This window comes from Eublepharis macularius, chromosome 7 (assembly GCF_028583425.1).
Source record: "Eublepharis macularius isolate TG4126 chromosome 7, MPM_Emac_v1.0, whole genome shotgun sequence".
NCBI classification, from domain to species: Eukaryota; Metazoa; Chordata; class Lepidosauria; order Squamata; family Eublepharidae; genus Eublepharis; species Eublepharis macularius.
The window spans coordinates 4,934,333-5,078,511 of record NC_072796.1 but is presented as its reverse complement, the minus strand read 5'-3'; the positions used below and the strand labels follow the sequence as shown (position 1 = coordinate 5,078,511).

Below are 144,179 nucleotides of genomic sequence, written 5' to 3'. Positions count from 1 at the left end.
AAACCATTTCACCGCACAGAGAGGCCCCTCAACATCCACAAACAGCAGCAGCCGATGGCAGCTGTCCATTGAATCCTGGAGGCGCAGGCTTTGCACGACATGGAGTTCTTTCCTGTTTCCTTAAGCAGCTCTGGGTGCTTATCCAGGTCCTTTCTCATGCCTGTACAACTGGCCTCGTGCTTTCCCAGCGCAAAGTCCCTTCCAATCAAGGGGGGGAGACTGAGTAGAACTTGAACACCCCCATGAATACATATCCAGAGGAGTTAGCTGTGTTAGTCTGTAGCAGCAAAATAGTAACGAGTCCAGTAGCACCTTTAAGACTAACCAACTTTATTGTAGCATAAGCTTTCGAGAGCCACAGCTCTCTTTGTCAGATGCAACCGTTAGGTTGCATCTGACAGAGAGAGCTGTGGTTCTCGAAAGCTTATGCTACAATAAAGTTGCATCTGACAAAGAGAGCTGTGGCTCTCGAAAGCTTATGCTACAATAAAGTTGCATCTGATGAAGAGAGCTGTGGCTCTCGAAAGCTAATGCTACAATAACGTTGCATCTGACGAAGAGAGCTGTGGCTCTCGAAAGCTTATGCTACAATAAAGCTGGTTAGTCTTAAAGGTGCTACTGGACTCTTTACTATCATGAATACATATGAATCCAGCCCTTGGCCCCTCAAGGTCCGTGTTGCTTTCTCAGACCAGTGGTGGCTCTCCAGGGCCTTGAGCAAAGGTCTTTCGTTTAACTGGAGACGCTGGAGATTGAACCTGCGGCCTTCCGGATTCAAACAGAACCCTACCATGATGCCCCTTCCTAGGTCAAGTCTTTTGAGTCGTGGGCCTAAAGAGTCTGCAACCTGACCCTTAAGGCACAATATGGACAATATAAACATTTTACTTCAACGTTTAAAGTACAACTGAAGTTCTTCCAGGACATTGTCTTGAGGCCTCCACGGGGCTTGTGCAGCTTACTCTGCCCTCTGAAAGGGGGCTGTCTGTTTCCCGGTGGGTGCCAACATTTAAATCAAAATGGAGATCTCTGAGATGTTAAAGCCAGAGCACCACTGACTTAAGGCCACCACCATCTTTATATCGACCACATAGGATGTTCTTCAGGAGCAAATTTTGATATTGCTTCCAAAAATGGTTCAAAATCAAAAAGAGTCCAGTAGCACCTTTAAGACTAACCAATTTTATTGTAGCATAAGCTTTCGAGAATCAAGTTCTCTTCGTCAGATGCCTGATACAGAGACTGGTCAAATACAGAAGAGGAGGAGAGAGAAGAGGCAATTAGGGGGAGGAAGGGGGAGGGTGCAATCAAAACAATCCTCTGCAAAAATGGTTCAGCATCTTATGTGCTCAAAAGGAAACCTGAGCAGTGAAATCCCACTGGATTTACACAATCACCCATCCCAGAAGTGCCCTCTGCGCTGAGATGCCAACTTTTTAAAATTCGGAGACAGCTCCTTCATGGTCTTGTAGGAATTTGCTGCCGTTCAGTTTTCTCTTGTGTGATTCTAAGTTCCATTCTGACCATCTCTCATCTCTTCTGCTATAGGAGCTGGCACTTCACTATTGATTGCATTGCATTCTCCACTACTTTTGGAAACCTTGGGGCTGGGGGGCAGGGTCAGCTTCTGCTCAGTCTGAGGCCTAAAAAAGGGGGGTTGGTCCTTGGAGGACATTCATCCCCTGAACCAATTCTCCCTTTTCTAACCATGAGTAGAATGCCCGTCACAGGGGGAAAGGAATTAGCCCTGGGAAACGTGCACCCAGTGTGCCCCCTCGCCACAGTGCCTTGCCTTCAAACTAAACCAAGCCTCCACAACCGTTTTGGAAGCCTGAGGGAACTCGCTCCCCTCGGCTTCAGTACCATGCCTGGAGCTCATGGGTGAATACAGTCCGTCCTCCTGCGTTACGTCTCGTAATGACTTGGGAGCACAAAGAGGGAAGAATGTGCCCTACAGACCCTCAATTTATTGTTGAGACACCAGAGCCACAGCTGCTGCCTTGCTGGCCCACGTTCAGCAGTGGCCACCAGGAGTGCAACTTGATTGGAAAATTCCAGAAGATTTGGAGGTGGAGCCTGGGAAGGGCAGAGTTTGGAGAGAAGGTCAGCAGGGATTATAATGCTGTAGAGTCAACCATCTGAAGATGTCCTTTTCTCCTGAGATCTGGAGAGCAGTTATAATTCCAGGAGGCCTTGAGGCTGTGCCACAGAGCTGTGCCTCTCAAAAGCTTATGCTTGGAGCTGACAAACCTACTTGCCATGCTAGCCATTCTGGACTAAGTCTGGTTGACCAGACCAAAAGACACAAAACTGAACAACTGGGGCCTCAAGGGGCCTCCGCCCCCTGTCCTGCTCTGTGAGATATATGGAGGATGCCAGGGGACGGGAACAGTGCCCACAAACCTCTCCATGGTTGAGTCTGGCCTATCTAGGAGACCACCTCTCTTCCTACGTTCCACCATGGCAGTTTATCTGAACAGGGCCTTCTGTGGGTGCCTCCCGGGCTGCACATGGGCAAAATGAACTGTACACGTGCACTCTCTGTTGTGGCCCCCTCCTTATGGAACTGCCAACCTGAAGAGATCAGGAAAGCTTCCCACTCACCTGGCTTTCCGCAAATGATGCAAAGCTGAATTATTCAAGATAGTTTCAGGTGGGTAGCCATGTTGGTGTGTAATAGAAGAGCAGGAGTCGGTCCCATCAGCCCCTTAAAGACCAAACAGATTTCCAGGGTATGAGCTTTTGAGAGTCACAGCTCCCTTCCCACTGCTTGTATCTGATGAAGACCTGACTCTTGAATGATTCGGAATGAAACACATTCGAGATACCCGAAGAAGTGAGCTGTGGCTCATGAAAACTCATATCCTACCCCTAATTTCCTTAGTCTTAGACGTGCTACTGGACCCAGAGAAGAGAATCACAGAATGGCAGGGTTGGAAGGGACCTCCAGGGTCATCTACTCCAACCTCGGCCCTTTCACTCACTGCCCCGCCAGAGCTCATTCACACGTCACCCGCTTCCCCTGTTCGCATCACGCGCTGACAGTTTGCACGTGTGAACCACCACCCGCATGCACACGCTCCGCCGCCGCCGCCGCAGCCGGCTCCTCCGCCCCTCCCACGCACCCCCCCCCCCGCTGAGCTGAGGACGTGCTCGACGCGGCTCGCGCAGCTGGGGGCGGGGGCGCAGCCGAGCGTGCCCAAAACTCGCGCGGGCGGGCTGCGCGCACGGCTCCCGTTCACACGTACAGATCCGGGAGGCGCCACTCGGCTCGCGCGAGGTGAGGGCAAGGGAGGCGCCCCCTCCCCGCGCATGCGCTCAGCCGCCTGGAGGGCGCGCAGCGACGCACCGCGGCGCCCCCTCCCCGCCGGTGGGGTGGCCCCGCCCCTGTGCGTGACGTCAGGGCCGTGCCTGCGCGCGCGCGGGGGGGGGGGAGGCGGCGCGCGCAGCCCCGGCCGTCATTCGCGGGCTGAACGAGCGCGGAGGAGCTGCGCCAGGCGGGCAGGAGAGCAGACAGGCAGGTGCGCCGCGCGCGAAGCGCCCTTGGCCGGCCGCGGCCTCCCTCCCTCAGCGGGCGGGGTGGCGGGGACCCTTGGAGGCTGCCCGGGGGTCGCCTGGAGCGGGCCCTGAGGGAGGGGGGCGGGGGCGCGCTTCGGGGCGCCGCTTCTCGGTGGCCGAGGGGCGAAGCGGACGGCCCGTCGGTGCGACGGCCGCGGGGCTCCTGGCTGCGGCTGGCCCGGGCTGGGCTGGGCTGGGCTGGGCAGGAGGCGGCAGGGTTTGCGCCCCCCGGGGCTCCTCTCCGACCCGCGCGGCGGCTCTCGGGTCGGAGCTCCCTCCTGCGGACGCCTCTTCGGGCAGGGCCGTGCGAGCCCCTGGCCGGGCCGCGAGGCTTTCGGGTGCTTCGGGGCCCCTCCGGCGCTTCAATCCTCCGGCAGCCGGCAGCCTGGCCCTGGTCCCGCAGGTCCTCCGTAGAGCGTATTTATGCGAGTATCTCTGTGGGTAAATATACGGGTATATGTGCAAAGCGCCCTTAACCCTCGGGGCCCCGGGCGCAGGGAACAAGCGGCGCCTCAGCAGCAGAGAAACAGCCGGCGGGCCCCCTAGTCCCTGCGGGGCCCCCGAGGCTGCAGCCTAGTCAGCCTTGCGAATAATCTGGCCCCGTCTTTAGGCGCCCAGCAACGCACGCAGGTGCTTCCAGGCGCCGGAAGCAGGGAGCCCTGAGCCCCCCGGAGCTGCCGCCCTGGAAGTCGTGTGGGTCTCGGAGGTGCCCCCGGGGGGGGGGGCAAACCCCGCCCCTCTGCTGAGGGCCAGCGCGGCTGCCCACTCGAGAGGGCCCGTGGGGCGCTTTTAGCGGCGGGGGGCGGGGGCTGAGGCTTCTAAGGGATGTCTTTAAGGTCTCGGGACTGGCTGTGGTGAGACTGATTGGGTTGGCTTCGTGCAGGCGGTAGCCGTACTTGGTGTGGAAGCTGTTCTGTAGCGGGAAAAGGATGGACGGGCATTTCCTGACTTGTTCCTACTGTGCCTTTCTTCTCATTTGGGGACCCAAAGCCACTTAGGCTGTTTTCTCCTCTATTTTATCCTCAGAACAACCCTGTGAGGTAGGTTAGGCTGAGCATGTGTGACTGACCCAAAGGTCGCCCAGTAAGCTCCTGGGACGGGGCATGGTTTTGAACCTGGGTCTCCCAGATCCTAGTCTGACACTCTGATCTCTACACCACACGTTAAGCTGCTGCCTCTGGCTGGAGAGGGTAAGGCCATTCGATGCAGGGCGGGTAGCCCCTTTGGAAAAGCAGAAATGCAAGTAGATCCAGAGCAGTTAGCCGTGTTAGTCTGTAAATAGCAAAGTAGTAAAGAGTCCAGTAGCACCTTTAAGACTAACCGATAAGCTTTCGAGAACCACAGCTCTTTTTGTCAGATGCGAGTGTTAATCTGCTCTCTTGCTGGGCTTTTCCTTTTTTTGATGGGGGATATGGAGTCATTAAATCCACTCCTCCTGAGAGGGAGGAGAGGGATTCATAAGCTGCTCTAAGTGCCTCAGAAGAAAGACAGGGTGCAAAAAAAAAAGAAAATACTTATTTAACTTGCAATGTGATTGCTGCATAGCAGTGTTTCTCTAGCACAAGAGCTGGGTGAGTATTTTAATGATAAACTCCTCTAACTGAGAAGCTGGTAAAACCCCCTGAGCGACATGTGTTCTGTGTTGGGTCTATGTGCTCTTTACAAGATTTATCTCCTGGGAAGTGGGAGAATGACCTCCGTATGTTTGGAGAGTTCTGCAGCTCTCCTCCCGGATTTGCAGCAGGTAGCATTCCTGGCTGCAATATAGCTCTTTCGTGCTCCACACCCTCTTGAAATTAGGTGCAATTTCACCATCTTTTCCTTTGAACCGAAAGTCAGGTACACTTTCTGATAAGCAGGGAGTGGCGTCTTGAGCTTTTTTTCTTGGCCAAGCCCCTTTCCCCCTTTTCTGAGAGTTGAATTTCCATTCCTTTTTGCGGCATTGCAGGAGGAAACAGCACCTCTGTATGCAGTGTTCTGGGCACCTGTTGGGTCATTGACCCATTGTTGGGTCATTAACACTCGTGTTAAATATAGTAGCTAAGGTGCTTCCCTGAATTGCAGGGGTGGGATGAATAACGCCTGCTGAGGCCTGTCCTGCCTCCCCTTAACCCAGTTAAAGACTTATTTATAGGGAGCTACTCTGGAACTGGACCACAACATCTGTAAGTAATGATGTCATGTGGCATTATGGTACCTCATGGTAATGACGCTATACTACGTCTGTCTTTTCTAAAGAGGAAGTGCAGAGCAGGAGGATGAGTTGCTTCATCTCTCGGTTGCATTCTTTAGAAACTTTAGTAATAGTCAGTATATTAACCACGGTTGAAATGGGAGACCCGCCACTCATACCACAGGGAATGACAAATCCTGGGCATCAGGTTGCCACAGAGCCCTAGTATCTTCAGCAGGGGCAATTCTCAGTGGTTGGATCCAGCCAGATTTTTCACATGGAGAAGAGAGGAAGGGAATCCCCTTTGAGCACCAAAAAGGCTGTCTGTAGGATCGTGGGCCCTGTGTGAATAAAAACCATGGGGGGGGGGGCGCTGTAATAAGGGGTATTAGTTAAGATGGGGCAATAAAGCTGGCTGGATCCAGTCTAAAACGTAATAATTTTGCATCAGAATGTTTTGTTGTATGACATAAAAATAAATGTGCGTGAAGTTCTTACCATTGCTGGTTTATGTGCATGCTTAACTTTGCATCATTCAGTGGTGAGGGATGATTATATTATTAGCTCGTTGGTCTCTATACTGGATCCAGGCTTCAGTTAGATGGAATTTCTTGAAACAGTAATGAAATTATGAGAAATGGAAGTCGTTTAGGCCATAGTTAGAGGGTTAGCTTTTTGTTGTGGCGATGACAGCCGAGGTTATCCTTGTATTTATTTACCAGGCTTTTGCCATATCTTTTATAAAATCATGAGACGCATGAAGAGGTTAGGAGGTTTAGGTTTTGTGGCAGCAACAATTGGAACTTTTGGTCATTAGAATACGAAACCCTGAAGGTTGAAAAATGAGCCACCCGGCTCCTAAATTTTTAGGATGCCTCCTTAAAGCCGAAGAAAGTTTGTCAAAGCCTGTTACTAAATTTTCATTCCAGGTACAGGAAGACATCTGACATCTAAGAGCTCTCTTAAAATGCTTAAGTCTCCTGATGTGTCTGAAGCTGGAGATAGAGGTCCAGGTTGGCAGTTGCCCGTTGCAAGTGAATTCAGTAGCAGTACAAGAGCCTATTGAGAATTAAGACAGAAAAGCTGAAGAATGTTCAGTATAATTTTCTTATTGGGCACAAGATACACAGTTAGGCATGTCTTCTAGCCTAGGTGTGGTGTTTAAAGCATACTGTTGCTCATGTCCATTCAAACAGACCTTGCCCGAAGTAAAAGTAAATGGAAATATCTTCTGTGTAGTGCTGCAATGTAGTACGCGTATCTGTAGGGACCCTTTCCAAATCAGCACTGTACTGTACTGCCCTAATGATACCTGAGAAGTGATAAGCAAGGTGGCTTAAGAGTATGAGCCACCCAACCTCTGATTCACATCTCACCTGGGCAGGCTACTGCCACTCCTGTGTAATATAGGGTGAGGAGAAGAATAGTCGTTCGGATCTACTTTTTATAGGGGTAATTGGAACAACATGATGTTTGGCAGTTGAACATATACAGATAAAGTGTCTATATCTTTCTTTCACTTTTAAGCATGACTAAAATGGAACCCAAGGAAGGGATGGGTTTATTCAGAGAGAAGTAGGCGTAATGGCCCCTCTTGAGTTCTGTGGTCCAAACTGAACTGATTGAAGCTAGAAAACTCATTATGTTTGGGATGGGAGGAAAAATGGTTTCACCAAAGGTGGGGAGAAATCGTTTTTTTCCCAGAGGACTGAATGGCTGACATTCACTTGTGTGGGTGAAGGCCTATTTCCACTGCCATGGAAAGCTTTCACTGGAAGCATTTCTATGCTGTGTATTCATGTTTGGAGTTAAATCCCTCTCTTATGTAGCTTAAATGATAGCACAAAAATGTTTACTTTACAATATTTACTTTATTCCATCTTTCTCAAATTTGGTCCACAGTCGCTCACAGTAAATGCCTTCAAAGCCCAACATTTTAAAGGCTGATATTAAAAATAAAATCATAGCAGTAATCAAACAGCAAAAGGCAGCTTCATGGATTCAGCCAAATGCTTGGGGAGAGAGAACCTCTTTGTGAACTTTCCTAACTTGCTGGCAGATCATACCACAAGATCAGGATAATAATTGTAAAAGGCCACGTTGTGCCAAAGAGAAGCGAACATATTTAACGAATTAGACAGTAAGCAAGAACTGATTGGAGGAATGGTAATTTGGGCACTGGGACCTAAAGGTCTGTAAAACTGCAAAACACTATCTTGTCTCCAGATGAACTTGAGCTGGAGGTCATACAAAAGTATCTTGAAAACAACAGCAGAGGAGCCGAGTTCTAAGATGGTGTTGCTGGAACATTTGCCTGGGCCAAAAGAAAGTTGAGACAGAGCTGTTTTAAGAGATGGTGTCAGTTATCTGAAACATCACATTCAAAGCTCTCTTTTTCTCTTTAAGAAACCTTGCTGTTCTCTGGTACCTCCCATGCTTGCTGTCTTGAAATTAAGGTAAAGGTAAATGTGCAAGCACTGAGTCATTACTGACCCATGGGGGGATGTTGCATCACAATGTGTTCTCGGCAGACTTTTGTTATGGGGTGGTTTGCATTGCCTTCCCCAGTCATCTACACTTTACCACCAGGAAGCTGGGTACTCATTTTATCGACCTCAGAAGGATAGGAGGCTGAGTCAACCTTGAGCCAGCTATGTGAACCCGGCTTCCGCCAGGATCGAACTCAGGTCGTGAGCAGAGCTTGGGCTGCAGTGCTGCAGCTTACCACTCTGCGCCACAGGGCTCTTGTCTTGAAATTAACTCCTGGAGTAATGCTGTTATTGTCCTGTTAATGAATGTTTTGTTCATCTGCAAAATCAAAAAGAGTCCAGTAGCACCTTTAAGACTAACCAATTTTATTTTAGCATAAGCTTTCGAGAATCAAGTTCTCTTCGTCAGATGCCTGATACAGAGACTGGACAAACACAGAAGAGCAGAGGGAAGAGGCAATTAGGGGGGGAGGGGGAGGGAGCAATCAAAACATTCCTTTGCTAGTATATGTAAACATCTCCTTTTGGTGTGTGTATCAGTTGGCTTCAAAGGAGTTTGCCCTGTTAGTTTGTAGAAGCCAAACAGCTAGACCATCCAATTCCAATGCAGTATGGGCCTTCGATAACCACAGCTCTCCCTGCCAGATGCATCTGACAAAGAGATCTGTGGTTCCCGAAAGCCCACGCCAGGTACCACTGAGCTCCCCCAGACCCCACCTCTGTAAAGGAAATCTGTTACCTGTGGTAATGTGATAACCATTCATAGTCCCTATTCAGTCCCAGCTTGACAGAGTCAAATTTGCATTTTGTTTTTGAAAGGTTTCTGTTGAACTACAGTGACCTTTAAGTCTTTGATGGAATGTCCTGGTAGGTTGAAGTGTTCTCCCACTGGTTTCTGGACGTTTCCATTTCTAATGTCAGGCCTCATTCAGATCTAGGCATGCTCTTGAGAAGCCTTGTTTTTAGTCAATATCAGCAATTGTTCTCCCATGATAGTAGGTCTGGGACATGCATTACCTTGATGTTGTCCCATGATGCCTTGCAATTTTCAACATTCAGAATAAGGGACTTCTTGCTGTGACCATGTGCCCAGCATCAGTAATGTCGGGTGCATTTGAATGGAATTTTATGTTGCCAATTTTGGATTTAAAAAAAAAACCCTCAGTTTGTGTGTATGAACATTCAGATAAGCTGTTGTGCCTAAGCTTGCTTGTTCATAGGCTTGAACTGGCAAATCTGTTACCAGTATCACCACAGATAACAAATGTCTACCAGCCCGCGCACCTCACCTTAAAGCCAAAACATAAATACTAGCAAATGTTGCCTACCTGCAATGCTGCTTTCCCACCATACTTGCATATTGTATAAAACATAGATTGTCGGGAGTAAATCTGGACTGAATCAGTATCTTTCATTGCAGTCTCAGTAAACGAGATATGCAAGCACTACATACATAAGCACACAATCATACTAAAAGGAGAACAGAGAAGAATCACAGGCAAAGAGGTAGGACAGCATGAAGATTTGTGTGCATGATCACAGGCACATTCAAGTATCTGTTAAACACATCTGTCACAACTGGTTATGCCCTTGGTCTTCCATGGTTTCTTCTCAGGGTTATATGTGAGCTATCCAAAGCACTGTTCTATAAGGTTATGTTCATAATCGGGGCTTTTTTTCTGGGAAAAGAGGTGGTGGAACTCAGTGGGTTGCCAGCACAGGGGGCAACTCCTGGCAGGAGGTGGTGCCCCAGGTAGCACATGCGCACACACAAAGTGCGCACACACTTCCAGGACCGCGCAATGATGTCACTTTGGGTCAGCTGGAACAAGGGGGGAGTTTTTTAAAGTTTAAATCGCCCTCAGTGAAAATGGTCACATGGCCGGTGGCCCCGCCCCCTGATCTCCAGACAGAGGGGAGCTTTAATTACCCTCTGTGCCGCGGCACGGAGGGCGATCTAAACTCCCTCTGTCTGGAGATAAGGGGCGGAGCCACCGGCTATGTGACCATTTTAAAGAGGTGCTGGAACTTCGTTCCACCACGTTCCAGCTGAAAAAAAGGCCCTATAGTGGTCGTATTGGAGATCTCATTTCAGTGCAGGGCTTTTTTTCAGCTGGAACGTGGTGGAATGGAGTTCCGGCACCTCTTGAAAATGGTCGCATGGCTGGTGGCCCCGCCCCCTGATCTCCAGATAGAGGGGAGCTTAGATTGCCTTCCATGCTATGGCGCGCTGTGGCAATCTAAACTCCCCTCTGTCTGGAGATCAAAGGGTGGGGCCACCAGCCATGTGACCATTTTCGCAGAGGGCGATTTAAACTTTAAAAAACTCCCCCATTGTTCCAGCTGGTCCAAAGTAATGTCATTGTGCGGTCCTGAGTTCCACCACCTCTTTTCCCAGGAAAAAACCCCCTGTTTCAGTGTATTGGTATGGACTGGTGACCCAGTTCTAAAACAGCCTCCTTTATTGAGCCCCAGTTATTTCAGTATAATTTGCTTCCATGTGAGCTTGCTTTGGGTGACCAGTACTTCCTGTGTCCAGATGTTCTGCTGCTCTGTGGAAGCTGAGACAGCTCTGTGTAACTGTAGGTATTCTGGTTCGATGTTGACACGGGAGGTATTGCTGATCATCTCAATAACTTGGTGAATGTATTACCTATTTGAATTCAGCAGGTTGCCTCTTCAGCTTTACTCTAAATATAAAATAGGCAGAGGCGCGTTGTTAAAGCGATTCAGCCAGAGAAGGATCTGTCCCCAGATAATGTTCTGTGCTGTGCGTTCTGGGGAGTTCCCGGCATGCGTCAGTCATCAGGGAATACTTGGTGCTGTACAGATTTGAACAAATAATAATAATAATGTTCCATTAAGTGGCAGCTGACTTAATGACAACCTCTCCTAGGGTTTTCAAGGCAAGAGATGAGCAGAGGTGGTTTACCAGAGCATGATTAAAAGTCTCTCCATCATGAAAAGGGGCAGCCGGTTAATGGGGAGAGGAAGCTGAGGTCTTGAAAAGACGGTGTCGCCGGGCAGGAGGGGCTCTTGTCCTGCTGCCTCCGCTCTTTGGAGAGCTCCGCAGAAAGGGACTCGCAGCTACTCATCCCCCCCAATGATATTAGTCAGGGGCAATAGAAGCTTTTTCTTTTGTTCGTTTTCTCAGGTAAAGACACTTTTCCAAATTGCAGCATTTTTGCTGAAAACAAACACGTTTTATTTAAATTGTTTTTAGGCTTTCCTTTCCCTCTAGATGGGTAACACAACAAAAAATGAAAACTAAATACATGCACAGTGCCAGCTATACATCTGATATATGCCCTAGGTCAGTATCTTAGCCACAAACACTGCTTTAACCCCAAGAACTAACTCAGCCTGCCCCTAAAGCTCTCTTGAAAGATTTATCTTCGTAAAGAAGTTCCTCAGGGTGGACTGTTTCCTCGCATCTTTCAGGAAGCTCTTCCAAAAGAAGTGGGGTAGCAAATAACAACAACAACAACATTCGGTTTATATACCGCCCTTCAGGACAACTTAACACCCACTCAGAGCAGTTTACAAAGTATGTTGTTATTATGCCCACAACAATCACCCTGCGAGGTGGGTAGGGCTGAGAGAGCTCTGAGAGAGAGCTGTGACTAACCCAAGATCACCCAGCTGGCTTCAAGTGGAGGAGTGGGGAATCAAACCCGGTTCTCCAGATTAGAGTCCTGCGCTCTTAACCACGACACCAAACAGAGAGTACTTGGGCCCAGGCAGTGGGCCAAACTGTCTGCCGGGATGAACTAGAAGAGGGGAGATTCCCCTAATAACTCCCGTCCCAATTTTGTGCCACAGTATCCTCTTCCAAAGCATACTGCTAGTGGTAGCCTAGACTGTCCTGTCAGATCGTGGTAATGATGTCTATGACGAGTCCTGTGATGGGTCTGATTTCACTGGGGAAGAAGTATTCATGACTGAATACTCACCTTTCCTGCCAAAAGCCCTTCATGCTCTTCAGCTAGGTCAACGTCCTCTTTAGCCCGAGGACTTCCAAAAAGGCTCCCTTAAGGAAGCAAGTGTATCATTCCTTGCTTTGCAGCACAGTAGCTGGGCTCTTATCTGCATCTTTGGCCTCAGCCTCTTCACTGTGTGCCATATGAATTCAATTTGAGCTCTTGAGAATTGTGTCACTGCCTGGCTTCATTTCTTGCCCTGAGATTGGGTCTTGGTGCATCCTTTGCAATTAGTGGGATCTTGGAAAATGATGCCTATTAAAATATGATGGTTAGGTGAGGAATCCAACCTACAGAAAAAGGACTCCAATGAAGACCAGGGTTGCAGATGCAGGCAATGGCAAACCACCTCTGTTAGCCTCTTGCCATGAAAACCCCACCAGGGGGTCGCCGTAAGTCAGCTATGACTTGAGGGCACTCTCCACCACCACACAGAAAAGACAAAGGGCTTGTTTACTTTAAATTTGGGCCTGATGGGGCCTATTCAGATGTGCTTTAGGTGTGATCTGGTGATATTGTGAGACAGGCTGAAGCCTCTGATCAAGAGGCTAGAGTTAGAAAGTAGTTGTTTATCACTCGCTGTTGATCAGTGAATGGGCTTGAACTGAGAGAGTAGTGGTGGTGTTACTTCTGTTTGGGGGGCTTCTCAAACTGGAGTTTGAAAACTGAGTCTGACTGGTATGTGTTCTTGTTATCTCATTCTGCTGCATTTGAGAGGCACATTTTGCCAGTCAGTATTAACATTATTTATACCTAATGGGGCCCTGACCTGGATAGCCCAGGTAAGCCCAGTCTCAGAAGCTAAGCAGGATCAGCCTTGGTTAGTAATTGGATAGGAGATAGCTAACAAAGACCAGGGTTGCAGAGGCAGGCAATGGCAAACCACCTCTGGTTGTCTCTTGCCATGAAAACCCCACCAGGGGTAACCATAACTCAGCTGTGACTCAACAGCACTCTCCACCACCTCGTGTCATAGAAGAGAGTCTCAAGTTCTGCTGATTGCTTCTCTAAAGAACACTAGTCTACCTGCTGTGGGTAAGTTAGAGTAGAAACTAAGGAAGCAGTGAATGACCTGAAGCTTGTGGAAATGCTCAAAAATACTGGAACTTTACCCATGAGAAGTGAGGCTACATGTGGTCCTCCCCCCCCCCCCCCCGCCGCATTATCAAACCCAAGCAGCTGTGACATGGCTGGATAAAGTAGCATAAGCCCCAGGACACAGTGCAGGAGTCTCTAAGTTTATTTAAAACATCTTGAGCACAGGGAAGGTTTGATGGCATTGGGTTCCCAGTATCTAGCCTCATACGTTTCTCAGTTTTAATGTGTGTTGCTTATATAGGTACATGGCAGAGAGAGCCATGGCCAGACCAAAGTGCCTTGCCACTTGCATCTGTGTTGCGTGCTTATTTTGGAGCATAGTTTTAGTATTTTGGTGCAGACAGCATATGCTCATAATAAAGAGGCCATGTATACACTTTTGTACTGTATCTCCCTAGTTCTAGGTTTATTCAATTAAGATTTCAGCAAAGTCTACTGTCCCCAGCCCAACTGACAATCCCTTGCATCAGAGCCAAGCTACAAGTGATGCCTGACACAGGTTGGACACTTGTCAGCTTCCCTCAAGTTTGGATGGGAAATGTAGGCGATCCTGGTCTTGCAGCTGTAATGGAGAGCCAAGCTGTAAAACCAGGACGCCTACATTTCCCATCAAAACTTGAGGGAAGCTGACAAGTGTCCAACCTGTGTAAGGCGTCACTTGTAGCTTGGCTCTCAGTACAGGTTTCTGGCATGCTGTGGCTGATATTTGGCACTTAGGAATGCTGAAGAATGTTCAGAGTTGGAGAGTAGCTAATTGGTTTGCAGATGGTAATGATCAGTAGCTAATTCTTACCTGCAAACCGTGGTGGTCATACAGAGTTGTGTTATTTGGATGTTTATGGAAGAAGATTACAAGAGAGAAATTCTCTCCCAGTTCTCTCAAACATAGACATTGTATCCAGAGCTGCTGATTATACTTCTAGTATTTTCAGAATCACACAACTGGAAGGGGCCATACAGACCTTCTAGTCCAACCCGCTGTCCAATGCAGGATGAGCCTAAAGCATCCCTGACAAATATTCATCCAGCCTCTTCTTGAAAACTGCCAGTGAAGGGGAGCTCACCACCTCCCTAGGCAGCTGACTCCACCTTTGAATTACTTTCAAATCAAGGCAAGCTAATTGAGGACTTTTCCTTTTGTATTTGATTGAAGTGAAACATCTTAATATTTATACTTTTTTTGAAAAAAAATGAATGAATGTTCGCATGATGTGATTTTGGGTGGTCAGATTTTGTTGGTCTTCCATTTAATACTCAGGCCACCGTTCTAGTATTTTAGCTACAATAAAAATACGGTACTGGTGAGCCTGTTGGGTGCATGTTTTCTTGTATAACTTTCCACAACTTACATTGCCCTGCTAGAAATCTATTTTCAAAACAAAAACTCTTGTTTTTTAGGTTTTCCTCTTTCTCACTTCCAATCTAACACGCATAAAAAAGAAAGGCTTGGGTGGGCAGGAAGTAGCTAGGTAACAGGTAAGGCAGCTTCTCTGGTTCTCAGTACCACTTTGGCTTCCAGGGGCTCTGCATGAAAAAAAGAAAGTAAATAAAGACTACTTTGAACATGGTAAATGATCGATGAAAGCTTGCTCTAGGAGCAAAGTCCTAATACATTGTATATGGTCTTGATAAAATTTGCACGGGGCAAAGATCTCTGGGAGCCAGGATAGTGGTTAGAGTGTTGCCTAGGATCTGGGAGACCCGGGTTCAAATCTCCATTCTGCCCTGAAAACTTCCTGAGCGACCTTGGGCCAACGTAACCCATAACAACAGAGTGGTTGTTACGAGATAAAATGGAGGAGGGGAGAACAGTGTTGTAAGCCACTTTGGGTCCCTGCTGTGGAGTAAATTGGGCTGTAAATAAATCTTCTGCAACAGAACTTCCTGCCTGCTTTGAGGCAAGGCTCAAAGGCAAGTCTGAAAGCACCTCAATCAGTACAGGCTTGTGTCAAGCCAACTAGCTTGGCAATCTGTGACATCTAAGGATCTGCACCACCCGGAACCTTTTGTAAGCCGGAGGAGAGGTAACTACCTGCATGCTGCAAAGGAGGAATGAAAATAGTTTGTAGGCAGGCTAGATGATACTTTTTGGTTTTGTAACATTGCAGCTTGTTGAATGGCAATAACATGGCTAGTGAATCCATCGGTTTTGTTTCTTGCAAGGATCCTGCAAAGTGATATTCTCTCTTTAGAGATGATCTAGGTTTAAGTAGCTGGTTTGTGTAAGGTTCCACCCCCCCCCCCAATGGATTTTATACCATCTATTGGGCCAGGATCGACGGCAGGTCCACGTGGGAACCCTCTCTGTGCTTGTTTGAGCGGGGGGTTGGCCCACAGTTACCTTCACAAGTTTGGGATTATGTGATTTAGTAGCATGCCTCTGGGCTTGTGCCAAGTGCCTTTTGCTTGCCCCTGAATAGCTATAGGCACCCCCCCATACATGTGGGATTTGGTGGGGAAGGGCTCAGATTAAGAAGCTGTAGCTTTTAAAGGATTTCAGCCCCCAAATCTCCTTATAAATGAGCAGCCATAGTTTGAAGGTTATGCTCAGCTGAATCAGCGTGTTGGCCGGAGAAGGAAGGATTTTTTTCCCTTCTCTCAACCAACAGAGTCTCAGGACTCTGTTCACTAGAACGCTACTTTATTAAATATTCTAAAACAACATTAAATCTTAAGTACTTGATTGACTTTAAATACTTTTCAGTCTTCATCACTAGAACGCAGTTTCAGGTGGGCAGTTGTGTTGGGTCTGAAGTTGAAGCGTAAGATTTGAGTCCATGAGCATCTTAGAGACCAACAAGATTTCTAGGGTGGAAAATCATAGGGCTGGATGGGCCCCAAGGGTCATTTAGTCCAACCACCTGGACACTGTAGGATATTCACAGTTACCCACCCACCCTCCCCCACTCCTACTCTCCCAGTGACTCCGGCTTAATACCCAGAAGACGGTTAAAAAATCTTCAGGATCCCTGGCCAGACTGCCCTGGGTGCATAAGAAGGGACCACCAGAGCCGAGTATTGGGTGTCAACTTTCAAGAGTCAAAGTTCCCATCGTCAGATACATGCCTGACATCAAATGAGACTGCATCTGATTGAGTTTTAACTATTGAAAGCATATGCCCTGGAAATCTTGTTGTTCTTTAAGATGCTACTGGACTTGAATCACTAGAAGTTGTAGCCCATAATGCCACTTAGAGCTGGCGGAGGGCAGGACAGTTCTTGGCTGCCATAGCTGTATATTTGTAACTTAGTCCATAGACACCTGATGCGGTCAGGTAGGCTCCCAGCCACCTGGCTTTCTGTAAAATAAGTAAAACTGAATTATTCAGGAGGGCTTTTTTGCACAGGTAATTAGGACTGTATTGTGATGAAATGATTTAGAAAGATGCTTTGGCAAGTCAGTGACTGGACTGTATTGTTTGTTGCACGAAGTACGATGCTGCCGTGTAATTTTTTTCATCATTCAGGGTGTCATGTTAATGCTTTAAGCTTTGTTTTAGCTCTGTTTTCAGATTTCTGTTAATCCAAACCTTGTGTTGTTTGTTGGATGTTCTATCCTGTTGATTGTTTTTGACACACACTGTGTAATCCACCTTGAGTCTCAGGTAGGAAGGTAGTCCATAAATGAAAAATATACTTGCCAGGCCTTTGGTAACCAATTAAATCAAACAAGTTATACATGGTTACAGTCCAGTATGTAAAACAGCAGGGTGAGACCCAAAGGCTCTGCAGTCTCCTAAATTCATGTTTATTCATAAGTCCTACTGAATTCACTGAGACTAATTCACATATAAATGACTGCATCTTTGACTGCCCCCCCACCCACCCCCCCGGCTTGTGTGTCTAATCTCCTCGCCCATTAATTTTGTTTCACCCGTTCCGTATTTATTTTTCGTCTTCTCACCTTTCCCCTCCTAAAGTCTGATCTTGTGCATTGTTACCTGGATGTAAATTCTGTTCACTGGGACTTGCATTCAGGTCACAGTGTTTAGGATCTCAGCTTTAATTTTGTGGTTTTACTTATGCCTTCCTGCTCCATCTTTCTTTAGGCTGCCTCTCAGTTTCTGCTTCTAGTGCAAGCCCACGCTCACCTGGCATGCTCTTTTTTACTGTATCAGGTAGGTATCCATGTCGGTTTGCAGCAGAACAGTAAGATTCAAGTCCAGTGGCATCTTAATGGCCACTAAGATTTCCAGGGTGTGAGCTTTTGAGTGTCAAGGCACCCTTTGTCGTATGAAGCTTTGGCTCTCAAAAGCTTATACTGTGAAGTACCCTGGAAATCTTGTTAGCCTTGAAGCTGCTACTGAACTTGGATCTTGTTCTTTGTGCTGTGGTTATCTCACACCAAGGAAAATCACTCTTTGGTTAAATAATCACCCCAGTTCCTGCTGTAGCTCTGGCTGGACCTCTCCTTTTCTTGACCAGAAGTTATGATCTCTGGCTGCCTTTTCCAGCTGTCTGGTTGCTCTTGTCTGTGGCTGAAGGGAATTAAACAGGAACCTTTGACTTCATGCCTTGAAAACCAGAGAGGAATATTGACCCCCAAAGCTCTAGTTTTTAAATTTGGTGTGTGTGTGTGTGTGTGTGCTGACTTTAGGCAATAAGTGGTCAAAGACATTCCTATGATAACTGGAGTGTTCTGAGTGAAGGCAGCCCCAGGGCATGAATGACGGGGAAGGGTAGGGATGGGAGACACGGCAGGGCAATGGCTGCCAAAAATGGCACAGCTGCCAGTCAAGCCCCTAGCCCCAGCTTGTGGCTGCTTGCTGACTTGAGGCAATACCTGCAAAAGGTATTGGGGAGCGTACTGATGCGGCTAAAACAGGATGACACAATTGAAACTGAAACTAAGTTTTGTAATTGGGGCAAGTATACTTCTTGGAACCTAGTGACTGCTTGGCCAGATGACAGCTTATTGCCTCAGCTGTACGAGATCAGTGATTAAAAATTTCTAATGGGTGTTTAAAGAAGTTACATTTTACATTTTTGAGGCTTAGCATCGCCTGCTATTAAAATGCTTGATTATGGGATTAAAGCTGCAATTAAATACTCACTTGTGTGGCTAGATAAACTATGTGCTTGCTGTATCTGTATGTATTTATTTTTAAGCCTGTTCAATATTTTTAATATTCGCTGCCTTGGGGACCTTAAGTTGGGTGGATAGGTGACTTAGACATGTTTTAAATAAGCAAATTCTTGCCCTTGAGCTACTTTACACATGTATTTATGGGAGATGGGCATTGAATTCAAGAACATCCCTTACTTTACTTTACTTGATTTGGTATTTAGCCCTCCCTCCCCACAAGTGGGCTCAGGACGGAGTACAGCATTCATAAAATACATAATTATATAAATACAATTAAAATCATATCATAAAATCATAACTCAGATGGCCTATTGCACATTCCTGCCCTCATATACAAAGAGGGAGACATCCTGTTGGCATGGCTACTAACCGCTTCCAGGGGAGCTGTCCTGAAGGGCTGGTGGTCCAAAGGTGTGGTTGGAAGGCAACCCTGATGCAGCAACTCTGCCAAACTTATACTGGACCAAATCTGAAGGGAAGACTATCCAGGAGCTCTTGGTTTGCTGAACTCTTAGGACTAGAACAGGCTGTTTTCTCTCCCCTTTGGAACATTCCTAATTTCATCAGGCTGTGTTTTAAGAGAGGCTTTTTTTCATTGCTTTGATTAATTTACAAAATACTTTATAAATATTTTCCTGCTTACACAGGGAATTCTCTCCCCAACCCCCACGCACACGCCTTCTCTGTGAGTGAATTGTGGCTATTGGCACAGGGAAAGGCCAATTTACTATAAATATACTGATATGTTTGTAAATGGTTGTAATTCTATTCTGTAGGAAATTGGCATTAATTGCTTCCTTTCTGTGGTATCTGTGAAGAACAGAATGTACAAAGCAGGTAAAAAGGCGTATTGCTCTGATTTCGACTGGTATAAGAGTGCTCAAGCATTTCTGTTTCACAGACCTCTATCAGCAGAGGGGAAAAGGAGATTGAATTTCAGATACACACAGAGAGAGAAGGCAAAGTGACTGAATTCGGATTGCTGATAATGGACTGCTTAGAAAGCTGAAAACTGTCTTAAGTGCTTGGCATGTGCAAAAAGCTTTCATGGCACATTTCGGTTAAATGCCAGCATTTCAAACTTTTGTGTAGGCACATGTATGCAACTTCTGGGATCCAAATTTCAAAAAAAATGATGAATGAAAACCCTAGCTTGCTTCTTTCTGTGACACCTACAGGCTTTGAGGTCTTCATGGGAGACCCTTCTTATGGTTCTGTCTGATCTAAGGTCTGAGTGGCAATGCCACTCCGTGGGGCTCCTTCCAAGGGAGGTTTGCTTGGCTGACTCTTTCTTGATTCTTGGGATGTTTTAAAATGTCCAGGAAAGGCTTTTGGCCCGATAAAGCAGTGGTTGCCTGCTGGTCTTAAAACTGACCAAATACTGGTTCTTGTTGGTTCTGTCTTCGTTTACGACTTCTGCCTTGATTATTATCTTTAATGTATATGAATCATTGTGAGAGCCACTTGAGCTCAACAGGAAGATGTTGCATACTTGAACTGATAAAGTACGGGCTTGGTTAGTATGCTAGGTTGCTTTCACCATGTATGCCTGTATGGCAATTTGTTCTGGGTGCTGTAATCTGTTCTGGTAGAGCAGAATGGTCTTCATGTCAATGTAACAACACTTACGTCCTTCAGAAACAAAATAATTTCTTGTCTGCTCTAAAGTGCACTTGTAGTAGCTTATGCACATTAAAAAGATTGTGGATAGATGGGTACACCCAGCTGACGTTGCGGAGCAGAAGTTTCATATTTCCCTTTCCTGAAAGCCACCATATTTTTGTTCCTGGGTATCAGCTGATCTCCTAGGTTTTGGAGGTTCACGGCTTCTGGATACAGGCCTGGAGCTCAGAAGTCTTGCTGTATTGAGGGGAGGCAAAATTTCCCCGTCGTTGGCCCCTCGGAACAGAAATTCATTATGGCCCTGCAACTTGTTATGGCTTGTACGTGTTGATAGATCCATCCTCCCATGTCTAATCTCATTTTAAAGCCACCTGTGTTGCTGGCTATCACTATATTTTGGACGGTGAATTCTAGGACAGATGCCTGATGTATAGAAATATTGGTTTTTCCTGTGTGAACTATACACTGATATTCAGTGAGTCACTGCCCAGTTCTAGAGATCTGGAGAAGGCAGGAAATGCTTTCTCTGCTTCCTTCACACCATGCTTAGTTTTATAAACGTTTATCATGCCCTGACCAGATGTCCCAGGCTAGCCCAATCATGTCAGATCTCAGACGTTAAGCAGGGTTTGCCCTGGATTGGATGAGAGACCCTTTCTTCTAACACCTTGATTGTACTTGATTGTCCTTTTTCTATGGCTTTCCCAGCTCTGTATTCCTTTTTGAGATAAGAACAGTGCACAGTATTCCAAACGACTAGATAGATTTTTATATAAAAGCTTTACCATTCCAGCTATTTTATTTTCAGTTTCTTTTCTTTCCTAATAAATCTATGCCCAAGACAATGATATGGAGTGCATGCAGGGTAAGAAAATGGCTGATACACTGAATACACGGCACATATGATATGCTTGTGATTTCTTTAACCATCAAGTCACAGGTGACTTATGGCGACCCTGTGAAGTTTTCTAGGCAAGAGAGGAACAAAGGTGGCTTGTCATCACCTGCCTCTGCTTAGCAACCCTAGACTTCCTTGGTGGTCTCCCATCCAAGCACAAACCAGGGCTGACCCTGCTTAGCTTCTAAGTTCTGTTGAGATAGGCTAGCCTGGATCAACCAGGTCAGGGCATTTGTGAAATACTCCTGGAAATACAAAGGGAAAACTGTGTTTCTGTGGGTCTTTTCTTTGTTAACGTCATCTTTTGTTAATACAAGCCACATCTCCTTTTTCAGTAATGTGGGGATGACGTTTCTTCTAATGCATAACTGCTTTACAGCATTATTGTAGCATGAGTGGAAATCTCTTCTCCTGGGAAGCACTTACAGAAATTGCTTATTGCTAGTAACGTTCCTAGGCATTGCAGTTGCCGCAGCTCACAGGGCTTTTGAACAAGTAGGATAAATCCTACAAAATGCAAGCTTCATAAGCAACAGGAAACAGATGGAGAAATCTCTTCTTGTTTTTTTTATAAAAGTAACACAAAAAACAGGAAAAGATGACCTGTAACTAAGCAGAGAAACTTAAAAGACGCCCAGGGGAATGGCACAGTTCTTCCTCTTGAGATGATTATATAAAGGAGTACATAAACAGAACTTCTTATTAACAGCAGAGGAGGGCAAGCTTGAGTGAAGAAAGGTAAGGTCTGGTAGTCGTAGGAAGTAAAAAGGCAAAAGAGCACGTGAAGCTTTCTAATTCTGTCTCTGGATGTCCTGGGTCCGCCTGCTTTCTGAATCACTGACGGGGGCTACTGATATGCTGGAGGCTGGTATTCCTTAAAGGCAATGGTCCCTTCAAGTTTCATTTCTATATCTCACTCTCCAAATCAGTGCAGGATGCACAAGAGATTGTGGGTTGCTTCCTGACAGCTGTGGCCAAATGGCTGAAAGCAAACAAATGGAAACTGAACCCAGACAAAATGGAAGTGATGCTGATTGGGAAGGCAGAGATCTCGAAGGACAGTATGCTCCCCACTTTCGGTGGAGTTTGTCAGACCCTTGCAGACACAGTTAAAGAGTCTAGAGGTTATACTGGACCCAGTGTTACCGTTAGAAACGCAAGTTAAGGCAGCTGCAAAAATTTCTTTGTGCGAACTCAGTCTAGCCCGGAGGATGGCCTCCTAACTCGACACGGCTGACCTGGCCACCTGCCATGGTAACATGGAGGCGCGACTACTGTAATGCACTGCGCATAGGTCTCCCCTCTAAATTATTATCGGGATCTAAGAGGAACATGCATGTCACTCCCGTTCTCCAGTCACTCCGTTGGCTACCTATCAATTACTGAGCTCAGTTCAGGGTTTGGGATATCAGGTATAAAGCTCTTTATGGCCTTGGTCTGACGTATCGACGGATCCACCTCTCTTCCTTTGTTCCACCTTGGCAGCCTTGCTTATTTGAACAGGCCCTTCTGCAGGTGCCACCTTGCATATCGGCAAAACGATCAGCTGCCTGTCCAGCTGCCTGTGGTGGCCCCCACCTTATGGAACGGCCTACCTGAAGAGGTAAGGAAAGGTCTCACTCTCCTGGCTTTCTGCAAACAGTGCAAAACTGAATTATTCAAGAGGGCTTTTTTACTCAGATAAGAGGGCTGTAGTATAAGGAAGTGGTCTCAGAGAGATGCCTCAGTAAAGGGAAAGGGACTATAGACTTTACTATCATGGGCTGTTGCTGTAAGCATGGTCTTGTTGGGTAGTTTCTATGTTTAGTATGTCAGTCTTAGAATGGCTTATGCTCTGTTTCAGCATTTCTTCAACTCTGTAATTGGATTTCTGCCGGTTTTAAATCTTTGCACGCTTGCATTTATATGTTTATTGAAATGTCTTTAAAATTGACTATACTGACTCACACTGTATAATCCGCCTTGATTCTCAGGAGAAAGGCGGACTTTAAATAACGTATATTTAAAATAATAAAAATTAGAGTTTAAATACTACAGTATGAGTCAATCTATTCACAGAACTTTTCCTAAAACTTTTTGAATAGATTCCACTAGTTCTTGGATAAGGCACCTAATCTTATGTGGTTCTAGAAGCTTCTATATAGATTATTTAGATTCATCTTTATGTCCATTTTGTGCTCAGTCTAGAAGATAACTGTCAGAGATTCTTAATTTTGGTGTTGGATTTGTCTCCAGAGTAAACATGCTTTTTAACAGCATTAAAAAAATAGTATAGAGAGATGAGGGGAAAAAAACCCAGACCTCAATCCTGTTGTTCCTTTGGAAATAAATGCACACAGAATCATCCCCTGTAAAAGAGCAAAGTTTCAAGGACTTCAATGAATAGAAGATTGGTGGTAGTGGAGTTAGTGGTGCCAGCTAGTGCCTTGCACCTCTGGAAACGTTGTGGGCCAGGCAAGGGGTAGATTTGATGTCAGTGTGTCAGCTGACACTCTGAAAACTCTGTGGTATTTGCATAAAGTTTCTAGAGCCTCAGCTGACACTGTGTTTGGGTTTTCACCCAAACAGGATGTTGACACATCGCACAGCATCACTTCTGCCCTCCACTGTTTCCCCACTGTCCTCAGAAGCAAGGGCAGGTGGGATGGCCGAGAGGTGGGTGAGAGCCCACCCCAAGTAAGCAAATGGCATGCCTAGGTGGAATAGATCTGGACAAGGAGGAGTCTGGACATAAATATGGAAAAGGCAGGATGGTCAGTAGAAACCAAAGAGAAGGTGTTGGGCAGCCTCTTCCAGAAATCCGGAGACCTTTCTGTGTGCAGCTGTCATTGATCTGAGATCTGCCATATCATTATGTCACTAGGAAGGGGAAGCAGAGTTGACAACTTCGGTTGTGTCTTGGTTTGATAAAGATCCCCACACAAAAACCATTCCTTTCCCCCACCAAATGGTGTTGCATTCCTGACTCCAGCTGCTTGTAGAATGATGACTGCGGGAGGGGGTGTGTGAGCAAAAGGCCGCAGATCTAAGGGTGTAACGGAAGCCAGGCCCCCATGGCGGGAGACCCTGGGAAATAACTTCCTGCCTTTCCCCAGACTTGCCCCTGCAGAGGCTCCAGCACAGAGCTCACTGCCAAGTGGCAGTCGTTGTTTCACAGCAGTTGGGGCAGGGGATAGGCAGTAAGGGGGCACCTGGAGACACATCAGCGAGTGCCATGGTGCCTATGAACAAGACACTGGGGAACAAATCCCCATGTGTACTTCGAAGGTTCTGCCTAGGAACAGTCTGCGAGCTAGTGCTGGTGGTCAGCGGTCACACTAGTGTTGGAAAGTATGTCTCTGTTTGGTATATGTCAGATACTCATAACTTTGAAAATTATGTTCTGGTTACAGGACATCATAAGAGCACAGATTCATTTGTATGAATGTTGATCCTGGTGGAACATTGGATGGAATTTCTCTATAGATTCTTGTGCCTGGCAGCTTTCCCTGGGGCTTGGGGTAGAATGTCCAAGCTCCTGAATATCATTCACGGTTTACATTTGCATATATTCGATATGCCTTCCCGAGAAACGTTTATCCAGCACCATCTTTGAACGCAAAGTCGAAACTCCCCCTTTCCTCAAGCCAGGCATTGAATGGTGGATTTGCTGTTCACCTTGTCCTGTTGCTGCTATTACCTGCTAGTTTTATTTATGATATCTCTAATTACTGCTGTTATCTCTTGTTTTCATGGTCTGTAGAATCTTATCTTAATCTGCATTTCTTTAATATTGTAAGCTCCCTTGAAGTACGTATGTTCAGTTGAACACGGTCACGTGAGTTGCTAAATTGGAAATGACACAATCTTCTCTACCCCACCCCCATTCTGGTGGGGATTACTTTCCACGTCCTCACTTTGAGCGACTGTCTTAGTTTATTCCTCAGCATACAAAGTATATTGTCATGTTGTGATTTCAGCGCTGTTGCTGGTTTTGCAAAATTGTGATGATTTCGCTGGCTGTTCTATAGAACAGCCGTTTTGCAGTTTATCATATCGACGCTCGTCTTCATTTCGGTGTTAGTTCAAAATGAGACTTAAAATGGTGGGCCTCTTATTGTTTTTGCTTGTTAATGATGTAATCGTTTCCTATGCAAGAACAAATGTATCAAAACAATAACTTGGCTGGGTAAACAAAAGTACTCTTCCTGAAACTGTTAATACTTTGAATAATGCTCAAAGGATTCTAGGAAGAAGAGGCATAGTTGGGGGTTTGTTTAGAAGTGCGGTCATCCATGGAACTAGAAATTAATGCTTGTTGATTACGCATGACTAAAGAAAACAGACCCAAGTGAAACATGATTGTTGTGCTTCTCCTTTTTCTTAGGAAACACTTCGCATTCTACATGAACTACGAAAATCCTCCACCTTATCCTGGCCCGGGCCCAACTGCCCCCTACCCACCATATACCCACCAGCCTGGTGGGCCCCCAGGTCCCGGCCCTTACCCTGGCTACCCCCCGGGACCCACTGGGCCATATCCTGCGGGGCCATATCCAGCAGGGGAGCCAGGCTACCAAGGATACCCACAGTATGGATGGCAGAATGCTCCTCCACCTCCTGGGCCAGTCTATGCAGATGGACCTAAAAACACAGGTAATGTGTGCAACGTGCCTCAGATTGTGCGGGCTTCGTGCTTTTATTTATTTGTTGCATAATCGGTATACTTATGACCCTCAGAAGAAGGGACTGTTAGCAATACCACATTGGGAGGGTACGACTTGGCGTCCCTGGGCTCATATCCATCTCGCCAGTTTTCTGCTCCAGGAGTAGGCAGGATTTCTATGATAAAATGGATTGCTCAGTCCACTATTGGCTGTAGTTGCAGGACTGGCTTTTCATGTTTGGCCTGTCCTTGCTGTTTTTTGTTTTGTTTTGCTATAAAACGTTGCCATTCCTGCCACTTATGACCAGATGTTCCACATGTTCCTAAATTCCAGATCCTTGTATAGAAGGGTAATCTCAGCACCTGTCTGAGCAAATTTTAACCTTTATTCTGGCAGATGCACACTTGGGGTAGATTGTGGCATAGCCTGAATTAAAACAGATTCGTACACAACAGACTGCTGATGCCAGAGTCCTGCCAGCCACCAGGGAGTGGGGCTGGTGGGAGGGAGGTGAGGCAGACTCACCTCTATGGAGAACTGCAGCATGTTGTTCACGGCCTGCATTGAGGGAATTCTGAGCTCTGGGAGGTGGGCAGCAAGTGCTGCTACCCAGATTTGAAAAGAACAGGAAGGAACAAAAATTTGCCCTGATAGAAAGAGCCTTTGAGGCAGCAGCTGCCACCCCTTTGCTTGCCCCCTCCTTCCGATCATTTCTCATCCCTGTCAGTCTAAGCTGGTAAGCCAGGGGCTCACAGTTATTCCCTTTCTGGTGGTACCGCCTGCATGAAAAAGCATTTGATAAACTGTGAGCCAGGAGCATTCAAAAATGAAAGGAAGAGGAGGTGAAAAGTTGGTGAGCCTTCAGTACAGGAGACGTGGTGTTGCCAGCCTCCAGGTGGTGAAGAAACCACACAATACCAGGACACCACTATAACGAATGTACATATATTCCTGTCCACATGTAAAAGTGCAAAGTGCAAAGTGCGATGTGTTCAAATATATACAATACAGAAATACACAGTATAATCATATACAGCACATATGTTGTTCAAACAAGTCTTTACAGTCCGTACAGTTCCTTGCTTTCATTTAAAGTGCAACATGCAAAAAATTTTTTAAAATGGAAGCCCATGGAGAGAATCGTGGAAGATGTAATCACATTCCCAGTCCCAAAATTCAAGATTTATCCAACAACGCCGACGGGGATGTGCAGGCAATTGTCATTAACCCGTTTCGTGAGAGAACTCACTTCATCTTGGGCATACAAAAATTCAGACTGGATACAAGAAAATTGCAAGAACCAAACTCATTCTCTGAGGGCTTGAGAAGAAGGTGGTGTTAACGGACTCAGTTTTTTGTATGCCTTTTCTCAACCTTTTCTCAAAAAGCGTTTACTCATTCCAGATGTCTGTATATCTGGAAGGGTGTGAAGGCTTTCTCAGCTTTTCCAGTGGTAAAACTGGCAAATTTGAGGAGCACTGAAAAAAAACTCTTATAACTATAGACATGTAGAACACTTCCAAGAATTTTTTTTGTTTAAGTGTAAATAATGTCAACGACAAATATGCCGTAGTATGTTCAGTGATAATACATTATTAAAGAGTTCAGTATTTTCATTGTTATAATACTTTAGTTTCCAGACCTGCTAGTAAGCTTGTTTACTGTGACTGAGTATGTTTGTGTCCAAATAATATACTTTTGTTTGCCACAGAATGTTTTCTACCTTCAACTTTCCACCCTGTCTCTCAGATGGCAAAAATTACACACACGTGAGCGTATGGTAGCGTAGGGTGCAGCAGTTGGCAGCTCTTAAGCACTGGGTATACTTCATTTTCTGTATGAAAAACTGCAAGATGATATTTATACTCTTAAAACCCATAAATGTGCCAAATAGTACAACTTTATATAAGTTATAAATAATGTATTTTATGTTGGTCAGTTAAGTAATGCAGATATTTTTTTCTCCACAGTTGCATTGGGGGTGTGTGTGTGTGTGTGTGTGCATGTGCGCGCGTGTTTTTTTCACACTATTGTTTGGAGCTGCGGGAGACCAGGTATAGGAGATGTTAGTGAAGAGAATTTAATTAAAGGTAGAAGCAGTACTGTGTTTTCCCTTTTTAGTGATGGAAAATATCGAACAAAGTGTAAAGTCAGGATTGCATATTCTGCGCTTGTAAAAAAATCTAATTACAGATGTTGCATTCCGTGGTCTACATAAATTGAGCAAACCTTATGCCATTATTCTACAGCATATTATGGATTTTATTCTGTTTCTGTTGATCATGGGAAAGAGCAAGGAGCTCCCCAGGGCATGCTCAGACCACTAGAAATGCTCCTCAGTGACTCTTCTTTCTTCTAAGATTTTGCCAGGGTTTGACACAACCACTCCTGGAAAGCCACTATTCAGGAATGTTTGAATAAATTAAAAAAAAAACTGAGGAGGAAGCTAAACAGAAGGCAATGTCCTGTAGGATTGTGACATTGCTCAGTCCTGCTTATGTTTGCCACAGTCCTTCCTGTTCAGGTTACTTCAGTGTTTATAAAGACTAACTTGGCCACCTGGTGCGTCTCCACCAGTTGGCCCAAGCTTCATTCATCTGTAGGACACCTGCAAACTTCATTGTATTCCCAAGCAGGTGAAAACCCCTTTTTATTTACACTCCTTGGAAGAAATAAGTTATGTGTAGTCAAACAGTGTTCATTTGCCATAGAAATTATTTAAGCTGTCTCTTTTGGGGCTTGGGAATCTCTTAAGGCATGATTTGAACCTGGGCTTCAACTTCAGCAAGTTTTGGCCTGTTTCTGTCCAATTATGCATTCAATAAGTAGATCCCCAATTGCTCAAATCCAGGAATTCCAAGGCGTTCCATATTTCTGTTACCTGAGAAACCAAAAGAATTGCAGAGTAGGTGAGAAAAAATTAGCTGCAAGTTTTTCAATAGGTAATTGTGCAACCCAGGGCTTTTTTTCTGGGAAAAGAGGTGGTGGAACTCAGTGGGTTGCCCTCATAGAAAATGGTCACATGGCTGGTGGCCCCGCCCCCTGATCTCCAGACAGAGGGGAGTTGAGATGGCCCTCGGAGGGCAATCTCAACTCCCCTCTGTCTGGAGATCAGGGGGCGGGGCCACCAGCCATGTGACCATTTTCAAGAGGTTCCGGAACTCCGTTCCCCCGCGTTCCCCCTGAAAAAAAGCCCTGGTGCAACCTAATTTGTGCAGCGAGGCTCATCTGTTTACGTGTGTCCCGCCTCAATTTGGGAAGGGGAAAGTAAGAGAAAGAAGGGGGTGGCTGTAGCAGAATGTGAGGTGGTTGGACTGCAGATAAGCATTCTTCTGGTTCAACTCCCACTACTGCCGTGAGTTCTGCAGGTGGGCGTGGTTCAGGTACTCTGCTCAGCCGCAGCTGAATTGTGAAGATAATAAGAACACTGACCTTGTTCACTGCTCTGCGTGGGGTACCTCCAGAGTCACTGATGGCTGTTCTCAGTTCCAGTGACTGGCAAGCTGTTAAGGCCTCTAGACTAGCCATGCCTAATCAAAATGCTGCAGCCTTGGCCCTTGTTTGCCCAGCAGAGCAGTAACTTACGTCCACCATTCAAGCTTCAGTTTATGGAGCTTCTATTGGCTGAAGTTCAAGTTTCTGAGCTACACAGTCTGTGGTCCCTCCAGGTCCAGGCTTGGGTGTTGCTGCCTGTGGCATTGGCCTTCTCCTAGTATGTTTGCTGTCAGAGTAATAACTGGATTGTGGAATTCTCACTCAGGGATTAAGCAGAGTTTCCCACCGTTTAACAGGTTCAGGAGCAAAGATCTGTGGGATTTGCTCATTGTCACTGGTGGTTGGTGTGAGAATCTGGAGTTTTTCATCATGAGTACAACGGCTAAGATGAGGCAGGCTGAAACTGAGCATCTTATAAAGAAGTTCATTTACTTGGATATGTTCCCCAATGAGGATCCAAAGCAGTTTACACCCTCTTCCAGGTTAGGCTGGAAGTGTGTGATGGGCCAACAGGTCATTGTGGCAATCACGCCCCCCCCCCCCCAAAGTCCCGCCTCTCCTCCAGGGCTCTGAACCAGTCTTTGTGATTTTGTCCTCATGCAAATCCAGGTGATTGTCCATCAGAACCCCTGTCACTTTAAAAGTGGGGAGAAACTTTGTTCCCCCAGACAGGGAATTTGAAGCCCTGGATAGGAGTGTCAGCTTAGCCAGAATTTTTATTTGGGTAGCCTTAGTGAAAGAAGTTTAGTTTTAGGAGATAAGTAAGCACCCTGGTAAAAGCCAGAAGTGCCATATCTGTCTGGGCAGTTTCTGTAAACCAGAGACTGAGAGGTGGAAAGGGTAAACCTACACCTTCGAGATAACCTGTCTGGAGAGAGAGAGAATCAGATCTCCCCCTCAGTGTGTTGAAACTGAACCTCAGTTAACATACACAAACGTGTTAACTCCCGTTAGCAAAATTTATAATCTCCGGGAAGTGAAGTTGAAAGCCAGTTAAACATTCTCTACTGAAGTATTCCTCACAAAACCTTTACCGTGTCACACACGTTATTTTCTGTAAATCTTTGTTCATCACCATCTACGTCTTGTCTGTCCGGTAAAAATAGCTATGAAAAGGGATTTATGCTTACTTCACACTTAATCGCATTATTTTGGTAGGATCCCAAATGAGAGCCCTTTGGGGAGCACAAAGTTTACACGCTACCACCCAGTTGAAGTTAATCAAAGCTTGCCCCTCTCTTTACAGATTGCGGGTGGCTAGACCAGAGAGTGTGGGAGTGAAAGAGCCTTGTGCGACCCTCTAACCACTACACCACACTGAACTGTGGGCAGTCTCTTTTGTTGTGGAAATTATGTCTGTCTTAGGTTAAGATAGTAGACATCTTATATGCGTATAACTCTTGCAGTACAGCTAAATAAAAAATAGAGACGGATTTTCTGAGGAGCATTTGGCGTTAATAGTTAACCAAGGAACTGGGTACAAGTAGAAAACAAATGCATATAACCAAGATAAAGGGCTCTGCAGAAAGACAAAGGTAACATATTTGCTTTAAAAATAAAGCTGTGCGTATTATTTGTACTGTGCAGACTGGTACTTGGTGTGTCTACGCCCACTGATGGCGAAGCAAGGTTCCCTTTGGCCCGTAGCTGATTAGATAAGGAACTTCCAAGGTTGGGCTTCAGGTGGGACTTTTTATGAAAGGTCCTAGATGGCTGGCTTCTCAAGGCCACGTGGCGTGCAAGTGTTCAGTTTTTTTAGATTCCTCTGTCCATGAAGACTAGACCAACTTTAGGTGTTTTTTTTTTCCAGATAGTTTGCTTTTTAGAGTGTTTAGCGTTTGGTTTCTAGGAACAGTTGAAGACCTAGATGGCTTATGAATTTCAGTTGTCAGGATTGTTTGGGAGGGGGCATATATGTTGCCGTAACTGATATTCTGTTCTTCCGAGAAGAATGCTTCCTGCCTCTCCTGGTATAGCTGCTCTTTCTGTTCCTTAAAGTGGAGTTGCAGTCGCTGCTTGTCAGACGAGCCTCCAGCAGCACCAGTCTAAAAGGCGGAAAAATCCTCTTCCACCTGTTGCTTCCGGTTCCATTGCAGGATCAGGTTCCGCACTGCTGCACATTTGGCCGGTTACAGGTATTGCCTGCCTTTCGCTTGTAGATTATTGGGCCTCGCTTTCTTTGAGCAGATCTCGGCCTTGCATGCTTTAAGGAAGGGGCTGACTTCAGAATTGCAGTGTATAAAGAGGATGGTGCCAAAACAAAACAGGAGTCCAATAGCATCTTTTCACAGCTATTTTTACCTAGGTAAAGTATACTTAGCTGAACTAGGCTTACTTTACTGCTTTTATTAGCGTGCGTTCCAACCCCTTTTGAATCCATCAACCATTTCCCCCTTTTTTCTATAATAAACTTTTTTTTTTATAAAGACATTTTTGGCTTCCTTAGTACAATTACATTTCTCTGGGATATTTCTCTGAATCTCTTCCCTACGTATAAGACCACCTGGGCAGTACAACATTTGTGTAAGCTGTTTTCCAGCATTTCCACCCTGTTGTTGTGCTAGGACTGACCTGGAAGGGGGGCCTTCTAAGTGAGTTAGTGTAGATGTTCTCCGGAGATCCCTGAGTGGTGGCAGCCAATGACCCGGGTGCTTTCCAGGGAACTCTTGGCCTTGAGTTCTCAGTGGGAAAAGGCACCCTTCCTTATAATTCAACGTATTAAAGCTAAGCTATTTTTCATTAGTTGCTGAAAAGGCCTCTGATAGTCTGGAAGAGAATTATCATATAAAATGTTTAGATGATTTTAGGTTTGGCTATCTATTCAATGAATGGATAAAAATAATTTATTCAATGCCTCCTGCAAAATCAATGATTAATAGAAAGATAACTGAGAAAATTGATCTATGTAGAGGTACCATGCAAGGCTGCCCATTTCTAACGTTACTGTTTGTTATTTTGTTAGCACCTATGGCCCACTATATCCGACCAAGCACTAAGATTCGGGGGGCTTGCTGTGCAGGACCTTTGGCTTCATAAGCAGAGAAATCCATAAACCTGAGAGAGAGCTGCCCTGAAGCCTCCTCATTATCCGTGTTGTAGGCTGCTTTTCTCAAGGCTGACAGGTCTGGACATTCTGCTGAGGTAGTTTGATTCTGGGGATTTTTCCATCTTCTCCAAAAAAAGAAATTGGGGCAACCCCCTTGAAAGGGAGGGTGGATCCCTTCCCCTGTGCTCCTGAGCCGGTGCCTTTCCTGGAATGGCTGCTCTAGGGAGAGAGCTGCTGCGTCTTTGTGAATGACGGAGCAAGTACGAGCTGGGAGGAGAGGAAAAGAAATGTGTAGCAGAAGCAGTAGGCGTTAGGTGGGGGAAGGGAGAGAAGACCATCTTTAATATGCAACAAAACAGAAACCTACCAAAATCACAGACTGATGCCCGTCAACTTGTGTAGTAAGTTGTCTCATTTAACAGTCTGCACCATTAAATCCACATTAAGATTCTGCAATATGAAAAGCTCCTTGAGTTTTGACCAATTCAACTGGGGGGGGGGGTGTCAGGGTCAGTTGACACAGTTCTGAAATGTAAAAAATAGCCAGGACGAGCGAGTTGCCTTGCAAGGACAACTTGTCCCCTCTGTCTTGACCTGCATAAGCTCTGGGTGGTTCTGGACCCCCTTTCTCAGTCATTTCCAGATCTATATCATAAATGCTTCGTCTGCTGATACATTCACTAGAGTAGCCGCAAACACAGTTTCTTGTATTTTAAAACAGGGCCCGACAAATACCAGGTGGCAGCAGGGCATCGTCATTTCTAGGGGCATCACGGCCCCTAGACATTTCATTGTGGCACCTCGTATGTATTGTAAGTGCCTCTTGATGATTCTCAGTAGAAGTATGAAGCTTATTTAGGTGACGGATAGAAGTTGGCTTTCTGTTGTGATGACAACCAGGGTTACTCCAGATTTGTTTATATATAACACTTTTAAAAATGGCACACTGTGAAGAGTTTAGAATTAGGTTTTGTGGTGGGAAAAATGAGGAAGTATTGCCATGAAAATAATAGACATGAAGACTGAAAAATGTCTGGCTCATAAATTTTGGGGGTTGCTCCTAAAGCTGAAGAAAATTTGTCACGGGCGTGTTTTAAAATGGCAAGTTGCTCAGATTAAAAGTAATGCAAAAACAGCTTCAGACCAAGGCAGTATTTTGGAAGACGATTGTCTTGTTTCTCAGAGAGAGAGAGAGAGAGAAGGAATTGTCAGTTCTCCACTCTCCTTTCACCCAGTACAAGATGTCAGCTGAGAATGTCTTGTGAAATCCACCCGGTTGGAACCATTGCCAGCACTCAACAAACAGTTTTACTGGAAGTGGTATTTATGAATCCTCCTGCTTCCGTTCCTTTGATTCCCTTAGAAGCTCACTGCTTCATAAATCTTGGAGCAGCGGGGAAATACTTTTTCCTTATTTTTTTTTTGGATACAAGGGCTAAAAGGACTGAGTCATGTTTTAGAATTGCAAAAGTAAAAGTAAATTTAGGATCCTTGTCACTAAGCAAAAGAGCCAGGGTTTCTGGAGAATAAGGGGGCAGTTGAATAATTAAAGGCTTAGTGTAGTAATCCTTTATACTTTTGAAGAACCTACATTTGAGTAGGGCATGAAAGGAGATGTATCCTTCTGCTTCCTTGCCCCAAATCGAAGAAGATGGGATCAGAGCCCCGATCCAAGTCATTCTCGTTGCCTGCCTCTTCACCTCTTTTAGACGCCTGTTTCTTTCTATTCCCCTTCCCCTTTAACTGTTAAGATTCCAAATCTTGCAAGCTGCCCACCATAATTTTTGTATAGTCCTTTTCCATATATATATATATTTTCTAAAGCAGGGCTGTATCTAATTATCGAGTTAACTGGAAGTTACTTTTGAGGCTATTTTTAACCTCCTCTCCCCCCACCCAGAAATAGATTGCAGATGTGTTCTGGAGTTTATGCTTATTCCGCTAACACGCTGCTGGGGGAATAAGCCTTTAAAAAGACACTGCCCCAAATACTGCTAAGGGATTGCAACCCTGGATCATCATGACTGGGACTGAGCAGCTGGTGAAACTTGCACGAAGGATCTTGCTCTTCTAATGAGGGTTGGCGGCAAGTGGAATATCTACTGACGTGTTGGGAGATGGATCTCACAGACCAGTCTGTTTCGCCATGGAGTTCACCTGACTGTCCCAGATTTCGAGTTCCTAGACCTTAATGAAGAGTTAATCCCTCCAACCTCACTTCACCTCCTTTACTAGAAGCAAGAACAGCTTGCTGCTTATCATCAGCAGGAGTAGGTAGAGATTTGTGTCATTGTCATAGTTCTTAGCTTCCTGCCAACCAAAAACCTTCAAGTACTTTCACTGAAAGATCAGAGGCATTTCCCTGGCCACGTACTCAAGCTTACCATCAATGTAAGGGCAAGTCTTGTTAGAGATTTCCCCACGTTGCATCTTGGTGAATGAGCGCACAACTTAGACATTGTAATATGAAGCACAATGACTGCAGTGAAACACCCAGGGCTTTTTTCTGGGAAAAGAGGTGATGGAACTCACTGGGCACCATACATGTGTGCGCACACTCCCAGGACTGCATGACGATGTCACTTCTGGGAAGTGATGTCATCATGCAGGTGTGGCCGCCCCGGGAGTGCTCCTGTGCTCCACAGGGGCCCCAATTCGGGCCAGGAATGTGTCGCTGCCATGCAAGAGAGCACTCCCCTGCCCGGCAGCAGCACGATGCTGGCTGTTTCAGGCCCAAATCAGGTCGAATTAGGCCCAAAACTGCTGGATAGGGCCTGAATCAGGTGGATACGGCCCGAATCGGCCTGGAACAGGTCGCTGCCATGCAGAGGAACCCTCCCCCACCTGGCAGCAGCCCGATTCTGAACATTTTGGGCCCAAAATGGGCCTAAAATGGCCAGGATGAGGTCCGAATTGGCCTGGAACGGGCCGCTGCTGGGTGGGAGACGGTCCCCTCGCCTAGCAGCGGCCTGATCCTGCCTGTTTCGGGCCTGAATATGACTGAAATGGGCCCCAAATGGCCAAAACAGGCCTTAAACAGCCGCACAGGAGAGCACTCCCCCGCCTGGCAATGACCCAGTCCTGGCCGTTTCAGGCTCAAAATGGGGTATTTTTAAAAATTCTTTAAAATACCCAGTCACGTGGGTATTTTTAAGAGGTGCCAGAACGCTGTTCCACGCATTTTGGCTGGGGAAAAAGCAGTGGAGACGCCAATTTCGCAAAGAAAAATGTATCTTAAAAATAGAGAATGGATTACAAAAGGGGGGGGGGATTTCTCTGCTTGCTGTAAATGTTACTTAGCTAAACTTTTTATTTTATTTTAAAGGCAGCTGTGGTATATTTAGTCCTCTTTCCCTAGATCTAAACTTCTCCCTATGACATTGAGAGAGGTGGGAACCTTAAAATTGCCAAATTTATTTCCAGCTTTCTAATGCTGGTTCTGTCCAGATGGCTCCTGCCTCTTCACCTGTTGGGCGAAGAGGCAAAAAATGCAATGCTTTCTCCCCTACCCAGAATCTCTGAACCTGCTCTCTTATAACGAAGGCATTTTTAACGCCTCGGACATTACCAAGAATTATCCTTCAGGCAGTGTCTGTAGTATGCCTCCATTGAGAATCAAAAAGAGTCCAGTAGCACCTTTAAGACTAACCAATTTTATTTTAGCATAAGCTTTCGAGAGCCAAAGTTCTCTTCGTCAGATGCATGGAGGGCAGAAAGAAACTGGTCAAATATAGAGGAGGAGAGGGGAGGGGAGGAGGAGAGGAGGGATGTAAACAACTCCTTTGATATGGAGATGCAGGCAGCTCCTTTTGATGTGGGGATCAGTTTGCTTGTGTAAAGGTTCAAAGGAGTTTGCCGTGTTAGTCTGTACTAGTAGCAAAATCAAAAAGAGTCCAGCAGCACCTCCAAGACCATACAATTCCACTGCAGCACAAGCCTTCGATAACCACAGCCCTGTGGTTATCTTTTTTTTTTTTGAAAAATTTTTATTGGGTTAGAATCCATTATTTCCACATTTACATTCAATTTTCCCCAATTTTTTCATCTCTAACCCCCTCCCTTTCCCCCCCCTTTTTGTTGACTTCCAACAGCTTTCCAACCCTTTGTCCCCTTTCCCTTACTTTTATTAGCTTCCTCTATCTAAAACAAATATATATTCTCCATTATTCTAAGCAGTACATCCTTAACTATTTTTAACATTATATGCCCAAACTGTAAGTCTTTGTTTCCATCTTAGATAAACAATTTATCCCAATTTTTCAATTTCAGATATTTCTATATATCATAAACCATATAGATCATACATTCGTTTATATCAAACAATCTGACTTATTCTCTATATATATTACTCATTCTATCTTTTTATAATAGTTCTATATATCTCTCCTCACGTAGTCAATCAATTTGACCCATCTATATCTTCAGACATTCAGTTTGGTACAAAACTTATCAGAAAAAAAGAAAATATTGTTAGTTAATCGCTCCTTATATTTAGTCCTTATAATTAATTATTTTCTCTATGTTCTGTTTGTTAACCTATATATATCTATATATATGTCAATCTATTAATCTGACTGCTTATTAATTCACATTTATCTCTTCTCCCCCCGGTAAAGTCTCCCCCCTCTACTTCAATACTTCAGTAGTTCTCAAACTGCCACAGTTTTCCTCCCACCTCCCATTTCTTCTCCAGGTATTGTTTCAGCTTCTCCCAGTCTGTGTTGAACTGCCCTGAGTCCAGATCTCTCAGTTTTCTTGTCATCTTGTCCATTTCAGCCATATACAGCAATTTGTAAGTCCAATCTTCCATAGTTGGCACTTCTTGTACTTTCCATTTTTGCGCATACAAAAGTCTAGCTGCTGCTGTCATATAAAATATCAACGTCCTGTGTTGGGCTGGAATTCCCTCCATTCCCAAGTTCAGTAGCAGGAGTTCTGGGTTCTTATTAATTTGAAATTGTAAAATTTCACTCATTTCTCTTATTATTTCCCCCCAGTACTGCCTGGCTACCTCACACGACCACCACATATGATAGAGGGAGCCCTCATGCTTCTTACATTTCCAGCATTTATTAGAAGTATTCAAATTCCCTAGCGCAATCTTCTTTGGTGTCATGTACCAACGATAGATCATTTTGTAAATGTTCTCTTTGATATTAATACATGTCGTTGTCTTCATTGTAGTTTTCCACAAGTATTCCCATGCCTCCATTGTTATTTCTTTATTAAAGTTTATAGCCCATTTCACCATTTGTGTTTTAACTATCTCATCCTCGGTATACCACTTCAACAGTACTTGGTATACCTTGGATATTCTTTTCTTATCTTCTTTAAGAAGGGTCTGCTCTAGTTCCGAATTCTCTATTCGTATACCTCCCTTTACAGAGTCCGAATTATATAAGTCTCTGATCTGTCTATACTGGAACCAATCGTAGTTAGGTGATAGTTCCTCTTGTGTCTTTATTCTAAGTTTGGATGCTTCAGTTTTAGTTATTTCTTTATACGTTAAACATTGTTGTTCATTATCAACAGCTCTCGGGTCTATCACCTCATATGGAACCACCCACAAAGGGGTTCCTTCTTGTAGATAAATTCTGTACTTCTTCCAGATTATGTATAGACTTCTCCGAACAAAGTGATGCAGGAACATCGAGTTGACCTTTACTTTGTCATGCCATAAATATGCGTGCCATCCAAATATTTTTTTATATCCCTCTAGGGCTAATAGTTTCTTGTTCTTTAATGTCATCCATTCTTTCAACCAAACTAGGCAGATTGCATCATGATAAAGTCTCAGATTGGGCAGTTGCATTCCGCCTCTTTCCTTTGCATCTTGTAAAACTTTCACTTTCACTCGAGGCTTCTTGCCTGCCCAAACAAAATCTGATATTTTCCTCTGCCATTTTTCAAATTGTTTGGAGTCTCTGATGATTGGTATTGTCTGTAGCAAAAACATTACTCTTGGTAACACATTCATCTTAACTGCTGCAATCCTGCCCAACCATGACAAATTCAATCTATTCCATTTAATCAAGTCTCTCTCTATCTGAGTCCATAGTTTTTCATAATTGTTTTTGAATAGATCTATGTTCTTTGCAGTTAATTCGACTCCCAAATATTTCACTTTACTTGTTACTTCACAATCCGTTGTTTCCATTAACAATTGTTGTTTCTGCTTAGTCATATTTTTGCATAATATCTTTGACTTCTTTTTGTTAATGAAGAAACCTGCCAAGTCTCCAAACTCCTTGATCTTATCTATCACTCTTGGCATGTTCTCCAATGGGTCCTCTACAATTAACATTATGTCATCCGCAAATGCTCTGACCTTGTATGAATAGTCCTTTATTTTTATTCCACGAATTTCATCATCTTGACGTATTTGTATCATCAGAATCTCCAATACTAAAATGAACAACAATGGAGATAACGGGCAACCTTGTCTTGTTCCTTTACTTATCGTCAATTTCTTGGTCAATTCATCATTCACCACGATTGCTGCAGTCTGGTCTCTATAAATTTCCTTAATTGCTCTGATGAATCTTTCTCCCAATTGTAGCTTTTCCATAGTGGCAAACATAAAGTCCCAGTTTAAATTGTCAAACGCTTTTTCAGCGTCTACAAAGAAGAAACCAACCTCTTTGTCACAACGCTTGTCATAATATTCAATAGCATTGATCACTATCCTTAAGTTGTCTCTTATTTGTCTGTCTGGCAAAAAGCCTGCTTGTTCCTCCTCTATGACTTCCGAGAGCCACCCCTTCAATCTCTCCGCCAATATCTTCGCAAAAATTTTATAGTCATTGTTGAGTAGCGATATAGGTCTATAATTTTTCACATTAGTCAGGTCTTGGCCCTCTTTTGGGATCAATGATATATTCGCTTCACTCCAAGTTTCTGGAATCCTTTGATCCCTTAAAACCCCATTCATCACCTCTTTTAGGAATGGTGCCAGTTCATTAGCCATTGTCTTATAGAATTTAGCCGTAAGTCCATCTGGCCCTGGCGCCTTTCCTAGATTTGCAGATTGTATTGCCTTACTTATTTCCTCGTCAGTTACTTCACTATTCAACTTATTTCTCCAAGCTTCCGAGATTTCTGGAAGTTTGGTTTTCTCCAAATATGACGCTATTGATTCTTTGTTTACTTCTTTTTTATTATACAGCTTAGCGTAAAATTTATAAAAGGCTCTACTAATGGTAGCCTGCTCCAAATACGTTTTGTTATCTTCGCAAATTTTATTTATTATCTTCTTTTCCCTTTTCTTCTTCAATTGCCATGCCAGGTACTTCCCAGGTTTATTAGCACCCTCAAACGCTTTTTGATTCAGTCTTTTGAGATTCCACTCCAATTCTTTATTGCTCATTGCTGTTAGCTGTTCTTGAAGTATTTTAATTTCCTGGTATACCTTCTTTTTCCCTGGTCTCTTTTTTAGCTGTATTTCTTTGGCTTTTATTTTCTCCTCAATCTCTTGTCTTTTCTCCTCTTTCTTCTTTCTTGCTCTACCATTTAAGTCCATTAGTATGCCCCTTACAACCGCCTTGTAAGCATCCCAAACTTTATTGGTTGGTACTTCTTTATTCACGTTGTATTGTATAAAAAACTTTGTCTCTCTTCTCAATATTTCCATATTCTCTCTTTCCTGTAACAAGTCCTCATTTATTCTCCATGCTTTCCTTTTTCTCTTTTTTCCAAATTTCCACATAATTGGGTTGTGATCTGAGCCTACCATAGGCATTATTTCTACCTCCTTAGTCCATAATGCTAAGTCTTTTGAGGCCCAGATCATATCAATTCTTGATAATGTAGAATGCCTTGCAGAATAAAAAGTAAACTGTCTGCTTTTAGGATATTCTCTCCTCCATACATCTTCAAGAGTCTCTTGTTGAATCAACTCAAAAAAAAGCTTTGGTAATAGTCCTCTTTTCTTTTGTGCCGTTGTAGTCTTTTTGTCTAGTTCCAAGTCTGTCACTCCATTGAAGTCTCCAGCAAGAATTATCTGGTCATATGCAAGATCGTCTAAATGCTTCCTTAAATCCTCAAAGAAGCTTTCTTTTGCACCGTTAGGTGCATAAAGTCCGACTACCAACACTCTCTTTAAATTCCAAATACATTCCACTGCTACAAATCTAGCTTCCACATCTCTCATAACAAATTTTGGCTGTAGCTCCTCTTTTATGTACAACACCACTCCTCTTTTTTTCTTGTTGGAGGCCGCTACAAATTCTTTGCCCAGTTTTCCAGATTTTAAATATTTTACATCCTGCTTTCTGATATGGGTCTCTTGCAAACAAACAATGTCACATTTTTGTTTTAGTAGCCAGTGAAAAGTATTTTTCCTCTTATTCGGTGAGTTTAGTCCATTTACATTCCAAGATAATACTTTACACTCCATACTCATGATCTTGTTGGTAAGTCTTTTTCATTGTCCTTAATAAATCGCTCCATCTCCCGCTCAGATCTGATGCGTTTTTTGGCCCCTCCAAACTCAAAGGACACTCCTTCCGGTAACTCCCATCTGTACCTGATTTTCATGTCCTTCAAAATCTGAATTAGCACTTTATATTTTTTCCGGTCCAGTAACACTGATCTGGGCAGTTCCTTCATTATAATAATCGTCTTGCCATCAATCTCCAATGGATCTTGAAACTGTTTTGTCACAATCCTCTCTTTCATATTTCGTGTTGTAAACTGCACAATCACATCTCTTGGTAGTTTCCTCTGGGTTGCTATTCTCGAATTCACACGGTATGCCACATCTAGGATAGCCACAACTTCCTCCTCCTCCTTCCCCAGGTACTCAGCCAACACCTCAGTCATCTGTTCTTGCGCTGACTTTCCTTCCACTTCTGGCAAGCCACGAAAACGTAGCTGCTTCTCCATATGTTTAGTTTCTGCAACTGACATTCTCCCCTTCACCAATCTCATCTCTGTTTGTTGCGTGTCTGCTAAATTCTCCATCGCGTCTTCTACTGTTTTAACTCTCTGCTGCGTTCCTTGTAATTCACTTCGTATTGTTTCCATACCTTTTTTCACTTCTGACAGCTCCGATTTTACTGTCTGTGTAACCTCTTTAACCTCTTTTATCAGCTCCAATTTCGTGTCCTTAAGTTCTTTAATCATATCTAAAAGTTTTTTGTCCAGGTTTTTATCCAGGTTTTCTATTGCCGATTGCCACTCTTTTTTTGACATCGTGGGGCTTGCTTTAGCTCGCTCCCACGAATCCGCTCTCTTCCTTAACTCCGTGGCGTAAAATTTAACGTTTTTCTATTTTAAATATCCCGGTCTTCTTATAGAAATTAAATTTTAAAGAGTCCAAAATGTCGGGCGTCTTTTCTCTATGGTTTCTCTATGATTTTGTAATCCAAGATGGCCTACTTCCTCTTCCGCTGAAGCCGCGACCCTTCCCCTTTCAAAAATGGCGATTCCCTACTTCCTGCCCTCCAGCAAGGGCCGCTTCTCTCCAGCCACTCTATTGTTATTACGCACTTCCTGTCTCCCGTCTTCCCACAGCCGATCTCGCGATGGTGTCTTTTTCTCACAGCTCCAAAGCCACAGGTATTCAAAACAATAGTCCCATTTCTTTAATAACTTCTTTAAACTTAGTCTCTTTTTAAATTCAATTCCTGCCGAGTCTTCCCCTCCTTTTCACTAGTCTGTTGCAGTTTAAAAATCTACTTTTTTTCCTCTCTGTTTTTATCAATCTGTCCCGTCTCAGAAGATAATGATCTTTACCTTCTCTTCACTTTTCTCGGGTTGTAATCGCTGTTTCGATTTTAAGTTCTCCTCTCAGCTTCTTCCCCCAATCGAAGCTTGGGTATGTAGGTCTTATGCCAGCCGAATTGGCCCCAAAACTGCCGCAGAGATTATAGCCGACCCGTCGCAAGGTGGGACCTCAAGGATCGGGAGGGGACCCGTTGTGTAGAGCCCCCCCTCGTCCGAGATCTAGCTCACCCTAGGGTCTTGAGCGTTCTTTGCCTGCTCCCCGCCTGAGAGCAGTCGGCCACGGGCTATTTTCACCCCGCCGGCCGGTTAAAACGGCAGTCCGGTCAGCTCCGCAAGTGGAGCTGCGTTAGACCTCCATGGATCCCAAACAGGAAGTCTGAGCCCTGTGGTTATCGAAGGCTTGTGCTGCAGTGGAATTGTATGGTCTTGGTGGTGCTGCTGGACTCTTTTTGATTTTGCTACTAGTACAGACTAACACGGCAAACTCCTCTGGATCTATGTCCATTGACAATGTGACTCAGAAAAAGTCTCTTCCGTATCAGTTTTTCTGCCCCTTTTTCCCCTCTGGGAAGGGTATGTTAAGCTAGTCTCCGAGTATTGGCTGAGTGCAAACTTAAACCTTTCTGTTCCAAAACACCATAGCTCTTATACAAGCCACTGGTGTAGTAAGGGGTTGTTTCACTACAGCATGAAGATGTTTCACTATATTAGGGGGTTTGTGGAAGGGTGGGAAGGGGGTTTCCTTCCTTGATGGCCTCAGGAAGCTTCTTGTAACTTGAGATATCTCCATGACCTTGTGCCTCCTCTACAATTGACACCAGTGCCCTCATTAAATCCAAGATGACAATCTCTGTTCTCACTTACTGCTCCCTGCCACAGGAATTCCCTTCCACCTGACAGTCCTAAATCATTCACACCTGCCCTCAATGGCTGTCATGTACACATTGGGCAGGACAGAATAGCACCCCATGGAGCCTGTGTGGTGATGTGTCATCCTCCAGAAACTCACTTCTAAGAATGAACGGACCCCTCAAAAGCAGCAGGAAGCCCCTGGAGTGCCCTCCAGATCATCAGCATCCCTTGGCCATGGGGGAGGAATGGGAGCTTCAGTGGGGAATTTGTGCTAAGTGCTGTCAAGTCGCCTCTGACCTATTGGCAACTCTATGAAGGAAAGACCTCCAAAACATCCTATCATTAACAGACTTGCTCAGATCCTGCAAACTGGAGGATGTGGCTTCCTTTAGTGAGTCGAGCCATCTCATTTTAGGTCTTCCTCTTTTCCTACTGCCTCCCACTTTTCCTAGCATTATTGACTTTTCCAGAGAGTCTTGTCTTCTCGTGATGTGGCCAAAGCACGATAGCCTCAGTTTTTGTCAGTTTAGCTTCTAGGGAGAATTCAGGCTTGATTTGCTCTAGTAACCAGTTTCTTTTTGGCTGCTTGTGGTATCTGCAAAACGAGTAGGAACTGCTATTTCCTGTTAGCGGACACTCACCCCCATAACATTTCCCCTAAAATTTTGGAGGCATGAAGTTGAGAAGGTCCTTTGAGCATGCAGGAAATCAGAACTTTTTTATTACAGTGAAGAAGTTACTAAAGACAGCAAATTCTCTGCTTTTCTGTTTTCAAGCAACAGAAGACCAAACATTTACACAGAGAATACCATCCTTTGAGGGTTGTTCTTGTTTTGCACAAAACATAAAACTGGTTTAATGCTGAGACTCAAGGCTTAACAGCAATGCAGAACAGTTCTTTGAAGCATTGAGGTGGAAAATCCCAGCTTGACTCAGCCCTCAAAGCTGCCAGTCTAAGTTTGCAGTTGTCCACTGCCGATCAGTGCGAAGGGGTCCTGTGTTGCTGATAGGAGCTGGCCCAGCGCCATTCTAGTTTTGAGCTATGACTGAGTCCTACCTTCTGTCCAGTACTAGAGAGCAGAAGTAAGTTGTGCAGTGAACAAGTGCCATGTTGGGCCTGGGCCTGGGCCTGTGACTGGAGCTTTTCCTGGTAGATGGTTGGGCTTAATTGTTTTGAGGCATCTGGGTAAGATGAACTTTTTCTCTTGAGCCAGGGAGACCTCTTGTGGCTGCCAGGCAAGATGGGCTGAGGATTTTGATTTAGACAGGAGATGGTGATCTTCTAATCTTTTCCTGCTTTGTGGGGGAGAGGGTCCACTCTCTGAACCTGTGCCCCATCTCAGAAGCATCCATTCTGTGGCCGGTTGACTCATTCCATAGAGGTTGCCAAATACTTGGATAGGACTGTCCCCCTCGAGTGAAAACTAAGTTAATCCTGACCCTCTTGGCAAAGTCCCATTGTCCACCTTTTCAGGAGACAGTCCCTGCTCTTCATGGGCACACGTTGCTCCCTTCTTTCAGTCCAGTGCTGTGGCTGCTCTTAAACAGTTGCTCGCCTTCCCAGTCTCTGGGGCACCATTTACGTGAAGGGCTCTTTCTCTGCAAATCTGCAGGGTTCGCTTTCTCAAGAGGTCGCGGCCATCCAGTTCACAGTGGTAGTATACAGAGCCAGTGTGGTGGAGTCCGAAGAGGGTCTGGGAGACGCAGGGTCGAAATCCCCCTCCGCCCTGGAAGCTGGCTGGGTGACCTTGGGCCAGTCGCACACACTCAGCCTAACCTTCCTCACAGGCTTGTTCTGGGGATTAAAGGGAGGAGAGGAGACTGGTGGAAGCTGCTTTGGGTCCCCAGTAGGGAGAAAGGAGGGGTATCAACGAAGGAAATAAATACATGATGGCGTTGATGTGCTACACGTAATGCAGGGAGGTAGAGACTGTCGGAACTGCGATTAGCCAATAAACTTAATAAAATTGGGTGGCAGTATTAGAATCTATAGCCTTTAGTGCAGAAAAAATACCAAGAACGGGTTCATCTGTCAGCCTTTTGCAAGGAGTTGCCCTACAGGAGTGAGTGTGAACTGGCCCTCCCACAGTCAGCCAGGAAAAGAGGGCTAGGGGGTGAAGCGGCACATCCTTCCAAGTCAAAATGAGTTGGGAGATGCGTTCTCTGTATCAGGAAAGCAGAGCACCGAGAAGACGAACGAATGGTGTCGCGTACTGAGACTGCTTTTTGCTTCCAAAGCCACGTGCTTTTAGCAGGGTCTAAAGCCTTCCCAAAAAACTGCAGTCGTGCAGGGTGATGGTCTTCACAGGCCGGCCTTTCTCTCCGTCATGCATCTGATGAAGAGAGCTGTGATTCTCGAAAGCTTATGCTACAGTAAAGTTGGTTTAGTCAGTCTTTAAGGTGCTTCTGGACTCCTTACTGTTCTTCTGTTGTACATTCCCCATTGCTGGACACAGGTTGAAGGCAGTGAGCAGTGAGCAGAAAAACAGGGTTGCACTTATCTGTAAGTGTTGTTCATGGAGTGTTCTTCTGTGCAGGCACACGTGGGAGCTGCACAGAAGACACGACAGTGAAAACGGTCGCACCTACCTGTAACGGTTGTTCATCGAGTGTTCTTCTGTGCGGGCACACATGCGAACTGTGCATGCGCAGTTCCCATGTGGGAATGCACAGAAGACACAACGATGAACACACGCATCCTCGCCCTGGCAGTTGCCCTACCCCTCACTCGCAGGGAGGCCTTGGCTGCCGTGATGCCAACCCACTGGCAGTGAAGGCCAAGCGGCAGTGGGTTTGCCAAGAATCACGTTCTGAGAGCAAAACAGTCTCTGTGCAGACAAAGACAAATGGTATTTGTTAGGCTCACCTTTCATTCAGGCTGACCACACAAAGGAAGGTCCAGGTGGATTTCAAGGCAAACATGTTTGGTTAGTTTAAGTCAGCCCAGGCAAGGGCTGAATTTGGTAAGATCAGGCAGGTGCAGAAATGAAAATGTTATGATGGAAAGGGAACGTTAAAGGACATGACGAGGAGGTCCACACAGGACTGCAAAACCCTGAATAACAATTACATTATAACTAGAGATGCCACACCAGGGCTTCTTTTAATTTTTCCAGTAGAAAATTTTGGATTTGGGGGGAACCCTGGGGGCAAAACTCCTAAGAAATATTTTCTTGTTGGAATGATTAAAATGTCTTACTGGTACTGTAATGTTTTTTAATCTAATGGTTCCTGTGCACACTTTAGGTGGGTGCAACATATAAAATGTTTCTAAGACTGTCTATATGCTGTAATGTGTATTATGATATGCTACTGCAGAGGTCAGTGAGATAAAATCCAACTCTGTATCCAGATATGCTCTTAGTCCAGTAGTGATTATGTGAGGCTGTTCAGTCCAAATAATATGTTTGCATGTTTCAGTATTGCCAGATTTTCCTCTTTTAAAACTGGGGGGAGGGGGGTAGTTTGCTGTGGCTTCAAACTTACCAGGAATTTTACATCTCTTTAACTAAGAAATGTATTCAAGTTTAATATTAAACACAAGGACCTCAGGGCCTTTGCTTTTGTTCCTCAGAACCCTGGAGGAGGGAAACAGTATACAAACGAGAAATGACTGTGCCCGCTTCCAGTTTTTTGTCATTTTAGTCTTTACCAGGGCCGTTTCCACATGGCTCCCTGCTGCTCGTAACAACCCGGAATGTCGCGAAAAAAACGTGGCAGATCACATTTTCTCGCGCGAGAAAAGACAGGGTTAACATACCTGTAACTTTTGTTCATCGAGTTCTTCTGTGCCGACACACATGGGTACTGCGCACGCGCAGGCCAGCCGCCGGAAGATTTTTTATCGCTTTCCCAGCTCCGAAGGGGCCGTTTGCCGCGCGCCTCAGCGACCGTTTCCCGCCCAAACGGTCACATGCTCCTCCAGCGGCCAACGGCCCCTTCCCTCAGTTCTCCCTTGCCGCCGCTCATCCAATACACAGAGCCATAACCCCGATAAAGACTAGAGCCATAGCCCAGCCATAGTACAGCAATCTGTGTTGGAGTTCACAGCGGGGTAGGAGGGAGGGTTGTGTGTCGGCACAGAAGAACTCGATGAACAAAAGTTACAGGTATGTTAACCCTGTCTTCATCTTCGTTCTTCTGTGCCTCCACACATGGGAGAGTACCAAGCTTCACATAATAAGGAAGGTGGGGTGAAATCCAACTCAATTTTATTACACAACAGGAAAACAAGACAACATATATACACATATACATATGTGGCAAAGAAAATATACCAACCCCACAACATCCAGCAAGTATAAATATATATATATATAATATACACTATATACAGCGCCTCCACCTCCCCCATTGGAGCATATTAATCAGCATACTCCTAGGGAAACAAGGAATGGAGGACGGCCCTAGCAACAGCTACATCTTCATTGGCATTTACATCCACAGCGTAATGCCGTACAAAGGTATCGGCGGACGACCAAGTTGCAGCCCTGCAAATATTAGCTAAAGGTATACCCTTGAGCAGTGCCGAAGATGCCGCCTGGGATCGTGTGGAGTGAGCCCTGACACCCAAAGGACAGTCCACCTTAGCCGTGGCGTAGGCCTTCACAATGGCTGTCACAATCCAACGGGACACCGTCTGTGCAGACGCCCTGCGGCCCTTGTCCTTCGCCCCGAAACACACAAAAAGGTAGGGACTGTTCCTGAACACCCTTGTCCTCTCCAAATAAAAAGCCAAAGCCCTCCGCAGATCCAAACTGTGGAGGGCCTTTTCTCCTTTAGTAGAAGCTTCAGGGAAAAATACAGGCAGAGAAATCTCTTGTGAAAGGTGGAAGGTTGACACCACCTTGGGCAGGAACGAAAGACACGGTCGCAAGACCACCTTATTCGCATGAAAGCGAAGGAACGGGGGGTCTGCCCTAAGAGCAGCCAGTTCGCTGACCCGTCTGGCAGAAGTGATCGCCACGAGGAATGCCACCTTGTAGGAGAGCAAGTCCAGAGGGCACGTAGCCAAAGGCTCGAAAGGGGGCAACATCAACCTAGCCAGGACCAGGGAGAGAGACCACTGGGGCACAGGGGGTGACACAGGCGGGTAAAGATTAAGCATCCCCTTCAAAAACTGGCGGGACTTCTGGTGAGAGAAAACCGTGCAGCCATCCACCCGATCATGGAACGCAGAGATGGCCGCAAGGTGCACCTTCAGAGATGCTACACTAAGGCCCTGGTCCTTCAGCTCGCAAAGATAATCCAAGACCATCCCCAAGGGGCTATCCAGAGGCGCCACCTTCCTAGAGGCGGCCCAAGCCTCAAACCTACTCCACTTCGCCTTGTAGGCACGCCGTGTGGAGGGCTTCCTAGCGTTCAGTAGGACCTTCTTGACTGGCTCAGAGAAGCCTAGGGACGGGGCCGAATCCGCCAAGCGGTCAGGTGTAGTTTCCTGGGCTCGTGGTGGAAGAGCTTCCCGTGTAGGAGGAGATCCCTCCGGGGCGGAAGGGCCACGTAAGCTCGGCCGGACATCTCCAGCAGCTTCGGGAACCAGAGCTGCCGTGGCCAGAACGGAGCCACTAAGATGCAGTCCGTGTTGTCCCTCTCTACCTTGCACAGCACTCTGGGTATGAGAGGGAAAGGCGGAAACATGTAATGTAGTCCCCGGGCCCAAGTAAATTGGAAGGCATCCCCAATAGAAAGGGGATCGCTTCCTGCCCGAGAACAAAAGATCTCGGCCTTGGTGTTCGCCGATGTCGCAAACACGTCTATGCTCGGGCGACCCCATTTCCGAAAGATCGGCCCAACGTACTTTGCGTTGAGCCCCCACTCGTGATTCAGCATGTGCACCCTGTTGAGAGTGTCCGCCTGCACATTGTCCGACCCAGCTACATGAATGGCGCGAAGCGTCACCCCATTCCTGATTGCCCATTCCCAAATGAGCGTGGCCTCCCTGCAGAGGATCATGGACACCGTGCCGCCCTGTTGGTTCAGGTAATACATAGCAGTAGTGTTGTCCGTCTGCACCAGCACCTGATGGTTCTGCAAGATTGCTGTGAACGACATAAGTGCAAAACGAACAGCCCTCAGTTCAAGCACATTAATATGGAGACCCTTTTCTCTCTCAGACCACACATCCTGAACACATAGCTCCCCACAGAAAGCCCCCCACCCTTGCAGAGAGGCGTCCGTGGTCACGGAGAACTCGGGATGATGGAAACCAAATGGGGTCCCTTTAAACAAATTAATATCCGACAACCACCAGTCAAGAGAGGATATAACGGCTCTGGGAACAGAGAATTTAGCAGTCGGAGGATGCTGTAAAGCATTGTATCTCCTCACAAACCAATTCTGGAGCGGGCGCATCCGCAGCCTCGCAAAAGGGACCACCGGGGTGGCAGCAGCCATATGCCCTAGCAAGCATTGAATCATGCGCACTGGCTGAAAACGATTTCGTTTAAACAAGGACAGTCTCTTCAAGGAACGTGCCCGCTCCGGAGGCAATAAAGCCTTGGCCTCCAATGAGTCGAACACTGCCCCAATATAAGGCACAACACGGCTAGGTGTCAGCTTAGATTTTTCAAAGTTAACCAGGAGGCCCAAGCGTTCGCAAGTGTCTAGCACCAATGCCACATCTTGCAGCAGCTTAACCTCCGAGCCCGCTGTTATAAGCCAATCATCGAGATAGGGGTAGATGGTACAGCCCCGCTCTCGAAGAAAGGAAACCACAGGAGCCACACACTTAGTAAACACACGTGGGGCTGTGGAAAGGCCGAAGGGGAGAACCTTGTAACGGAATACCCGCTGCTTGTAAACGAAGCACAGAAATTTCCTGTGCTCCTCCAAGATCCCCACGTGGAAATACGCGTCCTTTAAATCCAGGACAGCGAACCAATCCCCCCTCTTCAAAAGGGCAATTACAGCAGGCAGTGTGATCATCCTAAACTTGGTGACCCTTAGAAAGGCATTTAGGCCCCTAAGATCCAAAATGGGACGTAGACCCCCATCCTTCTTAGGGACCAGGAAGAACCGGGGAAAGAAACCCTTCTCAGACTCCACAAATGGCACCTCTTCCACAGCACCCTTAGCCAAGAGGGACCTAATTTCATCCTCCAGCTCAACCAAGGTATTATTCACCGCACTCAGCGGTGAAGTACACATCGGCAGTTCAGTGAATTCCAGCCCGTACCCCTTATCAACAATCGTTAAGACCCATGAGTCAGATGTTATTGACTCCCATTCAGACAAAAAAGGACTGAGTCTGTCCGAAAAGTTCAGGGCTGCCGCAGGGCCGGGTCTTCAGAACTGCCTTCCAGCCCCTTGCGGATCTTTTTGCTGGGGCGGAGGTTGAGACGAGCGGGGCTTGAACGGCCTACGCCTCCTGCCCTGGTGTTGCGCTGGGGTATACTGGCGCTGCGAGGTAGGGTACTGTTGATAGTACGGACGGGGTTGATATCTGCTGCGGTACTGGTAGGGATTATACCTCGACGAGTACCGAGGCTTGAACGTGGACCTGTCCGCTGGAGTGACCCCCAGGGAGCGTGCCGTCTGCCGGTCCTCCTTCTTCTTTTTAAGCGCCTCGTCGGTGGTGGTAGAGAAGAGGGAGTCACCCTCGAAGGGCAGACGTTCAATCTTGGCCTTCACCTCCTGCGGGAGGGCAGTCGACCGCAACCACGAGTGCCTCCTCAGAAGCACCGCTGACACCATACCCCGAGCAGCCGTGTCAGCCGCATGACTCCCGGCATTCATCTGTTGCTTCGATAATCGTACTGCCTCCGTCTGCAGCAACGACACCACCGCCTTCTTGTCAGCAGGGAGGTCAGTGACATAGTTCGCCAGCTTTTCCCATAGGTAGAGCTGATAGCCTGCCATAATCGTTTGATAGTTGGCTATCCGGAGGGCTAAAGCAGCAACTGAGTACTGACGTCTACCCAGTGCGTCCATCTTCTTTCCCTCCTTATCTGGTGGGACGGAGGAGGACCCCGACCTCTTGTGCTGAATCTCCTCGGCTATCAGGGATGACGGTGGAGGGTGCTTGATGAGAGACTGCCACGTCCCCTGTTTGATCTTATACATCTGTTCGATGCGTTTGGACGTGGCAGGCAGGTCAGATGGTGACTTCCAGACCTTGTCGATGATCTCCTCCAAGCCCTCCAACATAGGAAAACCTACTGTAGCCGGGTTCTCCCCATAGATTCTGCACAGCAACTTGTCCTTCGTCTTCGGGACCACAGAAGACACGTCAATCTCCAAGGCCTTGGACATGCGGGCCATTTGGTCTGCATAAATCCGCAGGTCCTCGAAGGGAGAGCTGGTGGAAGGGCCGACATTGTCGTCCGGAGATGGCTCGGAGAGCGACTCAGAGCGGTAGCCGGACCCCGCATCCTCGTCATCCTCATCAGACGCAAGTGCTGACACTTCCTCTCCTGGGAAGGGTGGAGGCAGCCACCCACGACGGCTAGACGACGACGGCCCCGGATCTGATGACCTGAAGCCAGGTGGAGCCCCTTTCCACTGGCACCGATAGGCCTCTGGTAGACCTGTAGCCTGTTGGTGACGCGCAGCCACGGACCGCTCGGATCCGACTCGCTCGGATCCGACACTCCCCTCCGACCAACACCGCTGGCTACGGGCAGACTGTGCAGGCGACGGATCCCTGGTCGTCTCTCGGATCCGACGACGCGGAGCCGGGCTCGATTCCGGTGTTGGCGAACGCCGTCCACTCGACAGGACCACATAGGCACCCGGATCCGGCATCTCTTCCTCAAGGAGGGGACGGTCAGGGGAGTCCAGGTGAGGTGATGGCGTAGGTGGAGATACCAGGACCACCTCTTCTGTAGACCGGCGCCGAGGGGACCGAGAGCGATGCTTGGTCTTCTTAGCCTTCTTCTTCGGAACCGATTCGGAGGAAGCTTTCGGAACCGATGTCCTCTTGGTCGACGCCTTCCGTGCAGCCTCCGGTCCCGGGACTGTCACAGGCCCTTCGATCGACGCCGGGGCTGACCGTATCGGATCCGACTCGCCCGGTTCCGGCCTCGGAGCCGACCTCCCCGGTTCCGACCTCACCGACACCGACTTGTGCGGGGACTTCGCAGACCTCGCCACCGAGCTTGCCCTCGACGCCGGCTTGTCTGCCGGGCGGGATGTAGCCACCGATTTGGAAGAGGTTACAGAGCCCGCTCGAGACCGGCTTCCGGCATGGGTGGGGGTTCGGCCAGCCTTCTCCGCGGCCCCGGGTTTCTCCGCCTCGGAGGGCCCAGGGGCGTCCAAGACCCGCTGCCACAGTGAAGCCTTGAGGCGGACGGACCGCTCCTGCCTGGCTTTATGCGTAAAGCCCTGGCAGATCTTGCAAGTGGGGACTACATGTTCCTCCCCCAGGCAAAGCAGGCAAAGGCTATGCCCATCCGTTTGAGCCATTTTAGCACGGCACTGGGCACAGTGCTTAAACAGGGCCGTAGAAGCCATTCCGAGGGGCAAAAAACAAATGCGAAGTCAAAACAGTCCGGGTCAAATACTCTACCAAGATCAGTCCGTCCAAATCAGTAAGCAGAAGAGAAGTCAAATCCAGATCCAAGTCAGTCACGAGAAAGCAATCCAAAGACACAAATAAGCACGGAGCTACAAGCGAACGTTCTCCTCAAGCGGCGGCAAGAAGAGAACTGAGGGAAGGGGCCGTTGGCCGCTGGAGGAGCATGTGACCGTTTGGGCGGGAAACGGTCGCTGAGGCGCGCGGCAAACGGCCCCTTCGGAGCTGGGAAAGCGATAAAAAATCTTCCGGCGGCTGGCCTGCGCGTGCGCAGTACCCATGTGTGGAGGCACAGAAGAACGAAGATGAACTTAATCTTCCGTGTTTTTTTCACAATATTCCAGGTTGCTACGAGCAGCGGGGAGCCGTGTGGAAACGGCCCAGAATGAGTTTCGCTATAATGAAAACTCTGGAGAAGGCACGGATGTGGCGTTGACGATTCTTCCCCGTGTAGAAAGAGATGAGCAGATCTTTTGTCCTCAGTCTTTTTCGTAGGGTTGCCACCACCTTGGACGCCTCCCAGCAAGCAGAAACTAAGCTTTGCTCTCTCTCTCCAGTTTAGCTGGGCTGTTCTTCCTTCTCCTTTGCCTTATATATGCACGCAGAGCTAGGGACACAGACACGAGGTGAGCACAGGAGGCGCAGGCCAGCCCAGCAGGTTCGCCCATCTCTCGCCCCCCCCCTCATCTTCTCTGGGCCCAGATGTTTCCCACCAGTTATCCCGTGTTCCTAGTTTGTACTTGCAGAGGGCAACTGTCACCCTCTTATAATCAGTCAGCTCCCTTGAGACGAGGGCCCTCCATAATACAAGCCTTTGCATAGAACGTCAGAGGCCTGTCTGGCAGGATGGTGGCTGTGCGAAGGGGAGATTGAGAGGGGGAGCTTTGGCAGGGAGAAGGGAAGGGGTTCTGTACTGCAAACACGAGTGGAGCATTGTACAGTGGGGGTGGGAGAAGGCTGCTGTGGGTAGGGGTGGGGTGTGTGCCTGTGCTTAAAATGGCTTTGCCACTGCTGGGTGACCTAACACGAGTGCTTCTGTTCTCATTGCACATACAATGGGCAGGAGTCATAGCTCCCTGGTAGAGCATCTGCTTAGCATGCAGAAGGTCCCAAGTTCAATCCCCAGCATCTCCAGTTAAGGGATCCGGTACCATGTGATGTGATGTGACGGGCCTCTGCCTAAGACCCTAGAGAGCTGCTGCCAGTCTGAGTAGACAAGACTGACTTTTGACAGACCCGTATAAGGCACATCATGTGTTCAGGTAAGGATAGTCAGGTGCAGGGTGTCCTCTCTAGCCACTCACAGGAATGCAAAGTCCTTTGAAAAACGGGCCAAAAAAAGTGCTGTGGGGGGACTCCTCAAAAGCAACCGTGAGTTGAAGACCACTAGCCTAAAACTCTTGTCCAAAATAATCTGGGGAGGAGGGGCAGGAAAACCAGTGTGCTTCCTTGTTTACTAAACAGTTTCATTGCTAAAACAAGCTGGGCAAAGGGGGGAGGAAAAGACTCCAAGCTTCTTTGTCCCTCCGAGTCAGAAGGCTCCTTTTAGTTTTTTCAGGCAGCTGCCTGCAAGGCTTGTTGAGAGCACCGGTACGATTCTGTCCTACCAGCCGCATCTCGTGCATCTTGTGTGTGTGATGCCGTGTGTTGATGTGTTAAGGGAACAAATCCAGCTGCCAGGCCCCAGCTCAGCCTTCTGTGCGGTAGTGGCTGCTTGCGGCCTGTGTGTGTGAATTCTGACCCTGGGGGTGGTTCATCCACTCAGTTGTGTTCCAGTAGTTAATCAGCAACAAATTTGGGTTTGGGGTGGGGTGGGGGGGCTGGTGAGTTCTGCAACTGAATCACCTTGTAGCCTTCAGCATTTGGTGGCTGCCGAGGAAAAGCCATTCCACTCCAGTGTCTCGCATACGAGCAACTTTCCAGAGTGGGTGCGGTTTCTCTAAGGATTGTGCCCTGTGTTTCTTCCCTGCAGTGTATGTTGTGGAAGAGCGACGGAGGGATGACAGCGGGGAAAGTGCCTGCCTGACAGCTTGTTGGACTGCGCTGTGCTGCTGCTGCCTTTGGGACATGCTGACCTGAGCGCCCTGAGAAGCCAAGCCTCTGGATACCTCTCACCGGGAGTGCTATGCATTCTTCCTCTGATCTTTCCTCCCAATTCGACAGCTTGTTAATACTGTAATAAATGATCTGCTTTGCACAGGCGACAGCAACACACGTCCACCATAGAGGTAGCACTGTGACGGTTGGTGGGTTATGCACTTTTCAGTTTAGCGGGTAAAGTCCTTTCACCTCTATACAGTGTGTGTATTTCTGTTGTTCTTTGAAGAATGTGCTAAACATCTTTTTTTTTGTTTTTTGCAAATGGCTTTTCTTACAAATTATGTATTTATAGTTAGAGATGGGAAAATATGCAATAATTTAAGCCAATCGTTTTTCTTAACTAGCCTCCACTTCTGTTTTAAATTAACTTAGTCCAATAAAGTTGTGGACCAAGTAACAATTGAATGTGAGTCAGTTTGTGGAGAGCACTCAAAAGAAGGCAAGATGCTTGCCCAGTCTGTCTCCTCCAGAGTTTTGGCAGAAGGTGAGTTACCAGAGTGGATGAGCTTGTTCTTCCTAAACAGCAGCTCTGTGCCCTGTTTAGTGTGGTTCCTTTTTAGTCCTTGAGAAGGTTTGCGGGGGAAAGCCAGAAAAAGGTGCCCAGAAGCTTTGTCTCCTGTCTGTGTATGTTTCTTGGTTCAGATTTCTACCTAGTCTCTGTTGCAGTCAGCAAGCCAGATTCACATACATTATTTTATTTGGTACAGAGGTTGAATGACTGGTGAAGTCTCTCTCTACTCAACACTAACTAAAGTTACATAAGGCTAAGACTATGCTTATTTTTTACCATTCCAGACAATATCTTACTAGGGACTTCAGGATGCTTGCTGAGATCTCTCAATACAGCTGCTTCTCCACGGGGGGCGCTAATTGCAGGAGCCCATTACAGTGGAAGTGGGTTTGAAACATATGGTTCTCCATTGCCTGAGCTGTAAAGCTGCAGTGGACAGCAGAGAACCCTGCTATGTTTATGGACCCTGTATTGCTGAGGGAGCAAGAAGAAGCTTTTGTGCTCTCCTGCGGAACAGAATAGAAAGCAAAACGAAACAGGGTTGGATTCAGTGATGGAGAGGGAGGCAATGGAGTATTGTGGCTCTTTCCTTTGTCTCCCCCTCCTGCCCAACATCCCTTTCTGACCCTGGGAAAATGGATTCCTGCAGATGAAAGTTTTGCAAGTACAGAACCCGCTCTGGTAGATGCTAAACAAGGTGACGGGTAGGAATGCAGGAGCTAGTGGCTACAAAAACACACAGACTGGAATGCTGCCTCAGGGTGTTTCCATCTTCTCCCAAACCATCCATCTTTACTCAAGCAACAAGGTGTTCTTCAAGGCTCCGTGTGCTTCCTTGGTACTGGAGAGCATCTGCCCTAGCAAAAATGCCACCTTTGGACCAAAAGCAGAGGTGCCCGATCGGCCCCATCCCTGAATTTTCAACACCTGTTTGGAACACTTGACAGTCCTTGTCACCAACAGAAAAGGAAAAGTGAGTAGGCAGCAGCGGTCTTTGAAATCGCCTAGTAAGAAGTAAGACCACGTCTATGCATCTTTACTTGCTTGGAGAAGTAAGAGAAACGTAAGAGTATGACTAGCGTAGGAGGTGGTGAGACCCTGTGTCATTTCTCTCCCCTGCACACGTTCGCCTCTGGTCCCCTGGGCTACTTCTGGAATGTTGTCCTGGACTGGTCCTTGATGCCGGCTGCTAAGACGGGCACTAATTTCTCCTTATTGAAGAACACAGTGGTAGGCATTTGGCATCAAGCTTCTAATCTAATTCCCAATTCTTAGATCTCGGTTTTGCCGAGTTGCACTCGGGGTCTTTCCATTTCCGGTGTATTCTTGGGCCAGCAAGAAAAGCCGAATACTGTGACCAAGGGCCAGGGCCAGCAGAACTTAGATAAGAGTGTTGGGGAGTTTACCCTTTCTGGGCTCAGTTTCTGCTTTTCGGTCATCAGAATTTCTCCATGGCAGACTAATTCTTAAAAATGCCTTTAGGGAGCTCAACGACTTTACACTGGATTTGAATTAGTCCAGTTATACTGCCGACAGAAATGGCAAACATTTTCCTTTCCTTTCCCTGTACTCCGTTCCATCTTCAGAGAAGGTGGTGGTGGTTTCCCTGGATTTCCCCCTCTGGTCTCCTATGCTATTGCCAATGAGCCACTGCTCAATGGGGGGGTGGGAAAGCAGGAAGACTCGCTCTGCAACGGCTGCCGTGCAAGCAAACTTGGTTGGATACAAGCCACTGAAACACTTAAACTGAAGTTATTAATTTTTCAGACCTGTTTCTTTGCCATCAGTCACTGCCATCAAATACTATGCACTTTTTTTAAAAAACCCTAGGAGACTTCAGCTAAGGTTCGTAGCATAGCCGACTAAGCATCTTGCTGCTGAATTAAAGTATAGGTTTCCACCAGCAGATGGCAGCATCAGCCATCTGGTATGGCATAATATTCCCATTGCCATTCAGCAATGTTGTATCAGCCCTTAACTGTAGAGACCCTAATTCCTGTAGAAAACTAACCCAAAGCCCGTCTGGCGCAAGAAGCCAGTCCTCCACTGGAAGGCTGGAAACAGAACAGATCGTGTAGAAACCCCCAGTGTGAAGGCAGTGCCCCTAGTTGTCAGCTAGCGGCTGGCCTCATTCCAGTCCTGACTGTCCTGGAGAGCAACCAGTTCAAGAAAGATTTTGAATGAACACTATTGGCATGAAAGCAGTGCAGGGACGAGCGCCCCCCCCCCCCCTGCAGGCAGGAAAAAAGAATACTCTTGAGGAACTCCAGCTACTGTCAAGGAGTTTGTAAAACAAGGAAATGTAAAAATAGAGGAGTAAAGCCCTGCAAAACTTGTGGCAACATATGTGCAAAACAATCATTACTAGACTAGCAATAAAGCCCGTTGTGGGGAAAAAATACAACAGGCTCTAGAAAGGGGGAGGCGGGCAGGAGGGCATTGCCGCCGCCGCCGCTCCTGGTACCAGCTGGGTGAAGGTGGGGGGAAGGGCATTGCCACCTGCTCCGCTCCTGATCCCAGCTGGGTGATTGGGGAGGCTGGCATTGCCACCTGCTCCGCTCTTGTTCCCGGCCATGTGAAGACAGGGAGCGGGCACTGCCACCTGCTCGATGCCTGATCCTGACTGTGTGAAGGTGGGAGGCGAGCATTGCCACCTATTCCATGCCTGATCCTGGCTGAATGAAGGTGAGGGGCGGGCACTGTCTCCTGTTCCACTCCTGATCCCGGCTAGGTGAAGGGAGGGGTGGGCATTGCCTCCTGCTCCGTGCCTGATCCTGGTCGTGTGAAGGCAGGGGGCGGGCAGTGCTGTTTGATCTCTGCTGGGTGAAGGTAGGGGGCAGGCATTGCCTCCTGCTCCGCGCCTGATCCTGGCTGAGTGAAAGTGGGGGGGGGGGCATTGCCACCTGCTCTGTGCCTGATCCCAGCCGAGCAAAGGCGGGGAGCTGGTATTGCCTTTTGCTCGGTGCCTGATCTTGGCCATGTGAAGGCGGGGGGGGGGGGAGCATTGCCACCTGCTCTGCTCCTGATCACGGGCGGTTGAAGGCGGGAGGCAGGCAGTGCCACCTGCTCCACGCCTGATCCCTGCTGTATGAAGGTAGGGGGCAGGCATTGCCTCCTGCTCCAAGCACCTGATCCTGACTCTGTGAAAGTGGGAAGCGGGCATTGCACCCTGCTCTGCGCCCGATTCCAGCCCAGTGGAAGTGGAAGGCCTCCTGCTCCATGCCTGATCCCTGCTGGGTGAAGGCATGGGGTGGGCACTGCCACTGCTCTCTGCCTGATTCTGGCCAGGTGAAGGCTGAGGGCGGGCATTGCCTCCTTTTCCGCACCTGACCCCAGCTGAGTGATACTGCACCCTGCTCTGTGCCTGATCCAGCCCTTTTAGAACCCCTTTCTCTCTCTTGGGTAGATTTGGTCTTTAAGCCTTTTATTCTTGCCCCCTCTTGGTAGATTGCTGCCACCAGGAATTAAATTCCAGAATAACTTAAATTTCTCCTTTTAGTAACATGCCCAAGGGTCAGGCTTTTTCGTGGTACTACGTGGCCCTGAGGAAAGGAATGGGATATAGGAATGACAGATAACTCTGGGATATAAAAAAACCAAACTTTTATTTTTATAAGAAGCTTATCGGTTTCATATTATTTCTAAAACGTGATGGTTTCAAAAGAGTAGTTCTCTGTTCTTATTACTTTAAGATCTTCTCTCAGGCTTCACACACAGCTTGCCTACTTTTGATATTAATTTCTCCCTCAATTACAAGTAAGACCTTTTCTCAGGCGCACACACAGTTTGCCTGCTTTTCCCTGACTGAGTGTCCTTTCACAAACATGCTCAGTTCAGGCTTCCACACAGGTTATATTTCTCTCAGACAACATACACAAGCTCAGGCTGCACACAGTTTGCCTCGACTAAACCTTTTTCTCCTCTCTGTCTAAAACTGCGTTCACTCTGCCCACATTCTCAGTCATCAACCAATCATCTCACACACTCATCCCTTTCTTTCACCCCCACTTTCCATCTATACCACACCAAGCATTTAAAGACACACACACACACATTTACTTGAAATCATTACAAGCCCGGTGAAGGTGGGGGGAGGGCATTGCCTCCTGCTCCACACCTGATCCCGACTGTGTGAAGTTGGGGGCAGCCTCCTGCTCCGTGCCTGATCCCGGCCATGTGAAGGTGGGGCGGGTATTGCCGCCTTCACCCAGCTGAGTGAAAGTGAGGGGGGTGGCATTGTCTCCTATTCTGTGCCTGATCCCAGCCAGGTGAAGACAGAGGTGGGCATTGCCACCTGCTCTGGTGCTGATCCCAGCCGGTTAAAGGCGGAGGGGCAGACATTGCAACCGACTCCGCTCCTCATCCTTGCCGAGTGAAGGCAGGGGTAGGCACTGCCCATGCTTTGCTCCTGATCCTGCCCTGGGTTTCCTGCCATGGCAGCGCCCCCTGGTGGCACACTAGGGTAGGAAATGAGTCATCTAGAACACTTAGTGCTCTACAATGCACACTAAAGTCCCCCACCCCCGATTCAGTACAGGGCATCAAAGGCAGCCGAACACAGAGGGGGGAACACCATCCACAGTGAACTGGACAGGGGAGGCAGTGGGAAAGGGACTTCCTCTTCCTTCTGAGTCTGGGCTGGCAAGCAATGAGGCGCATACAGCACTGACAGCGTATGATGTAAAAAGCGAGATTTAGTCAGTCTCAGATAAGTCCCCGCCAACAAAAAGGGACTGGCTGCATGGCCTTAAAGGTAAAGGTTGTCCCCTGCGCAAGCACCGAGTCATTGCTGACCCATGGGGCGGGGGGGGGGGGGCGTCGCATCATGATGTTTTCTTGGCAGACTTCTTTCGGGGTGGTTTGCCATTGCCTTTTAGAGCATCCTAATTTTAAAACTGCCCCAAGAGAGAGCTCCTTCATCCAAGGAAGAATAGTATCCTTACCTTGTGTCTCAATTGTATTCATTAATTCAGTAGGGTGGGGGGAGGCACTCGTGTATTTCTAGCAAGAGAATATTGAGCACTTACTTGTACCAGGGATCTTCCACAAGGTGGCGCCAACACAACAGTATCCTGTGAATGCAATTTCCCAGCAACAACCAGCTTTTTCATAAAACGCTTCCCCACTGAATAGGCACCCTCCCGTGCCATATGCATGAACCACTCCCACAATCCAAATCTCCTCCTGGCATGAAAGTTACCCCACTTCAATCTTTGCCACATGAAAGTCCAATATACTTTTTAAAAATCCTTTGCATATCCAACTTTCCCAATTATTTCCCTTTTCACACTTAATACATATTAACAGAACTTTAACCACTGCTTTTTAGAATCTCTCCAGTTGGAGGCACAGAATTGTGCACCCCCCAAGATATAAACCTGAATCACAAACCTTACAGCTCCAACCTAGCCTTCTGCTTGAATCTTCCTTACCCAATGCTGACCCCGCCCCCGCCCCCACCCATCTTTTTCTCAGTTTACATGCCCTTGATTTACCAGCGTTATCCATAGCAGGGTGAAAAAGGGAACATCAGCTTTAGGTGCCTTTACACAAAACTCCTTTGCTTATTGCTCCTGCTGCAAAGCCAAAAATCTGTACCTCCTCCTTACTTAAGCTCCAGCAAGGTTTTTCAGACAAGAGGAACACGGAGTCTGAAACCTCAAAGAGAGATCAAGAGAGAGCCAGATCCATCCGGGTAGAATTTATTGGTGCATCAAACAATAGGAGGGGGTGGGACAGAACTTCGCTGCACAACCTGAGTTCCTTGGGTCTTTCTTCTGCATTGAGACTTTTCTCTGCTCAGTCCAAAGACAAGAAGGGGGCAGCTGTGGGGCGGAAGCAGCTACTGTGCCCTTCTCGCCATCAACATCTCCCGTATGTTATCTTCAGCCTCTTTGACACTTCGCTCCAAGTACGATTTTCTCTGCTGAAAGACACCAAAGCAAGAGAGGGAGAGAGAGCTGGTATCAGTTACTCCCGAGAAAGCCGCACCTGTACCAGGAGGCCCGGCTGCCGCATCAATCACTGAAACTTTCAATCTGCCAGGGCAGGGGGAGCTCTAACCTTACTGCGAAATTTTAAGCAAATTCTCTTAAGCCATTGAGTGAACTCGAAACTCCAGCAAATCTTTTCCCCAACATACCTACCCTGTTATTTATCCTATTAACAAGAGCGAGAACTGTACTTTGGCGGGGGGTGGGGGTGGGGGTGGGGGTGGAGAATAATCTCCAAGGATATTTTTAAAACCGCAGATCTATAAATTCCAGAGAGAGACCTGGGTTTGTCATTTTTGCCACAACCGATTAAAAGCCCTGAGGCGTGTTAAACACCAATAACATGTATTACTCCTGTGGATCAGAACCCGCTTCATCATCAGATGCTTGAAATGCTCACTGAAACGGAAGTTTATACACAGTACAGAGAAAGCAGGAGCAAAGGGCCGGCTTTTCACAAAGCCAGGCCAAGGGTCGAGCAATGCAAGAGATAACAGTGGGCGTGCCACAGCAGTACATGCGGAGCAGAAAAGAATGCAGGATCCCATCAAAAGAACAGGAGAGCCAATAAGCAGGGGAGGAGCCCTGGACTGGCTCCTGATGAATAGGCCCGGCAGCATCGACGCCAAATGAAAGACAATTACCTTCCAGGAGTGAGCTGGCCACTCCCAGCATTTGTTGAGACTAAATTCCACAGAGGGATCAAATGCACCAGTGCCCGGCCAGCATCTCCAACTCTTCCTTTGAAATTTCATTATCTGGAGAATTGTGACTTTTAAGGTCTACTGCAGAACGTCCTGGAAACCCCTAATGCTCTCCTACCCATTTTCTGAGTGTTCGTCGTTTTTAATATTTGACTTACCCATTTGAGCTATTTAAATAGAGGGGGAGCATTTCTCTTTTGCATTGCCTTTTGGTCTTGCTAACAGGAGAATTTCAAGCTCCAAAGTCTCCCACCACATGGGTAGCTCTTAGACTTTCTGAAGCACAGCTAGCCAAGATCAATGCTAGGGAGTGGGGAACAGAATTTATTTTTAGTTTATAATATTTGTAAGCCAGTCTTTCCCACAGAAAACTGGGAGCCAAGGTGGGTTTGGAGGGAATCTCCTCTCGCTCCCATGGGGGAAAGGCAGAAGATATTTAGGTGTCATCCTGCTTGAGAGAACCGGGAAAGGGGCTTAGGGGGGCCCATCGTAAAGGGGAGAGGATGCTTCCACTGGACAACAGGAGGCACACAGAGCCTGACTCTCCCCTCCTCCACTGGGCGAGCCCACTTGCCCCTTTGGGCTTCTCTGCTTATACACAAGGTCATTGTCGTCATCTTTATGGATGCCATTTAAAGCCACCACTTCCTTCCTAACAAAGCTAAGGCAGCTTACCCAGGAGATTGTCCTGCTTAGCTTCAGCAATGTCACTGTGTCCTATGTCTTCCAACCCAGGGACCCAATCTGTGCTTGAAGTATGTGTGAATCATAGAATCATAAGAGTTGGAAGGGGCCATACAGACCATCTTGTCCAACCCCCTGCCCAGTGCAGGATCAGCCTAAAGCATCTCTGACAAGTATTCATCCAGGCTCTTCTTGAAAACTGCCAGTGAACGGGAGCTCACCACCTCCCTAGGCAGCTGATTCCATCTTTGAAAAAGTTTTTCCTAATATCCAGCCGGTACCTTTGTGCATGTAATTTAAGCCCACTGCTTCGAGTCCTACCCTCTGCTGCCAACTGGAACAGCTCCCTGCCCTCATCCAAATGACAGCCTTTCAAATATTTAAAGAGAGCAATCATGTCCCCCCTCAATCTCTTCTTCTCCAAACTAAACATTCCCAAGGCCCTCAGCCTTTCCTCGTAGGGCTCAGTCGCTAGACCCCTGATCATCCTCGTCGCTCTCCTCTGCACCCTCTCGATTTTGTCCACATCCTTTTTGAAGTGAGGCCTCCAGAACTGCACACAATACTCCAGGTGTGGCCTGACCAAGGCAGTATTGAGTGAGGCTATGACCTCCTACGATTTTGATGCTATGGCCCCTTTGATACAACCAAGATTGAATTAGCCTTTTTTGCCACCACATCACACTGACTGCTCATATTTAGTTTACAGTCCACTCTTACCCCAAGATCCTTTTCACATATACTACTGCCCAGAAGTGATTCCCCATCCAGTATTTGTGCTTCCCATTTTTGTGGCCCAGATGTAATACTGTGCTCTTTTCTTTGTTGAATTGCATCCTATTCACAGCTGCCCACTTCTCCAGAATATTCAGGTCTTGTTGAATTTTAATTCTATCTTCTTGGGTGTTCGCTACTCCTCCCAATTTGGTATCATCAGCAGATTTAATGAGCAGCCCTTCCACTCCTTCATCCAGATCATTGATAAAAATATTGAAAAGTACCGGGCCCAAAACCGAGCCCTGCGTCACCCCACTGGACACCTCCCTCCAATCTGATGAAACGCCGCTGACCACCACTCTTTGGGTGCAGTCCTCTAACCAGTTCCCTATCCACCAAACTGCCCTATAGTCCAGTCCACAGTCTTCCAGTTTGCCCATCAGAATGTCATGGGGGAGCTTATCAAAAGCTTTGCTGAAATCCAGATAAATCACGTGCATTGAAATAGAGGCACAGCAGCCTGTACTTGGCCAGGAGCAGGGAGTGGAAATGGCCTTTTAAATACTAACATGTCACTGGAAAAAGCTGGGTTTCCCCAAACAAGATGAGCTTGTTTCTACCCATTCTAAACAAAAAGACATAGGTACCATTTTCTGCAGGCTAAAAGAGTATCTCATCACCACCAGTCCCTGATGATATCCCCTTTCTCATCCCCCCGCCCAAGATGCTTTCCAAATGGATTACAAAAGCATGCAGCACAAGGAAATCCAAACATTTGTCGCAGTAAACACCACATCACCCTTCTGTCTCGATTGGGGTGCCAAACATAGCTGTTGTGCTGGGTTTGGTTTGGTGGCTCAATAGTTGTGTAGGTCTGCTCTATGGTGTGCTGCTGGTGTTCAGGAATAAAGTTCTATGAAGTATCACCTTTGTAAAAACAACATGGTTTCTCTCTGATTAATACAAAACAAACCAGTGGGATGGGAGTAAACAGCAGCAAAGTAAACTTGCATGTTCAAAGAGAGAAGTCTGTCTGGAGGTCGTCATGGGGAGCTTTTAAAATATCACCCCACAAAAGGTAGCGTATTTCAGTATCCAAGATTTAACTATAATGGTAGCTTCTTCCCACCACAATTACGGGAGCAGACCTATGGGCCACATTGTGCCCTCAGATGGAGAAGGCAGGACTGGAACTCGGGAGGTCCCTCCAATCTCTCCAATTTGGCCCTCAGATGGATTTGGCTGCTCCACCTGAACATACCCTGCCATAAACATGAACAGCTAGTTCATCTCATTCCAAGTCTCATCATGATAAGTGCCACCTTCCCTCCTTCCTTCCTTCCTTTGTTAACAACATTCTTACTGGAAGATACATCTTCGCACAAAAGATGGTATGGTAGGCCACATTAAACTTTCCTGCAGCTCAGGGGTCGTCTGTGCGCCTGCTCATGGAACAACATCTCCACCATCTGCAGGAACAGCCATAGTTATCTAGCAACCCGAGTGAATGTCTCCCCTTGACTTCCTCTTCGGCCTCTGCTCTCAGCAACCAGCCAGGAGGAGCCACACCTTCTCGGGATCCACAAGCGACGCTCCAAGAGGCCTTCTGCTTCCTCGACCTCCAGTTCCTGGAGGCACAGCAGAGGCAGAGGGGCAGAATGTGAGGGCCCCCCAGCCAGGCTGGCTCTGGCAACCCCAGCCATTTCACTCACCCACAGACAACCCCTCAGGGCCCCTCCATTCCAGTGCCAAACCACATGGCCGGTTTGGTACAGAGGAGCTTTTTAAAAAAAAACCTGTCCAAAAGAAGGCCTCTTGGTCCTGAAAGTAGCAAGGAAGCAGATACACCCAGAAAATGTGTGCAGAGGAACTACACAAGGCCCCAGAAAGTACACACACATTTATCCTTAGAAAGAAAAATAAGTTCAAAAGTGGGTGCCAAACAGGAGGAGAGGACTGACTCAGCAAATCAGATGGAGATGTGTGGCCCAAGCATATGGGCCTTGAAATAAGTTTTGAATATACAAGTTTTAATATAAAGTTAACTGAAGAAGGAAGCAGTAGTGCTTCCTACAGCGTGTGATTAATTAAAACCTGCATTTTTAATTGATCACACACACAGCTGAACTCTTACCACTCTGATTCAATTCAGACATTGCACTAAACCACGGTTTGCCCTAACCCTTCTTTAGATGGGCCAGCTGTGGTTTATAGCGGCTTGCCCACTCTGCACGCAGTGGCATCAAGTCACTCCCTTCTCTCTGATGCAAAACCATCTGGAGGCAGACTGAAGGCTGGAACTCTCATGGGGTTTGGAGGGGGGGGAAATGATTCTCAAATATATACTTGTCTCTCCAGAAACAAAAAAATCTAAATGAAATAAAATCTTCAATAAAAGTTTAAAACCCATCAGTAAACAACAGCTCCAGTCATAAACACGCTTCCACAATGCCATGCTAAAGATGACAATAATAAAACCAGTACTCTTGCCATTAATCTCCAGACATGTTCATGAATGCCTTTCTATGGTCTGTGGGAAACAGCTGAGGAGGGAACCCTGCAGTCTTCCTGGGAAAGGTCTCAGCTATACAACCTCTTGGTCTAGCCAAAGAGAACCTGGCCAATAGATGGAACCATTAAAAGCAACACTGTTATGTGCACCTAAAGGCAAAACTAGGGGCTACAGTGTCCACGGGTTCAACCTGTGGACGCTGACACCATTTTAGAGAAGAATTCAACCATCCAAAACGCTGCAAGGGCCTGATCCTGAGCAGGCTCACGGTGTGGCAAGACCTGGCAATCTTGTTTCTCCACTTGTATGCCTTTTTCAGCACTTGAAAGGGCACCGGGGCAAGGGGGAGGGAATCACCTGGTCCCCCCACACTACCAGCGTCACATTTTTAAACAGCCAAAGTCTTCTCTAAAACGGCATCTGTGACCATGAGTTCGACCTGTGAACACCATAATGTGTAGTTTGGCCCTGAACAGGCAGGCTTTATAGGAAAGATCCAAAACCATGACTTGAACTGGGGAACACACAAGCAGCCAGTGCTGCTGATTCTAGACCAGTATCACATTTACACCCCCCCCCCCGCAAAATGGGCAGTCCCACAGTGCACCAACGGAAGTTTCTAAGATATGATCAAGGGCACGTTGGGCATGTATGCGCCAGTAATCCAACCCGCAGAACAGTGGATCGGCATAGCTAAGCCCACAGATGGGGAGACCACTCACATCCGATGATGAGGAACAGAAGACGCTTGTAGCAACAACAGCAGAAGCAAACTTTTGCCTGATTAAGCTTCACTGCCCGGAGCTGGCAAGTCAGTCCCTTCAATCACATCCACCTTCCCCACTAGCATCAACTGCGTCGTGTCAGGATTCAGTGCAGGATTCTCTCCCTTCCTCCATGGCTCCTAAGTGCCAGGTTAGTACACAGACGGCAACATCTGGCAGGCGTACCAAACGGGGTGTCCTCAGCAGCAGGCTGCCGATGCAGACACCATGCCGAGCTCAAGCGAAGCTTCCTTCGCCGTGATCGGATGTGGTGCCTGGCTTGAGCCTCTGCCTGCATTCCTATGCTGAATGGCATTTCACTTCCACCCTTGGGAAATCTCGGTGAAATGATTCTTAGGTAAAACTCTAGATGAGCAAAAGAGGATGAGGCATGAGCAAAGTGTTTGTGCTCTGAGGGCTGAGTACAAGCTGATGATTTATACAGGACTTACACAGCTCAGCAGATTTTTCCTCTGCTTGCCAAGAAGTGCTTGCCTACGATTACGTGGGAGTTGATACATAAAGGGACAGATCTGATCCATTAGCAGGGGCACTTCCCTCTCTTAGAAGGCTCCTCCATTGGAGGAAAGCACTTCTGAAAGTGGAACAGATCCATGGGATCCAGCCTTCTGCATTAGGCGGCAGGCGGGAGGGGAAGAAAATGAAGATCCTTGCAGAGAGCTTTAAAAAAAAATTGCTACACATGTACAGGGAGTGTGCTAAAGGTATGCTTCGTAACAAAATCTTCTGCCACCCCTCCTTTGCTTTACATACTTCTCCAAGAGCACAGGCAGGCCGGGAAGATGCTACTGCTACCACATAGTATCTGTGTAGCTCTTTCAGTGTCCACAGGGCTTCATATACATCATCCCAACAGGCTGATGTGTTGTGGCAATCCAGAAACGTTATCCCCACACTGCAGACTGAGGTAGAGAACCTACTGAACTGTGATGAGTTCTGACCTAACAGCCTCCCAGATCACAGCTAATGCTCTCACCCGGCGTGCTCTCCAGTGCCTGGATATTGTGCTTGAAGCAGGAAGGCTCAGGAGTGCCCGTTGATGAGAGAGAGGGGGGGGGGTGCACCTGCAAATATCCCACTTCCCCTGGTGAAGCCCAAGGTCAATCCAGGACACTGTTCCTGTAATTTCCCAACAAGCAGAAGGCGCACTCCGTGGCTTTTTTCCCCTTTTAGTATTTCCTTTGCCAAACCGCTCCACCCAAGAGAGGCAAACTTGGATGTCCAGATCCACCCTATTAGGTGGGATCTTCATCTCCAGCCCAACACGAGATCCAAGCAGCATCAGGTGTCCCTCCAAAAGCTGCCGCAGAGCACGAGCTGTCAGCTCCGCGATGTCTGCCCCTGAGAATCTGCAGTGACGAAGACTCCTACGCTGCCAGCTCTGATCTACGAAGGACCGCCACATCACGGAACAGGAAACAGATTCCAGCCTTATACTGTCCTCTCCAACACATGGCAAGAAGACTGCTAGTCCAACCCATTTTGCCAAAGAGAGGGCTCAAGGGTCTACTGACACTTAGAAGCCATGTCCTGCCTCAATTCCTATCATTCAAGAGAACAGGGAAAAGTTTGTTTTTTGAGAGCAAAGATGCAACACCATGTCGTCTGCTCCGCAGAGACTGACTAGGCCTACCCCAACAAGACCAACTCATCTTGTAGCTGTGTAGTGTGTGCATTATGCTAGCTGAGGCCAACAAACCCCCAAATCCCGAATTAACAAATACTTCCTTGTCCTGAATAAACACACTGGGAACGCCTGGCTGCTCTTACCCCACTAAGCCTTGACAAGTTTCTCTTTAGGTAGTCCAAAAGGAAGCGACCAGATCACCAGTGGGATCGCCACTCATCCTCCCGACAGGAGGGACTCCTAGCATCCAGCAACCGATGGGGGCAAAAAATGCCGCTTGTCCAGTTAGATGTTTGGCGATTCTCCCCATTCTCTACCAAGATCCAAATGGCCTCGTCCTGACTCTGCCCCACATAATTTACATGCTGTCAAGCTGAGCAGTTCCCAGGCAAGAGTCCCCTGGCTGTTAGTTAAACGCTTATACATGGGCTGTACTCAGGTTGGTGGCCCTCCGTCACCAAGGAAGGTGATGTGCAGCTGCCACCATGTTTTCTGGCTCCCATCCGCAGTGCAGTCTCACACCTTTTACTCAGAAGACTGCAGCCTGCTCTTATTCAAGGAATCACCCGCTCACTCTGGGACCCACAGCATCGCGCAGGGCCATTCTCAGGTACAACTTTTTGCTTTGGGCAAAGAAATATCCCTGGAAACAGCAATGACTCGCTGCCACTCAGACACGCACAGGGAAGAACGATCCAAGCGACAGTCACCTTGCAAGTATTCCACGCCCGCATGAAAGACCCGTGAGTCAGAGCCCACAAGGACTGACCTCCCAAAGCTAAACATGCCCTTTCCTTGCAAGAGTCTGCTTGGCACATCCAGCATGCATCATACAGCCACTACACAGTCAGAACAAGCAAAAGGCCAGTCAGCTAACCCAGATTCTGGCCCTGGTTTGGGACCTGGTAGCGAGACTAGTTTTCCAAAGGCAACTGATCTGCAAACTGTTCTGCCAGCATAAGCCCAACCCTTCAGAACGAGGCTCCCTGTCCTGTCAGCACCTCTTTTTGAGGACTACAGACTAAGCCGCCGCTGTGAGGACCAGGTGGCCTTCCTTCTTCCACGGTTTCTTATTGCTTTATTTAGGCATCTGTACCCTGCTTTTTTCCCCAATAGGGGCCCAAAGACACATGCAACGTCGTTCTCCTCTGCACAGTCTGCCAGATGAACCAGCTAGCCCGTTTTGGTCACTGGGTTTCCAGCATCAGGAGAATGCTGCTATCTCTGGACCATGCAGGCCAGGTCAGCATCTCCCAAGCGATGGAGCTCAGTGACAAGGTCAGCTTCCCTGGCAGGGGATCCTCTTCCTGACCCCTGGCACCACACCGAGAAGCCTCCACTTCAGTTAGATGCTGGCCTCCCGTCGGATGCCTTCCTCCACGAACGCTTGGAATCCTTCAGCATGATACAATCGCCTTCAATAACAACCGGTGATGTCAAGCGTCTTGTGACAGTGCCTCCAAAAAATGTCTGGCCCTGGAGTTTCTGAACCTCTAAAGTGAATGCTTCTCATTTTTGGCATTCCTCCGACACTGTGTGTGAACACACTTCGGGAGAGTGATAATCATATCCTGAGACACAGACGGGCACACTCGTTTATCTGGCTCATCATCTCCCTCCCCCCACATGAGGCACACCCCAGCCCCAAGAGGGAAGAAAACACTTCGGGGTCCTACTCTGAAGTGTCAGGCAGCAGCGCTGTCAGGTCACGGGGACTCTTACCGGGCTGCTGCTCATGCAGCCACCACCATTCAAATGCTTAAAATTGCTCACATCGTTCTGGCTGGGTGGAAAGGACAATTTGACAAACACTTGGAGGGCAGCAAAGTCTAACATTTTTAACTATCCTGTGAATCCGTAAAATTAATTTTTATTTCTTTAAAAATAGTTTAGGATTGGATTGTTGCAGTCAAAAGATTGCTGGTGTGGGGAATGATAAAAAAAAAAGGAGAATGACAGAGAACCACAGCGAAAGCATGAGATTTGAATGGCTTAGGCTGATCGGACAGAACACAAGGGAAGCCAGCCACTCCTCTAATGGCACGGAATACATTTAAGACATACCCCTCACGGGTCTCCTCTTATAAAGCCCCAAAAGCACATATCCCTGCAACAGTGGCAACTTTTAACTTATGCCGATTTCTCTCCTTACGGAAGCTAGGACCTTCCAGTTGTTCTGAATGCCTCTGCAATGAGAAGACTCTGGGACAAGACATTTTACCAGCACTGGATGAAAATAAAATGAAAGGGAATCCAGCCTGATTTCCTTGTACTCCAGTCTCTGGCCACGTTATCTGTGTTGTGAAGCATATAAATAAGCAACTTAAGTTGGGTGGATATTATCAGGTTACTCAAACCAATACTCCGTTTGACAGTGGAAAAGGCAGGATATAAACATGATAATAAAAAAACACTCATTTGATTACGTTCACCAAAGCACCTCAAAAGGGTTATGTGGCAAAGTTAAGACAAGCTGGGGTGCCAACCTCTTACTGACACCCCTTTGGACAGTGAAACGAAGGGAAGGCCTTCAAGGTAGTCAGAACGTGTATTCAGAACCAAGGCTGCAACATCCTAAAAACCAAACCTGAGCACGATCAAGCAGATGATCTCTCAGAGCTCTTCCCTGATTTAACGTAACAGTTATTACAGAGCTCTGAAGATTTCTGGTTGGGAAATATGAACAAAAATGGTACCCAGAGAAAGACCCTCACGTTAGTTCATAAGCTGCTCTCCTTACCACCTTATTTATTGTGTAACATACACAGCACATGATTGTCCCAAGAGCAGCACTTTCCTCAACAGGAATAGACAGCAACTGCTCACACAGGAGAAGGAAAATGGGGGACACCACGGGGGGAGGGGAGGGAGAGACTAACCTCGCTCCTTGCCCCCAGCGGCCCAAGCCATTGAGAAATACGCACACTCCCACTAGGGGGTGGACTGCTGGGACAGATCGGTGTGCAGCAAGATCTTGGCAAAGTGTTTTTAAAACAGATGTCAAGTCCGAGGGCTTTTAAACACCATGCCTCACCACTTTACATCCAACTTTACCTATTGCAGCAATATTCCATGGAGCACCTCTTTGCAAAACTATTTTGCAATATAAGGCTCGAGCTTTGCCCTGTATTCCTGAAGCAAAGATCACCCAGCATCAGAAGTGTTTTCAGACTCAACATGTACTGTTTGTCCCAAGCATGTGAAATTGCTCATGGACCGCAGCCAAGGCCTCAAAGTCAAAGAGGGCTCAGTACGATTTTCTGTCACTCATGGCTTGAACTTCTGTGTGCCCAGGAGTTATGTGCCAATGAAAGGAAATGAGCTGCATAATTAGCGTATAGCTGCAAGCAGGGTGAAAGGTGTGTAAAAGGAGGGGGGTGGACCATGCCGGAAGTGGCAAGACCACATCCACATACCTGAAAGCAAAGGCAATCATGACTCAGGGCTGTTCCAAGAGAACGCCGGGAGGCTCTCCTCTCTCTGTTCAAGCATGCCCGACCCTGGCTTGGAAATGGAGATAGAAAGTCTACAAGATGATTCCAGTTCCAAGCAGTAAACTGAAGGGGGGGGGCACACCGGAGCAGGCAGGAGGGCCGCCTAGCTTATGGGAAGCACAAATTAGAGCATCCCTGTGACAGAGATGATGGATCTGAGGAGGCACGACAGCCGCTTCTACCAGGGTGTCTGATCTCTCCCTCTTGAATGCCAATACTGGCTTGTTCCAGCTGCTTTTACCTCTGATTGGAAAAATGGGTGGGTGGCATGTTTTCCCTAGTGGGAATAAAAACAGCTTGCAGATATTGATTTTAAGCAAAATTGGGAGCAGACTTCTCAGTTCGGGAGGGGGAGGTACTGTTGGTACCAAAGACCAACAGCCAAAAGAAAAAAAGTTTCAAAAATTAAGTTACGTAAAACAGCTCTTTATTATATAAATTAACAATAAATGTATTGCAGGTAATTAAAATATTATTTATATATTTATTTTGTTGGATTTATATCCCGCCCTCCCCGCAAGTGGGCTCAGGGCAGGTCACAGCATCATAAAATAATAAAAACCACAATTTAAAATACAATAAAGAGTTAATATAATAAAAAATAAAATCCACAGTTCTCATTAAAAAGGGGAGCGGAAGAAAGGAGGCAAGGGGCCAGCAGGATGGTTCACCAGCGCCTCAAGCAATCAGAACAAATGCAGTAGCTATCTATATGTTGCCAGGATTATTCAACACTGAACTGATTTCTTTCAATTGGTGCTCTCCTGATGAACTCATTAGCTATAATTTGAAAATCCAACTCCCTCTAGATCTGTTTCATCATCATCATCATCTTCATCATCACCCCACCTTTCTGCCTCAATAGGACAACCAAGACAGCTAACGAAACATACAAATTACAGTATCATCTTAAAAAACCCTTAAAACCAGTACACAAATACATCATTAAAACAATTTAGAAACCAGAGTTTTAAATGAATACAAAATATAAAAACAACTGTTAAAGCATTGGGGAGGGAGGAGGGATCGCTGAGGGAATGCCAAGCAAAACTAAAGTATTCACTGGCTGGGGGGAGACAGCAACAGAAGGGGACGGAAAGAGAAAGTTACAGAGTTTTGGTGCCTCAACTGAGAAAGCCCTCTCCTAGATGCCACCTTCTTGATCTCCGAAGACAAGATTATTTCCATGGAGAACTAGCCAAGTAACCCCAGTGGGCACAGCAGTCTAATCCAGGGCATCCAATAGTCCCCCATCTGAGTGTGGACTTTTTATCCAAGAATGGGAGTGGGCACTGCCACCACCCCATGTTCATGAGTCCTGACCAAATACGATTTCTTCACCTGCAACCTTCTATGACATCCAGTGGAATGGTTGCATCATTTCACCAACTCCCACTGTTAATAAGAACAACAACAACATTCGATTTATATACCACCCTTCAGGACAACTTAATACCCACTCAGAGCAGTTTACAAAGTATGTTATTATTATTATCACCCTGTGAGGTGGGTGGGGCTGAGAGAGCTCTGAGAGAGCTGTGTCTGACCCAAGGTCACCCAGCTGGCTTCAAGCGGAAGAGTGGGGAATCAAACCTGGCTCTCCAGATTATAATCCTGCCGTTCTTAACCATACAACCAAACTTCCCTCTCTGTTAGAGGGAAGAATTCTGATCCAGTTACACAAGAAGAAGGCTAGCAAAGGACTAACAGGACAAACATAAGAAGGCTAGCAAAGGACTAACAGAGCTTACTTTCCCAAATGCGTAAAACTGTACTCAAAGGGAAGGGAGGGGAAAATGTAACGGAGAGAGACTGGTGTAACAGACGATCCCACTGGTGCTAAAAATCACCACCACTATAAGATACAGCCAGACAAAAGGGGGCAACCGATTCTGGAGATTCACAATGAAGACCATTCAGTTTAACCATTCACCATCCAATAGTCAGCAGAGCAAAGGAGAGGTGCCTGGTACACGGTAAAGGAGATGGTTCAGTTGGGTTTGAGAGGATAAAAATGAAAGAATCAAAGAAAACAAAAGGGAAGCTTCTGATCACATAATTAAGGAAATGGTTCTATGCTTGAGTGGACGTGTGAATGGGAGAAGCAAAGGAAGGATGAATAACATTCCTCATACTTCCTATGATCTGGGTGTATTGAAAAATGGAAATAAGAGACCTGTAAATCAAGAACCGCACACCAGGCATTGTGGGACACGATATTTATGATCCAAGGTAGTGTAACCACCCTAAATGCTGAGATCCTCAAGTAACTATTAAGGGTCCTCAAGTCTAAAATTGGCCTTTTCCCTCCATCCTTTTTATCTACCAGGAAAAAGCAGGGGGGGGGGACCCAAAAGGGTTGTCCGCCTCTATGATTCTTGTCTTTGAAGAGCACTTTTGCCCAGCAAGGACTGAATTTCCTCCTGCCGCTGTGGGACAGCATTATTGAGAGCCTGTGAAGGCAAACGAGGAGGCAATGTGTGAAACTCTAACCTCTAACCACCTTTAACTATGGAAAGAACCCAATTATCTATAGAAATAGTCTGCCAAACAGCAACAACTTCTTAGCACTATATTCATATTGACAGTAGACAGGGGTCATTTCCTAGAAAAAGAACTGCAGGAACTCATTAGCATAACTCATTAGCATATCTCATTAACATATGCCACACCCCCTGACATCACCGGAAGTGTGTCAGAAGGCAACATCCACCCCTCAGGCCCCTTTCTGCAAAAATCTCCAGGTATTTCCTTAAAGCAGAATGAACTCAAAGCAGCTTACCCTCCTCTGGAGAGCCAGCCCTGCTTGCACCCATGCACTCACTCACTCTCACAAGTCACAAATGAAAGTAAAGCAGCATGAATTCCAAGCACCTTACGTTCCTTTGGAGCCCAGCCCCACTCGGCGGAAAAGGAATCACGTGGGCAGGGCCAAAACCCACATGACCTCTTTTCAGATCTACCGGAATGCCGTTCCGGTGTGTTTTGCCTCCAAATGAGCCCTGGCGGTAGATCTACTGCACTGTGCAGGAATAAAGTTCCTATGCTGCAACCTTCCTTAGCATCAAAAACCCAATCATACTCACAATCTGTAACACTGTAAACAGTGCCATATTTAGAGCAGCAGAGCATTTTTCATATAGAGAGGATGACCCCCCCCCCAACCAACATCCTCTCCCACTGAACTCAAAATTCCTCGTCTCTCCCACCCCAGAAAAGTGCATTTCACAGAGAACAGAGGGCTGCAGAGGGAAGGGAGGGAGAGGGAAGTTTGGTTCCACTCACAGAAAATGTAGCCCGGCTTCAGTCCCAAAGCTGCCACTGCTGCGTCTTTCGTCACCCAGAAGATACTGAAGGGAGGGAGGGGCTTTTACTTCTCTGCCCATCTTGAATAAGAAAAGCTGATGAGATGCTGTCCATTTTGCACACAGAGTACCTTCCACCTTAGTACACTACCTGGTGGATAGTATACTATCTGGTGGACAGCACCTTCTCTTCCCCCACCATCATCATTTGCTTTCCTCTCATCTGATCCTAGAGGTGAATAAGATGGGACTGACTCTGCCTTTCTAAGTAATAAAAGAGTAATATGGACTGCTCTGAACACTAGAGAGCAAGTGTGGTGGAGCAGTTAGAATTTCAGACTAGGATCGGGTAATATCAATCAGACTGCAGGGAACGCCTGTTAACATAACCATCATTCAAATTTATGCTCCAGCTACAGGTTATAAGGAGGAAGAAATTGAAAAATTTTACGCAGGTGTCCAGGAAGTAATTGATTGTACAACTAAACAAGATATGCTGATAATTATAGGTGAATAGAATGCAAAAGTAGGAGATAAAGCAGAATCAAACATAGTTGGAAAATTTGGACTAGGATCACGAAATGAAGCAGGAGAGCAGCTCATAGAATTCTGTGAAGCCAACAACCTGTTCATTGCTAATACATGCTTCAGGCAACCAAAAAGGCGATTGTAAACCTGGAAATCACTGGGTGACCAATACAAGAACCAAACAGATTACATAATTGGAAGCAGAAGGAGGAGGAGCTCAATTCTCTGCTAAAACAAGACCAGGAGCTGTTTGCAGTACAGATCATGAGTTGCTAATATCAAAATTTAGAATAAAGCTGAAGAGAAGCACTAAAAGAATCACGGTGTCAAAATACAATCTAAATAATATTCCTGAAGAATTTTTAAAGACCAAGTAAGGAACAGTTTTGAAATATTAAGTTTAATTGATCGTGAGCCAGGCTGAAACCAAAGGTTTCAGAATGTGCAAAGACTATTCCTGTAGCCAAAAGAAAGGAGAAGCCTAAATGGATGACTGAGGAAACTCTTCAAATTGCTAAAGACAGACGAGAAGCAAAAGCAAAAGGTGACAGAAATAGGTCAAAATTCTAAATGCAGCTTTTCAGCGACTTGTACACAGAAACAAAGAAATGTATTATAATAACCAGTGCAAAGAAACAGAAGACAACAACAAAAAAGGAAGAACAAGAGATCTGTTCCAAAAGATCTGAGAAATCAAAGGGAAATTCAAGCCATGGCTAGGGATGCTGAAAGATCAACACAGAAATACAATATTTGATCTGGAAAAAAAAAAGGAAAGATGGAAACAATACACCAAAGAACTACACAAAAGAGATGGAAGGATGACAGATACTTCCGACGAAGAATCTTTTGATGAAGAACCAGAAATCCTAGAAAGTGAAGTAAAAGTTGCACTCAAAGCAATTGGGAGAAACAAAGCACCTGGTGTAAATGGAATACCAATAAAGCTATTTCAAGCTACAGAAACGGAGTCCATCAGAATCTTAACAAGAATCTGTCAACAAATATGGAAAACAAAACAATGTGCCATAGACTGGATATACTCAGTTTACATTGCAATTCCAAAAAAAGGGGATGCCAAAGAGTGCAGCAACAATCGGACTATCATGTTAATTTACCATGCAAGCAAAGTGATGTTCAAAATTCTACAGCAAAAATTCTTACCATATATGGAATGAGAAATGCCAGATGTTCAAGCTGGATTCAGAAAAGGAAGAGGCACCAGAGATCACATTGCAAATTTACGATGGCTAATGGAACATACCAGGGAATTTCAGAAGAAAATCAGCCTGTGTTTTATAAATTACAGCAAAGCTTTTGACTGTGTGGATCATGAAAAGCTATGGAGAGAGTTAAAAGAAATGGGGGTGCCACAACATCTGATTGTTTTGATGCACAACCTGTACCCTTGACAAGAAGCTACTGTCAAGACAGAATATGGGGAAACAGAGTGGTTTCCAATTGGCAAAGGTGTTAGACAAGGATGCATATTATCTCCCTACCTGTTCAACCTCTATGCAGAGCATATCATAAGGAAAGCTGGATTTGATCTAGAAGAAGGTGGAGTGAAAATTGGTGGAAGGAACATTAACAATTTGAGATATGCAGATGACACCACATTACTAGCAAAAAATAATGAAGACTTGAAATGGCTTCTGATAAAGATTAAAGGAGAAAGTGCCAAAGCAGGATTACAACTGAACATCAAGAAGACAAAAGTAATGACTACTGAGGAATTACACAATTTTAAAGTTGACAATGAGGAAATTGAAATTATAGAAGATTTTCTATTCCTTGGCTCAATCATCAACCAAAAAGGAGACTGCAATGAAGAAATCAGAAGACTGAGATTTGGAAGAGCTGCTGTTAGGGAGCTAGAGAAGACCCTTAAAAATAAAGAACCAAGATCTGGGAACCAAGATCAAGATAATCCAAACTATGGCATTCCCCATTGCCATGCATGGATGTGAGAGTTGGACAGTAAAGAAAGCTGACAGGAAAAAAATGGATACATTTCAAATGTGGTGCTGGAGGAGAGTTTTGCAGCTACCATGGACAGCCAAAAAGACAAATAAGTGGGTACTAGATCAAATCAAGCCTGAATTCTCCCTAGAAGCTAAAATGACAAAACTGAGGCTATCATACTTTTGTCACATCATGAGAAGACAAGATTCTCTGGAAAAGTCAGTAACGCTAGGAAAAGAGGAAGACCTAACACAAGATGGATGGACTCAATAAAAGAAGCCACATCTTCCAGTTTGCAAGATCTGAGCAGGTCTGTTAATGATAGGTCATTTTGGAGATCTTTCATTCATAGGGTCGCCATAGGTCGGAGGCGACTTGATGGCACATAACAGACAGGCAGACTCTTATTACACAAAAACAATCGTTATGCTTTTTGCAAAACACGTAGATGAATGGATCTAATGCTACCATCATTAAAAGCCTTAGGGAATTCTTCTAAAAGTTTTAACTCTGTCCCTAAACGGATAATATTGACCTCTCACAAATTTGTATGAGGATAGTATTCCATAAATGAAGGGCCACCACTAAAAAGTCTCTTTTCCTGGTCACTCCTTGTCTAATTACTGACAAGCAAGAACTGGGCAAGTTCATATGGGGGACAGTGGCTCTCCAAACACCCTCATCTCAAGCAATTCAGGCTTCAAGGATACAAGTTAGGAGCTTGAACTGTTCGAGGAAAAAAACTGAAAGCCAGAGCAGACCTTTTCCCATTCGCAACATATGATCAGCCTGTCGTCTCCCAGTTCTTAGGCTGGTTTTTCAACATTCTGGATCAAGTGAGCTTTCTGAAGAATCTTCAATGGCCGCTGCACACAGCATGGATCTCTGCAGCTAGGGCTGCACCTCTGATGTACCCGTCTGAGTTGCTGAAAGGTGCCTTGTGCCTTAGACCCCTCCAAAGCATCAAAACAGCCAGACGTTACACTGCATCGGGCTGCAAAACTGTTCTCTTTAAGGGAGAATACAACCAGGAGCAGATGAGGCGGGGCTTGACGGTACAGCGGCAGAAGCAAAGGAGGTGGCCAGGAAGGAGACATGGGACATGTAGCAGTGCTCCCTTTTGGCTGATACGGTTCAGCAAAACAATATGCTTTTCTAAAACAAATTATGGAGTTCAGCGAGTAAACATAAATATAGTAACAGAACTGCCAAATAAACCTAAGAAAAAGAAGCCACTTTAGATTTTTAAAAAATCTATCAAGAGATCATCTACATAGGCCAGAACAGTATTGTGTCCATTTCTACCCCTAGCTGACAAGGCATATGGGAAGAGTCAAGCGCTGTTTTCCTGGGGCTTCAGAAGACAAGGATTCTGGTTGAAGACAGGTCGAAAGCCACTTCCCCCCTCCCATACATAATGAGAGAAGTTGAAACACAAAAGCTGTCGAAAGCAAACCCCATTTATCAACAATACCAGCAGGCTCTTTCCTTTCCTAGGGCAAAAACAAATTTAGCAAACAGCAGCAATGGAGAAAGCCGCCTTAACAGCCGCCTGCCCTTATTTGTTATTTTTAGCCTCTTCGTCTGACAACGCCTGACAACTAAGCAGGCTGAGAATAGTAAAGAGGAGAGGGATTATCAAGCAGAACCGGAGAACACACACAACCAGAACCTCTTCCTGAAGTTTTCCACGTCCTTTCAAACTTTGCAAAGTTTGAGCGCTCTGAAATACCACATTTAAAAACAGATTATAACTAGTGCCATCGTGGAAAGAGATAATGCTTTCTGGAAACACAGGGTTGCTATGCTACTTGTGCACTGGGTTTCCTTAAAAACAAGGGAAGAAAAACATTATTTTTTCCTCCCAGCATTGTGTGAACTAACACAGGAGCTGCGCTCGTCCTATTACAACGCCTCTGAAATTGTTCCATTCTCTTTCCTTCTCCCCTCTCCTTCCCTCCCTCACGCTCCTACATATGCCTCTGCCCCAAGTATACCAAGATGGCCACTGGGAAGGTTCACAATGACAGCAACCAGAGGTAATCACGAGGAACCTCTTTTCAGCAAGAAGGTGGCTACCTTGGACTGCAAGTGATCGTTGGCAAGAGGGCCCAGCTCAGTGGCAAGCAGAAGGCACCAGGTTCAAGCCCCGGCAGGACATCTGCGCTCCAGGGCCTAACTAGTATCAAGAAGGTGCACAGTTTTCGTTTTCCCAAACTCTGATCCTTTTCCATGAATCGCACTGAGCCCAATACCTCCTACCCTCCTTGAGGAGAGCTTTCACAGGAAAATAAATAGCAGTATTTCAAACCTTCCTAGTCTCTAGGAAACGCGAAGGGAATTGGCTCCATGATCAGGAAAAGTAAAACCAGGACAGCACTGTCCTTGGCTGTCTGCTAGGGACTCCAGGTGCCTGCCAGGGGCGGGCAATCTCCCAACAGTTTACCTGCTTGCCCACTGGTCACCAGGTTTTGGGCTGCCCAGAGATCGCCCACCATCAGCAGGCACTTCAGGAATACATGAGGCACGTCTTCATCATGCAAGCACAAGCAGTGTGCACGCAAAAACACACATGCAGAAGGCACGATGTTAGTGCCAGCTACCCCCTCCTGCTGGTAGGGTACAGGGACCTGGCAGCCCTACTGTCTGCACAGGCTCCTCTCAACACCACTGCTGCTACCACCCTGACCGGTGCAAGACATCTTGATTTGGGCTGCAGCTCTAAGCAGCAACAGAAGCTCTCCCCGCTCCTGCAGCCAAAGAAAGACTTAAACAGATAAAAGTCCAGCACAAGTGTAGGAAAGCTCAATCTTCCTCCTTGATGGCCAGTCAGACTTCCTTGCCAATTGCCAAAGCAGCAAAAAGTGTGTGCCTGGCAACCATCAGGCAGGGCATGCTGGGGGAGACCTCTGAGAGCCGAGCTACAAGTGACGCCTGACACAGGTTGGACACTTGTCAGCGTCCCTCAAGTTTTGATGGGAAATGTAGGTGGCCTGGTTTTACAGCTTGGCTCTCCATTACAGCTGCAAGACCAGGATGCCTACATTTCCCATCAAAACTTGAGGGAAGCTGACAAGTGTCCAACCTGTGTCAGGCGTCACTTGTAGCTTGGCTCTGAGCCACTTTGTTGCAGGGACCCAGCTTTGGCCTGCTCAGAGAATCCTGCCTGTGTAGCTTGAGACAAATATAAATCAGTGTGCAAGAACAAACACTGATCAGTGGAACTGGTGAGTGAAATAATCACACCGAAAGAGGATTGTGGAAGTTTAAGACAGCACTGCTATTAAGGGAACAATTGCCTCCCCAAAGCTAGGACAAATAGATTCTCTCCTTTATTATAACGTGTCCATTCCAAAACAATGTTCCCTGCAAGCTTAATGGCCCTTTCTCATCCTGGGGCACAAAGCCCCATCCGAACAAGGCATGTGTGGTACTAGGAGATTTATAGGCCCTCCAGAACCCAGGCTGAGAAAGGAAAATGTGGCCAGGCATACAAGGAAATGAAGGACAAGCCAGTTCCTGAACTATCTGCTAATTCACAGGAGGTTCTGCTGTATGACTGACAGAAGAGAAGCTCTCAAATTATCTTCAGTAGCAGGCGACATCAGCCCAGGGTTTTGGACGATAAATAAACTAATGCTTAATGCAAACACACACACACACACACATACACGGACAGGCATGCTTGGAGCAAATAGCAAGCAATGATCCCCTTCCCCCAGCAGGAGTATGACCCAGCCCCCAGCCCCACCCCACCCCGTTCAAATGTCACCTTAGCTACGCTTGCAAAACTGTCATAGACCTGTGACATGTCTGTCTCTCTGTCTGTCTGTCCATAATAAAGACTGACTAGTACAGCTGGAAGATATGCAATTAGACTAGTAGTAAAAGTGATGCCAAATGACATCCAGCTGACTCCAGCCCTGACCTGCTTTCTCCTAAAGCCCGTCCTGTTTCTAGCAACATTCACATGTTCCACAGGCCACCAGAGTGTACCTACCTCCTACCTCTGAGCTCCCAAAGCTCTCTGTAAATGAAATGGAGCGCCATCTACTCTGCTTATGCCAGCAGGTTCTCTAGAAGTTCTCTAGAAGTGCAGCAAGTCAAGTTCTGTTTCTTCCCACAAACAGAAGGTCAGCTGAAGTTATGACAAGTTCAAGGCTCAGATAATTAGAACAAGCTGCTGTTTTACAAATAACTTAAGATGCTGAAAATCATTTTTTTCCCCTTAGCTGGAGTTTCAGAGATTTTAGCTACTGGAAGACATTCTTGTTGCTGCAGACTGCCTTGAGGGCCTGCAGTGGACCAACAGACAAGCTAAATACAAAATAAAAGTAACCCAAAAGGACAAGCTTGTGACCATTTTTCACATCCAACAGCTAATTCTTGTACTTTGGACACTACTTAACATCTCTGAAGAACTGCCACTGCTCCAGCAAATTATAAAAATGACGGACACTTTGAAGTGCATTCCTCATGTCTGCAGCGTGAGTCTACAGTACCTCACATGCACTCCCTAGCATGCAATATCAATTCCACCTCCAATCCCACGCATGAAACCCCTTCATATACACATACACAAACACACACAGCCATGCCTACAGCTGAGCAGAATGGCTGAAGAAATCCCTTCACAGGAAACAGCAGGGTGAAGGGTGATATTTTTCAGATAACTGTAAGCAGGGCTTTTTTTCCGGGAAAAGAGGTGGTGGAACTCAGTGGGTTGCCCTCGGAGAAAACGCTCACATGGCTGGTGGCCCCGCCCCCTGATCTCCAGACAGAGGGGAGTTGAGATTGCCCTCCGCGCAGCAGCGTGGAGGGCAATCTCAACTCCCCTCTGTCTGGAGATCAGGGGGCGGGGCCACCAGCCATGTGACCACTTTCAAGAGGTTCCGGAACTCCGTTCCCCTGCGTTCCAGCTGAAAAAAAGCCCTGACTGTAAGACCTGCAGAAGAAAAGAACAGAAACCGTCCAGAGCATCACTTCAATGCCAACTGTCCTAGCAATGAAGGTACCATGACCATCATCACTCAGAACTGACAGCTGTTATTCGTAAATACATTTTTGAAAGAGGAACAAATATAGCCATAACATGTCTGCTGTTTTTCCTCAAAGACATCTGACCTGTGCTGGCCGCCAAGGCTGTCCTTAGCTGCCCAGTCAAACAGACTTTGTCTCCATCTGATCAGATCTGACATTCAGTCCAAAATGTAATTAAAATGTTAGCCTGCTTCATATCATTAGCACAGTTGTCCCTGGGCACATTTGTCCCTGGCCCCTTTTCCGTTTAAAATATATAGTTAAAAATACACGTTCAAAGATTAAGAAATAGAAAAATACCAGACACCTGGCTCCTCCCTTGCAATGATCGGAGGGGTCAGAAGAAGGGCAGGACGAGGGGAGCACACGGAAGCAGAACTGCCCAGACCCTCTCAAGTTTGTCCTTCCCTCGACATTCAGGCAAGAGGCCTAGAGAACATCCCCACTAGCCTTTCCACCATCACAGGGCATTGGGATGATCATTAAACACTGGTTCGGCTTCTCCTTTCAATCTCCTTGCATGAGTCTGTGTTCCAGCAAAAGACAAACAAAAACACTTCACATTTATACAATCATTTCCGTGAGCATTTGAACGGCTGCATACATGATTTTAGCAGTCCTCCCAACAGCACTGTAAGGTCTTAAGCCCGTGCTGCTATTATCTTGTCGGGGATGGAGCACCAAGGCCGATAGAATAACCGCTTACCTAAGCTATCTGATAAGGAAACATTTGAAGCGACCATAGACCGTAGAACTACCTGCCTCCCGTTCGTACGCTTAGTACACATTATAGCAGCTCCAGGAAAAGGCCAACCATTGCGGTGACACTGGGAGGCCCAGCCTCAAATCCAAATTCTCAGACCACAAGATATAGATGGGTCAAATTGATTGATTACGTGAGGAGAGATATATAGAACTATTATAAAAAGATAGAATGAGTAATATATATAGAGAATAAGTCAAATTGTTTGATATAAACGAATGTATGATCTATATGGTTTATGATATATAGAAATACCTGAAATTGAAAAATTGGGATAAATTGTTTATCTAAGATGGAAACAAAGGCTTACAGTTTGGGCATATAATGTTAAAAATAGTTAAGGATGTACTGCTTAGAATAATGGAGAATATATATTTGTTTTAGATAGAGGAAGCTAATAAAAGTAAGGGAAAGGGGACAAAGGGTTGGAAAGCTGTTGGAAGTCAACAAAAAGGGGGGGGAAAGGGAGGGGGTTAGAGATGAAAAAATTGGGGAAAATTGAATGTAAATGTGGAAATAATGGATTCTAACCCAATAAAAATTTTTTCAAAAAAAAAAACAAATTCTCAGACCACAACAATTTTGAGTTGGTAACTTTCTCCAAGTCTAACCTGTTTCATGAGCAGTTTCGAGGAGCAGAAATAGCACAAACATCACCTTGGCCTTGAAATAAGAATTGCCCAGTTTTGTGTTCTGATTCCAGGCTCAGAGCTAGAAGATGAGGAAACCACTTCATAGGGAATACCTAGAGTCAATTCAGACAGGTTTCTTTTTTTTCCTGCTAACACACTTTCGCTGTAAAGCCTCGGGCAAGGAACACACAATACATAGTTTCCTTCCCTCTCCCCAAGGATAATGTGGCATTTTCATTGCTTTTACAGAAAGGTTTGCATACCATGCACTTCAAAGGAAACCCTTTTTCTCCATAAAACATGTGCATTGGCTACAAGAACCCTGGAAACTTACTGGACGCACGTCACACCAAAAACACAAACCAGTTATCTCCTTATATGCTCTCTGGGCATATCATAGAACACTGTTCTGCTTTGCACTCTCAGTCCTGCTGTCATTACCCAGAGAATTCTAATGTAAATATACATTCACAAGACCACCAAGAGCACATCTATTAATCAGAGACCAACCATGTTCATTTGGGCTTGCAAGTTAGCCAAACTGGGGTCCTGCCAAGCTGAAATATGTCAAATGAAAACCGTTCACCAAATTACCAAATCCATTTCTCTTTACAGTGACTTTTGCATTACATATTATTATTGTGTGCTCTATTATTTCTGGGATTCTCAAGAAATAGTCTGCATGCTTAATTTATTGCTACTTGCAGCATCGAAGCCCTGACTTCTACCTAAAAGTTCAGTGATAAAATGGACTTTGATTTCAAAATTCTTCAGTTCTGATAAAAGGAATATAAAAACAACCCATGTGGAGTTTTCCCCCTTTATGAGACCTTTATAGTGCTGCCTCTCTGCCTTCGTTAGTGTTCCCAGAAGGTTTTCACTGCCATCAAAGTCTCTCTCTTTCAATCTCTCACTTTGACTTGCAGTATAAGGCGGCTGTGTTATATTTGATAGAGTGACAGAATGGTCAGCGCGTGGGGGTGGTTGTGAGGTAAAAGGGGATCCTTTATTCTAGATAAAACAGCCATTTTACTTAAACAGAAAGAGTTTATTTGTAAGTAAATATGCATAATGATTTCAGAGTAGTTCATAAGCACAATGGTTTCAAGATAAGTACATCTATTCAAACTTACTTCCAATTCCTTAATTTTCTCTTCTGCAATTTTTTGCTTTTCTAAGAGCTGGTTGTGAATTACTCCTTTGGACTGAAGGATAAACCTACAAAGTATAAGAGAGGCAGGTCAAAAAGAAAATATGCCCATTTATTAAGTAACCAAGCATTAATTTCTGTAAACAAGCAAACAAAATCTGAACAAAGAGCATGTTGGATTCTGCTCATGAGGCTACGGGCCTCACATATGGTCACCACAGGGTCACTGCAGCAGACATGTCCCTTCTCTTTGTACATTGTGGTCCTGATCCAAATCAACCCAGAAACTTAGTACAGTATTGGCCAAAGGGCTGGCCCAGTCACAGCAAGGTGATGGGGTAGCGATCTGTATTTCTGCTGAAGATCAGGAAGCCTAGCAATATACAGGCTAGAGCACACTTCATCAAGCACCTGAAGCAGATTCTCAGACAGCAGACATATGCACAGCAAGAGAAAGGGGAAATAAATGTAATCAACAGATTAAAAAGCAATGAAAAATAAAACATACAGCTAGTGGCATTCCTAAGCAAAATGCAAAAGTATGCAACACAAATTTGTGGTACACTGTCTTATCTGTTATGCAGTTTAACACTTCCAGTGGCCAAAAAAACATGACAGTTTCATTGAAGCCCTAATACATACAATTAAACCAACTGATAAATTCTAATCAGTTCATTCCTTATGGAGTGTCCCTTTAAACGTCCTTTGTTAAATAATGAAGGGGCTGTATCCAGACTAAATCTTCTGCCGATTCCAGCTTCAGACCCTGCTCTACCTCCCAGTCATTCCTCAGGGCCCTCCATTCCATGGAGATCGGTGGGAAAGAAGCAGGAAAGTTCCATTCCACTGATGCAAAATTTAGTCTGGATCCAACCCCTTCCTTCCATGTCAGTAATAGTACATTCTGTCAGACTGAAATGCTCTCCCACAAATTTCTGAGTATTGCCAATTTTTGTCAAATTTGTGTCTATTTATTCTTTAACGTAGAGGCTGACACACTTGTCCTGCAGTGACTACAGAAGGACATTGTAACTGATTGTGAACAAGCAGGTGAATAAGGACCTGATGATTCCAATAATCAGTTAACGAACGCTTTTTGATGATTTGCCAAGTGTGATCGACTTCTACAAGAGCACAGCAATACGCACTATGATGGCCCACCCTTCTTGAACAGCCTTTCAGAAGAAGTCCAGACCAATCCCTCCCTTTTTATCTTTTCAGTAAGTGTTCAAAACCATCTTGCTTGGCTAAAAAAAGCAGCCGTTGATTAAAAAACTGGATTGTTCTGAAGGACTCTAGATTGGAAAACGTGAGATAATTTTTTTAATGGCTATAAAGTTGAAACCGGTCTGCTCTTCTGTAGTGTTATTGCAGGTTTATCTTAAGCTACTTCCAAAAATGCAAAGTGAGATTCAGTTTTAAAATAAATAAATATTAAGTCCTATTCTGCATGAGCAAATACTGGGTCTAGTCCCCAGAGCTGATTCTTTGCTTTGGTAATTCATTTTCACTCGTAACTCTCAAATCCGAGGGCTGTCTGTAAGTAAGCAAAGGCCTACCACCTCAAACGAGTGAGAGAGAACGGCCCGTTTCCAGAATCAGCTGTAGACCATTAATATGTTTTGGGGTGTTTTTTGCTGAAGGTGAGAACAAGTAGGTTGGGGGCCTTCCTTGGTAACAGTCTAGCATCGTCAATCTCTTTCTTTACATCATTGAGTAGTTGTGGTAGATTTAAGAGCGCCTGATATAAATCCTTAGGCATGAGTTCCTGTTCAAAGAACTATAACACAGATGGCTCTATTGAAGAATCATGCGGTGTGCTTTGGATGGCAGTCAGAAGAAGGAAAATATCTTCAATATAAGGAAATAAAACAGGGTTGCACTTACCTGTTAACTGTTATTCATCAAGTGGTCTTCTGTGCAGGCACACACTGGGACTGCACACACGCAGGCCAGCCACAGAGAAGATTTCCAGAGCTTTCTAGAAGACAAGAGCACCCCTCCTCCCTTTGGCGCTTTCCCTTTGGCTGAGGGGAGCTCCTCCTCAGTTCTCTCCATGCGCCGCTAAAGACAACTCCGAAATGAAGTTCCAGAGAGTTCACAGCAGGGCAGGAGGGAGGGACGTGTGCCTGCACAGAAGCCCACTGGATGAACAACAGTTACAGGTAAGTGCAACCCTGTTGTATTTCCTTATAACGAAGACATTTTCATCCTTCTGACTGCCATCTACTTACACCAGTGAAGTCATTAATAACAACAACATTCAATTAATGTACCACTCTTCAGGACAACTCAACACCCACTCAGTGGTTTACAAAGTGTGTTATTATTATCCTCACGACAATCACCCTGTGAGGTGGGTGGGGCTGAGAGAGAGCTGTGACTGACCCAAGGTCACCCAGCTGGCTTCAAGAGGAGGAGTGGGGAATCAAACCTGGCTCTCCAGATTAGAGTCCTGCCGTTCTTAACCACTACACCAAACTGGCTCTGGTAGATGTCCTCTACCCAGTGGCTGACAGCAGGGACACCCAAAGCAGGGCCTCCTCAAAGACTGCAACCATCAGGCAGGTTCAAAGTGCCATCCTAAACAAAATTATACCCTTCTAAGGACTTCAACTGGCACAGAAGAGTGTAACTCTGCTTACAATGCCCTGTTTGCCACCTAAAGTTCTAACCTGTGTTACACTGACTACGCTGGTTTTTATCTGATAAAAATGTCATGATTACATGTCAAGTTGCTAAATTCTGTGCTTTAATTCTTAAATTACAGGAGTTGCATTTCAAAAGCTCTTAAACTGATTTTTAAACATCTTTTAATGGTATTTTCCCTTTGTATAACTTGCATGCTGGTCTTATGACCGTAATAAACAATGATGATGAACCTGGGTCGTGAAATAACTTCTGACCCTGCCACTGATGCCACAGAACAGAGACAAAGAGCACAAAATGGTGTCCCCTTTGCTGTGGCACACCTACTCCTAGGCTGGCAAACTTTTCACTTCCCCTGTGCCTTAGCAGGCAAATCTGTTTGTAGCACAGAGGTAAGAAGCGGTCAAAGGCAACAGCAGTAAAAAGGCAACACTTCACTGGCTCTTTGGATAGAACACATCAGCATTATACCTGGAATTACAGTCATTTTAGTTGCACTTGGGAGGGGGGGGTGCTGATCTACAGTTCTAACATACTGCATTACTTAAGTAAACAGAAATAGCCACACAGCTTCCAAATGGGGCTGTTTGCATTGCTAGACACTTAACTAGACGGCAGAGTTATACCACTGTTCATACTTTAAGACCTTAAAAAGGTGGAACTGCTCTAAAATAACATTTCAAGATAGCATGGCATTGGCAAAAGAAGAGGGCCGCTGGATTTTAAATGATTACGCCATCGTAATATTTGCAAGGCAAAGTTTTAAAAGATCCGAGACTAGCAGTTACAAAACTCTAATTTGTACTTCATATGCAATTATTTAAAACATTCAAGAATTTACGTAATTAAAAGATCTTATACAGCCATGCATGCCAGCATCTAAATTAAATTAGTTTAATAAATCTTCCCTGCCAAGCACTTTTAAAGGCATACATTTGTGGCAAAGATTCTTTCTGGTGTCCTGTTATACAACAAGCGCTCAAGGAAACACAGGGGCCAGGATCACATCTTGAATTTTTGCCCCAGAACAGGCAGAGGCTGAAAAGATGAACAGGGCTGGCCAGATCCTGCACCCTGAGCCCAATTCCTTCCTGTCCTCTCATGTGTGAATCCCACACACATTCTTATGCTAATTTTAACTGCAGCTGAGTGTTTATTAATTCTGACATGAACCATGACTAATGTTAAAACACATCCCACCTTAACCAATAAGCTGACTGACAAATCCTGGTAAAACAGAATTGACCTAGCATGAAACACTATTTGCGCCAACATAATCGTAGTTAACGGCAACCAGGGAAAGGGAAGAAACTCAGTGGAAGCGGGGAAGAACTCAAACCATATTCTCTTAACCCCACAAATTTTAAATAGCTGGAGCTCTGTCCAAAGTCTAGGAATGACGATATGACATTACTGACAGCAGTATTGCTTAAGTACCAAATTACCCAGTTCATAAGCAAGCTTTGCTGCCTCGCTTATTACAGGCGGCAACCACACACTCACACTCCTCCGAAGTCTTCCGTAGCTTGGAATCACAATCGCACTTCTGTGCCTCTTCTTCCAGCAGACCAGGCCTGGACGCGGCCAAGTGAGTTGCAGGAAAGTGCCGCTATCATGGCACAAGCCCTGAAAAAATCTATACAGGCTTCAGCTGGTTTCTGGGGCCAGTTCACAGTGCTGGTTCTGAGTTCCGAAACCCTAAACAGTCCGAGATCCGGGACTTCAAGGGTGCTCTTTCCACGCATGCCGACCTGCACGCCTGAAGTGTCAGCTGAGGCCCTGCCAGAGGTGCAGTAGGAAACCAGAAGTTCTCGGTGGCAGCACAAAGACCCCGGGATTAATTTCCCAGGGAGGCCTGCCTTGTTCATCTTAGGGGGCATTTGGGGAAAACTGACTCGAGTTCAAATTAACTGTGCTGGCTACTGCTGGTCTTCTGCTTTCTTCTCATTTGGGTTCACCCGACCTGCTGATCCACTTTAATCACCTGGCGCTTTGCAGTATCAATTGGGTTTTACTGTATGGATTTGTTGATGCTTTGATGTGTTATTGCGGATCTTGAGAGACCAAAAAGAGGGATAAAAATATTTTGAATACATGAATACTAAACTTAATTGTAAGCCTGTAAGCAGGGACTGTTTTATTTTTAACTTTGTACAACGCCTAGGGATTTTATAAATAAATAAAATACAACAGCATGAAAATGAGAGGAGATGGGGGACCAGAATGAGCCCGAGAGCGTTGAGGCACCCAAGAAGAAGAGGCAGGAAAGCTACTGCGTGTTTTCTCCTTTAGCCACTGCTTTTCTATGACAAAAAGGTCCTCAAATGGTCATGACATACACTTTTCCAAACACAGTCCACCTTATCCAGCAGTATTTACAGGAGAAGAAACTTTTAAAAAAAAATTGGAGGACTTTCTTTTTAAAAAGGGTTTGAGGCAGGATATGGGCTCCAGCCTGTGAAAATTAACTACAAATAGTGCAATCCCAAACACAATTACGTCCTTTTAAGTACGGTGAAGTCAATGGACTTAGAAGGGTATAACTGCTTACTGTAAAAGAAACTTGTTTGTGCTCATTTAAACCATTTCTACACCACCTTCCATCCAACGGCCCATGAGATCAGTAATAAATATAAAACCACTCAGTAGCAATTCACTGAAAACCAACGGCAATAATTAGAAATAAGTTACACAATAGAAATACTAAAAACAGTGATTAAAATGAGATTTAAAAGTCTCCTTAAAATTCTAATTAACCATAAAACACTGATTATTGCCAAATTCCTAGGAAAGGAAGAGAAGGGGAGGAAAGGTATAGTGGGAAAATATCTCATCGTGGTGGGAACTCATAGAGATTGCCACTTTACAGATCCCCTGTCAAAGCAGCATGCAAAACCCATAAGACTCTATAATCTCTGGGAGCCAGTGTGGTGTAACGGCTAGAGTGGCAACTAGTATCTGGGTGACTCTGGTGTGATTCCCTGCTCGGCCATGGAAGCTTGCTGGGTGACCTTGAGCCAGTCACATACTCTCAGCCTAACCTACCTCACAGGTTTGTTGTGAGAAGAAAAAAGGAGGGGAGAATGATATCAGCTGCTTTGGGTCCATATTGGAGAGAAAGGTGGAATATGAATGAAGTGAAATAAAATAAATAATACAAATAAATGTAACTATAAATAACAAATTTTTCCCACTATACTTTCTTCTTCTCTTCCTGGACTCTGCACTGATGTGGCCCTCTTCTTCCAAACGCCTAGGACAACAAAAACGTCTTGGTCTGACATGTGAAACTTAACACTACAAGTGGAAATTAAATATGCAAGGTGCCACTCCAAAAAAGGCCCTGTCTCTTGTGCTCATCACACTTTAGACAACAGAGCGAGATCTCTGGTAAAGATGTTCATGACAGCCACTGTGGTTAAAAGTGTCAAACTACGATCTGGAAGACCCAGGTTTGAATCCCCACTCTGCCATGGAAGCTGGTCTGGGCCAGTCCCACACCCTCAGCCTAACCTTTCACAAAGGGTTGTTGTAGTCATTCATTCATTTGTTCAACTTGTATACTGCCTCTCCACCGTGTCTGGTGCTCGAGGCGGTTTACAACTTACATATAAAATACAAACACTAAAACCAACAACACAATATTAAAATGAAATACAAACATTAAAAACCAATAGCATAGTAAAATACAACATTAAAACCTATAGTAGAGTACAAACATTAAAACTCGTACATCTAAAAGAACAGCACTATCCCTGCCCATGCTCACTGTCTATAAATAAATTCATCCACACAATGGAGGAGGAGAATACCAAATACAAATACAATGGAGCAGAGGAGAACGGTCCCTCAAGTATCTTAATTCCAGACCACGCAAGGCATTAAAGAGCACTTTGATTGAATTGGGCCCAAACTAGCAGACACCAAAGTTCTTGCAAACTGGCACAGTATGTTCCCAGGATGTTCTACCACTGCCGTCTTATTTATTTATGTTATTTATAATCCGCCTTTCTCACTGAGACTCAAGGTGGATTACACACTGTGAGTCAGTATAGTCTGTATCAAAGACATCTCATAAAACATGTAATGGGTATATACTTGCAAATGTTGCAGAGATTTTAAAAAACTCACGGAAATCCAATAGAGAGCTGAGGAAATGCCAAAACAGAGCACAAGCAATTCTATGACTGACGTTAAACAACACAAAAACTACCCAGTAGGATCATACTTACAGCAATAGTAGCGGAGTCTACGGTGCATCAATATTTACAGCTATAGCAGTAAAGTATGTGGTCCCTCCCTATCCCTTTACTGGTGGATCTCTACGAGACCACTTTCTGACATTACAGACCTCCTACCTGAGTAAAAAAAGCCCTCTTGAATAATTCAATTTTGCATCGTCTGCAAAAGTCCATGAGAGTAGGAGCTTTCCTAACCTCCTCAGGTAGACCATTCCATGAAGTGGGGGCCACCACAGAGAAGGCACATGTTGTATGGGCAGGTGTTGTGTTTGACCACGTGCAATGTGGCACTTGCAAAAGGTCCTGTTCAAGTGAGCAAAGCCGAGTGGTTTCCAAACAGCCTTTTTACTGCACAAAATACGCTCTCTTGCCCCTCCTGTATGGGTCATGTTGTTCCTTCCTTCCTTAAAAGCATATTAAGCTCTCTTCTCCCTGGCTTTCCCTTCCTGTTTTTACTTGTTGTATCATCTGAAACCATTTAGAAAAGAAAAATATCCATGTGCAATTTCCATCTGCAGTTGTGCTTCTCATGTTTAACAAATTTTGCCACTAAGTGACATTCTGGTTTTACTTATTTCCCCTCCTCTTTCCCTGTATGTCGGTACAGGATTTTAGATAACAAGCTTTCCGACAAGGACAGCTGTTTGTTCCAGTTTTTTCTTCCTCACTTAGTGTCAATTTAAAAACTTACTGTAAAGAATTCATGAATGGAAATGAGTCTGGGAGCTGAAAGGCACTCCTAAAGGACTGGGAGGAAGGGCTTAGGCGAGTGGCTGGAGCTGGGCTTACGAGAAGCTCCCTTTCAACTGGACCATGCCCATATTCTGAAAGGAAAGATGAGGAGTCGCACTGCTACCTTCCCTTGGCATTTTGTTTTAACTTCATATTGGTTCATTATTGTCTCCATTCATCATCTCCTAGGAACCCCAAAAGCTTGGTTTTCTATTAAGTCTCCATACACATGTGTTACCGTGTCATAAGCCATGTTTTGCACGTATGTGCAGCCTTAGTGCTCTGTGACTGTTTAATCACCTAACGGTCGCATATTCATTCCTGTGATCTGTATATAGCAGCCCGAATAGCCCAGCTTAGCTCAGGAGAGCTTGGGAAGCTAAGCAGGGTCAGCCATAGTTAGTATTTGAATGGGAGACCACCAAGCAAGACTGGAGTTCTGATGTGAAGGAGGGCAATGGCAAACCACCTCGGCTCAACGCTTGCCTCGAACACCCCATGGATGGGGTCCCCATGAGTTGGTTATGACAGTATGTTACTCTTCTTCTACCTGTATTTCCAGCCGTGTACAAAATCAGAGTAAAAAACAAAGACAGGTTAAATTTATCCAGGGCTTTTTTTCTGGGAAAAGAAGTGGTAGAACTCAGTGGGTTGCCCTTGGCAAAAATGATCACATGGCTGGTGGCCCCGCCCCCTGATCTCCAGACAGAGATCTCAACGCCCCTCTGTCTGGAGATCAGGGGGCGGGGCCACCAGCCATGAGATCATTTTTAAGAGGTTCTGGAACGCCGTTCCACCGCATTCCAGCTGAAAAAAAACCCTGAATTTATCACATACACTCTCTCTCTCTCTCTCTCTCTCTCTCTCTCTCTCTCTCTCTCTCTCTCACACACACACACACACACACACACACACACACAATTTGCTAGCCAAAATACGGGTCTAATCAATGTGGTAACAGAAAAACAAACACCTAAGTATCTCATTCTTCTGTCACACAATCTTTAAATAGATTGCAAATTTTATGAGCCATATGGACTGTGGCTTGCGAAAGCCACGATGGGCAGATACCTAAACCAGAGGTCCCCAGTGTGGTGCCTGCGGATGCCATGGGCCCTGCCTCGAGTTTTTAGAAAGCGGGTGGGGCCAGGTAGCGTTGTTGCCCAGCAAGGCTTCTGACTGGCCATTGGAAATAAGATTGGTTTGCTGATTTTTAAAAACATTTCTTTGGCAACAGCACTGCGTGTCTGAAGGTAAGCTGCGTGTAAACAAGAAAATGTTTTTAAACACTGTTAATTTTAAAAGAAGTCCTATCAAGCAGAGCTTTTGCCTGAAATGTTGACGAGTTAAGAGTTGTGCATAACTTCACTTGCTGACATTTTGTGGTTGTCTCTATCTCCCATGGCAGAGATTTCAGTGGTTGTGCCCACTAACTTGTAACAGAATTCCAAAAGATTGGGGACCTCTGCCTTAAACACTGACTGGCCCAAACTTTAAAGAACATTTACGAGTACTAATATTCTCAAGCAATCTAGCTTGACATGGTCTTAGCACATGGAACAAAAGGTGCGTATAAATTGGCCGCAGTCCTATACACACTGACATGGAAGTCAATCTCATGTGGCTGGAACAGAAATCCAATAGCGTATGAGTACCGCAGACCAGACAGATTTAGAAGCATAAAACATAAAAACTGGATGCACTAAAATCAAACGGTCCATTTCAAAATCTGCTTTCCAAAAACGGATTAAGCAATCAAAGAATAAAAAACTGTCCTTTCTAAATCATGCGCGAGGCCACACTTTCAGTACTGTGAACAGTTCAAGGCAGCCCATGAAAGCCACAGCAAAATGCAAGAGGAGGAAATAAACTGTGTTTACAGAAGAACAAGAAACAAGATAAGTAACCGAGGTCCTTTATAATCCAGGAAAACAGCCTGCCTGTATGGACTTTCATGTCCTATGAAGCTCAGGTTTCATTTGGGAGGGTGGAGGGGGAATGCTGCATAGCCTTTAGGCTGCACAATTAGGGTTGAAATTGTGTGACAATGCCTGATGAAATCTCAAGAGCCAGAAAACACCAAGTAATATCTTTGCCCCTCCACATAATTAGCACAGGCAGAATGAAGCAGAGCAAACAAACATATACAGATTTGCTTAGTTCACATAATTTATGCAAGCCACAAAATTCTGCTGGTCTTAACACAGATTTTGCTGTCTTAGTGCAATACATGCATAACCTTTTCGCAGAATCCAAGATCTAAAACACACCCGACAAAATTAACGTCCAACAAACTTTAAAAGGAATTGAAACCATTTTCATAGAGACCAGCGAGTGTTTCCATGAGTCAATGGTTTGTGGAAATTCTACTCCTGTTAGTGGGAAGAGGATCTGCTCAGATGCACCATTTGGTACAGTTTCTTCACATGCTCTGGGACTAACCCTCTGCGATCGAAGGAAGGCCAAGCCCAAGCGACAGCCAGGCACAAGAACGCCCTGTCCCTCCTCAAGAACTTCCAAACCATAAAGCCAGTTCTGACAGTCGGCTAGCACAGACCAATTTGTTCAAAGTCAGGACAACTTATTCATTGTTCAGGCATCCCTTTTTCTCCATTGTTCTCTGTAGAGGAGTATAGGAGAGGCATGTTAGCTTTCCTTGGAGGTAAGGGGTTGGATGGCAGACCAGTAGCCAGCATTTCTGTGATATGCGGCCTGTGTGAAAATTAACATGGAGTTGTAATGTATTTAAAATGTAGAGTTTTACATTACAAACGAAGGAACTCGAGTTACAAACTTGGATCAAATACTCCTGTCCATGGGAGCTGCAACAGGGGCTGTGGCTCAGTGTTAGAGCACCTGCTTGGCATGAAGAAGGTCCCAGGTTCAACTTCTGGCATTCTCCAGTTAAAAGGACCAGGTAATAGGAGGTGATGTGAAAGACCTCCACCTGAGACCCTTGAGAGCCCTTGTCAATCATAGCAGACAATATGACCTTGATGGACTAACGGTCTGATTCAGCTTGGGGCAAGAGAGAGACTCAAGTTTGTACACCATCTACTCAGATAGAAAGACCCACAGAATCTAATCTCAAACTGAGCAATTTTCAATTGGAGAAGTCTATATAAGGATGTCAGAAGAGCCATGCTTAATCAAAACAGTGGTCCTTGAATAAGATGCAATTTAACATGGATAAGCGCCAGGTTCTCCATCTGGGTAACAAAAATCCAAAGCATGCATAGTGGCTGAGGGATACATTTCTGGGTAGCAGTGTGTGTGAATAAGATCTTGGGATACGGATGGATGGGAAGCTAAATATGAGCAGTCAGTGTGATGCAGCAGCAAAAAAAGCAAATGCAATCTTGGGGTATATTAACAAAGGCGTAACATCGAAATCACACGATGTCGCTGTCCCACCATATACCGTGTTGGTTCAGGCCCCACTTAGAGTATTGTGTGCAGTTCTGGAGGCTTCACTCGAAAAAGGATGTGGACAAATTGGAATTGGTGCAAAGAAGAGGAACCACAGGATGATCAAGGGCCTGGAGACTGAGCCCTACAAGGAAAGACGGAGGGATCTGGGAATGTTCAGTTTGGGGAAGAGGAGGTTGAGGTGAGACAAGATTGCTCTCTTTAAGTTCTTAAAAGGCTGTCACTTAGGGGAGGGGAGGGAGCTGTTACTGTTCGCAACAGAGGATAGGATTCAAAACAATGGGTTTAAACTACAGGAGGGAAGATACTGGCTGGATGTCAGGAAAAACTTCTTCATGTTCTTTAGTCACAATGGCTAGTAGCCACTGATGGATCCATCCTCCTTGAATATGTTTAATCCCCTTTTAAAACTATCAATGCTCATGGCCATCACAGCATCCACTGGCAGCGAATTCCACAATTTAATCACTCATTGAGTAAAGAAGTATTAATGACAGGCTATGGATGACAGGATATGGTAGACAGGTCTCTGTACCATTGCAACAAGAAATCCAAGCTCTTGGTTAAATGGTGTTATTCAGAAATCCAATCATTTCCATATATATGTCCATAGAAGTACTCAGAGGCAAGAAAGCATCTAAGCAGTACACACTTCCTTGATAGGAATAGAAACTTGAGGAAAGTACAACTCTAAATACCCACTCATTTCCCCCCTCCCACCTAGACCACAGGTTTGCGCGGGAAATGACCTGGGAATGCATGAGAGTAAACTGTAACATTTCAGATAGTACAAGGTCACTTCTGTGAGCTTCAAAGAAAAGAGATAACACAGCTGTGTTCTCAGGCTGCTAGAGAAACAAAAGTGATGGTTAGAGCATTTGCAAAATGAAATCAAGGTACAGCATTAGCAATGGTTCAACACATAGAACAATGGCATGGATGTAGGGGTACAGATATAACAATTACTTTTGAGTAAAGAGGTATTACAATTTGTAGATATGTTTTAAATTTTTTAATGTCCCCCAATATGTTTTAATTGTAAAGGTCAATGGCCATGTACAACAAATTTGACTTGACTTGGCCTATGTTGTATTTCTGCTAAGTTTCATTTCTGCATTGGACTTGTTCTTTTCTCCAAATTCCTGCATAATCCGCCTTGAGCCTCAGTGAGAAAGGCAGGCTAAAATAAAAATTAATTAATTAATTAATTAGATATCTCCTTTTGTCCATTCTAAATCTACTGCCCATCAACTCACTGCCGGGAGAATCATACTCCAGTGAAACAGAACGTGAGTCAAGGAATTCTGAACCTGAGCAGTCTCTAGGCACTTGCAATGAAACTGAAGACGCCTTCAGCCAAAGTTAAATTCTACAGCTCAGTGAACAACATATGCACAGCTCTTTGGGTGTGCCAAAATTAGTATGCTAGCAGTTTTCAGGGCCTTAATTCGCTTTCGTAAAATGCAAACTATGTAATAAAAGTCTATACTATGAAGCTGCAGGCCTTCAACTATTTACAATGAAAACAATTTCCAATATAACAACATTGAATCCATATTAAGTACGTTTTGTTAGATTTTCCCCCTGATTATTTATTTCAGTTAAACTAGTTTGGGCTATTTTGACAAACAATACCATCCTAAGCAGTAACCCCTTTCTAAGCCCAACGACATCAAAGGGCTTGCCACCTGCTTACGATGGCGCTGTTATAGAGCATGTAAAATTAACATGATAATACCCTTTAAGTTTTCTTTACTAAATATTACACCAGATCCTAAACAAATCAGGGCTTTGAAAAAAGTTCAGTTTGATTGTTTTTTCCAGAAACCCACCTCAAGAATAGAGCCCAGCAGGGCTTTTTTTCAGCTGGAACGCAGTGGAAAGGAGTTCCGGAACCTCTTGAAAATGGTCACATGGCTGGTGGCCCCGCCCCCTGATCTCCAGACAGAGGGGAGTTGAGATTGCCCCCCGCGCCGGAGCGGCGCGGAGGGCAATCTCAACTCCCCTCTGTCTGGAGATCAGGGGGCGGGGCCACCAGCCATGTGACCATTTTCCCCGAGGGCAACCCACTGGGTTCCACCACCTCTTGTCTTTCAAAGAGGACAAAGAAAATGTTGATGCTGTATTTGAAGAGGGTAAAGAAAAACAAGCAAAATGTGGAGGCTGAAAAGGAGGAGCCCCTGAAGGTCTTCGTCAGCAAGTGCCACTCAATCTCCTCCATCACTGAGGCCACAAGGCAAAACTGGAGCCACGTTCAGTTTCTCTGGGGTGAGGCAGTGCCACCACGAAGAGTGTTTTCATTTCCCTTGGGCCTGCCGCAGGTGGCAAATCGCTCCAGAGGCAACACCCAAAGGGGCACTGCCTGGGATCAGAAGCGCCTCTCCCACCCTCACCAGCTCCTCCGGGGGTGTCTAGCAGGCTCGTGTCACCTTCTGACTCGCGGGGACACTGCTGGTTCTCCCTAGGATCAAGCCCCAATCAGGAGGGGCGGGGACAAGGCTGGGCAGGCGGCAGCGGTGGAGGTGCAGCTACTTGCCTCTCAGAGCCAGCCGGACAAGCTGCCCCCACCAGCACGCCAATATTAATGCCACACCTGACATTCCCCTGGCCCTTTGAAGCCCACAGCAGCTAGACAAGCCTCCAGTGGAGACACCACAGGCCTGATGTAGTTCCATCCCCTCCATTACGGCACTGGGAGAGCCCAAGGCTGGCCTGCCGCCTGCATCTTCTTTAAAAGGTAGCAGGGCAAGCTGAGGAGGATCAGCTAGACTTCTCTCCCGCAACTCGGAAAGAAGAGCTAGGCAGGCGAAGGAGGGCTTTGGGTACGATGTAAGCCCCCTTCTCTCCCGCGACTGAGACACACCCAAAGCCCACTCCAGAAAGGACGCGGGAGGGCACGGTCACCCTAGACTCCAACTCTCAGGGGTCAGAAGCTGTCAGGTATCAACCCTTTGGGGGGCAGTGTGCAGAGTAGAGAGCCAACAGTCACTATGGGGTGTGCTCACAGGGTGTCTTTTAGGTCATGTGTTGCTTCTAGTCTCTGCAGGGCTGGGGGATCAGGTTGACACTCCACCCAGGAGACGGAGGGATTGGGGTGGTTTCCTGACGGACTGGGGAACTTCCAGCTGAGACATCGACCGGTTTTGTCAACACTCGGCTCATATGAATGCCTGTTCTTTGACAAGGATGACAGCAAAGAAAAATTACTTCACCAGCAGCAGAGGGGCTTCCAGGTGGCAAGTCATTCCCTTCAACGGAGCTCCTGGGTAAGCTTTTAGTAGCTCACCATGATTTGCATGCAAAGCTTTGACCTGGACTCCAGATGGAAAGCAGCTCAAAAACAAGATATGAATCTATTTCAGTTTTTGCAGACAAAGTACTATGAGAATAAAGCATCTTTGCTTCCCCCCCCCCCCGCCCCCCGCTATAGTATTACTGGCTAGCACAACTGCATTCAAAGCAGCAAAAGTCTGCCCACGCCAGGAATTCCTTGAATTGCCACAGCTCAGGTAATGTGCCACCAAGTCGTGATGCGACGTCCCCCCATGGGTCAGTAATGACTCGGCGCTTGCACAGGGGACTACCTTTACCTTTACCTACCACCAAGTAAGGGCAGGGGAAGGTAAAGCAGGCCTTAACACCCAAATCGAGGCTTGCCTCTTTAAAATAATCTGAAGCTACCGCGTTGATAATGTGATACAACAGGAAGGATGGATTTTAAACCTGGTTCACTGGCATTCTGGATTGTACTCATTTTTGCAAACTTCCCTAAAGAGAAAGTTTGGTGAAAAGATGGGACAGAGATATTTTAAGGAGGACTGTTATGCTGTCCCTTTCTCAGGTTTCACAGGGGGACAGCCAAAGAGAGAGGGAGGGAAGTGGCGGGGGGGGGGTCTGTCCACCCTTGCTTTCTACTATCCTGATGCTATCCTTTGAAGTGCAGATTGTATTCTTGGGGACTTCCTCCTTCAGGCACCACTTCATTATCTCTTTCTTCACCTTCTTGCCACCATGGGTGCAGGACAAGCCACCCAGGCATCCACCGGCACCTTTAAACTAGACAGCTAGAAAGAGACCTATATTTCCCCTTTCCTATCCTAAATGGAGTTCCTCCAATAAATGGATTCCCATTTCTTTTCTAAAACTTAACCAAGGCTCTGAAGAGAAGTCCATTTCTCTCCATGCATGCACTCTGCCATGCAGGCCCTCACACACACATACTCCTGCACAGTATGCAACTCTGCTAACAGATGCATTAATTAAATAAAAAATCATTACTCTTGAATATAGTCTTCCTTCTCATGCACTGAGCTACCTGAGGCTCTCAGCCACGTTTGCCCTTCTGAGGCCTCAGGTCTCTGCTTCGGCATAAACATTATTCGTCCCAAAGCATTGTCTCTAGAACAACTGTACAACATTTATTTATGCATAAATGTACCTACATAAGATAATCATTCATAATACATACACTATACAAAATTTCCAGGCCACGCTTAACTCCTCAGTCCAAGGAAGCCTGAGGTGGCTGATACTGTTTCTCCCTCGATAGTTATTTTGGGCTTCATACAAGGAAAGCCAGCAACACACAGTAGGGATCGTGAACGGGTGTACACTGTAAGCAACCTGTATCTGTTGCTCAGAAGATAGTCCAGACTCCTGGCATCTTGCCAGGACATTTTCATTTGGTTAGTTCATATTCTTTTGAAAGGCCCGTTTACGTAGCCTGAGACACTTTAGCTCACGCGCGCGCACACACCCCAATGTCTAGTTTCGCTGCTTAAGCTATTTGTGAAATGACATCAACATATTACTTTCAGAACTATGATGAAAGTTTAAAATGCACAATTCCTTGTCTGAATAGCTGAGGACGTTTCCTTTTACACCGTTTGAGCATGTGGATCATTAATAGAACTCATCAGGGTTTAGGAAATAATCCACATGGTGTAAAGCTCAGGACAATTTTGGTCTTCAGAGGTCAAAACTGAAATGAAAACTTCCTGGTCTGAACTGTTTGGTTATCTAGGGAGCTGATCTACAGTCTGCCACACAGTAGGAATATAGATCACATGACCTGGTACTAAAATTCCAGCCGTGGCACAAGGAGATGAATTATGTGTTGCTCCGTCACTGGGGCCCAGCCTGACTGTCGTCCCCAGAAGCCAACAAACGGAAAAAAGGAAGTATGCCAAAGCGTAACTCAGTACAATATTATTGTCTGTACCACAATACAATTATCAATATATCTACATTGAGTTTACAATGATCTACAGCAGTTCAAAATACATGCATAGAGAGAGAATAAATTTCAATATAGTAAAGTTCTCTCAAAATTGACTTATAGCGCCCGAAGGTATACAGTTCCAAAGGAGCTGGTTGGAGACATCCAAGGTTGCAAAGTTTGCAAAAAACGGGTGGCAAAGCAGGTGGCAACGAGCTACACCGGTCTCATTCCTTCGGCTCGTTTCAGAAGTGGTCCTTCGTCAGGCCACAGTTTTCCTACAATTCATATTAGAAGATGTCAATATCAAACCATTCAGGAGTATCCCGGTGGTTTCATATCTCCAGCCATACTTACTATTTCATCAGGCGAAATTCATGTAGAGAGTCAACCATCAGACAATATCAAATGCTGAAATCAGGTGACCAGGGCACGCACTTCATCAAATAAATACAAAAGCTCAAGGCTAATTGACAATTAACATTACATTATTTCATTTAAAGGGACTTGACTACCAGATCTATTGCACTTTTCCCGAACCCATTTCAATATTCCATTAATCTCAGCAAGGCCAACATGAATTGCACATCAACCCACAATCAGGAACTGAACCAATAAATACATTGCACTTTTTCCAGAACCATTTCTATATTCAACTATCTCACACGCAACCAATATAGATTATGCAACAGGGTGGCTCTCAAAAAATCCGTGGGAGAGTAGCCTTTCGACCGATTACATCACCAAACTACACGAACTCACTGCATTTAAAGAGGTATATCTGATGAATATATTGCACTTTCCTCATTGCACATTCCCCATTGCGAGGTAGAAAACCAAAAATAATTTCAGCCGGAGGGAAACAATTAGGTGGGAGGACATAGTCTTTAATTTATCCAGTCGGCCACTCACGGTTTTGGAAGTGCAGGTTTTGAACAAAGGATTGGGCTTCGTTCCTCGTCCTAGATATAATGCTCTTAATACTAGGATTGATTTGTATAAACTTTTTCGACAGTTAAAATTAAAAAAGTTTTTTGGCAACACTCCCTTGGGCTCCTCATGTGTTGGGTTGAAGAGTAGATCCACCTTTACCCCACAAGTGACAGATACCCAACTAGAGACATTTGAGAGACTAGTACTTAAGGAGGTAGCAAAGGTGGAGAGCCAGCCTGAAAGAACGCGGCAGAACTTGACTAGACTTGAGTGGACAGCTTTACAATCTTTACAAAAAGACGAGGGAATTATCATAAAACCGGCAGACAAAGGGGGAGGGATTGTCCTGTTGGATAGAGAGGACTACCGACAGGAGGTCCTACGACAACTTTCAGACCGGGAGTATTATACCCCGATCGATCACGATCCTACGATTGAGATCCAAAGAATTATTAAAATATTACTGGATAATGCATTGGCTAATAATGTTATATCCCAATCGTTACATCAGGCTTTATTTAACCAAGACCCACGGGTGCCGGTCTTCTATTGCCTGCCCAAAATTCATAAACCCGGGCGTCCTCCCCCCGGACGCCCGATTATTTCTGCGTGCAACTCGGTTCTCGAACCGCTGGCGATCTATTTGGATAGCTTCCTACAACCCTTCGTGACAACAGTTAAGTCTTTTATAAAGGATACCACCGATTTCATTAAATTAATAGAGGATATGGAAGTTCCACCAGAGGCTTACCTGCTAACATTAGATGTGCAGTCACTTTACACTTCCATTCCCCATTGTGAGGCAAGGACAGTAATAGAAGGGACATTAAATATGCGGTCCACCCTCTTTCCCCCGACCAGTTTTCTTTTGGATTTTTTGGACCTCATAACTGAAAAGAACTACTTTAGATTTGAGAACCAATTTTTCTTTCAAATTAAAGGGGTCGCGATGGGGTGCCCCGCGGCCCCAAGTATTGCAATTTTATTTATGGCGTCTCTGGAAAACAAGTACCTATATGACCCGGAGATTAATCCATTTTTGGAACAGATCATTTGCATAAAGAGATACATAGATGACATTTTTTGCATAATGCGCACTCCTGCAGCAGTGGAGAGTTTTGTAGAATGGCTGAATAACTTGGATGAAAATATACGATTCACACATCAGGGCAGTGGGGATAGCATCCCTTTCCTGGATGTTGTGGTGTTTAAGAGGTCAGCCACGTCATTAGGAGTGAGGCCCTTTAAGAAACCCACAGACAGGGCAGCCTATCTACAGTATAACTCCTACCACCGAACAGTTCTCAAAAAGAACATCCCGGTGGGGCAATTCTTGCGTATCAAAAGAAATGCTTCTTTTCAATGTCATTATCAGGAAGAAGCTAGTAGAATGGCAAACGATTTTATGGCGCGGGGATACCCATCTTGGGTGATTTCCCGGGCCAAACAAAGAGCAGATCGATCGCTCCGCTCACAATTGCTTTCCTATAGGCAACGCGATACAGAGAGAACGGGTATCACCTGGGCAATTGACCACTCTCCCCTGGCCGAATCGATAGTGGGAATTATCAAAAAATACTGGCGGGTCCTTTTAGATATTCCAGGCTGTGCAACTCCGCCCAAAATAGGATACCGTCGGATTAAGAGTTTAAAGGACCTCTTAGTACATTCAGATCTTTTGAGTCCGATGAAACAAAATAATTTACCGCTTGGACACTTTCCATGCGGGCATTGTAGTGTGTGTGCCTTCTGCGTAGACCTCAGGAAGATGACACTCCCCAGCCTACGGCACCCTATAACTCCTAGAGACTTCTCCACATGTAGCACTAATAATGTAGTGTATCTCTTGCAATGCAGTTGCCCATTACTATATGTAGGCTGTACCAGCCGCCCAGTGCGTTTACGCATACAGGAACATATATCGAGGGTCAGAAACCAGAGTGAAGATACGCCCCTTTATCAACATCTGCGGAATAGACATGGAACTGATAGAACTTTTAGGTACTCTGTCTTGGAGGTGGTAAAGAGAACTGGTTTTAACAAACGCCTTCTCCTACAGGCTGAAATCAGGTGGATTTTTAAATTACACACCATGATACCAGAGGGTTTGAATAATGACATTGATTATTCGGTGTTTCTTTAAATTTGGGTTTTTTTCCCTCCCCCCCTCCCACCTAATTGTTTCCCTCCGGCTGAAATTATTTTTGGTTTTCTACCTCGCAATGGGGAATGTGCAATGAGGAAAGTGCAATATATTCATCAGATATACCTCTTTAAATGCAGTGAGTTCGTGTAGTTTGGTGATGTAATCGGTCGAAAGGCTACTCTCCCACGGATTTTTTGAGAGCCACCCTGTTGCATAATCTATATTGGTTGCGTGTGAGATAGTTGAATATAGAAATGGTTCTGGAAAAAGTGCAATGTATTTATTGGTTCAGTTCCTGATTGTGGGTTGATGTGCAATTCATGTTGGCCTTGCTGAGATTAATGGAATATTGAAATGGGTTCGGGAAAAGTGCAATAGATCTGGTAGTCAAGTCCCTTTAAATGAAATAATGTAATGTTAATTGTCAATTAGCCTTGAGCTTTTGTATTTATTTGATGAAGTGCGTGCCCTGGTCACCTGATTTCAGCATTTGATATTGTCTGATGGTTGACTCTCTACATGAATTTCGCCTGATGAAATAGTAAGTATGGCTGGAGATATGAAACCACCGGGATACTCCTGAATGGTTTGATATTGACATCTTCTAATATGAATTGTAGGAAAACTGTGGCCTGACGAAGGACCACTTCTGAAACGAGCCGAAGGAATGAGACCGGTGTAGCTCGTTGCCACCTGCTTTGCCACCCGTTTTTTGCAAACTTTGCAACCTTGGATGTCTCCAACCAGCTCCTTTGGAACTGTATACCTTCGGGCGCTATAAGTCAATTTTGAGAGAACTTTACTATATTGAAATTTATTCTCTCTCTATGCATGTATTTTGAACTGCTGTAGATCATTGTAAACTCAATGTAGATATATTGATAATTGTATTGTGGTACAGACAATAATATTGTACTGAGTTACGCTTTGGCATACTTCCTTTTTTCCGTTTGTTGGCTTCTAGTTACTTGAGGAAGTATACTCTCCCTCCTTATCGTTTCCCCACCTTGCGTTGCCGGGAGAACTTGATGGAATATAGAGACATTTTTGCCTTTTCTACTGATGAACGAGAGAGAATTTTGTCTATGCTTCCTTCTCTTTCAGAAGGACGAGGGGTCACACCTTCCCAAGATTGGGACTTGTACTTGGAACAACGCACTAAATTTACCAAACTGACCCTCCATGCTTCCTCCCTGATAGAATATAGTAAAGAAAATATCATCCCAAGAGGTTTACGATTACATAAACCACCAGGGATGTATACCAATGACGAGCCCTTTAAGAAAAAGTGGGCTCAAATTTTGAATAAGTGCTCGTTTGATCTCATGTTATTGTTAATTGAGCGTATCGCACAAGAGAAAGATGAAGTGGGATTGAATATCGAGCAGGTAGAGACTGAACTTAAAACTAAATTTTCTGAGGAGGAGTTCAAGGCTAGATCTAATGAAATAGGGAGACTTATAAAGGAATGTGAAACTAAGCTCAAGGATTTGAAGCTAAAGAAACTTAATAGGGACAGACATGACTATTCCAATGGGAACATTTATAATTGGAAGGAACGGACCCCTAAAAAACGTGTTACTTGGGCCCCTTCGGTCCCAGGAACGACTGATTTTGATACCACTGATCCCTCAGATACAGACCAATCGAGTGACGAGGGACGGACCCTTAGAAACCGAACGATACCTAATCAGTCCTCAAGACGCGCTTTTTTAGCGAGGGGCCGCCTCCCGCGCAGAGGCAGATTCAGAACATAGTCTTTAATTTATCCAGTCGGCCACTCACGGTTTTGGAAGTGCAGGTTTTGAACAAAGGATTGGGCTTCGTTCCTCGTCCTAGATATAATGCTCTTAATACTAGGATTGATTTGTATAAACTTTTTCGACAGTTAAAATTAAAAAAGTTTTTTGGCAACACTCCCTTGGGCTCCTCATGTGTTGGGTTGAAGAGTAGATCCACCTTTACCCCACAAGTGACAGATACCCAACTAGAGACATTTGAGAGACTAGTACTTAAGGAGGTAGCAAAGGTGGAGAGCCAGCCTGAAAGAACGCGGCAGAACTTGACTAGACTTGAGTGGACAGCTTTACAATCTTTACAAAAAGACGAGGGAATTATCATAAAACCGGCAGACAAAGGGGGAGGGATTGTCCTGTTGGATAGAGAGGACTACCGACAGGAGGTCCTACGACAACTTTCAGACCGGGAGTATTATACCCCGATCGATCACGATCCTACGATTGAGATCCAAAGAATTATTAAAATATTACTGGATAATGCATTGGCTAATAATGTTATATCCCAATCGTTACATCAGGCTTTATTTAACCAAGACCCACGGGTGCCGGTCTTCTATTGCCTGCCCAAAATTCATAAACCCGGGCGTCCTCCCCCCGGACGCCCGATTATTTCTGCGTGCAACTCGGTTCTCGAACCGCTGGCGATCTATTTGGATAGCTTCCTACAACCCTTCGTGACAACAGTTAAGTCTTTTATAAAGGATACCACCGATTTCATTAAATTAATAGAGGATATGGAAGTTCCACCAGAGGCTTACCTGCTAACATTAGATGTGCAGTCACTTTACACTTCCATTCCCCATTGTGAGGCAAGGACAGTAATAGAAGGGACATTAAATATGCGGTCCACCCTCTTTCCCCCGACCAGTTTTCTTTTGGATTTTTTGGACCTCATAACTGAAAAGAACTACTTTAGATTTGAGAACCAATTTTTCTTTCAAATTAAAGGGGTCGCGATGGGGTGCCCCGCGGCCCCAAGTATTGCAATTTTATTTATGGCGTCTCTGGAAAACAAGTACCTATATGACCCGGAGATTAATCCATTTTTGGAACAGATCATTTGCATAAAGAGATACATAGATGACATTTTTTGCATAATGCGCACTCCTGCAGCAGTGGAGAGTTTTGTAGAATGGCTGAATAACTTGGATGAAAATATACGATTCACACATCAGGGCAGTGGGGATAGCATCCCTTTCCTGGATGTTGTGGTGTTTAAGAGGTCAGCCACGTCATTAGGAGTGAGGCCCTTTAAGAAACCCACAGACAGGGCAGCCTATCTACAGTATAACTCCTACCACCGAACAGTTCTCAAAAAGAACATCCCGGTGGGGCAATTCTTGCGTATCAAAAGAAATGCTTCTTTTCAATGTCATTATCAGGAAGAAGCTAGTAGAATGGCAAACGATTTTATGGCGCGGGGATACCCATCTTGGGTGATTTCCCGGGCCAAACAAAGAGCAGATCGATCGCTCCGCTCACAATTGCTTTCCTATAGGCAACGCGATACAGAGAGAACGGGTATCACCTGGGCAATTGACCACTCTCCCCTGGCCGAATCGATAGTGGGAATTATCAAAAAATACTGGCGGGTCCTTTTAGATATTCCAGGCTGTGCAACTCCGCCCAAAATAGGATACCGTCGGATTAAGAGTTTAAAGGACCTCTTAGTACATTCAGATCTTTTGAGTCCGATGAAACAAAATAATTTACCGCTTGGACACTTTCCATGCGGGCATTGTAGTGTGTGTGCCTTCTGCGTAGACCTCAGGAAGATGACACTCCCCAGCCTACGGCACCCTATAACTCCTAGAGACTTCTCCACATGTAGCACTAATAATGTAGTGTATCTCTTGCAATGCAGTTGCCCATTACTATATGTAGGCTGTACCAGCCGCCCAGTGCGTTTACGCATACAGGAACATATATCGAGGGTCAGAAACCAGAGTGAAGATACGCCCCTTTATCAACATCTGCGGAATAGACATGGAACTGATAGAACTTTTAGGTACTCTGTCTTGGAGGTGGTAAAGAGAACTGGTTTTAACAAACGCCTTCTCCTACAGGCTGAAATCAGGTGGATTTTTAAATTACACACCATGATACCAGAGGGTTTGAATAATGACATTGATTATTCGGTGTTTCTTTAAATTTGGGTTTTTTTCCCTCCCCCCCTCCCACCTAATTGTTTCCCTCCGGCTGAAATTATTTTTGGTTTTCTACCTCGCAATGGGGAATGTGCAATGAGGAAAGTGCAATATATTCATCAGATATACCTCTTTAAATGCAGTGAGTTCGTGTAGTTTGGTGATGTAATCGGTCGAAAGGCTACTCTCCCACGGATTTTTTGAGAGCCACCCTGTTGCATAATCTATATTGGTTGCGTGTGAGATAGTTGAATATAGAAATGGTTCTGGAAAAAGTGCAATGTATTTATTGGTTCAGTTCCTGATTGTGGGTTGATGTGCAATTCATGTTGGCCTTGCTGAGATTAATGGAATATTGAAATGGGTTCGGGAAAAGTGCAATAGATCTGGTAGTCAAGTCCCTTTAAATGAAATAATGTAATGTTAATTGTCAATTAGCCTTGAGCTTTTGTATTTATTTGATGAAGTGCGTGCCCTGGTCACCTGATTTCAGCATTTGATATTGTCTGATGGTTGACTCTCTACATGAATTTCGCCTGATGAAATAGTAAGTATGGCTGGAGATATGAAACCACCGGGATACTCCTGAATGGTTTGATATTGACATCTTCTAATATGAATTGTAGGAAAACTGTGGCCTGACGAAGGACCACTTCTGAAACGAGCCGAAGGAATGAGACCGGTGTAGCTCGTTGCCACCTGCTTTGCCACCCGTTTTTTGCAAACTTTGCAACCTTGGATGTCTCCAACCAGCTCCTTTGGAACTGTATACCTTCGGGCGCTATAAGTCAATTTTGAGAGAACTTTACTATATTGAAATTTATTCTCTCTCTATGCATGTATTTTGAACTGCTGTAGATCATTGTAAACTCAATGTAGATATATTGATAATTGTATTGTGGTACAGACAATAATATTGTACTGAGTTACGCTTTGGCATACTTCCTTTTTTCCGTTTGTTGGCTTCTAGTTACTTGAGGAAGTATACTCTCCCTCCTTATCGTTTCCCCACCTTGCGTTGCCGGGAGAACTTGATGGAATATAGAGACATTTTTGCCTTTTCTACTGATGAACGAGAGAGAATTTTGTCTATGCTTCCTTCTCTTTCAGAAGGACGAGGGGTCACACCTTCCCAAGATTGGGACTTGTACTTGGAACAACGCACTAAATTTACCAAACTGACCCTCCATGCTTCCTCCCTGATAGAATATAGTAAAGAAAATATCATCCCAAGAGGTTTACGATTACATAAACCACCAGGGATGTATACCAATGACGAGCCCTTTAAGAAAAAGTGGGCTCAAATTTTGAATAAGTGCTCGTTTGATCTCATGTTATTGTTAATTGAGCGTATCGCACAAGAGAAAGATGAAGTGGGATTGAATATCGAGCAGGTAGAGACTGAACTTAAAACTAAATTTTCTGAGGAGGAGTTCAAGGCTAGATCTAATGAAATAGGGAGACTTATAAAGGAATGTGAAACTAAGCTCAAGGATTTGAAGCTAAAGAAACTTAATAGGGACAGACATGACTATTCCAATGGGAACATTTATAATTGGAAGGAACGGACCCCTAAAAAACGTGTTACTTGGGCCCCTTCGGTCCCAGGAACGACTGATTTTGATACCACTGATCCCTCAGATACAGACCAATCGAGTGACGAGGGACGGACCCTTAGAAACCGAACGATACCTAATCAGTCCTCAAGACGCGCTTTTTTAGCGAGGGGCCGCCTCCCGCGCAGAGGCAGATTCAGAACATAGTCTTTAATTTATCCAGTCGGCCACTCACGGTTTTGGAAGTGCAGGTTTTGAACAAAGGATTGGGCTTCGTTCCTCGTCCTAGATATAATGCTCTTAATACTAGGATTGATTTGTATAAACTTTTTCGACAGTTAAAATTAAAAAAGTTTTTTGGCAACACTCCCTTGGGCTCCTCATGTGTTGGGTTGAAGAGTAGATCCACCTTTACCCCACAAGTGACAGATACCCAACTAGAGACATTTGAGAGACTAGTACTTAAGGAGGTAGCAAAGGTGGAGAGCCAGCCTGAAAGAACGCGGCAGAACTTGACTAGACTTGAGTGGACAGCTTTACAATCTTTACAAAAAGACGAGGGAATTATCATAAAACCGGCAGACAAAGGGGGAGGGATTGTCCTGTTGGATAGAGAGGACTACCGACAGGAGGTCCTACGACAACTTTCAGACCGGGAGTATTATACCCCGATCGATCACGATCCTACGATTGAGATCCAAAGAATTATTAAAATATTACTGGATAATGCATTGGCTAATAATGTTATATCCCAATCGTTACATCAGGCTTTATTTAACCAAGACCCACGGGTGCCGGTCTTCTATTGCCTGCCCAAAATTCATAAACCCGGGCGTCCTCCCCCCGGACGCCCGATTATTTCTGCGTGCAACTCGGTTCTCGAACCGCTGGCGATCTATTTGGATAGCTTCCTACAACCCTTCGTGACAACAGTTAAGTCTTTTATAAAGGATACCACCGATTTCATTAAATTAATAGAGGATATGGAAGTTCCACCAGAGGCTTACCTGCTAACATTAGATGTGCAGTCACTTTACACTTCCATTCCCCATTGTGAGGCAAGGACAGTAATAGAAGGGACATTAAATATGCGGTCCACCCTCTTTCCCCCGACCAGTTTTCTTTTGGATTTTTTGGACCTCATAACTGAAAAGAACTACTTTAGATTTGAGAACCAATTTTTCTTTCAAATTAAAGGGGTCGCGATGGGGTGCCCCGCGGCCCCAAGTATTGCAATTTTATTTATGGCGTCTCTGGAAAACAAGTACCTATATGACCCGGAGATTAATCCATTTTTGGAACAGATCATTTGCATAAAGAGATACATAGATGACATTTTTTGCATAATGCGCACTCCTGCAGCAGTGGAGAGTTTTGTAGAATGGCTGAATAACTTGGATGAAAATATACGATTCACACATCAGGGCAGTGGGGATAGCATCCCTTTCCTGGATGTTGTGGTGTTTAAGAGGTCAGCCACGTCATTAGGAGTGAGGCCCTTTAAGAAACCCACAGACAGGGCAGCCTATCTACAGTATAACTCCTACCACCGAACAGTTCTCAAAAAGAACATCCCGGTGGGGCAATTCTTGCGTATCAAAAGAAATGCTTCTTTTCAATGTCATTATCAGGAAGAAGCTAGTAGAATGGCAAACGATTTTATGGCGCGGGGATACCCATCTTGGGTGATTTCCCGGGCCAAACAAAGAGCAGATCGATCGCTCCGCTCACAATTGCTTTCCTATAGGCAACGCGATACAGAGAGAACGGGTATCACCTGGGCAATTGACCACTCTCCCCTGGCCGAATCGATAGTGGGAATTATCAAAAAATACTGGCGGGTCCTTTTAGATATTCCAGGCTGTGCAACTCCGCCCAAAATAGGATACCGTCGGATTAAGAGTTTAAAGGACCTCTTAGTACATTCAGATCTTTTGAGTCCGATGAAACAAAATAATTTACCGCTTGGACACTTTCCATGCGGGCATTGTAGTGTGTGTGCCTTCTGCGTAGACCTCAGGAAGATGACACTCCCCAGCCTACGGCACCCTATAACTCCTAGAGACTTCTCCACATGTAGCACTAATAATGTAGTGTATCTCTTGCAATGCAGTTGCCCATTACTATATGTAGGCTGTACCAGCCGCCCAGTGCGTTTACGCATACAGGAACATATATCGAGGGTCAGAAACCAGAGTGAAGATACGCCCCTTTATCAACATCTGCGGAATAGACATGGAACTGATAGAACTTTTAGGTACTCTGTCTTGGAGGTGGTAAAGAGAACTGGTTTTAACAAACGCCTTCTCCTACAGGCTGAAATCAGGTGGATTTTTAAATTACACACCATGATACCAGAGGGTTTGAATAATGACATTGATTATTCGGTGTTTCTTTAAATTTGGGTTTTTTTCCCTCCCCCCCTCCCACCTAATTGTTTCCCTCCGGCTGAAATTATTTTTGGTTTTCTACCTCGCAATGGGGAATGTGCAATGAGGAAAGTGCAATATATTCATCAGATATACCTCTTTAAATGCAGTGAGTTCGTGTAGTTTGGTGATGTAATCGGTCGAAAGGCTACTCTCCCACGGATTTTTTGAGAGCCACCCTGTTGCATAATCTATATTGGTTGCGTGTGAGATAGTTGAATATAGAAATGGTTCTGGAAAAAGTGCAATGTATTTATTGGTTCAGTTCCTGATTGTGGGTTGATGTGCAATTCATGTTGGCCTTGCTGAGATTAATGGAATATTGAAATGGGTTCGGGAAAAGTGCAATAGATCTGGTAGTCAAGTCCCTTTAAATGAAATAATGTAATGTTAATTGTCAATTAGCCTTGAGCTTTTGTATTTATTTGATGAAGTGCGTGCCCTGGTCACCTGATTTCAGCATTTGATATTGTCTGATGGTTGACTCTCTACATGAATTTCGCCTGATGAAATAGTAAGTATGGCTGGAGATATGAAACCACCGGGATACTCCTGAATGGTTTGATATTGACATCTTCTAATATGAATTGTAGGAAAACTGTGGCCTGACGAAGGACCACTTCTGAAACGAGCCGAAGGAATGAGACCGGTGTAGCTCGTTGCCACCTGCTTTGCCACCCGTTTTTTGCAAACTTTGCAACCTTGGATGTCTCCAACCAGCTCCTTTGGAACTGTATACCTTCGGGCGCTATAAGTCAATTTTGAGAGAACTTTACTATATTGAAATTTATTCTCTCTCTATGCATGTATTTTGAACTGCTGTAGATCATTGTAAACTCAATGTAGATATATTGATAATTGTATTGTGGTACAGACAATAATATTGTACTGAGTTACGCTTTGGCATACTTCCTTTTTTCCGTTTGTTGGCTTCTAGTTACTTGAGGAAGTATACTCTCCCTCCTTATCGTTTCCCCACCTGACTGTCGTCCCCCCCTGCTGCAACCACTGGATTCCCACACCAACAGCTCTCTTTGCTATAAAGGGGTTTTGTGACTCCTGGGATACACCAACACGTGACTGTCAGAGGGTATTAGCAGAACGATTTTAAAAGAAAATCTGGAATCATCCATTATGACTAGGAACTGAATGATAATTAAAACAGCACACAGATCCAGAGGAGTTAGCCATGTTAGTCTGTAGTAGCAAAATAGTAAGGAGTCCAGTAGTACCTTTAAGACTACCTGCTCAAGGAAGTACAACCAAAAATATTCCGTATAGGACGATATGGTCCGTATTTATAAAGCCCTTCAATGGGCAAATTCCAATATAATTAATTTCACATACAGATACATAGTCCCCTACATACACATCATGTGGAACTAGTATTTCACATAAGTATATATAGATCAATGTGCCCAAACACTGGAGCAAATACAGTCAAGACCCAAATGGGTAAACAAACGCCGCTCGTTCCCCTGGGTGCGGGGAGAGCTCCGACTTGGATTCAGGGCAGCTGGCATTCCCGAAAGCTGGCTACGAGCTTTGCCGGCCTTTTGTTGCTCTGCTCATTTCGAAGCCATTCTTCTTCCGGCCAGTATTTAGTAATTAATGAATAGACGCATTCCAAACTCCGTCTCCGATATCATCCGTATCTATTGACCCCATTCTTCTCTGGAGGGCATTTGGTTGGAAGCTGAAGGCAACAGTGTTGTGAAGACGAAGCTTTTTTCTCTATATGGCTTTATTTTGGTATATTTTTAAACTGCATTGTAAGCTGCTTCAAGCTAATTTGGAGAAATGGGATAACACACAGAGCCCCAAACTATCACTCAGTGGCTCAGTTGAGACATAACACAAAATCATGGTTCATTTTAAGTATGGCCAATTTGTGAAACCTGGATGTGTCTCATAGACAAGCATTCAAATCCTTCTTTGCCTTAACAGATGATGACGGCTTTGTTGACTTTCCTCTTTCCCCCACCCATCACCGCTTGCAGAAAAGCATCTGGCATCCTCCTGGTCTACACTGCGGTGAAGAGGGTGCCAGGAAACAAGCCAGGATGTTTGGGTTCATGCGTCACATGAAGCCATAAGTAACTGTGGCTAATAAACCAATTTCAAATCATGACTTTGTGTTCTGGTTTGATGTGCTTGAACTAGTCATACTAGTCATAGTAGAGGAGATTATACCAACCAGAGTTATTTTAATTAAACCATGGTTTCATGTGACATGGTCTGAACCAAGCCACTTACTAGTGGTCAAGACCCTCTGAATGGGAATCGGTGAGACGTAACATACAGAACTTCAGACTTTATTGGCAATATTATTCACATTCAATGTTGTAAAAGGTTCATAAATAGAAATGTTCACTTACATTCTTCCTACACCTTCATACATTCGTGTCTCATCAGCCAAGGTCATAATCTCTGTGTCTGTAAGATGTGCGTGCTTCTTTGTCCTGTTTAGCTGATCTATTTGTATATCTGCAAGTTTCACTTTTTGCTGGGTATCAATGACTTTTGCTTGAAGTTCAGTAAATGCCTGATAAAAAGAGAATACAAATGTAGCTACAGCTAAATAAAATTATCGGCAACCAATTTATTCATGCAAATTTTCAACATAAATAATTTCCGTTCATTAGTTGCACGTATTTTCAGTCTATGTTGAAATATCTCCTTATATACCTTCCCAGCCCATTTATAGAGCTCAGCAGAGACTGGAGAGGCTTCAGAAAATCTCAAGTTCTGCTCTATTTAATTCTCCCAACAATTAGCCTGTACCCTTGAATAGGACAAGCAGATCCTCTCTTGGATGGCCACCAGCCGCTCTGAGCGGAAGGTGTTTCTTAGCCCTCACAGCGCGCCCTGTAACTTGGTCCTCATCATAACAAGCCAGGTTACTTTTCCAGTGGTGAAAGGAAGACGCTGGAAATGCTTCTTAGTTCTGAGAAACTAAATGTAATGCCATCTGTAATGTTTTGCATATAAATAGTTTGGATTTTATTTCTGCTTGCTAATGCGGGGTTTTTAGTATTTGTTTCTGTGGGTTTAAATGCAGGCCTCTGAGAAGAGGAGGGGGCCTGGAGGGTAGCTGTACCCAACAGGGCTGGATCTAGAGTTGCTGGCGCCCAGGGCAACCCAAGTCTGCCCCACCCCTGCGTTCCTGGTGCTGCGTGACTCCGTGATGTCATCACGCAGGCGGAGCGTGCCGTGGAGCTGGCGTGGCTGGGAGGCCGCCAATGCCATTCGCCTGCCCCACTGAGGGGGTGGCCAGCTTGCCGCGCGCCCCCTGTCCTGCGGGGCAGCCGAATGGCGCGGGTGGCCTCCCAGACACCCACGTTGCCACTGCCAGCTCTACAGCGCGAAGGGGCAGCTGGCTTGCCGCGCGAGCAGCGCGCTGACGGGGCGGCAGGCTTGCCGCGCACCCCCTGCCCTCAGGGCTGGTGATTGCCGTGGGCAGGCTTCCAGCCCACTGCTCAGCTGTCCGTGCACTCGCGGCGGCTGGCAGCTGCGCCCGGCGCCCCCTCTTTGACGGCGCCAGGGGGAGACTACCCCCCCTGCCCCCCTGTCAATCCGGCCCTGGTACCCAAGGGGGAGAGAGATCTGCAGTTTTCAGTCTGAGATCTGAGGGAAAGGGTTCGTTCTGGTCAAAACAGGCAAGCTGGGTGGTGCCTGAGAGAGCCTGTGTCTCCATGTTTCTGAGTTAACCAGCCAGGAGATTCTGGTAAAGCCTGTCTTTGTATGTCTCAGAAAGGATTCTGTTTAAGTCATACAAACTGTGTGTGCTTCTGGATCAGTCTGTGTATAGCTGAGAAAGAGATTATCTTATCTCGGTCAGGCAAGCTGTGAGGAAAGGCCCGAGGGAATCTATGTCTGTGTGGATGAGAAGAGAGGTTAGTCTGCTAGCGAAGATGTGTGGAAAATTAGACTGAGCCTGTGGATACACCTTTAAGAAGATATAATTACATCTGAAACTACCAAACCTAAGAACGATTCTGAAACCAGTATGCTTATCAAAACTCTACAACCACCATGTTTATGTACTTACAAATAAATTCTACTTTTGTTTAAGCAAGAAACAACTACTCTCATGCGCTGATTGTTCTGTCAAACTAACATATAACATGGCATCCTGTAGTACCAGTTAATAAGAGGAGATTTATGGTGAAAGCCTTTGGTGGCAACAAAAACCTCTTGGGAGACAGCAATATAGTTACACAAACACAATGGGGAAGGTGTTTTAACTTGTTTATTAATGATTTGGAATTGGGATTAAGCAGTGAAGTGGCTAAATTTGCAGATGACACGAAATTGTTCAGGGTGGTGAAAGCCAGAGAGGATTGTGAGGCACTCCAAAGGGATCTGTCGAGGCTAGAAGAGTGGGCATCCATGTGGCAAATGAGGTTCAATGTAGCCAAGTGCAAAGTAATGCACATTGGAACCAAAAATCCAAAATATAAATACAAGTTGATGGGGTCTGAACTGGCGGAGACTGACCAAGAGAGAGATCTTGGAGTCATGATAGATAACTCACTAAAAACGTCAGCACAGTGTGTGACTGCCATAAAAAAAGCTAATGCTATGCTAGGGGTTATTAGGAAAGGGATTGAAAACAAATCAGCCGGTATCATAATGCCTCTGTATAAATCGATGGTGAGGCCTCATTTGGAGTACTGTGTACAGTTCTGGTCGCCACACCTTAAAAAAGATATCATAGCACTGGAAAAAGTACAGAGAAGGGCAACTAAAATGATTAAAGGGTTGGAACACTTTCCCTATGAGGAAAGATTGAGGCACTTGGGGCTCTTTAGCCTGGAGAAAAGACGTCTGAGGGGAGACATGATAGAGGTTTACAAGATAATGCACGGGTTAGAGAAGGTAGAGAAAGATGTGTTTTTCTCCCTTTCTCACAATACAAGAACTCGTGGGCACTCTATGAAATTATTGAGCAGTCGGGTTAGAACAGATAGAAGAAAATACTACTTTACACAAAGGGTGATAAACACATGGAATTCGTTGCCACAGGAGGTGGTGGCAGCTACAAGCATTGCCAGCTTCAAGAGGGGACTGGACAAATATATGGAGCAGAGGTCCATCAGTGGCTATTAGCCACAGGAGATAGATGGTATTCTCTTTGTGGGGAGGTGGTGCTCTGTTGTCTTGGTGCTGGAAGGAAGGCAGTGGGAGGGCTTCTGGTGTCCTGGCCTCACTGACAGTCCTTTAGATGGCACTGGATTTCTAGCCACTGTGTGTGACAGAATGTTGGACTGGATGGGCCACTGGCCTGATCCAACATGGCTTTGCTTATGTTCTTATGTTCTTATGTGTTCTCGAGGTAAAAGCTTGGGTAAAGTAGAGAACACCTGTAGCTCTGTGAGAGTAGAAATAAAAGGAGCGTTGACGGGGATCAAGGCTTTCCTAAGGAAACAGTTTAGGGTAACATAACGAGGAGCTGAACTAAAGGTCCAAAGACAAAGGTAAAAGGTATAAAGCAAACAAGCAAATCATTACACCATCATTCTAAGAAATATTGCAGCTGCCATCTGTTTAAGACAAGTATTGGATGCTCAAGATTAGCACATACCATTGGGAGCACACAATCATTTGCAGTGAAGGGGAAGAGATACAGCAATCAACTTGCACACATTCTCTCCACTCACTGTGAATGTGGGTGCCAGCATGGTGTTGTGGTTAAAGTGTCAGACTAGGATCTGGGAGAACCAAGTTCAAATCCTGCAGGGTGACTGTGGGCCAGTCACACACTCTAAGCCTAAACCACCTCACAGGGTTGCTGTGAGGATAAAATGAAGAAGAAAATGATGTAAACCACTTTGGGTCCCTACTGGGGAGAAAGTTGGGGTATAAACGAAGTAAATAAATGTGTGTGCACACGAAGTTTCACATACATGTACACACATCCATGCAAATGAACACATGCCTTCACACTGTACACAACATTTTACAAGTGAATAATAGATATCTGGCTAGCCTGAGCCATCCAGTTCAGGGGAGTTTTTTGTACTGTGTCCAAATATTGCTGCCTGCATAGAGAGAAGATTGGTTTTTGGTCTAAGTAATTAAAACCCTCCTTTCCCACAGATGGTATCCATTTTTAACCCCTTTTCTTCTGTTTTCCCAAATGGTACAAAAACATATTCAGGTGCTTCAGGTTACAGATCCTGCTCCATCCCTAACACTCAATAATTATTGCTTAATATATTTATTAAAACATTTCTATCCTGCTCAACACACAGTGCGCTCATAGCAGCTCACAACAACCTAGAAAGTATACGTTACAAATTTATAAACTTTCCAGAATAAAATCACAAAGAACAGCCCAATAGATGTTAAAGAAGCACCATTAAAGAAACACAAATCAGCCTTATTAAGTAAAAAGCTTGATAAATGTTTTAATGGCCTTCTTGAAAGTCACAAGGGAGGAAGAGAAGCCACAAGTGGAAAACTCATACTAAATCTGACAGACTGTGCTGGGGAGCCCATTGGAAGACTTGTACACCTACAGTGACAGCAGAGAAGAAATGCTACGTTTCTGCTACCCTTGCATCAGCTATTTCACAACCATCCCTGCTGACTCTTAAATGAGCCTTTATTGTCTCAGGAACAGGCAATTAGTTGTGAAATTTTGCAAAGTTTTTTTGCTGACAAAATATTGAGAATACACTCTGATTTGGATGCTGGTTATAACAATGGTCAGTCAGAAGAAATGTTTAAGGTGCAATCCTCATTGACTTCAATGGGCTTAGACTGGAGTAGCTCGCCATAAGATTGCACTGTTAGTATATCATCTGTTTATGGATCATTTTGACCCAGTTAGTGTTATGGGTACTGACAGGATTCTGGTATTGGTGAAGACGTTTTCTTTTTTCCCCAAAGGGGCAAAAATGCGGGGGGGGGGGGGGGATGGTATTAAAAATATTTACATTTCTACTAGAGTTGCCAACCCTAAGTTGGGGAAATTCTTAGAGATTTGGGGGCAGAGCCTGGGAAGGTTGAAGTTTGGGGAGTGGAGAACATTCAGCAGGAATGTGATGCCACAGAGTCCACCCCCCAAAACAGCCATTTTCTCCAAGTGAATGGATATCTCTAATATGGAGATCAATTGCAATTTTGGGACATCTCCAGGCTCCACCTGGAGGTTGGCAAACCTAGTTTCTACAATGAAACAGCATTTCATTGAGTCCATGAAGCCATAGAGGTCCAACAGCACTCGCTGTTCACTGAAAGGGTGTTTTTAACATATGCAGTAATCAATTCAAAGATTGTAAGGAGAGAAAGAATAATCGTCTAAAAGCTGCTTAAGCAGCTAACTTAACGCGTCTTCTATATCCCCTCCCTAGTTTTTCTGCTCCTTGAAGCAGCTACCCTGACTCACTCAAATGATGTTTGCTCAGCTAGCTAAGCTTTCTCCAGGCCACTGCCCTTCATTCAATAAGCAGTGGAAGTTTGTTCTACACAGCAACAGTTGGTAGGAGGCAGCTTACCACCACCAACTGATGTACAAGTTAGCTATTACTACAGCATTTTTGATCTTTAACTTTTTGAGCAAACATTCAGGTTCTCAGGGAGTTCATTTCTGACACACATATTTTACTTAATGAATGTTTAAGAATGTTTGCAAGAAAAGGCAGATGTAGCAATAAGAATTCAATGAATGGATTGGCATCAGAGTTGTAGTTTTATACCTGAACATTTAAAATCAGTATAAAGAATCAGGAAAGATTGTGACACTAAATTTTCCAGCCTCTTTTTTTTCTTTCTGAAACGGACACAGTACAATAACAGTGCGATCAAGCCCATTCAATTACATCCCTAGGTGCAAAATAGGGCCTTTGGTAGTGGGAGAGAAACCACATAGCCTTAAAATCCTTTGCCAAGCATTTGGAGCTGAATTCTGTCAACAGCTACAAAATCTAGAACAAGTTTTTTTTTTTTTTAATGACAAGGCAGGTGAAGGGAACGTTCAAGTATAATTGCCACTTTAATCTCAACTATTTCAGAGCAAAAAAAACCCATTAGATGCTGAGCTCTATCACTAAGCTAGTAAAACTGAATTGCTGTGACAGAAAGAAATGCACCATTGAACTACTCCTGTACTCCATGGCTACTACTTAATATCTTAATTCTGTCCTACCACATAATACCATAAGAACATGAAGAAAATTCTTGCCCTGAACCTGCTCTATCAGATAATGGAAAATAAGCTGAAATTGAATCCGGACATGATAGAGGTGATACTAGCTGTTGAAGGCAACGTACTATTTGTTTATTTTGTTTACAGAAATTATACTCTTCCTTTCTGCTCTCATCAGGGCCACCAAAGTGGCTAACTGATTTAAAAGATACATAATAAAAACACATCTTAAAAAATTAAACCCAAACAGAAATTCATCATTCAAACAATATTGGAGAACAGAGCCCAGAAAAGCCACAGGTGGCACATCAAAGAGCCAAATGTGGCTCCCGAGCCATTAAGTATCACGGGATTATCATAAGCACAACGCAGCATATTAATTGTTGCCAGAATTATTCACATTGAAGCAATACACCTATCGAAATTGTCTTCATTTAAACCTATTGATTTAAGACAAGAGATTAAAAATTCCAAAAGAAAAAAGTTTCATATGGAAATTGGGGGGGGGGAGTCTTCAAGAAATAAAGGGTGGGGCTAATTTCTTCCAAGCCTTCATATCTCTACTCAAGAGGCTATAAACCTCTCAACACCAGCACCAGGAGAAGACACCAGGAAACGGCCTGGACCTCCAAGACCAGATTGCTGGACCCTCCACAGTCACTGGTTGACCACTCTGTGAAACAGGATGCCGGACGAGAGCCGCTGCCATTTTGGGGATTTTTTAAAAATATTAAAATATTTGAATATTTATATTATACTGTTTTTACAGTCTGGTCTTAAACTGTTTTAAAGTATATATTCCATTATAAATGTTTTTAATGGTTGTAATCCGCCCTGAGCCTGCCTTTGCAGGGAGGGCGGAATAAAAATCTAAAATAAATAATCACTGACCCCAGCCCAGGAATTGCAGCAAAACAAATCAACAGGCAAAGCTGTCACTAGAAATTACTTTAGACAGGGATAGAGTGTGGTGCAGCAATTTGTTTATTTAAAACATTTTTATGCCACCTTTTCACCCAAATAACATCCCCAAGGTGGTGACTATAAAAACTTATTTACATTAAAACGGCATTTAAAGAATATATAAAATAATTTAATAAAAACACATAAACACACAACAGCAAAACCAGGGAGGAGAGCCAGTAATGGTCACCGGCTATATGTCAAATGAAACAAAAAAGTCTTCACCTACTGACAGAAGACAACAAAAAAGGGAGACTGACTGACTCCCTGGATCTCCCCAGGGAGGGAGTTCCAAAGTTTGGGCGCCATTATCAAGAAGGCTCTTTCTTGGGCTATCACCTGCCTAGCCTTAGATGATGGGGGCACCTGAAGCAGAGTCTCCAAAGATTTTCTTTCTTTATTTATTTTATGTTATTTTATGAGACTCAAGGTGGATTACACAATATGAGATTAGTACAATCAGTATCAAGTACATTTCAATACAGTATCAAAGCCATTTCCATAAACAATGCCATAGAGTAAATAGATACAAGTTTAAGAGACACAGTATTAGCAAGAATCCAATATACAGTAGAAAAAATACTGAAACAGAACATAATCAATTCTAGGACTGACATTAGACAACATGGAGCACTGGTGGTACATAGGAGTACATATTTAAAGCAACAGATAATATGTAAGGCAATACAGTGATAAAGTCTACGGTCCCTAACACATTAGCGAAGCATCTGAGACCCCATCGCTACAATACAGCCCTTCCATTTGAGTATTTGAGATGACTAGAGTGGATGGATAGGTTCATATCAGAGAAGGCTAACTGTGTTCCAGACAACTCACTTTCTACCCTGGTGCACCACCAGAGAGCGCTGCGGTGGAGGGAAGCACAAAAGAGGCAGCCAATTCCTCCAAGACCACACCAAGCAAGAAGCCCAGACTGGGATCAGGTGGAATTGGCTGCTCCTCGCCTTCACCCAGCTGGGATCAGGAGAGAAGCAGGTGGCAATGCCCGCCCCCGCCTTCATCCAGCTGGGATCAGGAGCGGAGCAGGTGCCAGAACCGACCCCCCCCCCCTTCACCCAGCTGGGATCAGGAGCAGAGCAGGTGGCAATGCCCACCCCCCACCTTCACCCAGCTGGGAGCAGGGTGGGAGCAGGTGGCAATGCCCCCCCCCGCCTTCACCCAGCTGGGATCAGGTGCGGAGCAGGTGGGAATGCCTGTCGTCGTCCCCCCCGTCACTCAGCTGGGATCAGAAGCAGCTCACAACAATAGGGCTCTTACAGGTAGTAACGATTACCAAAAAGACTCACATCCCCGTTAAGTACAATAAACACTAATGTGATTTCAATACCGATTACTTAATTTATAAAGTGCCAAGTGCTCAAAAAATATGTAAGTGCCCATATAATAATCAGCAAAGTTATACAGTTTACAACTTACAATTTACAACATCAGCTACCAACCATCATAACTTCCTTTTCTGCCGGTACTCCTTGAGTAACACAATTTTAAACCTACTCAAACCTTAATGTATCCCCAAGCTTATTGACATATAATTCCCAATAAATATACAATAAATATATGAATAAATAGTGCAAAAATGCAATTTACAATCCTGTAAAAATCAGTCCATCAATCCACAATAAATGCAGGAAAATTAGGCTGCAGTTCACCCAGGCAAAGTGTGGATATAAATATTGATGTAGGTGGTTACAATATAGTTATGATGTTGCTAATTATCCTGAAACAGTCTTCCCTTATGAACGTGTGATGTATTCTTTCAGGTTCACCAATACAAGGAGTACTGTATCCTATTAGTTACTGCAAATCTCCATCCATTCGACCCAAACCCAGAGATACTGCAGGTGGTCCGTTCATCCCTTCGTCCCGACAGGATGCTAGCTACTTGCCTGTTTTGTAATAACTTTTTAAAGGAATGATATTCATAACCTACAGCATAAAGAACACACCACTAATATCATGCCTTAATGTAACCTGTTTTAAACAAACAGCAAAGAGGTTTTTTTTACTCACGAAAGGCAGTCTCCACTTCTTTTCACTACCTCCCTTTGTTTGGTCAATGAGCATGTGAATTCTAATGTAAATTGATATCTGTAAAAGGGGATCTGCATCCTTTGTCCAACTGCATTTGATTCTCTTAAAGCCACACACTCCATTCTCCCTTCTGTATTTGCAATCCTAACCAATCTCCTACAAATAACAAGAATAATCCTATTATATAAAAAGTTAACCATGTTCCAGACAACTCACTTCCTAACCTGGTGCACCACCAGAGGGTGTTGCCATGGAGGGAAGCACAGAAGAGGCAGTCTGTCCCTCAGGCAGTGTGCCAGCCGGGAAGCCCAGGCCAGGATCAGGCACAGAGGAGGTGGCAATGCCTGGCCCCCGCCTTCACCCAGCTGGGATAAGGAGCAGAGCAGGGGGCAATGCCTGACTCCTGCCTTCACCCAGCTGGGATCAGGAACGGAGGAGGGGGCAATGCCCACCCCTTGCCTTCAAAGCTGGGATCAGGCATGGAGCAGGTGGCAATGCCCGTTCCTCATCTTCACCCACCTTGGAGCACATGTGGAGCAGGTGGCAATGTCTGCCCTCCCCCCACCATCACCTGGCTGGGATCAGGTGTGGAGCAGGAGGCAATGCCTGCTCCCCCTTCATCCAGCTGGGATCTGGAGCAGAGCAGCTGGTAATGCCCACTCCCCCTTTAATCCGCCGGAATCAGGCGCAGTGCAAAAGGCAATGCCTACCTCCCCTTCACTCAGCCAGGATCAAGTGTAGCGCAGGTGGCAATGCCCGCCCCTTCCTTCACCTGGCTGGGATCAGGTATGGAGCAGGAGGCAATGTCCAACCCCTCTTCACCTGGCCAGGATCAGGAGTGGAGCAGACAGAAATGCCCGTCCTTCCCTTTACCCGTTGGAATCCGACCTGGAGCGGGCAGCATTGCCCACCTCCCTTCACCCGGATGGAATCAGTAGCGGAGCATGTGACAATGTCTGCCCCCCCAGTTCACCCAGCCAGGATCAGGAGCGGAGCAGGTGGCAATGTTTGCCCCCCACAATCCCCCAGCCAGGATCAGCCATGGAGGAAGCGGGAATGCCTGCCTGCTCGCCCTCCCCTTTCTAGAGCCCACTGTATTTTTTCCCACAATGGACTTTGTTACTAGTCAATCATAAGATTAAAACCTTGTGGTGTTATGGTATTTAATTCATACGTCCAAAAACATTCTCACCTGAGAAGTTTGTTACGTTGATCCCTGGCCCTATCTGTCTTGACAACCTGTAATACCGAATATCTGAGCTGTCTGGCATCAGTACGGCACTCCAAAAAATGCTGAGTGAGAGGTGCTTCCGCTGTTTTATTTTTTAACCCTTGAAATATGTTCTTGGACCCAGACCATCTCTGCTCTTTGAGTGCTGCCCACATACAGTAAGGCGATAATATACACTACCCCCATGGAATTACACGTGGAAAACTGGTTGACTTTAACTGTGCATCCTGTACTAGTGATTGTAAACTCTGGACATGTGGTGGCTAGATCATAGATATCACACCTACCGCAACGAAAATGCCCCTTTGGGGACATTGCTTCCTCAGTTGTAGAACGGAACTCATAGTGCGCTAGTATGTCTTTAAAACTGCGGGTACGTCGAAACCCACAATGCAGTGATGTTGACCATACATCCATGGTCAACATCACTGCATTTTTTGTCAAGGGGATGTCTTTCTATCAAACACGTTGACTTCCCTTGTATCCTGCACGTAAGTAGATGTTCTTTTGACGAGGGGCTGAAGGAACTGATCTACAAATAGTGCCAAAGGTTCAAGTATGGAATCTGAACCAGACACAATTGGCCTGCCTGGAGGTGGGTGGCCTTCTTTATGTGTCTTTGTGGGATTGATCAAAAATTTGTGTACCTTGGTTTGCAATGTATCCTGGTACTAATGCATCATCTACTGTAATTTTAATAATGCACTCTATGTGTTTTGAGGGGTCATGCATTATGGGCATGTAACTTTGCCCATCATTTAATTGCTGCGTGACTTCTCTGACGTAATTTTGTGTGTCCGTATCACTAAGCCTCCCCCCCCCTTATCCACTGGCTTAATGAAGATATTAGGATCGGCAGATAGTCCATTTAAAACTCTCCTCTCCTCTCTAGTGAGATTGTTCCAACTGTTAATCTTTGTTCTCTCAAGTCCACAGACATCCCTTAAGAACTCCTGTTCAAAAGTAGTAGGCGCGGAGCAGGCAGCAATGCCCACCCACCTTCACCCAGGTGGAATCAGGCACCGAGCAGGAGGTAATATCCACTTCCCCTTCACCCAGCCAGGATCAGGCGTAGAGCAGGTGGCAATGCCTGCCCCCTCCCCCTCCTTCACCTGGCTGGGATCAGGCATGGAGCAGGAGGCAATATCCAAGCCCTCCAGGATCAGGAGCAGAGCAGGTGGAAATGCCCACCCGCCCCTTTACCCCATCAGGACCAGACGCGGAGCAAGCAGCATTGCCCATCCCCCTTCACCCAGATGGAATTGGTAGCGGAGCATGTGGCAATGCCTGTCCCCCCTTCACCTGGCCAGGATCAGGAGTGAAGCAGGTGGCAATGTCTGCCCCCCCACCTTCACCCAGCCGGGATCAGTCATGGCAGAGGAGGGAATGCCCGCCTGCCCGCCCTCCCCTTTCTAGAGCCCATTGTATTTTTTCCCACAACAGGCTTTGTTACTAGTCCCTGATATTTTCAAAGAGCATACTACATTCAAGCAGGGCTTGAAAAGATGCTTCAGTCATACTAAGGCCACAAGGGCAAATTCTGTCAGAATAGGGCACATTCAAAAATTTCCCATGCGTAGAATATTCATTTTGGGTCTTGCAAATAAGAAAGCGTCTGCAGTATCACGGGATGGTAAGATAGTACAGATAAGGGGGTCTCAAAACCAAGCTGCTATGGTCAATTTCTAGGATTTATGCCTAGAGATTTCAACAGAATTGATGGGGAGAGAAAATGCTGATGAGCTAAGACATCTGATTCAAATTTGTCTGAAAAATCTTGATCATAAAAGCACCTCATAAGAACATAAGAGAAGCCATGTTGGATCAGGCCAGTGGCCCATCCAGTCCAACACTCTGTGTCACAGAGTGGCCAAAAAAACCCATGTGTCATCAAGAGGTCTGCCAGTGGGGAAGGGACACTAGAAGCCCTCCCACTGATTGCCCCCCCCCCCCAAACACCAAGAATACAGAGCATCGCTGCCCTAGACAGAGAGTTCCATCTATACCTTATGGCTAATAGCCACTGAGGGACCTCTGCTCCATATGTTTATCCAGTCCCCTCTTGAAGCTGTCTATGCTTGAAGCTGCCACCACCTCCTGTGGCAGTGAATTCCATGTGTTAATCACTCTTTGGGTGAAGAAGTACTTCCTTTTATCCATTCTAACCCGATTGCTCAGCAATTTCATTAAGTGCCCACAAGTTCTTGTATTGTGAGAAAGGGGAAAAATACTTGTTTCTCTACCTTCTCTATCCCATGCACAATCTTGTAAACCTCTATCATGTCACCTCTCAGTTGTTGTTTCTCCAAGCTAAAGAGCCCCAAGCACTTTAACCTTTCTTCATAGGGGAAGTGTTCACTCCCTTTAATCATTTTAGTTGCCCTTTTCTGCACTTTTTCCAGTGCTATAATATCTTTTTTGAGGTGTGGTGACCAGAATTGTACACAGTATTCCAAATGAGGCCATACCATTGATTTATACAGGGGCATTATGATACTAGCTGATTTGTTTTCAATTCATTACCTAATAATCCCCAGTATAGTGTTGGCCTTTTTTATTGCCGTCACACACTGTATTGACATTTTCAGGAAGTTATCTACCATGACTCCAAGATCTCTCTCTTGGTCAGTCTCCGCCAGTTTGGACCCCATCATTGTGTATTTATATTTGGGATTTTTGGCCCCAATGTGCATTACTTTGCACTTGGCCATGTTGAACCTCATTTGCCATGCTGACGCCCACTCGCCCAGCCTCGACAGATCCCTTTGGAGCACCTCACAGTCCTCCCTGGTTCTCTCCATCCTGAACAATTTAGCGTCATCCGTAAACTTAGCCACTTCAGCTTACTCCCAACTCCAAATCATTAATGAACAAGTTAAAAAGCAACGGACCCAATACTGAGCCCTGTGGTACCCCACTGCTTACCACCCTCCACTGTGAATATTGCCCATTTATACTCACTCTGTTTCCTAATCATTAGCCATTTTTTTTATCCATACCCAGATGGGGTCCTTTTACCCCATGACTATTGAGCTTACTTAGCAGCCTTTGATGAGAAGCTTTATCAAAAGCTTTTTGGAAGTCTGTGTAGACAACATCTATTAGTTCCCCCTTGTCCACATGTTTGTTCACTCCTTCAAAGAATTCTAACAGGTTAGTGAGACAAGATCTTCCCTTACAGAACCTATGCTGAGTCTTCCTCAATAGCTTTTGTTCATCAATGTGCCTACTAATTCTCTCTTTAATAACAGTTTCCAACTTACCAGGTACTGACATTAGATGGACTGGCCTCAGTAAGGTCAAGAACAGTTTGCTCAACCTTCACAGCTGGCATTCCCCTAACCAGTTTGTATCATAATGTATTTTTATGATTTAATATATCCTGAATATAACACCTTTATGTTGGCGTGTCTTAATGCTTTACCATCTGCAGTCTTGTCAGGCATTCCATACTCAGGGAGAACATGTAATTGCAACCTTAATAGTTTTGAATCCATTGACCACATACTTTTAAGATGTCCTGCATTTTTAAAACTTAGGCAGGAGCTGATTTTACCCCTAATTAGTAAGGATTAGTAAATTTCTCCAGCCTCCGAAACTTCCAGGCTACTGAGCAATGAAGATGTTTGGATTACATATAGGGTTGCTAGATTTTTGGCTGCTGTTATAGAAATATGGAAACATTACAAAGCAACTGCATAAACCTATCATTTTGTGGGGAGATTCTCATTAACTACCTAAACATAAATTTTTAGTGGCTGCTCAAAACCAGTGGGTTGAATGAACAGAAATAGAAAAGAAAGATTTCTAGGACACAGGTTTTGATCAGAGAAAATGCTGTGGATTTGCTCCTCTCAAAAACAGAAGAATTTGTCCAAGGAGTTATTGTCTCCTTGCCTGTGTGCAGTGTTTTCTTTAACAGTAGAAGAGAGCAAGAGTCCAGTAGCACTTCTAAGACTCACAAAATTTGTGGTAGGGTATGAGCTTTTGTGAGCCACAACTCACTTCTTCAGATACCAGACTCACAAAAGCTCCTACCCTACCACAAACTTTGTGAGTCTTAGAAGTGCTACTGGACTCTTGCTCTCTTCTACTGCTACAGACTAACACGGCTACCCATCTTGTTTTCTTTAAGAATTGCTAGTCGGCACCGCTTGTGAAACGTGGTAGAAGTAGCAGGTGCTGGGACGGGATGGAAAGGGGAAGTTTTCTCCAGTGTTTATATTTGGGATTTTTTTTTTTTTTACTCCCCACGATCGCCAGCCAGGCCAGTCACTTCCCCAGGGACATGTGGGCAGTGAAGGGCAAGGGGGTGCTAGCGAGCCAGTTCACGCCCATTCGGCCTGGAGCCGCCGCCGCCTCCCCTGAGGGCGGTGAGAAAGGAAAGAAACGCGGGACCTGCTGGGACGGATCTCAGTTAGGGCCACGGAAAGGGGGCGGCCATTCTTCCCCACAGAAATCGGGCAGGGCACGCCCTCCGACGCGACCGCCAAGGGGCGAGCAGGACGGGAGGAAGCGCCGGTGCGAGGAGCCCTTCGCGCGAGGGGAGACGCGAGCCGGCCCAGCCCACCCGGCGCGCAGCGGGGCCGGCCGGCCTGCCCAGACTCCTCCCGCCCTCCTTTCCGCTCCGCCCGGTACCTTCTTCAGCTCCAGGTCCACGGGCGCCGCCATTTTGCCTGCTCGGGGGAACGACTGCGCGTGCGCGCCTGGCAACGGACGCCACCGAGGCCTTCCGGCGTGGCTCCGCCCCTTTTCGCTGCCTCGCGGGTTCCGCCCGCGCATGCGTAAAGCTAAGAGGCGCGAAGGTGAATCCCCTGCGAGAACAGAAAATCCCCACCAGTAATTAACCGCTTGTGGCAACTAGTTTGTATTGCAATAGAATACACAATCCGCTCGTCCTTGGAGCAAGAGTCCAGTAGCACCTAGAAGACTAACAAAATTAGATACAGCTGTAACTCATGAAAGCTCATACTCTGCCACTAATTTTGTTAGTCTTATAGGTGCTTCTTGCTCTTTTCTGCTGCTACAGACAGACAAACTGAAGAAGTGAGCTGTGACTCATGAAAGTTCATGCCCTACCACTAATTTTGTTAGTCTTATAGGTGCTACTGGACTCTTGCTCTCTTCTGCTGCTACAGACAGACTAACACAGCTACCCATCTCGTAATTAGAGTAGGTTACCACATCAAAACAACAGCTTCCAGAATGAAGCACATTCCCTATCATTAACCTTTCAACATTCTATAAAGGGGCATGTGCAATAAGAAAGATTAATGATGCCTGAATATCAACAGTCGTAAATTTTTTAAAAAATACAATAGTCAATAATAACAACAATAATGTACATCCAAAGAATCCAGCAATCATGAATCAATCCTGTGCAGGTGAGTCCAAGATCAAAAGTCAATTCCATGCAAGTGAGTCCAAGTCCGTAAAGTGTTTTAAGTGCAGAAAATGTAAACTGATACTCTTAATATTTCTTTTTGCAGAAAAACCTTTAGACACCAGATGATGCTCCTGCAGTCCTCCCAACAAGGGGGCGGCTTATTTACAAGCTCATTTCAACGACCTTCCTCAGGAACGTGCCACATCAGTTCCTCTTCATATACTGCAAAGATCAACCAGAGTGGTGGAGGAGGCGTCCCACAGCAAAGGCCGGGGCCATAGCACAAGGTTTACATGGACCTGATTTGTCAGAATAAGCACTCAAACTTGCAAGGCTTCCTCACACACAACGTAGATATTTATCCATCATATTCCTATACATTTATGTTATTTATAATCCACCTTTCTTGCTGAGTCTCACAATGGATTACATAGAGTACGTCAAAGCACTTAACAGTAAGCAATGCAATAGAATTATGATGTGGCAATTAAAACCAAGGTTGTGTAATTAGCTTTTGCCCATGTCTGAAACTAAGCTTCCACTTAACCAAAAGAAAGATGTATCTTTTCTCTTGGAAAGCTTTCAGCAATTAGTTTTCAGACCTGTCAAACAGCTAAGTTCTTTGAACCACCTGTTTATTAGTACATTTATTTTATATAGGGTTCAATATTGCTTTGCAGCTCCTTATCGAACACAAAGACACCTGTCTAGAGTTTATTTCACTTTATTAAAAATACACCCTAGTTTTTTAATGAAGCAAGTAATTAAAATATAAATGGTTATTAATATAAATCCTATAAAAACAGAACACAGAAAGGCAAGAAGAAATAAGTTTGCTAACATTTCCTAATAAATTCTAAGTTTAACATAATCAAAGTTTCTATGAAATGCATAAGTAAAGCTAAATTCTCACCTAAATTCTCTCAAGAGATTTCTTCCATCAGAGCTCTGACATTCTATCTGAATTTGCAGTTTTATAAGTCATCATATGCAAATATCTAAGAGCTTTTCATGTCATAGCACGAACATATGATAATTGGTCATAGTTTCTATTGTATAACCTTCCAGTTAGTAAAAAATAACATTATACTCAAACTTGCAAAACAAAACTATAAATCTCTGAGAAATGTCAGAAAAAGTTGAGAGAATGTGGGCATGTAGCCGGACAGAGGTCACAGGTCCATAAGTTGGTCAGTGCCGATTTGAAAACTCAGTCAAGTTGACAACATGTTTGTTTATTTAAATCTTGATAACCAGCCTTTCTCTTGGTTCAAGGTGGATTATGGACATAGCTGTACTCGTGACATTAGCAGCTTACAAACTATATCAAATGGAACTGGAGGCAGCAAATTCTCCTGTTTTGATTTTACCACTCATAGCATAGACACCGATCTGACCTTTGCAGCATAGCTTTCATCCATTTTTCCTGGCTCAACATATTCTATTTGCAGTTGTTTTATTTTCTAAGTAATATGCAGTTGCAGAAACTCAGTCCCAATATCCTCCAAATAAATGTCAAACGAAGCAGGAAAGGAGCATGTTCCACTACTGTGTAGAATGTGCAGCTCCCTGTTTGTTTTGCTGTATTTGTTGGGTTTCTAAATTCTTCTTATTCTGCACACAAATGTGTGATTCTAAACATATTAAAAGTACCCCAGAACGGCAGCCAGTAGTGTGAGTTTTAAAGGGATGAGGTAGATGGATTCATAGAGGCCCATCAAGAGCTACTAGTCATGGTGACAAGAGGCAAATCTAGAGGCAGCAGGCCTAGGGTTGCCACCTCTGGGTTCGGAAATTCCTGGAGATTTGGGGAGGGTTTGATCCAGCAGGTTCTACTTACGTTACTATGTCCTTAAATAGCCTGTCCTCTCTTACCTGTGATGCATAAAATCACTTACTGATGACTGGGTATGGAAGCTTTTATCAGCTGGAAAGAGTTCGTTATTTTTTCTTTTAAGCCATTGATGTGCCACAAATGACTAACAGGGATGTGCGGGCAGGTGGATTAGTAAACATATTGACCAAGTTTCCTTTGTGTAAACACAGCCCCGGGCACACTTTCAAGGTATTTGGATGTTTATTCAAAATATATTGTGGTTATTGGCTGTTGATATCTGTTTATAGTTCCATGGAGCCCTCTAAAAGGGACCAATGGAGTAAAACCCTTTGGCCAACATCTTTTGGCAAATATTCCAGAAAGCACGAGGTGGTGCCAATGTAACATGCTCTACCCTGCAGCTTGGCAGTGGTTATGGCCGTCATTAGCTGTCCCACACAGCTGGTGCAGTGCAGGGCAGCCTCTGTGCTCTGGGCCAGGGCCTCCTTTCTGGAGGTGCCACCACACCTCTCACTTCCTGTCTGCCTTGTAGCAGCCATGCCCCAGGCTGACTAACCCGGAGTGAAGGACTGAACATGTCCAGCAGCACTTTAGTGTGAAATTTTAAATACAATGCTAAGAAAGACCAAATACTTCAATTTGTGCATAATAAACCGCAAAATTATCTTTTAATTAAAATAATGAATCTGTGAGGGGAAACCACAGGGAAATATTTAGTAAAAAAAAACTTAATTGCTTGCACACGCCTTGGAAGATTTTATTGCCATCTGGAATTCTTTTACATTTTAAAGCAAACACATTTAAAAACGGTTGCAGCCCTAAGTCTTGACATACTCACTTGGAAGCAGGCCTTGTTTACTTCATTGTGACTTGCTTCCAAGTCAGTGGGCAGAGGATAGCAGCCATGCAGCCCAGTTTTAGGCTGTGGCGGAATGGGCGCTGGCTCTCAGTCCGGGCAACTGAGCCGCCGTCAATGGCCTGCTAGCCCCGCTATCCGCCTCCCACCGTCCCAGGTGGGCGTGGCTCACTCTTCGTCGCTGCCACCACTCACTGAATTGTACACCGCCTGACTGAGGGGCAGCGAGACCCCTCTGGCTGAATTTCCTTACTGGGAAATGAATTACCCAATCTTTGGTTGGGCCCTGGAGAATTGGCAACCCACCAAGGTCTGGCCTGATCAGTTCTCCTGGGCTCCCTCCCTCCCTGTAGCGTGCCAAGTGGGGGAGCTTACGTAGTCAGAGCACCACAAGGTCCTTTATATTCCAAAAAAGTATAATTTAATAACTATATACAGAGCACTATATACAAAGCAGGTAAAGGCACCACACATAGGGGTCGACCCCCCTGTTCAGAACTCATAGGGCAGAAAATTAAACAGAAGAAAACCGCCGTCTGCTTTCCCTACCACACTGTGGCCTACTCTACCTTAAGGGGGTGGGGGTCTCGGGGAAGGTTCCCCCTTCCTTTCCTTTCCGCTGCCTCCCAGGCCCTCCACATTTAGGGCCCAGGCAACCTGGTTTCACCCAGCAGCAGGAGCCTCTCCTTCTTCAACCAAGGTGACTCACTTTTTCTCCTCAGGATTGGCTGAGTCTCTCTATTCAGGCTCCACCCCTTATTTCCCCCCCTGCACTTTCTTGGCCCCAGGGCAGCTGGGAGTTGTAGTCTAGGAAGAAGGGTGTCCCACACCAAGACTCCTGCAGGCCTCTCCCTGGCCCCACAGCCCATTAAACCCCATGGGGAACATTTATTTTTCTTAAGACAGATCAACTGCAACCAGCACTCATCTCACCCTCGGTAACCACTTCGTTACATAGGCACTCAGAAGTCTAGCCCACAGATTACTCTCCATTTGGTTTTCATCAGCTTGCACTGTCCTGTGAGAGACCCTCCTACATGTGCTGATCCCCCTAACGTCTCACCTCTTGGCCTGGCAGGGATGAGCCAAAGAAATGGATGGTTGCAGATTTTTCTGAAAGCCAACCTCTGTCCCTAGAACAGGGGTGGGCAAATTGCGGCCCGCAGGCCACATGCGGCCTGCTACAGAGTTTTTTGTGGCCCGCCAACACAGTCAGAAAAATCTGCCTTGAATCGAGATTTGCAGCTATAGATGATATGAAATTAGCACAATAAATAAATTGGATAAAACTACCACTATTTTATTTAATTTATATTTATTGATTTTTACGATACAATTTATACCTTTTCTGAAATGCAAAGTTAACTAATGAATGCAATCATTTTAAAAGGTGCGGCCCTCCGCTAACCTCCGCTCCCACAAAGCGGCCCCCGAGGCAAAACAATTGCCCACCACTGCCCTAGAAGATGGCAGAGCACCCAGAAGATCAGAGGCCGTGTGCAAGAAATCTCATTTTGCACGCCTTATGGCCTCCCAAAATCTTAAAGTGAATGAACTGCATCAACCCAACCAGGGCTTTTTTTCAGCTGGAACGTGGTGGAATGGAGTGAAAATGGTCACATGTCTGGTGGCCTCGCCCCCTGATCTCCAGACAGAAGGGAGTTCAGATTGCCCTCCGCGCCGCCAAGCTGCACGGAGGGCACTCTCAACTCCCCTCTGTCTGGAGATAAGGGGGCGGGGCCGCCAGCCACGTGACCATTTTCTCTGAGGGCAACCCACTGAGTTCCACCAACTCTTTTCCCAGAAAAAAAGCCCTGAACCCAACTGATTATGCAATGTGGTTTTGATGGAAGTTTCATTTCCCATTAGGGTTGCCGACTCCAGGTTGGGAAATTCCTGGTGGTTTGGGAGTGGAGGCTGGGGAGGGCGGGGTTTAAGGAGGGGAGGGGCCTTTGCCATTCAATATAATGCCATCAATGTCATCCTCCAAAGCAGCCATTTTCTCCAGGGGAACTGATCAGTTGTGATTCTGGGAGATGCGTAAAACTCACGTGGCTACCCTACCTACCGTGGGAAGCAAGAACACATATAGCCAGATTCAGAGGCTCTGTATGGATAATTCTGTGGGAAAGAATGGGAGAAATTAGGCTGCCAGCGCTGTGCCTCGGTATTCCTGTTGCGTCGAGTATTCCTGAACGGCAGAAGTGCAGAGTGGGAGAGAAGGCCCCAGTTACCAGTCCCTCCTCCATGAAATCCCTATACAAATGGCAGGGTGGGTTTCCTCCCAGCTGGGTCTGCTGTGCTTTGGCAAATCCACACGTGTATGTATAGATGTGTGGTGAAGAGTGCCCTCAAGTCAGAGTGGACTTATGGCGACCCCTGGTGGGGCTTTCATGGCAAGAGACTAACAGAGGTGGTTTGCCATTGCCTGGCTCTGCAACCTTGGTCTTTGTTGGAGGTCTCCCATCCAATTACTAACCAGGGCCGACCCTGCTTAGCTTCTGAGATCTGACGAGATCAGGATCACCTGGGCTATCCAGGTGCATATCTTACTATATAACTGAGTAAGCGTGTTTCAGACAACTCACTTTATACCCTGATGCACCACCAGAGGGCACTGCCGCAGAGGAAAGCTCGGGTAACTCACCATATCGCTCCAGAAAACAAGCTGCGGTGGGAAGCCCAGGCAGGGAACAGGAGCGGAGTCTTAACCCATGCCTTAACCCAGCTGGTATTAGGTGCAGAGCAGGTGGCAATGCCCACCACCCCACCTTAACCCACCTTAACCCAGCTGGTATTAGGAGTGGAGCAGGTGGCAATGCCCACTCCTCTTCACCCAGCTGTGATCAGGAGCGGAGCAGGTGGCTATGCCTACTCTCTGCCTTAACCCAGCAGGTATTAGGAGTGGAGCAGATGGCAATACCCTCCCCCTCTTCACCCAGCTGGGATCAGGAGAGGAGCAGGTAGATATACCCACTCTCCGCCTTAACCCAGCAGGTATTAGGAGCGAAGTAGGTGGCAATGGCCACCTCTACCTTAACCCAGCTGGTATTAGGAGCAGAGCAGGTGGCAATGCTTGCTTCCCTTCAGCCAGCTGGTATTAGGAACAGAGAGGGTGGCAATGCCCACCCCCTGCCTTAACCGAGCCGGTATTATAAATGGAGCAGGTGGCAATACTCATCCCTCACCTTAACACAGAGGTTATTAGGAGCGTAACAGGTGGCAATGCCCACCCCCACCCTAACCCAGCTGGTATTAGGAGTGGAGGTGGCGGCAATGTCCATCCTCATGTTAACCCAGGTGTTATTAGGAGTGGAGCAGGTGGCAATGCCCACCCCCCTTCAGCCAGCTAGGATCAGGAGCAGAGCAGGTGGTAATGCCCACCCCTGCCTTAATCCAGCTGGTATTAGGAGCGAAGCAGGTGGCAATGCCCACCCCGCCTTATCATAACTGGCAGTAGGAGTAGAGCAGGTGGCAATGCCCATCTCTCTGCCTTAACCCAGTTGGTGTTAGGAGCAGAGCAGGTGACAATGCCCACACCCTTCTCCCAGGTGGGATCAGGAGCGGAGCAGATGGCAATGTCTGCCTCCTTCACCCAGCTCAGATCAGGCATTGGCAGGAGGCAATTCCCTTCTTCCTTTCCCCCAGCTGGGACAAGAATCGGAGCAGTTCACAATGCCCGCCTCCTTCAGCCTTCTGGAATAAGACATGGAGCAGGCAGCAATGCCCATCCCATCTTCACCCCGTTGGAATCAGGCACCATGGAGGCAGAAAACTCCGCCCCCTTCAACCTGCCAGAATCAGGAGCAGAGAAGGTGGCAATGCCCACACCCTTCTCCCAGGTGGGATCAGGAGCGGAGCAGATGGCAATGTCTGCCTCCTTCACCCAGCTCAGATCAGGCATTGGCAGGAGGCAATTCCCTTCTTCCTTTCCCCCAGCTGGGACAAGAATTGGAGCAGTTCACAATGCCCGCCTCCTTCAGCCTTCTGGAATAAGACATGGAGCAGGCAGCAATGCCCATCCCATCTTCACCCTGTTGGAATCAGGCACCATGGAGGCAGAAAACTCCGCCCCCTTCAACCTGCCGGAATCAGGAGCAGAGAAGGTGGCAATGCCCGCACCCCCTTCACCCAGTTGGGATCAGGAGCCGAGCATATAGCAAAGCCTACCTCCTGCCTTTGCCGGGAAGGAGCAGGAGGTAGTGCTCGCTCCTCCCTTCACCCAGCATGGAACAGATGGCAATGCCCACTCCCCCTTCACCCAGCTGGGATCAGGAGCAGGCTGCAATGCCTGCCCCCCTTCACCCAGCCATAATCAGGCGCAGAGCAGAAGGCAATGCCCGTTTTCCCTTCACCCGGCTGGGATCAGGAGTGGAGCAGGTGGCAATGCCTGCCCCCCTTTACCCAGCCTGTATCAGATGTGCAGTAGGTAGCAAAGCCCACTACCCCTTCGTGTTGCTGAGATCAGGTCTGGATCAGGTGGCAATACCCACCCCCCTCCTTCACCACCCAGGATCAGTGATGGAGGAGGAGGGAATCCCTGCCCGCCCGCTCTCACCTTTCTAGAGCCCGTTGTATTTTCCCCCACAATGGGCTTTGTTTCTAGTGCATGAATGTGTGTATCTAGGAAACTCTCAACAGAAGGACTGCTTTTGAGGGCTGGCACCATTGCCTCAGTGAATCCACCTACTGTTCCTTCTTCCACTTCCCTCTGGAGGGAGGGACAGAGACTATGACACCCACTGCCAGCAGCCAGTGTAACCCCAAGGAGGTTATTTGTTTAGCCCAGGAGAGCAGAGTCAGTAGCTAGACCCAGGCAGCTGAGGAAGGAGGCTGGTTGCTGGGGACCTGAATAATAAGTTATATGCTCTTATCACCTTGAATAAGGTAATCATATGTTGTATGTGATCAATATGACTTAAAGTGGTGGTTGTGTATTGTGTTTAGTTGGTGTTACTGGGACTGTATTATTTTTGCAGGGCTATAATTCCCAAAGACGTGGACAGAAACCTGGGCTGCAGTTGCTTCAAATTGGAAGGATAGTCAAAAAGGACTCTTTATCACTTGTCTGATTCCACTAAGTTGAACTGTTTACCCTTTTCAAAGACATTGTTGGCTTAGAAAAAGAAGAAAATAGTTGTATTGCATTAATTGTTAAAAGGGTTTTTTTTTAAAAAAAATCTCAATTTAAATCGTGTGAAAGTTTGCTTCCTAAGCCCCGTAGAGCCCGTGCAAGGAGAAGTTACACCACCAGGGATTCTTTTCTCATCCACTGATAAAGTGTGCCTTTGTGTTTATTTTTGATGGTTGTAAGCTACTTTGAGAGCCAATCATGGATGATAAGCAGGATATAAATGTAATTAAGTTATTCAGCCTAAGACCTGCTTTGCCCAGATTATATGCAGCACAGCTGTGTTCCTTATAATCTGGTTGCTAGCGGTATACTGCATAGCTGCCAAGAAGTTTGCTTCATATGGATTGGGAATGTTCTGTACTTTTAAATTGTTGTGATTTCTGTTTGCAGTAACTGCCCAGAAGAAGGATTACAGAAACGGGATGGAAACACTAGTACCCCTGTTGAAGTTACTCTTCACTTTATATTTCTGCTGGATTTGATGGACATTTCCCTATAAATTTTGTATTGATAGCTTTATTGCACTTTAAAAATGTTTTGAGAATTTCTTGTAACTCGAGGCACTGTCACTTTATATTTATTGCATTGGTCACTTTTGTCCTATTTATTGTATATTAATATTTTGCACTTTACTCCCTATGTGGATTGATACTAATATGTGGTCTTACTATTGTTGTAGAGGTGACTCATTTCATAGCCTCTGAGTTTGTTTTGGCAGTCTAAATGTTTATGCTTATATTGTATGAGTGAATTATGTATTGTTGAGATTGTTACTATCCCTTTAAATTTAATTCAATTCAAATTTATTTCTTTATTTCATTTTTTTTTGGTTTAGTTAGCTTTTCATGGCATTCTGTTCATTTTTTCCTAAGACCCACTATATGCAAATCATATTTCACCGCCCATTTTTTGCACGCCCTGATTATTATTTATTTATTTGCTTATTACTTATTTACTTAATTATTAATTTACTTAATTTATCCCCCTCTTTTCTTGCAAATAGAGATTCTAAAAGGTTTTCATCATTCTCTTCTCCTCCATTTTATCCTCGAAATAATCTTTTGAGGTAGGTTAAACTGAAAGCATGTGACCGGCCCAAGGTCACCCAGTGAGTTTCCACGGCAGAGGGGGGATTTGAACCAGGGTCTCCCATGTCCCAGTCCAACACTCTAATCACTGCTCTCTTTTGGTTGATCTCCTGCAACCTAAGGATTGAATGGGCACTCTATTATCTCACTCACTCCGCCCAAAAGTCATACAGTATTTCTGTCAGAGAAATACTTCTCTTAAGACCGAAACAACATCCCACATGCTTGGAGGCACATTAACAGATAAGCTTTTTCCTGGCTACAAAGGAGGCCTTAATTGAAAAATGGGAACAGAGCCAGACCAGTTTCAATTTTGTACAGTTAGTTAAAGTGCAGCAGCTTCTGCGACCCTCAGCACAGAAAGGGCATAGTTCAGGGTGCTGATTCTAATGAGTAAAGCCCATAAGACATGCTCTGTCTGAAAACACCATACCGCTAGGATGTTGTGTACGCCAGTTAAGATCGCACGCAGGGTCATTCTCTGTGGTGTATCCACAATTATGGCATTCTATAAGGAATCAAAGGAGACCTGACCTTTGAAGTCTTGATTATTTGTTTTTTAAATTTTATTTTTCAGTGATCAGCAGTAGATGCAGGGCTTTTTTTCAGCTGGAATGCGGTGGAACGGAGTTCCGGAACCTCTTGAAAATGGTCACATGGCTGGTGGCCCCGCCCCCTGATCTCCAGACAGAGGGGAGTTGAGATTGCCCTCCGCACAGCCGAGCAGCACGAAGGGCAATCTAAACTCCCCTCTGTCTGGAGATCGGGGTGGGGCAACCGGCCATGTGACCATTTTCTCCGAGGGCAACCCACTGAGTTCCCCCACCTCTTTTCCCAGAAAAAAAGCCCTGAGTAGATGGATGGGACAGAAATATAAGAAGGAAGAAAAGCATGAGGTCTGCCCCAGGCCCTGTTTGGTGGGGCTTGGGATGGATTTGTTTTCCCTGCTGAACTTGCATTTATTCTTGGGAGGATGCTAGAAAAAGCAGGCTGGCTGCTGTAATTTCCTCAGCAGATTTTTTCCCAATTAACATCCAAAAAGGAGTGAAAAGTGTAATGGTCGACACCTTGGTTTGATGTCATCTGGAAGATGGATCTTGCAGCTGCCAAGTCCACACTGCCGCTGTGCAGCGAGGTTATTGATTTAGCCGTGACTCAAAGGAAGGAGAGCCAGCAAGTGACTCATTCCCATCGCTTCCCACCAAGCAGACACAAGTTTTCCTTAGAGCACTCCCATCTGACTATTAATGGCTCTCAACAAGATGTGAGTCCTGCCTGCTGAGTCATCTTGGCATAGAGTAAGCAACTTCTGGAACGGAATTTAAAAGTTTTTTTTTAAAAAAAACCAGCTTAAATGTTTCCTTTTAAAAGGTACTGTAACCTTGGCCCAGTGGAGAGAGAAAAGTTCTCCAGAATGTGTGCAGGACATGCGGTTGCCAACTCCAAGATGGAAAATTCCTGGCAATATGGGAGCTCAGCACTCATAAGGAGAATCCGCACACGTTGGATAATGGACTTTCAATGCACTTTATCAATCGTTTGAGGAGGATTTTTTGTTCCGCACACAAAAGAATCCGTTCCAAATGATCTATAAAGAGGATTGGAAGTGCATTATCCAACGTGTGCGGAATCACTCATAGAGTCCACCTTCCAAAGCAGCCATTTACTCCAAAGGAACTAATCTCTGTAGTCTGAACATCAACTGTAATTCTGAGAGATCTCCAGCCACCACCTGGACTTTGGCAACCCTAGAAGGGCAGCTTTACAGCTTTTGCCACAGAACAACTTGAAGTTAACTCTTGGGTTACTGACACGTGTCTTGTAGTATCCTAGAGATGGAAACTTTCCTATATCTAGTGAATTTCTTTGGTTAGAGTTACATTTTTTTATCTTTTTAAAGTGTAATAAAGCCAGTGAAATCAGCACTGAAGGGGGACATCCCGTCCTCTCCATGTCACTTCTCTTTGTCCGAAAGCATTCATGATTATTTATTCACAAGATGAGATCCTTGAAGATGCCGTGAAGGTTTCAATAGGTCGTACACAAGGGGAAAGATCCAGAGGAGCTGGCTGTGTTGGTCTGTAGTAGCAAAATAGTAAAGAGTCCAGTAGTACCTTTAAGACTAAGCATAAGCTTTTGAGAGCCACAGCTCTCTTCTGATGATGCATCTGACGAAGAGAGCTGTGGCTCTTGAAAGCTTATGCTACAATAAAGTTGGTTAGTCTTAAAAGTGCTACAAAGGGACAGGGAATTGCACTCTGAAGATGCATGTGCCACTGCGCCCCCCGCAGAGCCCAAGGCCCTCTTCAAAGGACCCTTTTGAGTGCCAAAAGGGAAACCACAGGGCATGCATCATCCCAGCCTTTCTGGTGATGGAAGGAGTAGAGCCCCTCCACTATCAAGACGCTCCATTTGCTGGGAACTGGGTGGTGGTGGTGGTAGAGGTACTTGTTTCCCACTCAGTCCAAGCAATCCCCCCACCTATGGCTCAGAGATGGCATCGGTGATCTGTTTTCTTTGCCAGCGGTAACAGGGAGATATGCAAATGTAACCCTTACCCAAAGCAGAGTATTGGGGGGGTGTTATTTCAGCAAAGGCAGGAATAATTATTCTCCTGTCTCCCAAAAGAGAGAGGATTTAAGTTCTCCCTGTTTCTCAAAGTGGTCAACTAGATGCTTCAAAGAAACCATACAACATTTTCACCCCAGCAGTTCTGAGTTCAGACACACATTGCCTGTTAGTTGGCAGCAGAAGGTTCCATTTACCGCCAAGGGGAGGCGTGGTGAAGAGTGCCTTCAAGTCAAAGCTGACTTATGGCGACCCCCTGGTGGGGTTTTCATGGCAAGAGACTAACAGAGGTGGTTTGCCATTGCCTGCCTCTGCAACCCTAGTCTCCCATCCAATTACTAACCATTAGAAGTCTCCCATCCAATTACTAACCAAGGCCGACCCTGCTTAGCTTCTGAGATCTGAAGAGATTAAGCTCACCTGAGTTGTCCAGGTCAAGAAGGGTAGATGTTCCCTCCATGAATGTAGCTAATCTCCTTTGACAGCTCTCCAAGCTGGTGGGGGACATTGCTATATCTTGTGGAAGCAAACTCTGTAATGATGTATCGTATGATGTACTACTTTGCTTTGTCTCTCCTACCTACTGACTATCATTTTCATTGGGTCACTATTGGGATACCATGGGTGGCCAAAAAGACAATAATATTTGATTTATATACCGCCCTTCAGGTTGACTTAACACCCACTCAGAGCAGTTTACAAAGTATGTTGTTATTATCCCCACAACAAAACACCCTGTGAGGTGGGTGGGGCTGAGAGAGCTCCTAGAAGCTGTGACTGACCCAAGGTCACCCAGCTGGTTTCAAGTGGAGGAGTGAGGAATCAAACCCGGTTCTCCAGATTACAGTCCAGTGTTCCTAACACTACACCACAAATAAGTCAATTCTAGATCAAATCAAACCTGAATTCTCTCTCTAGAAGCCAAAATGACAAAACTAAGGCTATCATACTTTGGTCACATCATGAGAAGATAAGATTTTCTGGAAAAGTCAATAATGCTAGGAAAAGTGGAGGGCAGTAGGAAAAAAGGAAGACCTAAAATGAGATGGCTGGACTCAAAAAAAGAAGCCACGTCCTCCAGTTTGCAGGATCTGAGCAAGTCTGTTACTGATAGGATGTTCTGGAGGTCTTTCATTCATCAGGTCGCCATAGGTCAGTGGCAACTTAACGGCACATCACACACACAAGTTCCAATATTACAAGAAAGTAAGAAATTTGCCTCTGTGCACTCTGTACAGGTATTGACTGTCATGTTCCCCTTTACTTGTCTTGTAAAAAAATCTTTGCTCATCCTTGCAGGGGACGTGGGACAGCCCCTTTCCTGTACCTTTTCTAGCACTACAATATTCTTTGTGAAATGGGGTGAACAAAACTGTATGTAATATTCCAATTGCAGCATCATTGTAGATTTATATTGCATCTGGATTTATTTTTTCAAGGATTCACAGCCCACCTCTCAACCAAAACAGTTCTTGTGTTGTACTTACATTATGAGATTAGATCCAATAATAGAGTGAGAGAGCAAGTGTACGTGTACTGAGAACTCACTGGCACTCAGTGCCAGCACCTTTTAGAGGGGGGGGGCTCCCAAATCTTGATACGGGAAACTTGTTGGGTGATCTGGAGCCAGTCACAAACTCTCAGCCTAACCTACCTCACAGGGTTGTTGTATGACTACAATGGAGGAGAGGAGGAGGAGGATGTAAGACGCTTAGGGAGAAAGGCAGGATATAAATGAAGTAGATAATAGATAAACAAATGAAAAATAAAAAATATCCCATCCAAGAATCTTTATATCGCCATGATATAGGTTTTGTGGCATTACCTAGATTGGCTTTCTATGGTTGGCTGGTTTCCCAAGCCAAGAGGATTATGGGTTATTGTGCAAACATCCCAGCTGGAATTGTCTGCCTATAAGCAGGTGCCGTGGTGGCTTCTGGAGCCAATGTCGTCTCTGCAGGGCTGCTTATTTGAGGCCCATGGGGCTCAGTGTTGACACTGGGAAAGTTGAAGGCGCACGGATGAGGGGAAAGGAAGCAGAGCGTCGTGAGAGATCTCCCCATGAAATTAACTGGTAAGAAATTAGCTGGGAGGCAGACTACATAAATTATGTATTTGAAGCTGAAATAGCTGGTGGCTGACTCCCTAAAAAGGTTTGCCTGGTGTTTCCTCTCTTCCTAAAGACTAACCGAAGACATTTAATGTCTGGAGCTGGACAGAGCTGGACTGAGCCATGAAATATCCCACGTCGCCACAGTTACCATTAAATCCTGCATATCTTCAAGGTTTAATTTGATCCAGGACTCAGAAAGACTACGCCCCGGGACATATTTTCAATGCCTGTGCTCTGTTCTGGAATTTGTACATGCTTTATTTAGTTTTAAAATATATATCATCCCTTTCTGATCCAGAGGAGACTCATGGATATTGAGACTTTTTGCTTATACACCCTGTAGTTTGAAAGAAGTCTGTGTATTATGAACAGTAATAGACCGACCCAATTAAAACATTAATTAAAACATAAAACATACTGTCCAATATAAACCCTTGCAGCAACATCAGAAATATAAATACTTGGCAACAGGGCTTTTTGTCTGGGAAAAGAGGTGGTGGAACTCAGTGGTGGAACTCAAGACCGCACAATGACATCACTTTGGGTCAGCTGGAACAAGGGGGGAGTTTTTTAAAGTATAAATTGCCCTCGGCGAAAATGGTCACATGGCCGATGGCCCCGCCCCCTGATCTCCAGACAGAGGGGAGTTGAGATTGCCCTCTGTGCCGCTGAGCGGCACAGAGGGCAATCTCAACTCCCCTCTGTCTGGAGATCAGGGGGCAGGGCCACCGGCCATGTGACCATTTTTAAGAGGTGCCGGAACTCCATTCTATTTCGTTCCTGCTGAAAAAAAGCCCTGCTTGGCAAAAGCAAGACATGGCACTAT

At 45.5% G+C, this 144,179-nt stretch overlaps 2 protein-coding genes across 5 annotated transcripts in view; one reads left to right on the top strand and one right to left on the bottom strand.

The window, feature by feature from the left end:
- Positions 1 to 54,681, top strand: part of CYSTM1 (cysteine rich transmembrane module containing 1) — a 59,251-nt gene extending 4,570 nt beyond the window's left edge. For 2 of the 4 annotated variants that reach the window (XM_054985802.1, XM_054985801.1), the window contains exons 2-3: positions 25,272 to 25,540; positions 54,154 to 54,681. In XM_054985802.1, coding sequence (XP_054841777.1) covers positions 25,291 to 25,540; positions 54,154 to 54,260 — 357 coding nt within the window. In that variant the 5' untranslated portion in view covers positions 25,272 to 25,290 and the 3' untranslated portion in view covers positions 54,261 to 54,681. Of the gene's footprint in view, positions 1 to 3,437; positions 3,522 to 25,271; positions 25,541 to 54,153 lie in introns of those variants that run through there. The other 2 variants (XM_054985800.1, XM_054985799.1) reach the window with 2 other exon arrangements.
- Positions 54,682 to 60,478: 5,797 nt separating this feature from the next.
- On the bottom strand, positions 60,479 to 129,103 carry PFDN1 (prefoldin subunit 1). Its single transcript, XM_054985444.1, has 4 exons — positions 129,010 to 129,103; positions 114,349 to 114,515; positions 84,675 to 84,759; positions 60,479 to 60,718 (listed from the first exon to the last, which is right to left on the bottom strand). Exons 1-4 carry the CDS (start codon positions 129,040 to 129,042, stop codon positions 60,635 to 60,637), a joined length of 369 nt encoding a protein of 122 aa, XP_054841419.1. The 5' UTR covers positions 129,043 to 129,103; the 3' UTR covers positions 60,479 to 60,634.
- Positions 129,104 to 144,179: the final 15,076 nt, after the last annotated feature.

Bases quoted from the DNA above. Each gene is read 5' to 3' on its own strand.
- PFDN1 (XM_054985444.1), bottom strand. From the start codon at position 129,042: ATGGCGGCGCCCGTGGACCTGGAGCTGAAGAAG. The intron at 114,516-129,009 runs GTACCGGGCGGA...TCTTTTTATCAG, and splicing joins TGGACCTGGAGCTGAAGAAG to GCATTTACTGAACTTCAAGC. The intron at 60,719-84,674 runs GTAAGTTTGAAT...GGTGTCTTTCAG, and splicing joins AGAAAATTAAGGAATTGGAA to CAGAGAAAATCGTACTTGGA.